Source organism: Rutilus rutilus (assembly GCF_951802725.1).
Source record: "Rutilus rutilus genome assembly, chromosome: 24".
NCBI lineage: Eukaryota > Metazoa > Chordata > Actinopteri > Cypriniformes > Leuciscidae > Rutilus > Rutilus rutilus.
Window position 1 is genome coordinate 30,660,141 of NC_140228.1, and position 113,476 is coordinate 30,773,616.

Here is a 113,476-nt window from a genome sequence, read left to right on the forward strand (position 1 = left end):
TGCTGAGAGAGCTTGTTGTAGTCCCTCATGGGAAGAAAGCGAGAATGACTTCGTTAGGGGTTGACCTGAGTGATATAGGTGGGGGCGGAGCCTGATCTCAGGTCGACCTGTCTGTCAAAGACAGACGTGGTGGCATAGGAGCTTCTGTAGTTGGTCACGCCCGAAGCTATTCCCATAGTGAAACACCAAGCGAAGTAAGAAAAAGAACTGTATATTCGTGCGGCATGTCAAAAAATGTATTTAGATTTGAAGCTTGTGACATTTAAATGCACACATCAACCTGATCACGTTTAGCGTTCATGTAAACTACAATACATTCAGATTCATCAATCCATTCATCAAACCTAAGTGCAGAGCTAAAAATATATATGGCGACTGAAAGTTGTGTAAATGTACGTTTTATATAAACCTTTTCCACTTTTGATGTTATTTCTAGTGAGAAATTATTGTAGCAATTAAATATTCACTTAGTTTTCACCAAAGCTCTCTATATTTTGCTGTAGTTCAGTAAACTGTTACTCTGCCTCAGAAGTCTGTCTGAAATCATTTTCGTGATGTACCTTCATGCACAAACACTGCTTGAGGCAACAAGTCAGTCACAATAACTTTGTCCCTGAATGAGTCAGCCGTTTTTGAATGGATGTTTTTGACTGAATGACTCACACGTAAAGACAATGATTTGCCGCCACCTCCTGGCAATTTTTGTTTCATTTCATTTTTCCCTGTCATTTCATTTTTATTTATATCTGGCACATGCGGCTGATAAGAATAATTCCTGTGGCTATCCACACTGATGAACACGGCATCATGAGATCGCTGCATAAGCATATACTGTAGTTACGCTTGTCAGAGCTTTTGCAGCACTTGGTCATAGGAAAGCCAAGTTATAAATGTCAAATTCGGAGTGTAAAATATTTCCTCTTGATGTACCTAGCCGATTCATAATGCATTACTAATTCCTATTAAAATATTTATTTAATCCCTGTTCTCTCATTTTAATTTCTTTGCTCTTCAAGGCCTGTCATTAAACTGTCCAAGCTTCTATTTGAGGTGAAAACTGAATTGACGAAGATTGAATGTTGATTTGGTTTCGGTTGTTGCGTGGATAGCAGTAGATAGAATATAAATAGACTATTAAGTGTGAAATATGAGTTAAATATAACAGATAATAAAAGTAATTACAGTTGAATTGCATACAATATGTTTCTTTGAAACAGGCCTCCCAATTGCAAGGGCTGCCTCTGGTTTACATTCATATATGTACTTATACATTCTTCTTCACATTAAATTATGTTATTGTGCTATTTTAATAAGAAAAGCATTTGTTATTGTATTCTACAGAAGGGTGACAAATTACAGGAAAACACCTTTCATGGTTTAAAATGTCTCACCTGAAAGTAGACTTGGCATCCTGTCTAACTGTAAGGTGTTAGCAGGCTTGAGACGAAGCGAGAATCCAAACACAAGCACAGAGGTTTATTAATAAAACATAAACACAGATAATACAAGAACAAATGCATAATCCACATAGAGCAGGCAGGAGAGCAACAACAGGAACAACAACCAACAACTGAAGAACATAGGTTTAAATAGACAGGTTAACAAGGGGCTGATGAGGGACAGGTGTGGGTGATTAGATGTCATGGGAACTAATGAGGGTAACTATGACAACAAACAAGGTACAAGGCAAAACAGGAACAAAACACAGGAAGCGAACACAGAAACAATGGGAACTAAGAATACACTTCAACATAAAAGTCTTACAAAACACAAGACACATGAGATCGTGACAATAACCTGGATTAGTCGATATAAAACAGTCACTCTCAAATAATCAAATAACTTAGCGTAATATAAATTTAGTGTGTATATAAATATGTATGCAAATATAGTATAGCCTATAAAGTATATAAATTATAAAAATATTAAAAAACATTATTACAGTGTAGGGCTGCAGTATTATGAGAAAACATTATTGTTGATTATTGCTCTTTATATTGTATTATACTACAGGGCCGTTGAATGCTTGTATCTGATTGGTTGACGAACGTTCTAAGGTGTGCAATTATTTTCAGGGAAAAGCACAGCTAAAGTAGCTCCAGGCAGGCCTTGACTGCATTACAGTTCCATAATCACTTTGCGTAGTTAACTGTAATAACGGAAAATAGGATACAATTCATAACAAGAAAAAAATTGACAGACAATTTTGATTTTCCGGAAGTAAATTTTTATATTTATGGTGAACATGAAAATTTTAACAACTGGGCGACGGCAGTATTGGATAACCCAGATGAAAAAACAAATAAACGGAAGAGGACATCAAAAGCAGCAGGCAACAACAAAAGACATAAAACAATCAGCGAAGAACAGCTAGACAGACTCGAGGGCGAAAAACACGAAGAAAACACCAAAAAAAACAACAGCTTGGGCTGTCAATGTGTTTAACGACTGGCTTAAGGCCAAAAATACATCTGTGGACAAAGTAGAGAGAGACGGGGCAGACGCTTTAAATACCCAGCTGCGGGCTTTCGTAACTCTACGTATCTGTCACCAGACACAGCAGCCGGGCTGGTTCGCAAGGTCTGGTTTGACATTCAGCTGAACCTGGCAAGGAGGAAATCGAGAATTAAGAAAGAATTCATTCGTCCTTAAAAAAGATGAAAATGATGATGAATATATTTGCTTGTCTTATACTGCAGAAACCAAAAAACACAAAAAGCCCACTGATCCCAACAAAGACTGCTACCGAGGATTCATGTTTGCCAATCCAGGGGACCCCCTTTGCCCGGTTAAAAGTTTCAGAAAGTACATCGCCAAATGCCCACCTGATGCCACATCCTTCTATCTTCATCCACTGAAAGATTCACAGGTGAAGCTTGACAGGAGAGATTGCTGGTATTCCCATGAACCGATGGGTGTGAACTATCTTGGAAACATGCTTCCGCGCATCAGCGGGGCAGTCGGATTATCCAAAAGATACACCAACCATTCATTTAGAAGCACTGCAGTTCAAATGCTGTCAGAGTCAGGGCTGGAGAGCAGGCAGATCATGTCTGTCACAGGGCACAAGTGTGAAACAAGCCCGAGAAGCTAGTGGGCACCTTCCGCTACAGAAAGAAAGAAATGGAGCTTGATCCTCTCAGGAAACAAAAGTACAAACGAAAATCAAGCCAAGGATCACCAGGAAAAAACCCTCTGCTAACATGCAGCCCCATGCGCTTGATCAGCCATTTTCGATGTCTAACTTCACAATCAATGGAAATGTGCAGTTTAATTTTAATAAAAAAAAGTATATAGTCCTATCTATAATCAATAGAAAATTGAACTGAATATACATAAATAGATAGTCTTGCTGCACAGGGTTTCGTTACAGCCTACTGTCAATAATAGAAAAATAAAATTAACGAATGAATTAAAACGAATGAATTAATAAATAAATAAAATAATATTGACGCACATGCTTTTCTGTCTCATTATTGCAACCTCTCTCTGTCTCTCTATCTGTCTATCTAATAACTGCACTAATAACTGCATTAGTCTGCTATCAGTGGCTCAAACCTCCGGTTACTAACTCTTAAATGACATTTTGGAATTAGCAACAAAGGAATGGGAATTGACGCATAAGAAATTAGTCCTACATACAAGAGCGTTTTAATGACAAAAACTTGACAAATGTCTTGAAATACATCATCTGAACAATATTTTGAGGTGTGGTAACTGTAGTATAAGCGGAATAATTGACTCCAGGCCGTTGAATTATTAGAAAAATCATGCACACCCGAGGTGTAACGGCCACTCGATCCGTTTCGCGTCGTGACCACATTAACACCTCGGGTGTGCACTATTTTTCTAATAATTCAACGGCCTGGAGTCAATTATTCCTTACATAATGATAATTAATTTCAATTAATAGAATACATTTTAACATACATTATTTACAATTTTGTGTGGGGGGAACACCCTAGAAAACACAGCATGACGCTTTTAGCAACACCCTGCTAACCACCCAAACATGGCAGTGGAGATTTGCTGCAACAACTCTTCTTCAGAAAGCCTACAATAGTTGAAGGCAGATCCTCTCACCCTTGTTTTATCTCTCTTTTTCTGACAGGCATCAGAAACTCCTCCTGAACCATCAGAAATGACATCACTGTAATCACTTCAGGGATTTCTAGGTTTTGTGCATACAAAACTGCACAAACTGCAAGGGTTTGACATTTAATTATCTGCGTTGGTGATATTTCAGACCGGATGTATTTTTGTTCAGTCTCTGATCCATCCCGTGTGCTGATCCTTCACTCCCGTGTGCTGATCCTTCACTCTTGTGTGCTGATCCTTCACTCCCGTGTGCTGATCCTTCACTCCCGTGTGCTGATCCTTCACTCCCGTGTGCTGATCCTTCACTCTTGTGTGCTGATCCTTCACTCCCGTGTGCTGATCCTTCACTCCCGTGTGCTGATCCTTCACTCCTGTGTGCTGATCCTTCACTCCCGTGTGCTGATCCTTCACTCCCGTGTGCTGATCCTTCACTCCTGTGTGCTGATCCTTCACTCCCGTGTGCTGATCCTTCACTCCTGTGTGCTGATCCTTCACTCCTGTGTGCTGATTCTTCACATTGCCCTAGATGAGTGTTTGTGGCCGTCTCGTGTGTTTTGCCGTCTGGCTCCTCGCTGTTCAGGAAATGAGCTGGTCTGCTGACACGACCCCTGACGCGACCCCTGACCGACCCCACAAACACCTCACACACTCACGGGACGCCCTGCAGAGACAGAAACGCAACTGGGTTTGGAATCAGTTCTTTGTGCTTGAGGAATACACCGGGATGGAGCCGCTGTATGTGGGCAAGGTAAGAACTCTTCACTCGTTTCTCACATGGAAGTCTTGTTTTTTTAAATAATCACCACAAAGGTTTAGTGTTTAGAATCATGAATAAGTTCAGTCAAGTGCTATACAAACATGTTCAGGTATTTTGTTGTTCTCTCTGTGCTGCACTAATGCAATATTTGCTGCGGAATGGGTATTCATTTCAGTAGAGAGTAATGTAGTAGCGGTATTACGGAGTAGACTTCAAGTCAAGTCAAGTCAAGTCATCCTCATTTATATAACGATTTTAACAATGTAGATTGTCCCAAAGCGTCTTTACATTGATAATAGGAAATTAAAGTAACAGAGATTGTTTTGGCTTTATAGCAGCTCTAGAATAAAGTTATTGTCCAGCTAAAGTTAGTTTGATTGATTCACTTCTGTTGCAACGATCATTAGTTATTAACTTAGGGGCCGCTAACACGACACCGTTTTAACAGAAAACTCTTAAGTTCTTTCTGCGCAAACTTCAAAAACGTGAACCAGTGAGAACGCTGATGGCATGCACATGCGTATTACGAGTTCAGTCTATAGGCGTGCGCGTCCTTCCCTACAAATCAACCCTAACCATACAACTTGTCTGGCCTTAAAATTTATAATACAGAATTTTTATCGCTTCAGCGTAGCCACGCGAACTGGAATTATCCTGACAACGCTTTTTCTGTACAGAGGTAAAGGGAGGGAGGCCTTCACAGGGGAGAGACTAGTTGACACTTCAGGACTGCGTTGTCGTCGCGTCCAGGCGCAGGTCCTTCATCAGATCTGGATACGGCCTGGATCCGGCGGACTGCGGTAAACCTCAGGATAAACAGAGAGACCTTTATTTATATAGCGCTTTTTCAATACAGATTGTATCAAAGCAGCTTCAAAGTGAGAACATGAAAATAATACAACAAAGTTTGTTTCTAGAAGAAAATTGCGTCATCGTCCACCCTAAGTAAAGCAGATCAATAATATTGTTGAATATAAAATGTCACCAACTAAGCAAGCCAAAAGCCAAGGCAACAGTGGCAAGGAACCAAAACTCCACAAGGTGACAGAATGGAGAAAAAAACCTTGGGAGAACCCAGGCTCAGTCGGGGGCCAGTTCTCCTCTGGCCAACGAGCGAACAGTGTGTGATTATGATCCAGGCAGCATTACAGGTCAGAAGTCAGATTGGTCATGTCGATGAGGCCTTCACAGGGCTGATGAGGCTGGCACTTCAGGGATGCGTCATGGATGGGTCCAGGTGCAGGTCCACCATCTGATCTGGATACGGCCGGGGTCCTGCTGACTTCAGTAAACAGGGAGAGACTGGTTGGGACTTCAGGACTGCATTGTCATCATGTCCAGGCGCAGGTCCTTCATCGGATCTGGATTCGGCCCGGATCCAGCGGACTGCAGTAAACCTCGGATAAACAGAGAGACTAATATTAGCGTAGACGCCATTCTTCTTATGATGTAACGAGTACATCAGGATTTATGGGAAGTGTTCCCGGTTCCGGCTGACCTAAACTATGCAGCCTAATATTGAATTATAGAAGTCTATAATGTGTTATGTGTATGTTAGGTCAAAGAGATGTGTTTTTAGTCTAGCTTTAAACTGACAGAGTGTGTCTGCTTCCCGGACAATGTTAGGAAGACTGTTCCAAAGTTTTGTGCTAAATAGGAGAAGGATCTACCGCCAGCAGTCGATTTTGATATTCTAGGTATTATCAACTGGCCGGAATTTTGAGATCGCAATAGACGTGAAGGACTATAATGCGTTAAGAGCTCGCTCAAGTTCTGCGGAGCTAAACCATTTAGTGCTTTGTAAGTAATCAGCAATATTTTAAAGTTTATACGATGTTTAATAGGGAGCCAGTGCAGTGTTGACAGAACTGGGCTAATATGGTCATACTTCCTGGTTCTGGTAAGAACTCGAGCTGCTGCGTTTTGGACCAGCTGTAGTTTGTTTATTAAGCATGCAGGGCAACCACCCAGTAGAGCATTACAGTAATCTAGCCTTGATGTCATGAACGCATGAACTAATTGTTCCGCATTTGTCATTAAGAGCATATGGCATAATTTAGATATATTTTTAAGATGAAAGAATGCAGTTTTACAGATACTAGACACGTGACTTTCAAATGAAAGATTGGTATCAAAGAGCACACCCAGGTTCCTAACCGACGACGTAGACTTGACAGAGCAGCCATCAAGTGTTAGACAGTATTCTAGATTATTACGTGAGAAAGTTTTTTGTCCAATAATTAGAATCTCTGTTTTTTCAGAATAAAGTTGTAGGAAATTACTAGTCATCCAGTTTTTTTATATCAGCTATGCATTCCGTTAATTTTGTGAATTGGTAAGTTTCGTCGGAGCGTGAAGAAATATAGAGCTGAGTATCATCAGCATAACAGTGAAAACTGATGCCATGCTTCCTAATGATATCTCCTAAGGGTAGCATGTACAGAGTGAACAGCAACGGTCCTAGTACTGAGCCTTGTGGTACTCCATACTGAACTTGTGATCGATGAGACATCTCTTCATTTACTGCTACAAACTGATAACGGTCAGATAAGTATGATTTAAACCATGCTAATGCAATTCCACTAATGCCAACATAATTTTTGAGTCTATTTAAAAGAATGTTGTGGCCAATAGTATCAAATACAGCACTAAGATCGAGTAACAGTAATAGAGAGATACAACCACGATCGGATGATAAGAGCAAATCATGTGTGACTCTAACGAGAGCTGTCTCAGTACTATGGTATGGTCTAAATCCTGACTGGAAATCCTCAGATATCATTTCTTTCTAGAAAGGAACATAGTTGTGAGGATACTGCCTTTTCTAGTATCTTTGACATAAAAGGTAGATTCGAGATTGGCCTGTAATTTTTTTTGCGTTTTTTTAATAAGAGCTTTAATCATAGCCAGCTTAAAAGTTTTTGGTACATATCCTAATGACAAAGATGAATGAATGATATTAAGAAGAGGATCTATGACCTCTGGGAGCATCTCTTTCAGTAGCTTAGTCGGTATAGGGTCTAACATACATGTTGTCGATTTAGTTGATTTAACGAGTTAAGCGAATTCTTCCTCTTCTATAGCAATGAATGAATCAAATTTTTCCTCAGGGAGACTACAATGCACTGCCTGATGCGATACTGTAGTAGACGGTTGCATAGTTATAATTTTCTCCCTAATATTATCAATCTTGTAAGTGAAGAAGTTCATAAAGTCATTACTGCTGTGCTGCTTGGAAACTTCTAGGCTTGAAGCTTTATTTTTCGTTAGTTTGGCCACTGTTTCAAATAAATACCTAGGGTTTTGTTTATTTTCTTCTAATAGGGTTGAAAAATAAGCAGATCTAGCAGCTTTTAAAGCCTCTCTGTAAGTAATCGAGCTCTCCTTCAATGAAATGTGAAATACCTCTAGTTTTGTTTTCTTCCAGTTGCGCTCCATCTCTCTGGCTGCTCTCTTAAGGGCCCGAGTGTGCTCGTTGTACCACGGCGTTGGACTATTTTCTTTTATCTTCTTCAAGCGCAATGGAGCAACTGTGTCTAAAGTGCTGGAAAAGAGAGAGTTAAAAGTTTCTGTTGCAATATCAAGTTCTTCTAAGCTATCTGGGATGCTGAGATGATTAAACTGATCAGGAAGATTATTAATAAAGCAATCTTTAGTGGCAGAAGTGATAGGTCTAACATATTTGTAACACGGAGTCGGCTTGGCTAAATGTAATTTACACGAGACTAGATAATGATCTGATATGTCATCGCTCTGCTGCAGAATTTCAACGGCATCAACATTTATTCCGTGAGATAATATTAGATCTACAGTATGATTACGACGATGAGTAGGTCCTGACACGTGTTGTCTAACTCCAATAGAGTTCAGAATGTCTTTAAATGCCAATCCCAATGCATCTTTTTCGTTATCCACATGTATATTAAAATCACCAACAATTATGACTTTATCTGCAGCCAGTACTAACTCTGAAAGAAAGTCAGCAAATTCTTTGATAAAGTCTGTATGGTGCCCTGGTGGCCTGTATACAGTAGCCAGCACAAATCTCAAACGTGATTTATCATTTACACTATATATTGCTATATTAAGCACCAACACTTCAAAATAATTATATTTGAAACTAGACTTCTTAGTAATTCTAAAAATATTTCTATAAATTACAGCAACACCTGCCCCTTTGCCTTTCAGATGAGGCTCATGTTTATAACAGTAATCTTGCGGGGTGGACTCATTTAAAGTAATGTAATCGTTTGGTTTTAGCCAGGTTTCTGTCAAACACAGCACATCTAGATTATAGTCTGTAATCATATCATTAACAATAAGTGCTTTTGAAGAAAGGGATCTAATATTCAGCAACCCAAGCTTTATCATTTGCTCATTGGTATTATATCTGTTTTTTATTTGTTGAACATCAATTAAATTTATACCCTTAAATGGGTTTAGGAGTTTTTTGTATGTCCTAATTCGGGGAACAGACACAGTCTCTATATGATGATATCTAGGTGAAAGAGGCTCTATGTGATGGGATTTATCTGACCTTGGTGACGTGAGACAGCTAGCAGACGGTCGGTTTAGCCAGTCTGTCTGCTTCCTGACCTGAGCCCCAGATTCTCATGTTTGAGCTCTAAGACTATGTGCCATATTACTAGAGAGAAGAGCAGCACCATCCCAGGAGGGATGAATACCATCTCTTTTCAACAGGTCAGGTCTGCCCCAAAAACTTTTCCAATTGTCGATGAATTCTATATTATTTTGCGGACACCACTTAGACAACCAGCCATTGAGTGAACACAATCTACTGACTATCTCATCACTCCTGCGAACAGGAAGGGGGCCAGAGCAAATTACAGTACCTGACATCGTACTTGCGAGTTCACACACCTCTTTAACATAAATTTTAGTGATCTCCGACTGGCGGAGTCGAACATCATTAGTGCCGACGTGAATAATAATCTTAGAGAATTTACGATTAGCATTAGCCAGCACTTTTAAATTTGCTTTGATGTCAGGCGCTCTGGCTCCCGGCAAACATGTGACTATGGTGGCTGGTGTCTTTATTTTCACGTTCCGTGTAATAGAATCGGGCAATAACTAGGGCACATTCAACAGGATTCTCAGTGGGTGTTTCACTGAGTGGGGAGAATCTATTTGATGTTGTAATCGGAATGGAAGAGCTGTGTTTTGTCCCGCGACTACAGCGCCTCACCGTCACCCAGTTGCCCTGCTGCATGGGCTCTACAGCCGGAACCGAACAATGTAAAGAGTTCACTAAGCTAGTCGCATCCAAGGCAGTATCTAAAGCCCTTGCACTCTTACAATTAACCTCGAGTAAAGCTTGGATGCGTGTCTCTAGTTCTGAAATCTTCTCCGCCAGCTTTACTATCTCCCTGCATTTATCACATGTAAATCCTGTGCTGACAGAGAAGGATATGCTATACATCAGGAGTCACCAACCCGTCGATCGCGGTCGACAAGTCGATCTTGGAAGCATTTTAAGTCGATCGCGAAGAGTTTTCAAAATCAGAGAAAAAAATAAATATTTTTTTTATTCATTATTATTTATTCATTTAAAATGCACCATGTGTGAGCCTATTGTGTGTAGTAAATGGTGTCTAGCAGAAGGAAAGGGGTATATCTGTCCAATCAAATAGCCTATAGTTTACATATAATGTCTGTAAAACAACCGCTGACTTAAGCCTTGTTTATACTTTCGCCTGGCACCGCAGCGCGAGCCTCCGCTGACTGCGCGCACACCTCCCCGAACAGACGAGGCATTTATACTTGACGCAACTGTTTTAGACTGAAAACCAGACCATACAACTGATTTAGACGCGCAAACTGGGTGCCGGTGTGATGAGATGTACTAATATCCGTCTGCTCAGGCAGATTCGGCTGAAAGTCGTGCATCTTCGGATGCGGAGGCGCGCGCGCTGTTACAATGACGTAATTTTTTGCCGCGCGCGCACCTCCGCAAATGTTGAATTATAGTTGACAGTTTGTATAGTTATTATACTATTTGTATAGTTAAATAAATATTTTGCTAGTGACTAACAGGCAACAAAGAATGTCAAAGTAGAACTACATTGTGGCCTTGTTTTTTCATAATTTTATGCAAGTGGTAGATCTTGGTTTACATTTGGACTTTGGATGTGATCTTATGCTTGAAAAGGTTGGTGACCACTGCTATACATGTTACATGAGGTGCAGGTGACAATAAGAGGAGGAGATGACATGACTTACCATGTTTGTTGACTGATCCTACTCACCTAAGTTATTTAATGGACTCATAAAAGGCGCGAGCGCGCGCAAGAAAAATAAATGAATAAATAAATAAATAAACTGCGCACGGATGACATGCTAACAGGCTAGCGAATTACTAGTGTGTTGTGCTAGCAATAACGATTTAGATTGAAGCTGGCGATGTCAGGTTAATGTGTGATGTTGAGTAAGTTATATTTAGCAGTATAAACAACAAGGAATGATAGTAAATAATGATTAAAAACAGAAAGATATACGAAGCTTACAGACGCAAACCAACGCAACAGCAGCAGAAGCAACGAGGCAGCAAACAGAGAACGGCACACGGAGAACGGGCATAAATCTTTTCTTTTTGCCTTTTGCCCTTTAGTAAACTGCAACTTTTGAGCAAAGTCTATTAATTTTGGCCTTCTGGTCTTTCGGTGATATGATTGACAGCTGTTCAGCACCTGTTACCAAACAGTCAAACAGTCGGGGGAAAAAACATCTCTTGCAGATTTTAAACAGATATCAATCAATTGTTGGTGGCTTTTGTCTTCAAATATAAATAAAGTGTTTTTTTTTAATGATGAGGCATCGTCAGTGCTTCTGAAACCTGTCCTGGTTCCTAGTGCACATGCCGTGTCTCCATCATCAAACACACCTGATTCACTCCTCAGCGCATCAGTCGAGTCTGCAGGATGGGAAGGATGAAGGAGACACACAGAATGTGGTGTGTTTCACTCTTCGGGGTGTTTATTTAGGCTGTTCTTCTCATCTTCACTACCTCTATTGAAACAGCTTTGCATCATGGACGTTTGCCATTGCCAGCGGTACTAGCCATACTAGTTGGCACATTTCATCATAGTGTAATACATGCATTGTTTGTTGAAGTGGAATCACAACTGGAGAACATGAATGCACTTCTTCTTCAAAGTATTCTGAAGCAGAACACCAAAGCTCCTTTTCCCATTCTCTCTCCTGTAAGGGCATATCTGTGACCTTTTCTCCTGTTTTCCTGTGAAATGATAGAGCTGGAAGTTGACAACTAAACCACTTTAGACAAAAACAGAATGAGAAACTGAAATATGAAAAGAAGGAAGGTGAGAGAGTGGATATTTCCACAGGCGAATGTGTCATTTGCATTTATATGATTTCTCGGCGCTGGCGTCCCTTAGGCGAGCCTGTTAGCAATGGCATCATACCAAAGACTGGGATTAGATGAAAGGCAGCAGATAGATATTTCCTGGATAAACATATGTAATGACAACCCTCAGACAACTTCAGAGCACACAAACATATTTTGACACAAAGCGCATTGTTCAAGGAACTGAGAGACATGTTTGAGAGGCACTTTTTCGACTGTTCTCTCATTCAGACGGAGATCTGATGTGCAATTATTTTTACTGGAACTGGCATATCCCAAATGTAACAAAGAATGTATTCATGAATGTATGGATTTTGTCGGAAATATTGTCCCTAACGATGATAAAATACTTATTGACGCTTTTGGGTTTGACTAATGTGGGAAAGGCTTTATTGTGAGGGAATGCACTGAACCCGTCTTGTATCTGGGTTTGTTCATTGTTGGTGAAAGTCCATTCTTCTATCCAGTGGACTCATATATTTAGCTCTATTTCACATGGAGACTTGCATATTATGCATAAGAAGAAGCACTACAATCCTTTTAAGACTTTTTTTTATCTCATCAAAATGTAGAGCAACATGTTAAGGCTTTTAACTCCACTTGTGTAAAGATCTTTTGCTTCTCCGAGGAAGAAACATGCTAAACCCAAGTCAGTCCCTTGGTTAAATGATGATATCAGGAATGTCAATGGAAGAATGCTGTCTAATGAAATAATCTTATCAAAGTTTCAAAATTCTGTGAAAGCAGCAAGGACAAAAATATTTTTCTGAGTTGATTACAAAAAAATGCTTTTTATTTATTACCACATCAATTACCACATCTATCCTATCAGCATGAGAGGAAGCCTATATATATATATACACGGTCAACTCACCTAAAGTCCTCAACAGTTTTCAGCATCCCTCCTTCACCCCGACTCCTCACTCTTGGCTGGTTCCTATCTCAACCAGGAATCGTGGGGAAAACTCTGGGTTCGGGCCAAACACCGAGCTCGGAGCCTCTCCTCAGACAGCACACCAAATACACATACCATTATTCTATCTGACTTATTTATAGGTGTGAATTTGTGAAAACCCGGCGCTCCTGGTGTGTGTTGAAGTTGGGCTTGAATACAGTCTCTAATGATGTTTGCCGCTTCACCCGATGGAGAGACATAAACAACAACTGATCACAATGTTCCCAAAATCTCTTGACAGATAAATAGGTCTCAAACTTAAACATAAAAGTTCAATGTCTGGATTAAATACTGTGGATTTGACTGTTGAATGGCTACACCATCGGTCATTTACAAACACGCAGATGCCACCGCCTTTGCTCCTCCCCGAGTTGACAGATCTATCTGCCTGAATTAGAGAAAAGCCTTGTTCCTCTTTCAGCGAGCTTGGCATCTTCAGTCGAAGCCCAGTTTCAGTAAGTACCAGCATCCCGATACTCAAAGCTGGCTCTAGCTTCTAGAATTCTTCTATCTTTTGTTGCAACGATCTGACGTTGCTCAGGATTATTGCAGATAACGGAGGTTTGCATCAGGCGCCGTCCTGGTTTTAGAATTGAGTATGAAGTACTACTTCTCATTTTTAAATCATTCAAATGGTTTCGAGGCTATCGTCCAATCACAACCCTTTGATAGTCCCTAGGACTACGCTGAAATCGAGGGGCGAATGTGTTCTCGGTAGCGGCTTCCACGTCTGCTGTTTTAATTGGTGCTTTATTAATTAAATAAAAATAGCTTGTTTACACTTGAGGTTTTGCTTTTATCAAAAATAATTTAGTTCAGTATAAACTCATGTTCCAGTTCTATCTGATGTTTAAATGTGCAGATCATAATGTATTTGTAGTTCAGACTGTTTGACACTTTCTGCTGATGTCAAAGTATTACTTTAAGAATTAAATCACTTCCACATCTGCTGTTTTAGTTTAATTTAAGCAATGGCTATATTATTGGCTCTTTTTTTTACATCACACAATTAGCATTCGTCTATACCTCGACTTCGACTTCCCTCTATAGTGTTTTCTCTGTGATAGTGTGATTGGACACAAATGTGAAGTCTTCCCGCGCTTCAGAAAATCTATAATCAGAAATGTAAGAATCATTTGTGACTTTGATGGGAAGCTGATTGGTCTGTGAGCACTGAAGCTTGTCTTATCCTCAGCAAAGCTGTCGGAAGATATTTTCACATTTGCATTTGTAAAGGGCCCGTCTCTAGATGCTTCAGAGCTACTGTCAATGTATGATGCACATGGTTGACTGTGCCGAGCTGACTGATGCTCCCAAAGCTGCTAACCTGCCTTACCATCACTTACCTTCAATTGGGTTTAGCACACAACAAATAAGAGCTTTCACTCAGACCCATGGAAATGGCCATGCACCGTTTACTGACCATCTGATGTATATCGCACTCAAAAATGGCAAAAGCTCCAATCTGATTGGCTGATTTTCAACTCCCAAAAGTCATTGCACCTGCTTGAATTGGTAAATTACAATGAGTATGTTGAACATTACAATGAGTAATGTAATGAAACTCAGATCATCACTAGATTTCTCTCAGGACAGTCAGATTGAGTCAGAAAACATTCAAAGTAGGAATTCATCTCTGTAGTGGTTTTGAAATATTTATAAATTACCTTGTTTCTTGTCTCAGCTAGACAACATCTCTGTAGCACATTTTATTTTATAGGGTTAGATACATTTCTAAGCATAAAAATTACTCTACCTTCTGATTTTTTTTTGGCTTTAACATGGATATTGAAAGGATGCTTGTAGAAATTATATAATGCAGTATTTTATGGACCCAAACAATGCAGATATTTGACTGTTTACTGACTAATGGAAAATGACATTGCCTTCCCCAGGACAGAAAACATGATAGACCTGGTCTTCTTTTCTTGTTTTGGAAGGAGTGCCAGTGGCATCCAGTTTCGTTTAGTGTAAAAGTTGCACATGTGGAGGAAGTGGCACCGTTGTGTATTGCAGCCGAAGTTATTAAAGTGGTTGCACACTTGTCTGCTGGTCTGTTCACGCAGACAGCAGACGTCATCCGCGCATTCACATATGCAGTGCAGACAGAGCGAGAATGGCAGGCAAACAGTTCTTTACGTACGTTACTGTAGTACTGTTACTCACTGTACTGTAAAGTTTCTCACCGGTGAATGACACATGACAATAACGTTGTCTCTGCTCGTCTCGCTTCTGGTGTGTGTGCGTTCATGTGTTTTGGAGGAGGCGTGGCTTTGGACGGCTGTTTGCAGGGAGGGTGGGATCATATGCTTTCAATGCCAGCAGGCTAAATTTTGCCTATTGCACCTTTAGGTGATTTTACCGAATGCTATGCAGAATTCTGCAAAGAAATAATGAAATGTTAGAATATGATCAGTATGTTATTCTAATGTTGATCTAGCTTACTGCTAGTCTCATATAGCCAACAAACTAACACATAGAATAACATTATAATTTTATAACATACTCAGCATTAACACAACATTATAACACACTCAAATGCTGTTTAGTATGATAGTGTAACGTTAGACTAAGTGAAACAGCGCTGCATTACCTCACAAGTTTAATTCGTCAAATAAACTGACCTGTGTGAGTATTAATTCAGCACTTGCGGGTAGTTTGGAAGAATTAAATGTCCTCATTCCTTTATATCCGCGGCACTCGCATGTGGAGTTGATATCTGTCTCTCATTATCAATCGCGCCCTGCTTCATACCACAGTCATGTTAAAAAGTATGAATGTTTTCACTCATCCATAAACATTATTAGATCCATCAGCATGACGGCAAGTTCCATGATTCCGCTTATCACTGAGTCATCAATCTACGCCTTTGTTATTGTAAGAGGTTAGCGACCCCTAGTGGCGAATTTTTTTTACATATTGTAGCTTTAACCCTCTGGGGTCTAAGGTGTTTTTGGGGCCCTTGGGATGTTCTGACATGCCCTGACATTTGTGCTTTTTTCAGTTATTTATAAACATGTTAATGGCAAAGGTGTAAATTCACTCTATATAGCACAAACAGGGCTACCATAATATGTGAGCAACACGTATGTACATGTTTGTATTTTTAAGAGAATAATGTTTATGCGTGGTTATTGAAAAAAAAATAAAAATGAAAGTTGCTGAAATAAGACCACAAAAAACATACTAAATATGTGTCCACAAGACTTTTGACTAATGGATGTTGTCGCTTCGAGTTCTGGCTTCAAAATTATGTGAAAATAGTCTTGCTTTATCGTTCACATAAAACAATAAATTGATTTAAATTGTGTAAGACAGGTTTTGCTTAGAAAGCCAATATGCGAGGGGGGCGTAAAGGGGGAGTAGTTTACACCTGAGAATACAATGTCCCACCCATTATGCGTAATGACTTGCATAATGAGCCATTCATTCAGGTGTGACATTGACTGAGCCACAAGAATAAATGCAAGGACAAAAGATATATTTAGAAGAAGACTTATATTGACCATTTAAGATTTTGCTTACATCTATCTTGTAAATATGTTTTGCTATTTTATTAAAAAGGTTACAATTACAACAATAATTACAATTTCAACAATATTTCAAGCGAACTCTTTCTTTGTAAAAAAATGATTATAGGCCTACATTTTATCATATGTATTCATTAGTTTGAATATAGCTATATATATATATATATATAACATATGAGCAGAAATTGCTAATCAAAAGCTTATTTGATGTGGCAGTATATTCTACAGTAAAAACTGTACCCAAATCTAGTCAACAAATTGTTGTCTTTCATATTTCGCCTGACTGTAACGTTGTTTTTATGAAATATTAGGGCATATAAATGTTAATTTGCAGTTTAATACGTTGCTTATACAAAGACATTTTATTTCAACATATTTCAGTCGGTTTTTACTCATCTCAGTATAGCAAAGCATTTTAGTTGATTAAAGCGGTTTATTCTTTCACACACAGACACGCGATTCATATTTAGGCTAAACAGTCTTTACAAATATGTACCCTTCATTCATCTCACAGAAACGCGATTCATATAATAGAAACGCGATTCATCTTTTTGCGGTTTACATAGGCCTACACTAACGTTATTCCATAACGTTATTCCATAACGTTATTCCACATTAACACTTGAGAAAAGATAACTTAGCCTACCTCACTCCTCAGCGGGATCTATTGCTCCTCATATCAGCACTGTTCTGAGGAAACTTTTCCTATATTTCCTTTTCCTATATTTTTCCTATATTATGCCTCACTCGCGGCGCGCTGTGTTTACAGCTGATGTGGGCGTTTCACAGGTCTGAAATGGTTCTCAGAATTTGCGTTTGAATAGCGCGCGCTCTCCGGGGCGTGGTCACATTACATTTGAATGAGGTCTAATGAGCTCGACTGGAATCGCTCTCTTTTAATACAGATTTCACAAGCTGAGAATATTTGTTTTTTATATAAATTACTTCATTTAAAAGAAGAGAATTCAAGCTTCATGCCTGTGTGTCTGTATGCCTGTTTGACTGAGTATTCGCTGAGTTACAGTTCATTTTCGGACGCATTTCAGAATGGACTTCACTGACAGAGAGAAGGCAGAACTCGCATCACGTTTATTTTTCTTTATTTGGCAAAAAGCACAACACTTTGTTTTTATTGTGAGTATACACAAAAATAATACACACTTAACAGGATCGATTGATGTATGAAACTTGTTTGTAATATCAAAGTCAACAGAGCAAAATGAATCTCTTTGGAACTGATAAGAAAAAAAGCGAGCTGGTATCATCGGCGATACCGCCGACCCCAGGGGGTTAAACATAATTATACAAATAAAATACTTTATGTATTATTTTGGAACAATTTATTGCAACTTGCATTAAGTGATACGTAGCTAATTAGCACTGAGGCAGAGGTAATTTACACTAAGTGGTACATACACTCACCTAAAGGATTATTAGGAACACCATACTAATACTGTGTTTGACCCCCTTTCGCCTTCAGAACTGCCTTAACTCTATGTGGCATTGATTCAACAAGGTGCTGAAAGCATTCTTTAGAAATGTTGGCCCATATTGATAGGATAGCATCTTGCAGTTGATGGAGATTTGTGGGATGCACATCCAGGGCACGAAGCTCCCGTTCCACCACATCCCAAAGATGCTCTATTGGGTTGAGATGTGGTGACTGTGGGGCCATTTTAGTACAGTGAACTCATTGTCATGTTCAAGAAACCAATTTGAAATGATTCGAGCTTTGTGACATGGTGCATTATCCTGCTGGAAGTAGCCATCAGAGGATGGGTACATGGTGGTCATAAAGGGATGGACATGGTCAGAAACAATGCTCAGGTAGGCCGTGGCATTTAAACGATGCCCAATTGGCACTAAGGGGCCTAAAGTGTGCCAAGAAAACATCCCCCACACCATTACACCACCACCACCAGCCTGCACAGTGGTAACAAGGCATGATGGATCCATGTTCTCATTCTGTTTACGCCAAATTCTGACTCTACCATCTGAATGTCTCAACAGAAATCGAGACTCATCAGACCAGGCAACATTTTTCCAGTCTTCAACTGTCCAATTTTGGTGAGCTCGTGCAAATTGTAGCCTCTTTTTCCTATTTGTAGTGGAGATGAGTGGTACCCGGTGGGGTCTTCTGCTGTTGTAGCCCATCCGCCTCAAGGTTGTGCGTGTTGTGGCTTCACAAATGCTTTGCTGCATACCTCGGTTGTAACGAGTGGTTATTTCAGTCAAAGTTGCTCTTCTATCAGCTTGAATCAGTCGGCCCATTCTCCTCTGACCTCTAGCATCAACAAGGCATTTTCGCCCACAGGACTGCCGCATACTGGATGTTTTTCCCTTTTCACACCATTCTTTGTAAACCCTAGAAATGGTTGTGTGTGAAAATCCCAGTAACTGAACAGATTGTGAAATACTCAGACCGGCCCGTCTGGCACCAACAACCATGCCACGCTCAAAATTGCTTAAATCACCTTTCTTTCCCATTCTGACATTCAGTTTGGAGTTCAGGAGATTGTCTTGACCAGGACCACACCCCTAAATGCATTGAAGCAACTGCCATGTGATTGGTTGATTAGATAATTGCATTAATGAGAAATTGAACAGGTGTTCCTAATAATCCTTTAGGTGAGTATATATTCAGTTCATGTATTGTTCTCATGCTGGACAACTTTCCAAATTAAAGTCATTTCCTCCGCTCTGCCCAATAAAAAGTCAGACAACTTTGATTTAATGTGGATAAGGGTGCGCCCTGTACTCCCTTCCTCTGAGTCTGTGTATCGTGGTCCCCCTCCTACGATCCCTAAGTTTACTCGTCCAGATCCTAGTGACCTTAAAGGTTGTATCAGCGATTTCAGGCCAAAACATAAATTATCACATTCATCTAATCTTTCCTAACGATCCGCTAGCTGCCCGCCCCATAAGCCAGAGATTATCGTCGAGCTGAAGCCCATGTCCTTAAACACGTCCAACAGGAATCCTTCTCTGAAGATTACCACCTGTTAGAATCTGGGAAGACAGTTAAACCTAGTAGCCGTCTAGTCGCCTTGGCTCCTTTTAGTGGCTTGATTAGAGTGGGTGGTCGTTTGAGGAGAGTGGCCGACTTCGCGGATTCTGTTCTCCATCCTGTAGTCCTAGACCCTAAGCATCCAGTTACTCGCCTGATCATCCGTCAGTACGACAACCAGCTGCATCATCCTGGATCAGAACGGCTGTTTGCTGAAATAAGGAGGTGTTATTGGATCCTGCAAGGCCGTGAAGCTGTTCGACGTTTTCAGCATACCTGTCCGGAATGTTGTCGGTGGAGAGCCCAACCTTCGGTGCCTCAGATGTCTGATCTACCCTCTACCCGTCTCCAGCTTTACAAGCCTGCCTTCCATTCATGTGGCATGGATTGCTTTGGTCCTTTCCTGATCAAAATTGGAAGACGTTCTCTTTAAGTGTCTCACCACAAGAGCAGTACACCTAGACTTACTCCCTAGCTTGAGTACTGATTCCTTCCTTATGGCCCTTAGGAGGTTCATCGCTAGGAGAGGCACCCCAACCCAGTCCCTTTTGTGGAGGCGAGCGTGAGTTGCAGGAAGCATTTGCTGCCTTAGCTCCTGACCTGCAGCGTCATCTTGCTCACCAGAAGATCCACTTCTGCTTTAATCCACCAGCAGCCCCTCACTTTGGTGGGGTTTGGGAGAGGGAGGTGAGATTTGCCTGGAATAATAAATTTTCTTGTCCCTAATAGTCAACATAATTTGTTACAAGGGAAGCAACAAAAACAAGGGACACACGAAAACCAAATTATAGGCTCAAAAATTATATTTATTTAATTACAAAATAAGGCAACACTAAATAATAAAATGGAAACAACTAAAGAAAATAACAATGTTTCTGTATTTATCAGTAAGGTCAGTGTGTAAAGCAAGATGCAGGGTTGAAATGTAATGCAGTGTTGGAGTAGAAATGTAAATGCAAATACAAATGGAAAAGGTAACAAAATACAATGCAACCCAAGTCCAAAACCAAAGTCCAAAACCAAAGTTCAAAACCAAAGAATGCCCCTCTCTGGTGAATTGGTGATCTCTTAAGCCGTGTCTAAGGCACGAACACAGGTGCTTCCAGTTGACTGTCTATTGAGGTGATTAGTGGGCTCAGGTACCAACAGCAATTCCCAGAATCAACAGCAGAGGTCGTCACACAGGGGAAACTGTAAAATGAACTGCAGCAGTGCTAAACTTGCATCATAAAACTACAACACTCGAACTATAAATGTATGAATTAAACTCACTGAGACTGTCGACAGTTTCTTTTCCATGCATCATTTTATTATATCCATGTTTGTGGTTAGTTACAGTCAAATCATATAAAACAGTGAAATCGCCCTCGAACTCTTCTGTCTTGCCTACACTCGAGACGGTGACGGGAGCTGAACTCCACTGAATGGCTTCTTTCCTATTGGTTGTCGCTCGCGAAAATCGCTTCTCATTTGCATAAAGTTGAAATTTCTCAACTGTGATGTAGATTACCTAGATATTACACTTTTTTAAAATGAGACTCTGTAAATCGAGGGGATGGGGGGCCTACAAAACCTCTCAGCCCCGGGGCCTAACATTAGGTTACGGCGGCTCTGGATATCACTCTTGCCTGTCTTCAAAACTTGAGAGCCCTGATGATAAAAACTGCAAATGGATTTTTGATATCTCAAATGGTTTTACCATGACAAGGCAAAACATTTATGGAAAAAAAGGAAAGCGGAAGTGTCACATGTCTTGTAGGCGGTGTATGATTGGTCATGGATGATCACATGGATGTGGATATTGTTCTTCTCAGTCATAGCACCACCAACTGGCAGCAGAAAGTGTGGCTCTTATTACAAAATTAAGAAAAGGTAGAGGATCTTGCACACTTTTTCAAAAGAAACGACATGATTGCAAAGATGTAAATAAATGCTGTAAAACACTGAGGAAGTTCCTCCATGACTGAAATGTTTGTTACTTTTACATGCACTGAGCACTTTATTTTTGCACATGGAAAAAAAATAACATAATTGCTTGACTGCAGTTCCAGGTGTGTACATGCAAAGAAAACTTCACAAGTGAAATTCAAAATTTTTAAAAGTTGTGCTGAAATAGTCATTTAGGTTTATTATAACTTCACTGTAATTTGTTGTACTGTTTTGTTTAAAAGCTGCAATCCATTTATTCACATCTAAATGTCAGAGCATTAAACAGCTGTAGTGTGTGTTCTGGTTGTCTACAAGTCTGTGTTGTGTGTGTTTTTTCACAGCTGCATTCAGATGTGGATAAGGGTGATGGAAATGTCCGGTACGTGTTGACAGGGGAGGGAGCATCTTCAGTCTTCACTATCGATGAGAATACAGGAGACATCCATGCTACCAAACGCCTGGACCGAGAGGAACAGGGTTATTACACGCTGCGTGCTCAAGCGGTCGACCGCGAAACTAGCCTTCCGCTAGAGGACGAGTCTCAGTTCATTGTGAAGGTTCAGGACATCAATGACAACGAGCCCAAGTTCCTGGATGGGCCGTACACCTCAGGAGTGCCCGAAATGTCTCCTCTCGGTACGTTCATTTAACTAATCTTTGATCATCTTCAAAAGCTTATGATTACTTTCTTAGAAGGACACGTATAAAAATACATTTAAAAATAGCCAAGAACTACCTTTCAAAAGTTTGGGATCGGTATGATTATTTAAAATGTTTTTAAAGCAAGTTTCTTCTGCTCTCAAAGACTGCATTTATTTGACAAACAAGGGCTGTACAAAAAAAACCTCTTGTGTGTGTGGAAACTCCTTCACAGATTCAGTATCTGCCATTGCTAGTAAAAAAAAAAAAAAAGAGCCTTTGTTACTAAACTGATGAAAACGTTGCGTTAGAACGAGGAAAGGTGAATTGGGCTGTTTCTTGAAGTAACACGAGGCAGGACATGCTAATAATCTCCATCATAGCTGTATTTCTCTGCAGTGTGTTATTGAAGAATGTCTGAAAACTGACCAGACATCAACTAAAGAAACTGATTTACAGAATGAGATTATTGCAAAACGAAAAGAAGATGATAAGCTTTTGCCTGTTTTCTCAATATTTTAAGGCACAGAATTGTGTGCTTTTACTCCCAAGATGCAGTGAGCCACTGAATGTGTGTCAAATCTTGAAAACCGCCAATGAAAATAACCAAGAGCTTTCCGAAGCACAAGAACATGACAAATGAGAGTGAGGGCAAGAGACAAACACACAGTCACTAACATGAAACATGGAGGCAGAAGCTGCCAAAGGATCAGATCGCTGATGTCTCAGATCCCAGGACATCTCCTGAAGGATTCTGAAGCTTAATGCTCCTTGCCTGAGGAGCCTGTCAGAACGTGATTCATAGATTCAACTTCCAGGTTATGTTGGAGTGACCGTGTGTCAGAAGCTGCGATAGCGAACAGCAGCTCAGTGTGTGTGAATCAGTCACATATTCAGTGTGTGTGTATCAGTCACATATTCAGTGTGTGTGTGTATCAGTCACATATTCAGTGTGTGTGTATCAGTCACATATTCAGTGTGTGTGTATCAGTCACATATTCAGTGTGTGTGTATCAGTCACATGACTGGCGTATTCAGTGTGTGGATCAGTCACTTAAGGCTTGTTGGACTTCATGCAGCTCTGCGCAGACCGATCGGCGGCTGACTTGAAGCAGTGCATGCCGGTTTGAAATTTTGTCCGACTTGATCCAGCGCCGACGCCGTGTGACTGTGACGTATGCCATCAAAGCACCGCGAGAGCGATTCGAGAGTAGCCGGAGAATTCAGCCAGCGCAGCTTCTCAAGAGCGGCTGCACGAGGGCTGATGACGTCACAGCTGTTCCACGATTGGCCGGATTCACCGCATGACAACGATCACGTGTGTTTTGTGTTTATTCGAACACCTTTAGTTCCTCTAAAGCTCACAAATCAGTTTTTTTAAATGTTTATCAAATTAAAACTGATTAAAAAACGTAGACTCTTCATTGATAGTAGCTTATGTTGAACTTAATTCTTGTTCAAACAGACGCTGTATGAAGCAGTACATAAAGTATTGAATGAAAATGTTTCTGAAACATAGTGTATTATTTGGCAAATATTGCATTTATTTCACTTCAGCTGTGGTAAAGTATGCAAACACCACGTGAGCGGTCACTACGGGAACCAGAAAGTGTCCGACTTCACGTCTCCGTTTGCAGCTCCTCCCCGCCGGCACGCGGATACTCTCGCCGATCGGTTACATCCAGCCGCAGCCCATGTCCAACACACCTTGTGTGTGAATCAGTCACATGACTGGCGTATTCAGTGTGTGTGGATCAGTCACATGACAGACATATATACGGCACTGATGGCACATGCAAGTCTTGCACTGAAGCATAACAGAAATCTCCTGTTGCAATAACTCTGGTATTTGATATCGATAACTAAAGGTGAATCTGAGGGGATGCAGGCCTCATAAAATCACTGTCTCTATAAAAACCTCAGGAGAATTACCTGATGACCAACACACAGATAGAGATAGATAAATAGAAATAAATTACCTCACATTCTACAGAGCATTGAGAATTCAGTGTTTCGCTCATTTACCAGACACAATATATCACACTCTCACAATGTTACATTTTGTGTTGATTCTTGTGTACAGCAAACAGAAACCAAACTACTGATCATAAGAAAATGAGATATAGTGATCATAACGGTCAAATTTCAGCTCTTGTTTGGGGGAGGAATATGAAAAAGTGTCATCTCTTAAAATTAGTCGAGATATATTTATTTTCATTACTGTCAGATGACAGTCGGCTGCCTAGAACACAGAACTGATTGAAAACCACAGAGATGCATTTCTAGTACGCAGAAAATGAATGGAAACCTGAGAATGTGATCATTCACTGTAATGAAGATGGACAAATGAGAGATGACAGAGAGAGAGAGAGAGAGAGAGAGAGAGAGAGAGAGAGAGAGAGAGAGAGAGAGAGAGAGAGAGAATGAGAGAATGGCACCACTGATGGATAAATAAAATTGTGTGTGTGTGTGTGTGTGTGTGTGTGTGTGTGTGTGTGTGTGTGTGTGTGTGTGTGTGTGTGTGTGTGTGTGTGTGGTTTTAAAAAAGCTGTTGTTGGATTTATTGTACATTCCTAACGCATCTTATAAGTTTGTTTTTATGATTTGCTTTATGTAGTAATTAGGTTAAAAGCATCAGTACTCCCCTCTGCAGGAATTCTATGACTTTAAGCTCTCAGTTCAGACAGTGTAATATGTTACATTAAGGCCAGATCAATATGGAACAATACCTCATCTATTCTCTATGACGTTTTCATACTGTTTACTTCCATGCGAAATGTCATTGACTTTGACCCATACAATTTGTTTCATTTGAGATAGACTGTATGACGGTGAAAATAACCTAACAAACTGAATATTAGCGTACTCTAATTATGTGGCTCCCCAGTACAGCGTCCTGAAGCAGACAGCATGAGCTCATGTTCAACAAATGCTTCCAGTTTTTAGCACATCTTGCTTGAAGTGGCTTTTGTTTATTGTGCAAAATGGATAGAGAATAGACCAGATATCTCTGCCTAGATGAGCCCAATTATTTTTCTAGATAGTTAAAGCTTTGTGTCTTGTTTTCATTTCATGGTCAATTAATTTAGTAAAATACAATACATGCAATGTTTTATTGGGTGCAGCACCTAGTACGCAAACTTCGGACTCAGTTGTGTTGTGACTTGTTTCCGTTGTGTTGTGGCTTGTTTCCGTTGGGTTTTGATTTGATTTTGTTGTGTTGTGACTTGTTTCCGTTGTGTTGTGACTTGATTTTGTTGTGTTGTGACTTGTTTCCGTTGGGTTTTGACTTGATTTTGTTGTGTTGTGACTTGTTTCCGTTGGGTTTTGACTTGATTTTGTTGTGTTGTGACTTGTTTCCGTTGTGTTGTGACTTGATTTTGTTGTGTTGTGACTTGTTTCCGTTGTGTTGTGACTTGATTCTGTTGTGTTGTGACTTGTTTCCGTTGTGTTGTGGCTTGATTCTGTTGTGTTGTGACTTGTTTCCGTTGTGTTGTGACTTGTTTCCGTTGTGTTGTGGCTTGTTTCCGTTGGGTTTTGATTTGATTTTGTTGTGTTGTGACTTGTTTCCGTTGGGTTTTGACTTGATTTTGTTGTGTTGTGACTTGTTTCCGTTGTGTTGTGACTTGATTTTGTTGTGTTGTGACTTGTTTCCGTTGTGTTGTGGCTTGATTCTGTTGTGTTGTGACTTGTTTCCGTTGTGTTGTGACTTGATTTTGTTGTGTTGTGACTTGTTTCCGTTGTGTTGTGGCTTGATTCTGTTGTGTTGTGACTTGTTTCCGTTGGGTTTTGACTTGATTTTGTTGTGTTGTGACTTGTTTCCGTTGTGTTGTGACTTGATTTCGTTGTGTTGTGACTTGTTTCCGTTGGGTTTTGCCTTGATTTCGTTGTGTTGTGACTTGATTTTGTTGTGTTGTGACTTGTTTCCATTGTGTTGTGACTTGTTTCCTTTGTGTTGTGACTTGATTTCGTTGTGTTGTGAACTGATGTTTTTCTTTTTAAATTCCGTTGTGTTGTGGCTTGTTTCCGTTGGGTTTTGATTTGATTTTGTTGTGTTGTGACTTGTTTCCGTTGGGTTTTGACTTGATTTTGTTGTGTTGTGACTTGTTTCCGTTGTGTTGTGACTTGATTTTGTTGTGTTGTGACTTGTTTCCGTTGTGTTGTGGCTTGATTCTGTTGTGTTGTGACTTGTTTCCGTTGTGTTGTGACTTGATTTTGTTGTGTTGTGACTTGTTTCCGTTGTGTTGTGGCTTGATTCTGTTGTGTTGTGACTTGTTTCCGTTGGGTTTTGACTTGATTTTGTTGTGTTGTGACTTGTTTCCGTTGTGTTGTGACTTGATTTCGTTGTGTTGTGACTTGTTTCCATTGTGTTGTGACTTGTTTCCTTTGTGTTGTGACTTGATTTCGTTGTGTTGTGAACTGATGTTTTTCTTTTTAAATTCCGTTGTGTTGTGGCTTGTTTCCGTTGTGTTGTGAACTGATGTTTTCTTTTTAAATTATGTTGTTTTGTGGCTTGTTTCCGTTGTGCTGTGACTTGATTTGGTTGTGTTGTGAATTGATGTTTTCTTTTTAAATTCCGTTGTGTTGTGGCTTGTTTCCGTTGTGTTGTGATTGTTAGCTTTTAAATTCCGTTGTTTTGTGGCTTGTTTCTGTTGGGTTGTGACTTGATTTCGTTGTGTTGTGAACTACTTGGCCACCGTAAGACACAGCATTGCCATGGTAACTCACATCACATCCTGTTCCCTTCAGCTATATTGTTTCCTGATGCTCACTAGCGTGTTGTGTTGCGTATGTTCTGCACAGGCACGACGGTGGTTCAGGTGACAGCGACGGATGCTGACGACCCCACTTACGGCAACAGCGCCAGAGTTGTGTACAGCATCATACACGGACACCCTTACTTCTCTGTGGAGCCCAAGACAGGTAACTTTACATTTATCTCATGAATATATCTGAATAGTTGGCATTAAATATTTGTAGAAATTTGGGACTTTTCAACATTGTTTTTGGCCAAGCAAAAAAAAAAATTAAAGTGGACATATGGCAAGGCAAGGCAAGGCAAGTTTATTTATATAGCACATTTCATACACAATGGCAATTCAAAGTGCTTTACATAGAAGAAATTAAAAATAATAAAAGAAATAATTAAAACAGTTTAGAAAAATAAAATACAGTACAGTACAAACAGTCGGACGAACAGTGGCACAGTGCTCATTCAGTAAATGCATAGCTAAACAGATGTGTTTTGAGTCTGGATTTGAATGTGACTACAGTAGGAGCACGTCTGATCTCCTCTGGAAGCTGGTTCCAGCTGCGGCTGGCATAATAGCTAAAAGCAGATTCGCCATGCTTAGAGTGAACCCTTGGTATTTCTAGCTGATATGATCCTAATGATCTGAGTGACCTGTTGGGTTTATATTCAGTGAGCATATCTGCAATATATTGTGGTCCTAGGCCATTGAATGATTTATATACCAGTAATAATACTTTAAAATCAATCCTAAATTTAACTGGGAGCCAGTGTAAAGACCTGAGGACTGGTGTGATATGTTCATATTTTCTGGTTCTGCTCAGAATCCTGGCGGCAGCGTTCTGTATGAGCTGCAACTGTCTTATGGTCTTTTTGGGAAGGCCAGTGAGGAGTCCATTACAATAATCCACCCTGCTGGTGATGAAAGCATGAACAAGTTTCTCTAGGTCTTGTCTGGAAACAAAGCATCTAATTCTTGCAATATTTTTCAGATGATAGTATGCTGATTTAGTTATTGCTTTGACATGACTACTGAAACTAAGGTCTGACTCTAGTGTCACACCAAGATTCCTGACTTGATGTTTAGTTGTTTGACCCCTAGAGTGAAGGTATGCGTTCACCTTAAGAACTTCATCTTTGTTTCCAAACGCAATAACTTCAGTTTTGTCTTTGTTTAACTGAAGAAAGTTTTGACACATCCAACTGTTGACTTCATCAATGCATTGGCACAGGGAGTCAATGGGGCTGTAGTCGTTAGGCGATAGGGCTAAGTAGATCTGTGTGTCGTCTGCATAGCTGTGGTAAGCAATTTGGTTCTTTCTCATTATTTGGCTCATTGGGAGCATATACAGGTTGGATATACAGCATATATGGGCAACTTTTATGCTTCATTTTTGGAGCATATGACTTGTGTGATGTGTGTTATATTTTATGTCAGGGGTTGGCAAGCATTCTGGCATGATGAGCCAAGACTCAACGAATTTAAGAGTGAAAACAGAGTGTTATGTCACTGTCCATTTTTGGGCAGGTCCTTATCCCAAGCTTAAATAGATATTCCACCCAAAAATGTATATTCTCTCATAATTTACTCACCCTCATGCCGTCCAAGATGTATATGACTTTCTTTCTTCTGTGGAAAAAAAACATCTTTCACAGATGAAAGAACAATCTCTGTGAGTCCATATAATGCAAGTGTACGGGACTCTCAAAGCTGACACTTCAAAAACCATCCAAACAAACACAACAGGAATCCATACGAGCCCGGTTGATGAATCATTGTCTTCTGTGTGTGAGAAAAATACGAATATTTTATAGTTTATTTTATTATAAAGAATCACTTCCTGCCACTTCCATGTTGTGAATAACAAAACATTGTGAAGCATGATGTAATTACATTGTGAATCTTGTGCGAGAAGTGATGCGGAGCTCAGTTTCACAACACACTTCCATAACATGGTTGGCTGGAAGCGATGCTCTATAGTTTAAAAAGTTTTATTAGGTATTACTCACAGAGATGGAATATTTTTCTAAAAATCTCAGTTTGTGTTCCACAGTAATATAGGACTTGATGTTCTAAGTCAAATCCCTGTGCAGAGTTGGCCTACCTGATGCCAGCAGTGAGATTTGAGTGGTAAAGGAGGGTAGGAATATAATAGTCCTCAGGTGAGCACCTTCTTCATGACCCTTTCACTGATGAACCCACAGCGCCTCCAGAGGGCATCCCAGGTACACCCCCTCATCTCCATACCCCCCAGTCTTCATAACTCCATACCCCCCAGTCTTCATAACTCCATACCCCCCAGTCTTCATAACTCCATACCCTCCAGTCTTCATAACTCCATACCCCCAGTCTTCATAACTCCATACCCCCCAGTCTTCATAACTCCATACACCCCAGTCTTCATAACTCCATACACCCCAGTCTTCATAACTCCATACCCCCCAGTCTTCATAACTCCATACCCCCCAGTCTTCATAACTCCATACCCCCCAGTCTTCATAACTTATAACTCCATACACCCCAGTCTTCATAACTCCATATCCCCCAGTCTTCATAACTCCATACCCCCCGTCTTCATAACTCCATATCCCCCATTCTTCATAACTCCATTCCTACCAGTCTTCATAACTCCATACCCCCCGTCTTCATAACTCCATATCCCCCAGTCTTCATAACTCCATTCCTACCAGTCTTCATAACTCCATACCCCCAGTCTTCATAACTCCATACACCCCAGTCTTCATAACTCTATACACCCCAGTCTTCATAACTCCATACCCCCCAGTCTTCATAACTCCATACCCCCCAGTCTTCATAACTCCATACCTCCCAGTCTTCATAAGTCCATACCCCCCAGTCTTCATAACTCCATACCCCCAGTCTTCATAACTCATAACTCCATACACCCCAGTCTTCATAACTCCATATCCCCCGTCTTCATAACTCCATACCCCCCGTCTTCATAACTCCATATCCCCCAGTCTTCATAACTCCATACACCCCAGTCTTCATAACTCCATACCCCCCAGTCTTCATAACTCCATACCCCCCAGTCTTCATAACTCCATACCCCCCAGTCTTCATAACTCCATACCCCCCAGTCTTCATAAGTCCATACCCCCCAGTCTTCAGAACTCCATACCCCCCAGTCTTCATAACTCCATACCCCCCAGTCTTCATAACTCCATACACCCCAGTCTTCATAACTCCATACCCCCCAGTCTTCATAACTCCATACCCCCCAGTCTTCATAACTCCATACCCCCCAGTCTTCATAACTCATAACTCCATACACCCCAGTCTTCATAACTCCATATCCCCCAGTCTTCATAACTCCATACCCCCCGTCTTCATAACTCCATATCCCCCAGTCTTCATAACTCCATTCCTACCAGTCTTCATAACTCCATACCCCCCCGTCTTCATAACTCCATATCCCCCAGTCTTCATAACTCCATTCCTACCAGTCTTCATAACTCCATACCCCCCGTCTTCATAACTCCATATCCCCCAGTCTTCATAACTCCATACACCCCAGTCTTCATAACTCCATACCCCCCAGTCTTCATAACTCCATACCCCCCAGTCTTCATAACTCCATACCCCCCAGTCTTCATAACTCCATATCCCCCAGTCTTCATAACTCCATACCCCCCGTCTTCATAACTCCATATCCCCCAGTCTTCATAACTCCATTCCTACCAGTCTTCATAACTCCATACCCCCCGTCTTCATAACTCCATACACCCCAGTCTTCATAACTCCATAGCCTCCAGTCTTCATAACTCCATACCCCCCAGTCTTCATAACTCCATACCCCCCAGTCTTCATAACTCCATACCCCCCAGTCTTCATAACTCCATACCCCCCAGTCTTCATAACTCATAACTCCATACACCCCTGTCTTCATAACTCATAACTCCATACACCCCAGTCTTCATAACTCCATATCTTCATAACTCCATACCCCCAGTCTTCATAACTCCATATCTTCATAACTCCATACCCCCCAGTCTTCATAACTCCATACCCCCCAGTCTTCATAACTCCATACCCCGAGTCCTCATAACTCGATATCCCCCAGTCTTCATAACTCCATAACCCCCTGTCTTCATAACCCCATGCCTCCCAGTCTTCATAACTCCATATCCCCCAGTCTTCATAACTCCATTCCTACCAGTCTTCATAACTCCATACCCCCCGTCTTCATAACTCCATATCCCCCAGTCTTCATAACTCCATAACCCCCTGTCTTCATAACCCCATACCCCCCGTCTTCATAACTCCATATCCCCCAGTCTTCATAACTCCATTCCTACCAGTCTTCATAACTCCATACCCCCCGTCTTCATAACTCCATATCCCCCAGTCTTCATAACTCCATACACCCCAGTCTTCATAACTCCATATCCCCCAGTCTTCATAACTCCATTCCTACCAGTCTTCATAACTCCATACCCCCCGTCTTCATAACTCCATATCCCCCTGTCTTCATAACTCCATTCCTACCAGTCTTCATAACTCCATACCCCCAGTCTTCATAACTCCATACCCCTCAGTCTTCATAACTCCATATCTCCCAGTCTTCATAACTCCATACCCCCCAGTCTTCATAACTCCATACCCCCCAGTCTTCATAACTCCATACCCCCCAGTCTTCATAACTCCATACCCCCCAGTCTTCATAACTCATAACTCCATACACCCCAGTCTTCATAACTCCATATCCCCCAGTCTTCATAACTCCATACCCCCCGTCTTCATAACTCCATATCCCCCAGTCTTCATAACTCCATTCCTACCAGTCTTCATAACTCCATACCCCCCGTCTTCATAACTCCATATCCCCCAGTCTTCATAACTCCATTCCTACCAGTCTTCATAACTCCATACCCCCAGTCTTCATAACTCCATACACCCCAGTCTTCATAACTCCATACACCCCAGTCTTCATAACTCCATACCCCCCAGTCTTCATAACTCCATACCCCCCAGTCTTCATAACTCCATACCTCCCAGTCTTCATAAGTCCATACCCCCCAGTCTTCATAACTCCATACCCCCCAGTCTTCATAACTCATAACTCCATACACCCCAGTCTTCATAACTCCATATCCCCCGTCTTCATAACTCCATACCCCCCGTCTTCATAACTCCATATCCCCCAGTCTTCATAACTCCATACACCCCAGTCTTCATAACTCCATACCCCCCAGTCTTCATAACTCCATACCCCCCAGTCTTCATAACTCCATACCCCCCAGTCTTCATAACTCCATACCCCCCAGTCTTCATAAGTCCATACCCCCCAGTCTTCATAACTCCATACCCCCCAGTCTTCATAACTCCATACCCCCCAGTCTTCATAACTCCATACACCCCAGTCTTCATAACTCCATACCCCCCAGTCTTCATAACTCCATACCCCCCGTCTTCATAACTCCATACCCCCCAGTCTTCATAACTCCATACCCCCCAGTCTTCATAACTCATAACTCCATACACCCCAGTCTTCATAACTCCATATCCCCCAGTCTTCATAACTCCATACCCCCCGTCTTCATAACTCCATATCCCCCAGTCTTCATAACTCCATTCCTACCAGTCTTCATAACTCCATACCCCCCGTCTTCATAACTCCATATCCCCCAGTCTTCATAACTCCATACACCCCAGTCTTCATAACTCCATATCCCCCAGTCTTCATAACTCCATTCCTACCAGTCTTCATAACTCCATACCCCCCGTCTTCATAACTCCATATCCCCCAGTCTTCATAACTCCATTCCTACCAGTCTTCATAACTCCATACCCCCAGTCTTCATAACTCCATACACCCCAGTCTTCATAACTCCATACACCCGTCTTCATAACTCCATACCCCCCAGTCTTCATAACTCCATACCCCCCAGTCTTCATAACTCCATACCCCCCAGTCTTCATAACTCCATACCCCCCAGTCTTCATAAGTCCATACCCCCCAGTCTTCATAACTCCATACCCCCCAGTCTTCATAACTCATAACTCCATACACCCCAGTCTTCATAACTCCATATCCCCCAGTATTCATAACTCCATACCCCCCGTCTTCATAACTCCATATCCCCCAGTCTTCATAACTCCATTCCTACCAGTCTTCATAACTCCATACCCCCCGTCTTCATAACTCCATACACCCCAGTCTTCATAACTCCATAGCCTCCAGTCTTCATAACTCCATACCCCCCATTCTTCATAAGTCCATACCCCCCAGTCTTCATAACTCCATACCCCCCAGTCTTCATAACTCATAACTCCATACACCCCAGTCTTCATAACTCCATATCTTCATAACTCCATACCCCCCAGTCTTCATAACTCCATATCTTCATAACTCCATACCCCCCAGTCTTCATAACTCCATACCCCCCAGTCTTCATAACTCCATACCCCGAGTCCTCATAACTCGATATCCCCCAGTCTTCATAACTCCATAACCCCCTGTCTTCATAACCCCATGCCTCCCAGTCTTCATAACTCCATATCCCCCAGTCTTCATAACTCCATTCCTACCAGTCTTCATAACTCCATACCCCCCGTCTTCATAACTCCATATCCCCCAGTCTTCATAACTCCATAACCCCCTGTCTTCATAACCCCATACCCCCCGTCTTCATAACTCCATATCCCCCAGTCTTCATAACTCCATTCCTACCAGTCTTCATAACTCCATACCCCCCGTCTTCATAACTCCATATCCCCCAGTCTTCATAACTCCATACACCCCAGTCTTCATAACTCCATGTCCCCCAGTCTTCATAACTCCATTCCTACCAGTCTTCATAACTCCATACCCCCCGTCTTCATAACTCCATATCCCCCTGTCTTCATAACTCCATTCCTACCAGTCTTCATAACTCCATACCCCCAGTCTTCATAACTCCATACACCCCAGTCTTCATAACTCCATACCCCCCAGTCTTCATAACTCCATACCCCCCAGTCTTCATAACTCCATACCCCCCAGTCTTCATAACTCCATACCCCCCAGTCTTCATAAGTCCATACCCCCCAGTCTTCATAACTCCATACCCCCAGTCTTCATAACCCATAACTCCATACACCCCAGTCTTCATAACTCCATATCCCCCAGTCTTCATAACTCCATACCCCCCGTCTTCATAACTCCATATCCCCCAGTCTCCATAACTCCATTCCTACCAGTCTTCATAACTCCATACCCCCCGTCTTCATAACTCCATACACCCCAGTCTTCATAACTCCATACCCTCCAGTCTTCATAACTCCATACCCCCCAGTCTTCATAACTCCATACCCCCCAGTCTTCATAACTCATAACTCCATACCCCGCAGTCTTCATAACTCCATACACCCCAGTCTTCATAACTCCATACCCCCCAGTCTTCATAACTCCATACCCCCCAGTCTTCATAACTCATAACTCCATACCCCGCAGTCTTCATAACTCCATACACCCCAGTCTTCATAACTCCATACACCCCAGTCTTCATAACTCCATACCCCCCTGTCTTCATAACTCCATACCCCCCAGTCTTCATAAGTCCATACCCCCCAGTCTTCATAACTCCATACCCCCCAGTCTTCATAACTCCATACCCCCCAGTCTTCATAACTCATAACTCCATACACCCCAGTCTTCATAACTCCATATCTTCATAACTCCATACCCCCCAGTCTTCATAACTCCATATCTTCATAACTCCATACCCCCCAGTCTTCATAACTCCATACCCCCCAGTCTTCATAACTCCATACCCCGAGTCCTCATAACTCCATATCCCCCAGTCTTCATAACTCCATAACCCCCTGTCTTCATAACCCCATGCCTCCCAGTCTTCATAACTCCATATCCCCCAGTCTTCATAACTCCATACCCTCCAGTCTTCATAACTCCATACCCCCCCGTCTTCATAACTCCATATCCCCCAGTCTTCATAACTCCATACCCCCCAGTCTTCATAACTCCATACACCCCAGTCTTCATAACTCCATATCCCCCAGTCTTCATAACTCCATTCCTACCAGTCTTCATAACTCCATACCCCCCAGTCTTCATAACTCATAACTCCATACACCCCAGTCTTCATAACTCCATACACCCCAGTCTTCATAACTCCATACACCCCAGTCTTCATAACTCATAACTCCATACACCCCAGTCTTCATAACTCCATATCTCCCAGTCTTCATAACTCCATTCCTACCAGTCTTCATAACTCCATACCCCCCAGTGTTCATAACTCATAACTCCATACCCTCCAGTCTTCATAACTCCATACCCCCCAGTCTTCATAACTCCATATCCCCCAGTCTTCATAACTCATAACTCCATACACCCCAGTCTTCATAACTCCATATCTTCATAACTCCATACCCCCAATCTTCATAACTCCATACCCTCCAGTCTTCATAACTCCATACCCCCCAGTCTTCATAACTCCATACCCCGAGTCCTCATAACTCCATATCCCCCAGTCTTCATAACTCCATACCCCCCAAGTCTTCATAACTCCATATCCACCAGTCTTCATAACTCCATATCCCCCAGTCTTCATAACTCCATTCCTACCAGTCTTCATAACTCCATACCCCCCAGTCTTCATAACTCATAACTCCATACACCCCAGTCTTCATAACTCCATACACCCCAGTCTTCATAACTCCATACACCCCAGTCTTCATAACTCATAACTCCATACACCCCAGTCTTCATAACTCCATATCTCCCAGTCTTCATAATTCCATTCCTACCAGTCTTCATAACTCCATACCCCCCAGTCTTCATAACTCATAACTCCATACCCCCCAGTCTTCATAACTCCATACCCCCCAGTCTTCATAACTCCATATCCCCCAGTCTTCATAACTCATAACTCCATACACCCCAGTCTTCATAACTCCATATCTTCATAACTCCATACCCCCAATCTTCATAACTCCATACCCTCCAGTCTTCATAACTCCATACCCCCCTGTCTTCATAACTCCATACCCCCCAGTCTTCATAACTCCATACCCCCCAGTCTTCATAACTCCATACCCCCCAGTCTTCATAACTCCATACCCCCCAGTCTTCATAACTCCATACCCCGAGTCCTCATAACTCCATATCCCCAATCTTCATAACTCCATACCCTCCTGTCTTCATAACTCCATACCCCCCAGTCTTCATAACTCCATACCCCCCAGTCTTCATAACTCCATACCCCCAATCTTCATAACTCCATACCCTCCTGTCTTCATAACTCCATACCCCCCAGTCTTCATAACTCCATACCCCCCAGTCTTCATAACTCCATACCTCGAGTCCTCATAACTCCATATCCCCCAGTCTTCATAACTCCATAACCCCCTGTCTTCATAACCCCATGCCTCCCAGTCTTCATAACTCCATATCCCCCAGTCTTCATAACTCCATACCCCCCAAGTCTTCATAACTCCATATCCACCAGTCTTCATAACTCCATACACCCCAGTCTTTATAACTCCATCCCCCCCAGTCTTCATAACTCCATACCACCTGTCATCATAACTCCATACACCCCAGTCTTCATAACTCCATACACCAGCCCATTTATTATATTTCTGAAGGAGAAAAATTATCTTTGTCATGTTTGGCTTATATTTCACCCCTCCATTCTTCTCTGGATGTGTCGTCAGTGCAGCTAAGTTAAAGGGATAGTTCACCCAAAAATTAATATTAGCCCATGATTTACTCACCTTGAAGCCATCCTAGGTATATATGACATTCTTCTTTCAGACGAATACAATCGGAGTTATATTAAAAATAGGGCTGGGAATCGATTAAAAAAAATTAACTAATTAATTGCACAATTTGCTGTAATTAATTGCAATTAATTGCATTTCCCCCAAGCTTGTAATCATCCATATTTAAACTTAGAATCACCTAATTAAATTAAACAACACATGGAAAAAAAGGAACAGAAAATAGCCCTATAATAAACATCAATATCAATATATTATTCTTTTTCAATAATCAATCAACATAATCAATGTATTTTTTTTTTTTTACTAATTATCAAAATAAAATATAGTCCTACAAAGCTATTATTACCAGAGCATGTGATCAGAGCAGGTCATTTTACCATTGTTGCCCAGCATGACTATACCAGCTCAGCAGGGCTATAGAGCTGGTAAGTCCCGCCCATCCGTAAAACCCCAAGTGGACTTGGTTGAACTTGGTTGGACTCTAGGTTGAAAAATCGTCAATGCAAGTGAATGTGAGAAAATAATTCTTTTCTGGTCCCGTTTGAATTGTGCCATGAATGTGAACATATGTTGTCTGTGAATTTTTAATATCATTTTTCATGTTACGAGTTTGACAGTATATTGTATGATTCTTTGGCTAGCAGTTGTGGAAAAGACATAACGAGAAAGACTACATGTCGCCTATGTGACATCACCCCATAACACATTTTCCCTCCACTTGTCAAATCACGGTGCTAATGCTGCGATAATCTATGGAGACAGATCGAGATGCCTGTGTGTTTTGTACCCAAATGTCACCATTCAAACAAAATGGGCTGTTCTTTCTTCAGATTCCCGTCTGATGTAGCGAAGAGTTGTAGGCCACAAAGTGCTCTCACACAAAGTCTAACCGTATCAAACTTCTACCCGCTAAATTGTAGCATTCTTCACACGAAAAATTATATAAAAAATTCACAGACAACATATGTTCACATTCATGGCAAAATTCAAACGGGACCAGAAAATAATTATTTTCTCACATTCACTTGCATTGACGATTTTTCAACCTAGAGGTCCAGTGGGGTTAGCGGAAGGGGCGGGCCTTACCAGCTCTATTGCAAACATAAGTCTGCTACAGAGAAATTTCACCTTATTTGAGCGGACTTTGCTTTTCCAGTGCGTGATTGGTACATGATTCGATCGTTTGGGCCGTTAACGACAGAACAGAACACGCCAGAACATTGAGCAGAGAGCGCAGCGCGCCGACACACACACACACACACAAACACAGAGCGCGGCGCACACATGGAGTGGAAAAGACCCGCTCATGAAAGCTGCGCGAGAATGAAACCTTATCGCCGAACACGGAGGGGGGACGGCATATTTGCGGCCTTTTCAATAGCAGCCGCAAGTGGAAATCAAACGAAGCAAAAAAAAAGTGCTGCATTAATTGCGTTTTTTTTTTTTTTACGTGTTAAACATCTCAAATTAATCGCAAAGATTAACACGTTAATTCCCCCAGCCCTAATTAAAAAATGTCCTGGCTCTTCCAAGCTTGATAATGAGAGTGAATGGCTGTTTGACTTTGGAAGCCCATTAAAGCGCATATATTCATGATTAGAGTTCTCGACACGGCTCTGCGGGGGTTAATAAAGGTCTTCTGAAGTAAAGCGATGTGTTCATGTAAGAAAAATATCCATTTTTAAAACTTTATCGACTAAAATTAACAAATCCCCGACAGTAAACTGATGCTATATATATATATATATATATATATATATATATATATATATATATATTAGGGCTGGGAATCGATAAAAAAAAAAGAAAAAAAAAAGCACAATTTGCTGTAATTAATTGCATTTCCCCCAAGCTTGTAATCATCAATATTTAAACTTAGAATCACCTAATTAAATTAAACAACACAGGAAAAAAAAAGGAACAGAAAATAGCCCTATATTAAAATAATATTAAACATCAATATATCAATATATTATTCTTTTTCAATAATCAATCAACATAATATATATATATATTTTTTTTTACTAATTATCAAAATAAAATATAGTCCTACAAAGCTATTATTACCAGAGCATGTGATCAGAGCAGGTAATTTTACCATTGTTGCCCAGCATGACTATATCAGCTCAGCAAACAGAAGTCTACTACTGAGAAATTAGTTATTTGAGCGGACTTTACTTTTCCAGTGTGTGATCGGTACATGATTGGAGCATTTGGGCCGTTAATGACAGAGCAGAACGTGCAGCGCAAACATGGAGTGGAATATTGAGTAGAGAGTGCTGCAGCGCGCCGACACACACACACACACACGGAACGGAGACCACAGCGCACACACGGAGCGGAAAAGACCCGCTCATGAAAGCTGTGCGAGAATGAAAGGGGCGGGACGGCATATTTTCAGCCTTTTCAATAGCAGCCGCAACAGGAAATCATTAAAATGAGGCAAAAAAAAAAAAAAGTGCTGCATTAATTGCGTTATTTTTTTTAACGCGTTAAACATTTCAGATAAATCGCAAAGATTAACGTGCTAATTCCCCCAGCCCTAATATATATATATATAGAAGAACTGGTCTGGACAGACTCATTGGATCATTCTGTGCTGCATTAGGAGCACATGTGCTTCTTCGGCTGTCTTTATCATCAACCTGGAACTAAACTTTGATTCAGAACGATTTTGTGAACTGGCTCGGCCGGTTACTTGCTGTGAATCAGCTTAAACATTAGGCAATACTAATTTAAGGGTGTAACACCACAAATGCAAAACAGTAATTAATAATTTATGATTCACACTGACATATAGTAAAAGAAATCTGCACCAGTCCACAATGCACAAGTCAGTCAAAGCTGTGAGCAGTGAGCTGTGCAACACGAAGAAGAGTTAACCCTCTGGGGTCTGAGGTGTTTTCTGGGCCCTGGAGGTGTTCTGACATGCTCTGACATTTGTGCTTATTTCTGTTACTTGTGATATTTTCATGGCTAAAGTCTTATTACACTGTATTCAGCACAAACTCTGCTACATGTAAGACATGTTTTGTGTCAGAAAGCTTTATGTAAGGAGGTGTGAATCCTCATGAATATTGATGTCTATCACACCTGAGAAAGACAAAGACCCTCCCCTAATGGCCCTATCAGGTGGGGCTGTGAGAGAACTATACACAAATAATGAGTAGAGATTTAAAAAATAATGGCTTTTTGATTGTTTGGATTTATTTACAACACAACATAATCCAAAGATACACAACAAAGGACAAAAAAAAGCACATTTTCGAACACACTGATCTAAAGACAGAACAGTCACACACCTTTGTGCCATTCCTGAAACATAGTACATACCTGTCATTTCCATGGTGTTTGATTTGTCATTTTACCATGGTCATGTACAGAGACTCAAGTGGATGTTGAAGTCATCAGGACTCATCAGTGGCATCTGGTCCCTTAAAAAAAAAAATGAAACAACTGTGAACATGCTGATATCAAGAGAAAATAGTCTGCACGATTTTGGGAATACATTTTAGATGTTTCTGTATATATAGGAGTTCGGTACAATGGAGGGAAAAGCAAAACAAAAATGTAGAAAGCAATTTTTTTTATTGTGCATGTCTCAGGCTGTACCACCAAAGGAAAATAAATGTCTTAAGCCTTGTATTTTTTTAAATAAGTTTTATTAATAAAGTAAAGGCATACAACCAGTTTATTTGTAGTGCATTGACAATAGTTTTATATAATTAATAAAAAGAAAAAAAGTAATTTTACCTGAATTAATGTAAAATTAATTTGCTATATTTCAGATCAATATATTTGTTTTCCTTAAAATTTTAATTAACACTAACTTTATTCTCATCTGAATTATAAATAATTTATTTCTATATAAAATAATACTACCATTAAAAACACATTTGTTTGAGAACAAGAAATCAAAACCAATGCAATATGATGACTGTCCAAAAGATGGCACCCACAGACTGTTTTTAAATGGGGTTGGATAAATATATTTAGCTTTTAAACTGTGTGTGTGTGTGTGTGTGTGTGTGTGTGTGTGTGTGTGTGTGTGTGTGTGTGTGTGTTTGGTTGGGTGACAGTTGTAGTTTACAGTTTGACAAAAGCACAATGTTGTGTTTTTTTGCGAGTGTACACAAATATAAGTAAACACTTTGCAGTTTGAATGATGTCCTGTATGAACAAAATGACGGAGTATGTTTTTATGTTTCCACTGTTCGATCGCGCCCGCGTCTCTTTCTCTCTCTCACACACACACACACACACACACACACACACTTTACACAAAATTTATAATGTATATAAATTTAGCATTAAGCTTCATGTTTTTACTCCAATCTCATTTCATAACGCACATTTTAGTCTGGCACCAGTTTAACTAGTAGCTACAATGTAAAGTTTATACAACAATAACAAGCTTACTATTATGAATGGGAATTTCTTACCTTAAAACCTTTCTTATCTTCAAATAACGTTCTTCTAATTCTTCTGAGGTAAATCCAAAGTAGACAGCACAGCACAGCACAGACACAATGTGTCTTCCAAACTCGATGTAAATCAGAGGATTGATCAAGTCTAATGCCTTCTTTAGAGGTAATGAGGGTGTTTACAGGTCAGCGTTCCTTCACGTGGACGATTTGCATGTGAACAGCTCTCGTGCGCGTGGGACACGCTTAAGAAACTGTACATCTCATTGCTTTCATACGGATTACTTAAACAGAGAATATTAGTTTTTGATATGATTTACATCATTTTAAAAAAGCATTGTAAAGACATATGTCTCATGTCTGTGTGGCAAACATTCGTTGAGTTACAGGTCATTTTCTGTCGCGTTTCAGAATGAACTTCACGAGACGGCAGAACACGCATCATGTTTATTTTCTTTATTTTACGAAAAACACAACATTTTGTTTTTATTATGAGTGTACACAAATAAAAGAAGACATTTAACAGTTTTGAATGATGTATAACATTATTTAAACATTATTAACATTATATTATTATTATAACATATTAAACATGTATGACAAAAATTGTTATTGACAAAAGTTATTCTTGAGTCTCTTTTGCACTGATTAGAAAAAAAGCGATTTAAACTGATTTAAACAGAGTGTGTCTGCTTCCCGGACAATGTTAGGAAGACTGTTCCAGAGTTTTGGTGCTAAATAGGAGAAGGATCTACCGCCAGCAGTCGATTTTGATATTCTAGGTATTATCAACTGGCCGGAATTTTGAGATCGCAATAGACGTGAAGGACTATAATGCGTTAAGAGCTCGCTCAAGTACTGCGGAGCTAAACCATTTAGTGCTTTGTAAGTAATCAGCAATATTTAAAAATGTATACAATGTTTAATAGGGAGCCAATGCAGTGTTGACAGAACCGATCTAATATGGTCATACTTCCTGGTTCTGGTAAGAACTCGAGCTGCTGTGTTTTGAACCAGCTGTAGTTTGTTTATTAAGCGTGCAGGGCAACCACCCAGTAGATCATTACAGTAATCTAGCCTTGAGCTCATGAACGCATGAACTAACTGCTCTGCATCAGACATTGAGAGCATATAATTTAAACATCTTTGATGAAAAAATGTGTTTTTACAAATATGAAACAAATCTGGCTTTCAAATAAAAGATTGGTATCAAAGCGGGAAAAAACATAAAAAACAGGTTTGCTTGGGCATTCTGACCTTTTTAGGGTCGCATCTTATGTCCTGTTTTGGTTCGTTTAGATGTCTCTGGTCCATGTTGCGTTCATATTTCAGTCGAACCGCACTTGAGTTAGTTTGAAAGGGTTTTGAAATCTTTTCAGGGGTCTTGGTCTGCTTGTTTGGTGGTACCAGGGTTCAGATATGGCAGCGTTAACGTGTTCAAATGAACCGCACTAACAGAACAATCGCACTAGAGTTCGTTTTAATCAAACCAAACCTGCCGTAAGTGAACACCTTTAGGTTTAATAAGTAATTTTGAGGGAGCAAATGACTTGATTTGCATTGGCACCACCTTGTGTTTTGCGTGTGAATGAGGAGCTCATGCAAAATACAGATTCATCCAAGGAAACCCACAAAAGAGATGACAGGACACACTGTTTTGCACACATGAAACCCACAAGCCTTTAGTACATCAGGGCCATAGACTTTTAGACCGAAAATCTCTTATCCATCATGAGGCTACCATTAACTCTTAAATCAATTAGTCTCTGCTAGAAAATGTGTATCTTCATTGTATTAAAAGCTGAGCTAAAATCAGTAAATAGAATTCTAGTTTAATGTGCTCTGCAGTCTGCTGAATATATGCAGCGTTTCTGTCTAACCCTAAATGTGAACAAAAGTAATAGTAACCCTTGCCTTAGCTCACACTAAATTACATCAGTGTATATGACAGAAACACTGACTGTTGATTCACTGTGAGGGTGATTCTCTCTCTCTCTCTCTCTCTCTCTCTCTCTCTCTCTCTCTCTCTCTCTCTCTCTCTCTCTCTCTCTTCTCTATGTCTCTCTCTCTCTTTCTCTATGTCTCTCTCTCTCTCTCTCTCTCTCTCTCTTCATACCTGCTGCAGTCTCATTACCCAGCATCCTACTGTGCTCCTGCAAAGCACTCTGGGTATGAATCTCAGACAGGAGGCTGTAGGTCTGCTTGTTAGTTTCCTCTTTCCTGAGGGGAGAGGAACGTGTCGACCTGTCTCATTATTCTCTGATGCCTGTGGTGTTAACCAACATGTGTGCATGTTATTTGCTGCTCTATCTGATGCATCTGTCATAAACTTTTTCCTTTTGAGGTTTTCCTTTTTCCTTTTGAGGTTTTCCTTTTTCCTTTTGATTTTTTTGTTTTGTTTTATAATGTTCCTGAGGCATGCATAGATGTGACACATACGAGACATACGAGCCTCATCTTGGACAGTCGAGATGTTGTGATTGTTTATGTGGAGGCTCACAACATCTCGACTGTCCAAGATGAAGCTCGTATGGCTGTGGTTAGCTGAAAAGAGAGAAAATAAGCCAGTCTAATGCGCTATTAGAATCTTGCACAATTATTTTGCACAGTTAGCTGTCTATGCCATTTTGACATTAAAGAGGACCTATTATGGTCTTTTCCAAAGTCTTGATGATGTTTCAGGCTCTACTAGAACAGGTTTTCCTGCTTGAATGTTGATTATTTTCCTCATATTCTCCATTGTTGCGGCTCCTCTCTTCCCAGTCTGTCAGTAACGCTATGTTTACTTCCTGTCTCTATGAAGCCCCTCCTTCTGAAAAGCACACTGTGCTCTGATTGGTCGGCTGGAGCAGTGTGTTGTGATTGGTCAAGCGCTTCGAGTGTGTTTCGCCCCTTTCCATAACCACCAGTTTAACACACTACTAACTAACTCAACCAGGCCCGCCCCTTTATTCTGTGTATTAATTATTATAATGAGGAATATTGTGACGTGTTCATTCCCAGAAGAAACTCAAGACTACAATGGAAGCGTTTAAGGAGTTCAGAAACACTGACACTCATATAGAGAAGAACTGGAGCTTTTTTATGATCAATAAAAAATGGGGGCCATGGGAAATCAGAAAATTCAGCTGAAAATAAATACATGTTTAGAAAATATTAAGCATGATTTAAAAAATATTTTCAATGCCCAGTGCCTTAATATAGATGGTATTAAATGTGGCACTGCACAAGAACCTGGAAATCATTTTGTATTTTGCATGGATTGGACCACACAGTTTTGTTCTAATAAATAAAAAACATCACATAGGCATTAATTAGTCATTTAACATGCTTTATTCTCAACACAAACATTGAGTGTGTGTGTGTGTGTGTGTGTGTGTGTGTGTGTCGGCGAACGTTCTCTGCATGAAATCTGTCTCTGACATGGTTTCTTCTTAAAGAAACGGTGGATGTCCTGTTGCTGTGTCTGACTCTGTCCTCTTGTCCTCCTGACCAATGCACAGTCTCCTTTGACTGGAGCGAATGGATCACCCTATTGAGTCGATTGTTTTCAAAGATCAAACATTTGGCAAAACTCATGCGAGGACATAATAGGGACAAAACATCCCTATTGTAATACATGCTTCATTGACTTCATTATCCTCTCGCTTGTTCTGTGTCAGATCCGAAGTAACTAGTAACCCTAACTCTTACTCAAATAATTATTAACATTATCAATTTTGCTTCTACTTGCATTATTCATTACACATTATACAGTACATTATTTCTATAAGCACTTGTAGTTTTACTCAAGTATATTTTTTGGTTAGTTTACCCACCTCTGGTGATTTGTACACATTATACCCATAAAACAAGATCTACCAGTCAGTGGAAAGCGCCTGGACCAGATTCTCAGCCAAGTTTTATAAAAACCTTCTGTAGAGAATTGTCTAAACCATATTTCAGCAATACATATTTTTATTATTTTATTTTATGCATACTTACATTTTACAAAAAAAATTGCTGGACAATATCAGTCCATTATTGGTTTATGTAGGAGCACCACAATTGTTCAAACAGCATTACAACAGAATGGCAAACAAATTCACGCTGTGGTTGATTTATGTAATCAAGATATGTTTTAGATTGAAATACATGTTTTTCTTTGCACATCAGTGTATATTTCTAGAGACTAAATAAAGGCTGTTTCCCTCAGGCGTTATCCGGACCGCCCTGCCCAACATGGACCGAGAGGCGCGTGACCAGTACGTGCTGATCATTCAGGCCAAGGACATGCTGGGTCAGATGGGAGGACTGTCCGGCAGCACCTCTGTGACGGTCACACTCACGGACGTCAATGATAACCCTCCACGCTTCTCTCGCAGTAAGAGCAACACATGTCTGACAGCCTGAGGACATTTGCTGATTGTGGAAAGTGAATATGATCTACAGTAATTTTCCTCTTTAGTCACTTTAGCATGTGGTTTTTCAGTGGGAAACACATGTACACAGTCCATCTTAACCAGGTACCAAATGCCCTTTACATGTCAAACTCCTACAACACTATAAATCCACAGTCGGTGTATGAATGAGTGATTGAATGGGTGAATGTGAGGCAATATGTAAAGCGCTTTGGTGGCCATAGGTCTGTTGAAAGCGCTATATAAATGCAGTCCATTTATAAATCAATGTTTATCTGAAAATGCAACAGAAATACTTGATAAACTGGTCGTCGAGCTACAGCGGATAGATGTTCTAGTGCTTTGGAAAAAGTGCTTTGTGTTTATACTGAAAGCGAGTTGTGTGACGCAACAAGTCAAGTCACCTTCATTTACTGTATACAGCGCTTTTACAAAACAGATTGTTTCAAAGCAGCTTTACAGAGATAATAGGAAATTAATGCAACAAAGATTATGTTATATTATCAGAGATACTGTGATACGGTCTAAATCCTGACTGGAAATCCTCGCAGATTCCACTTCTTTCTAAAAAAGGAACATAGTTGTGAGGATACTGCCTTCTCTAATATTTTTGACAGAAAGGGTAGATTCGAGATCAGTACTAACTCTGTAGGATCAAGGCAACAATAGCATAAGCTCTTACAATAAAAAAAGCTGTCTACATTGCAAGCATGTCATTGTGGAGTCTAGATCATCTTTTTGAAAAGTAAACAAACACGCATTAACAGAATTTACGCTTTAAATGTGTTCCTAGTAAAACATTATTCTCTATGCATTAACCAAGTAACAAAGTAACAATTGAAATTAAGTCAGTAATTGTACATACAATTGCTTTGTAGCACGGTACTCCAAACACTGGTCATTTATCAGTATTTTCTGGGAAGACACTCCTTCTTTGTTTGCACATTGTCGTAAAAGCCAGATTAATAAGAATCAGTTAAAATGTACTTTTCCCACCCACCAAGAGTAGACCAATGACAGCTGTGCTCAGCTAACCCTAACCCTAACCCACTCTAACCCTAACCTAACCCTAACTAACCCTAACCCTAACCCACTCTAACCCTAACCTAACCCTAACTAACCCTAACCCTAACCTCAGTGCAGTCGAGCTCATTTAATAGAGCTAAAGGAGTCGCTTCGGTCGCAGTGTAGAGTATTCCAGATCAGATCATGATAGTCTGCAGTGTCTTCCTCCAGTTCTGTCCCGTTTCACACACAGCCGGCCTCGTGCTGGGAAACTGCCTTGTGCGCATTGGGAGTTCCAGGCCATCTTTGGGCTGTTACCTGATTTGCATAATTTGTTTCGAAAATTGGATGCTGAAACACAAATAAAAGTTTCATAATTTAATAAAAAATAAAATAATTTGTGATACTAACAAGTATAAATTGTGCTTTTACTTGAATTGTGAAAGCAACAAATCTTTTGATTAAATCTTTGTGATATTTCAGATCACAGTTTTTGTTTGCTAGTGTTTGTTGCGTGTTCATCTACTCTAATGCCTCATTGAATACTACACTGACTGCTCTACACATTAGCTAATGTTGTGTTGGGTTGGTGAGGAGTGTCTGAAATGATAACTCTGTGCTGTCTGTAATCTTTTTAAATGGCTGTTAGTAGGCGTCTTTAAACTCTTGTCAATTTAGCTAGAATTAAAATGCTGGAGACTGACCAATGTTACCACACATGTCTGTGTGGATTAAACCTTTTGTGACGGGAAGAGAGAATGTCAACGGAAGCTGACCTTTACTGCTCCCGAGTCTAGTCACAATCAATAAGCTGAACTGGCCAGGGTAGATCTGACCCGTTGAAGAGACACAGAGTCTGTCTCTCCAGGAAAAGTGCTACTCTCTTTTAAGGGAATTTGGCTCATAGCCAGGGCTTAATTTACCTCGTATTGTGACATAGAATAAATTCATTTATAATTCAAAAATAAATGTTAGGGCTCCCTAAGCCACGCACCATTGAAGACAGTATTAGCTGTGACTTGACGACAAATGCTAGACTAAGAAACTCTTCTCTGCTCCTTAAATACATCAAATATTAGCCATGTAGTATTTCTTGAGTAAAGAAAACGCTGTGCTTATTCAACAAACCAGTTCTTCTTTAATTACCTTTGCATTGCAAACAAGCAGAGACGCTCCACAATGTGTGCGGCACTTCATTCACAATACACGCAACTTCAGAGCTCATCGATAGAACGGCTAACATGTTAACACTAGAAATAATTTCCTCTACGAAGAAAATGAGTCTAATCAGGCCAGACAGAAGTCAAACAAACTTAGAATAAGAAGAGCAATGTTTGTGAGACAATGTGAAGAAAGAGAGGTCTGAGAAAAAGAGGTGAATGTGAATTAAAAACAAAAGGATTGCTAGATGGTGTCACACGATGAAGACAGACGAAGGCAGATTAACAATATAGACGAGGTTTAAAGTTCACTTTGAAATTAAATGTTGGTATGTTTTAGCTTACCTCAAGGGCATCCAAGATGTAGGAGTCTTTGTTTCCGCAGTAGTTTCAATTTAGATATTTTTAGGTCAAACCGTTCTTGTCTGTCAGTCATAATGCAGGTCTATGGTCACTGTCTCAAAGAGCATGCACAGAGAAGTCCAAATTAAACAATTCCCCATCGTAAGTACACATTGATGGCCTGAGACACGAAACGAGCGGTTTGTGTGAGAAAACAAACAGTATTTATATCGTTTTTACCTCTTGTACACAACCACGGTGCTTTCCGGCGCTTGCGCAGACTGAGCCAGAACGCGTGCACACGTCACACACCAGGAAGCGCGTGCGCCCTCAGATCACTTGGACGTGGTTGTGTACGATATAAATACTGTTCGTTTTCTCACACAAACCGCTCGTTTCGTGTCTTAGGCCATCAATGTGTACGATGGGGAATTGTTTAATTTGGACTTCTCTGTGCATGCTCTTTGAGGTGGTGACCATAGACCTGCATTATATGACTGACAGACAAGAACGGTTTGACCTAAAAATATCAAAATTGAAACTACTGCGGAAACAAAGACACCTACATCTTGGATGCCCTTGAGGTAAGCTAAAACATACCAAAATGTAATTTCAAAGTGAACTATCCCTTTAATCCACAGACAGGTGACGGACAGTAACAGCGTCTATCACACAAACAATAACCAACAAGGGACTGAACAGACCGGGAGTATAAATACTCATAGCAAATAAGATCACTAAACAGGAACAGCTGACAAAACTTAACTAATTAGAAACCATATTGACTAACAATAACTAATGGAGACAAGACAGAAACCGAACTAAACTGAACATACATGTGACAGATGGATGGAGGGATAAGCAATCACAGGGAGAAAAGAGGAGTGAAACCAAGGCAAGGATGACGGATAAGGTTTGGTTTGATAAGCTTCTATTCCATGGCAAATTAAAAAGTCATTGCAGAGATTTACACGCCAGTTCTCCATGAGGGAGGCATGATCATACAGACACAGAGAGATCATCATTTCATGAGTCTCAACATCAGAATTTCATAATAGATCTGAGGTACACCTGAGATCGTGTGATTAAACTGACCTGCAGATATTCTTGCCCTTATTGAAAATTCTAATTAAAAAAAGGTATTGAATGTGCTACTGAAAAGAGAAAAACTGGTTGGTAAAACTTAACAGATATTCTTCTGGATATGTCAGCTAAATGAATGGCTGTATATAATAATGGCATTTTTGTCCCTATGTTGTTGTTTTTTAGCCTTCTTAATTTTGGGTCAGGCTCATGAAAACAGACACACATTTCACCCTAAAACAAAAAGAAAGAAATAAGAAATCATATTTCGGATGAAAATCATGCCTATTGGGATTAAAATGTTTCTCATTTTATTCCTAAATTCTCATTTCTGTATCTATATTACCGTGTTGCAGGAGTTTGCGTGTAGTAATACTATAGTTCTGTTGTTTGCTTCACTATCGCTCCAAATCATTGAAAATACTTACTTTTTATTTTTTATTTTTGTTATAATCAAAAAATAAATACAAACCAGGACAATAAATAACTATGCAATAACAGTAATTTTGTTGTATTACATTATTACTAATATTGTATTACTACAAATATTACAATGATATTGTCACAGATATGTTCAGTTTGTTTAGTTTTGATGGACTTTTAGTTTGTATTCTCTAGTCACATGTGTTCCTTTATTTGATTTCCCACCATTCATCTGTTGCTGTGGACACTAACCCTATCATCACAACTGTTCATCTTTTAGTTAATCACTAAAAGTTCCTCTTGTTCACTCAGTGTTTGTTCGATCTACGCTACATTTAGTGTGTGTTGCCCTGCCTGTCTGAGTCGTATTTGTATTACCCTCATTAAACTTCGTATTGAAACTTTATTCTTCATCTTCGACTGCCTTCCTACAACTTCCCGTGACAGATATATCATTAGGCTAAAAATATAGTTAAGAGGATTGCAGGAAAATGTGCTTAATTGTCTTCAAGCAAAATCACATTTGTAATTCCTTTCCTTTGATTATGACCTGGACATTGGCAGGTTTGAATGAGTTTAGAGTGTTAAACATCTCTCTGCCTCTAGAGTCGTATCAGTTCTCAGCGCTGGAATCTCTGCCGGTCTCATCAGTGGTGGCCAAACTGAAAGCCGCAGATGCTGATATCGGCTTCAATGCGGAGATGGACTACCGCATAATAGATGGAGATGCACCCGGTGTGTTCAACATCACCACAGACGAGGAGACTCAGGAGGGAGTCATCTTTCTGCAGAGGGTGAGATCACACTGGCCTTCATAGGGAAAGAATGAGAACAATATATTAGATTGTTGTTCTTTGTTAATATTTCTGTAGTCAACTGATTATGGTGGTATGCAGGGTTCCTCACTTCTGGGTCTGGAGGAAAAAATAAAAACGTACATTTACATTGAATAATTTAGAAGACGCTTTTATCCAAAGCGACATACAAATGAGGAGAACAATAGAAGCAATCAGACCAACAAGAGGGCAACAGTATACAAGTGCTGTAACAAGTCTCAGTTAGTCTAGCACAGTACACATAGCAAGTTTTTGTTTTTGTTTTTAATAATAAAAAAAAAAATAGAATAGCATAGAATAGAAAAGGTAAGTGCTAGTATTAATCGGTCAGGTGCTGACGAAAAAGATGTGTCTTTAGACATTTTTTGAAAATGGCTTTTGGCTGAACTACCATCCTGCAGAGTTCATCTCCAGCCCTCAACAAACTCACCTGAAGCTGACCAAGTGTTCAGATTACTTGAAAAGCACAGCCAGGTGTGTTGGAGCAGGTTGGCACTGAAGTCAGCAGGAAAGTCCCTTGGACACCCCTGTTCTAGAGCAATCTAGGAGCCAGTATTATGGTGTTGACTGCATTTCGATTGGATCTTGGTGGGCTAACTCAAACAAATGTCCAGCACCGTCACATAAGGCTGCGAGGACAACTGATGAAGATGAAGCATGATCATTTACGCGCCACGCAACAGCAGTACATGGAATAAAGAAGGACAAATCTCCACACACCTTCTTACACAAAATGGACAAAAGCCTACAACACATCCTCTTAATGCTTATTCAGAGAAATAAGTATTCTTAATAACAACTATTTGTATTACAACGGTTTACACAAATTCAGCTGTTAACATAAATGCATTCCTAATAGTTCTGTCTATTTCCATCATGTTTGACTCCATGCATTTAAAACATTGCCAAATGTGTTTTGGAAATTTGGTGGTTTGGGAAGTGATTAATGCATAGATAGATAAAAACTCTGTGTGTGCTTTAGATTATGCAAATTAGTTCCACGGGGGAAAGAAGGGTGGGCCACACCTCTGATGCCAGCAGCCAATCATTGCACATCATAGAGATGTGCCAAATGGCAATCTCTTCTTTAGAAAAGGGATACAGTGGGATACCCTTGACCAAGTTCTGTGTCTCTGGCCCAGTGAGGCAGAAACCATTACAGACACATTTGCAAACAGGTTGTTCTAGATTGTTAAGGACCTTCTGCGCCTACTTCAAGGCCTTGTCTGCATGTTCCAGATTGTAAGGACCATCTTGTTAGCGGCTCAATTTTTACTGTGGGTTTTGCGGACGAGGAGCCCCGCGACCTCACAGTACACACCAAGGGCCCTATTTTAACGATCTGAAACGCAAGTGTCAAAGCGCAAAGCGCAAGTAACTTTGTGGGCGGGTCTTGGCGCTGTTGCTATTTTCCTGGCGGGATAAATGAATCTTGCGCCTGGCGCAAATCTAAAAGGGGTTGGTCTGAAGTAGCTTCATTACTCATAGGTGTGGTTTGGGCGTAACGTGAAATAAACCAATCAGAGCGACATCTCACATTCCCTTTAAGAGCAGGCGCGCTTGTTCTAAAGCGGATTCCTATTATAACGGCGGATTTGCCAGGCGCACGCCAGGAGCGCTTCACAGCCGAGGAGACCGACGTTCCCGTCAGGGACGTTGGGGATGGAGAAACACACCCAAATTAACTTGGGTTAAACAGGCGTATGATAATTTGGGTAAATGTGTAAGCTAGATGTATGCTTTTATAATAAACTGTCTATCTATCTATCTATCTATCTATCTTTCGTAATAATGTATGATTTGCAAAAATGATAACTGCTGCATCTGTGTGTAGATGAGAGAATCAAAGTGTATGCGCATTGTGCACACGCTACATTGATTAAGGCCAAGCATGCGCCCTTAAAATAGCATATGAATAACATGCGCAACGCGCCACTGACTTTAAACTGTTTTTTTTTCGGTCAGTGGCGCAATTGTTTTCTAAACCTGTAAAACAGCATGAGGGAACGTTTGCGCCGGAACACGCCTCCTCTTTGCGCTGAACCGCCCCGGGGAGCGCAAGTGTATTTCTTAGTTAACCGACGTGCTTCTGTGGAGGGAAAAGTCCGCTTTGCGCGGGTGCAAAATAGGAATGATACATGCGTCCGTGTACAAAGTCAATTGCGCTGGGTGCAAGATAGGGCCCCAAGTCTGAGCTTCTACACATCATGCTTGCTGAGTCTGAGCTTCTTCAAGTCATGCCTGCCGAACTTGTGTCTTCGAACAAGATGGCCGCAGTGCCTGAGTCAGCTCCGGAAGATACAGCACTCATCATAGTCACCACGGCTATTTTGAGTGTGTGGGTAGCACACACAACGGCTCCAGCCCGTGAGCCCTTGGCCAAGATGGCCACCACCGTTCCAGAGTCTCATCCTAAGATGGTCGCCGCCATGCCAGAGTCTCATCCCAAGATGCCCACTGCCACGCCAGAGTCTCATCCCGAGATGGCCGCCGCCACGCCAGAGTCTCATCCCAAGATGGCCGCCGCCACGCCAGAGTCTCATCCCAAGATGCCCACTGCCACGCCAGAGTCTCATCCCAAGATGCCCACTGCCACGCCAGAGTCTCATCCCAAGATGCCCACTGCCACGCCAGAGTCTCATCCCAAGATGGCCGCCGCCACGCCAGAGTCTCATCCCAAGATGCCCACTGCCACGCCAGAGTCTCATCCCGAGATGGCCGCCGCCACGCCAGAGTCTTTTTTGGGTGTGGGCAGTAGGTCCCTGGTATGCTCGCCATTGCCATGTCCTGGTCCCATTCCCCTGCGTTACATTCTTTCGATTTATTTTTTATTTTTTATGAAAAGATTTTATTTTTGCTGTATTTTTTGCTTTTCTCCTGCCCTGTACTTGTTCTTTTTTACCATGTCTTTCATTCTGTCTTTAAATGCGATCTCTCTCTCTCTCTCTCTCTCTCTCTCTCTCTCAGCCTTTGGACTATGAAACTAAGAGCAGTTATTCTCTGAAGATTGAAGCCACTAATCGGAATATTGACCCTCAGTTTCTGAGCTATGGGCCCTTCAGTGACTCGGCGGCTGTAAAGGTCACCGTAGAAGATGTAAACGAGCCGCCGGTCTTCTCAGCCCGGATCAGTAAGATGGTGGTGTCGGAGGCAGCGAGGGTTGGTTCTGTCATCGGGACGGTTTCGGCCCGTGACCCAGACTCGTCCAGCAGCGCCATCAGGTAAACGCTTCATTTATTTGTGTGCTGTGTAATATGCTGATGTGATTCATATCGCTGTTCATTTTACTGTCCTCTTAGCCATATACAGTACAGTTCTAAACATAACACTGACTGGACGTCACAAAGCACCTGTAACCATACATGAATCAGAGTCTATATGGTTGAGGAGAGATTCCCTTATATGATTGTAAAGCGCTTTGGGTGTACAGTAGTACATATGAAAGCGCTATATAAATACCTCATTCTCATTCTATATTAGTGTGCTGCTTCTGTTTTTGGTCAGATAAAAGGTTGATTGAATTATCAAATGTATAAAAAGTTGACATTACATAAAAAATAAAGTCAACTCTTCAGCCATTTAGTTTTAGCCAAAGTTTGTAAAGAGCAAGAACTTGCAAGTTTGGTTGTGAGGATTGAATGAACAGGTGTCAGGGTTCTGTCACTTCTGTCTAGTCTATTTCTTGGTTTTGTGACAGAGGCTGCTAAACACATTTACTTGATTTCACTTTATTATCAGAATTTCTTACAACGTTTGTATTGCATTCTAAGATATTTCATGGGAAAACCAAAAACAAACAAAAATTAAAACAGAGCAACAACATATTTCACAAAAGGAATTACAAATAACTGGCGTAAAGTGGAAAACTTTGTATGCGTTTTGGCCATTCATTTACATGACAACAGCATTTTGGGGGCCTGAGAATGAAATGCTTTTTTACCATAATTCTGAATACTGCTATTGTTTCAATCCAACCTGACTAACCTGCCAACAAACATACTCAAACATTTACATAATCATGTCCTTGAAACGAGCAGGTTTCTTATCCACTCAAAGGCTTGCTACAGGTGTCTGGTCTGTAACAGAAGAACTCTGTGGCTCTTTTGAGAAATCTGACTTGACAGCTGTCTCTTGAGTTCCTTGATTGCTTTGTTTTTCTGCTGGTTCTGGTATGCTAATCTCCAACTGAATGGGAACATGACGAATGTGCTTCACATTTCTCACAATCCTAGAGCCATCCTCTACATTGACCATTTCAAAGGAATTGTCCGATGTGTGTTTCAGCAGCACAAAACGAGTATCTCTATACTTAGAGTCCAGCTTACCATCTTTCATACTCGTCACATATACAATGTCTCCCAACTTAAAGTTGTGTTCCTTGGCTCGTCTTGTCATGTCTGCGTACTGTTTCATTTTCTCATTGTACCTTTTATGATGACTTTCAAGGTCTTTTGTTTCTCTTTTGTCTGTGATGAGACTAGGCAACTTCGTACGCATCTTGTCCAAACATCAGATAAGCTGGTGTCTCACCCAATGCTCTATGTGGTGTTGATTGATAGGCAAGAAGAATCTTTGAGAGATCTTGTCAGAGAGCCTGCCAACAGGCCTTATCAGAATGGCATTTCCTACGCAACGGTTGTTTCTGGAACAAAACAACAGAACAGGAAGTCACCTACTTTCAGCGAGATGTCAGAAACGGAAATGCTGGAGCTTGTGCGTAAGCTGAGTATCAAAGACTGTTAGAGCCATGCTGTTAAAAAAGTCTGCTTAGAGCTGTGCTGCAATATGAGTGTGTGGAAAACGAATTTCAAAGTAGGACCTTAATTCGGTTGAATTCAAGACTATTTAAGACGCAAACAAAGGAAGATTTATTGCTCTTCCTTGCAAACGACAATCTAGTACGCCAGCTTTACTAGACGCAAGAAGCCTGCTAGCTTTAGCTATTTTTACATCTGTTAGTTAGTACTCATTTATAATCTGTAAAAAGTATTCTTTTCATTTGATTATTTTAATAAAGTTTGTTATAACATTTACTATAATCATCTGACTGGACCTTGGATCATTTGAGTACAGTTTTCTTCTACCTGGATCAGGAAATCCTTTCTGGAGGAGTGGGTGAGCATTCTTTTTGATAAAAGAGTTATTACCATGTGTTCTGATTTGATCATATAGCCTAGCCAAAGAGGCAGCATGTAACAAGGTTGTTGTTATATTGCAAAGAAGGTTTAAGAAGTACCACAAAAGATAGACTTATAATACAGGTAATCAATCTATTATTTTTATGATAGAATATTAACTTGTATAGACTGATCATCTAACTTCTTGAGGGCACGACTAAAGGATAGGCTTTTTAGTTACCGCGAGATTATCTCGATAAATTTTGAGTATGGTTTTAGGATAATTAGGAACGGTATTAATCGTGATCCATCGCAATCTTCACTCCAATTCCGTCCTTCACTTTTAGCTGCTTTGAAGGCTTTCTCCAAGTAACGATGAAATCGTTCTATTTTATCATTACTTTTGGGGTAGTAAGTTGAGGCCTTGATGTACTTAACTCCACTAGTTCTCAGAAATGCATCGAAGACGTATCCGACAAACTGCTTCCAGTTGTCAGTCACTACTTCCAAGGGATACCCAAATCGGGCAAATATTTGCATAATTTCCTTGGTAACGGTCTTGGAAGTTATATCAGCAATGACTACTGCTTCAGGGTATGACTTGTAGTAGTCTATAACAGTAAGTATATAGACATTCTGAATTGAACCCACCAAATCAACACCTATCTTGGTCCTCGGTCTAGGTGGTAGTTCTAATGGATGCAGTGGTTGATCTTCATGCAAGGGTTGATTCAGAACACATGCATTACAGTTTTTTACCATTCTTTCGACCTCCATGTCCATATCAGGGCAATAGAATTTGCTTCTCAAGAATTGCTTTGTTTGAATTACACCTTGATGTGTCTCGTGTGCAATTTTCAAAGCTTGCTGGACCAGTGTGGAAGCATGAACTATCCTGTGTCCCCGCAGCAGAAGACCATCATGGGTTGACAACTCATCTGAGCAGCGTTTGTATGAATGTAGGCTTTCAGGAATTGTAGTTGGCTATTGTCCTGTCTCCACTATGGAAATCATTTGCGTCAAGGCAGTATCGGTCATTGTAGCTCTTTTAAGTTCCTCAAGAGTCAAGGCTGGTACATCCATCATATTTACAGACAACACTCTGTCCATATACGTGTCCACGTAACTGTTGTCCTCAGTTTCCGGTAAAGGAAGTCTAGAAAGTGAGTCTGCAACATTGTCTTTACCTGCAATGTGTTCAATCTTGTAGTCATATGGATACGGTCTCAGTCCAAGTCTTTGGATTCTAGGAGGCAGAAGCTTTGACTTCTCTGGATTGAGCATATAAATGAGAGGTTGATGGTCCGTTTGAAGAGTAAATCTGCCTCCCCACAAATACGCTCTGAAGTGTTCCACCGCCCAAACGCACCCTAGGGCTTCCCGCTCTATCTGAGAGTAACGTCTTTCTGTGGGTGTTAGAGAGCGGCTCGCATATGCTACAGGTTTCTTAGCTCCATCTTGTGTCTGAAGCAAAACTGCTCCAAGTCCGACTGGACTTGCATCACTGATCACAACTGTTGGAGCATTTATGTTGAAGTATGCTAGGCCTGTCTCACTAGTTAATTCCTTTTTCCGTATTTTAAATGCATTTTCTGCTTCAGATGACCACTGCCACTCTTGTCCTTGTCTGGTCAGGTTTCAGAGGTTTAGACAGATTTGCATAATTGGGAACAAACTTCATCAAAAATCCACAAGTGCCTAGGAATGAATGTAACTGTGCAACATTTTCAGGTCTGGGAGCGTTACAAACTGCTTCAACCTTTCGTGGATCTTGCTTTATTCCGTCCGCTGTGACAACATGACCCAAAATCTCAATCTGCTTAATTCCAAAGAAACATTTTTCTTTATTCAAGGTCAGTCCCTTTTCTTGGAATTTTTGAAAACCATTTCTCAGTCTTTGCTCCAGCTCATTTTCATTTTCAGCAAACACGACCACGTCATCCATGTAGCACACCACACCTGGCATCCCACATTACATAGAGTCCATGGCTTTCTGGTATGCTTCAGGAGCACTGGACAGTCCGAATGGAACCTTCCTAAAACGGTAGCATCCCCCGTGTGTAATGAATGTGGTCATTTTTCTGGATTCAAGTGCCAGATCAACTTGCCAGAAGCTTTTACGGGCATCCAGTTTTGCGAACACCTTTGCTCCCTGCATTGCTTGCAGTATACAGTCTATTGTTGGTACAGGGTGTCTTTCTCTTACCACTGCTTTATTCTCTTCTCTCAGATCTACACAAAGTCTCACTTCTTTAGGGTCTTTTTTTGAAATGAGAAGAATGTTTGACACCCATTCAGATCCTTCGTACACTTCCTCTATGATTCCATCTTCCAGCATTTTGTCTTGATTTACAGCCTCTACCATCAGGTAAGGTACTCTCCTTAAAGCTTGAGCTACTGGTGTGAACTTTTCATTTACAGATATTTTATGGCTGTAATCTTTGATTTGTCCCAGTCCTTTAAACAAACACTGATATTCAGCCTCAAGTTTCAAAAATCTCTCTGGCGAATTTTCAATTGCACTGACCTGGTCTGTGGTATTCAGGATCTTTAAGTCAAAGCATGAACGCCTTCCTAACAGTGGCTCTACATTTCCTTTTATTACAAAAATGTCATCCTTCGTGACATTATGTCAGGTTTGCACAAACGAAGCAGACAAGATGGTAAGTTTGATATTTTAATAGCAGAATGGATCGGACACAGCATGAGAGGTGAGTAAACAGGAAGTAGATAATCGTATGAGGCTTAACTGAATGATAACCAAGTCTCTCTCTCTCGCAGATGCAGATGATGAAGATACTCTGTAGACGGACTGAAGATAGGCTGAGGATGATCGGGATCGACGGTAAGTATGCAGGTAGGTGATGTAGAGAGTCTGTGTGTCATGAATAGACGAGATCAGACAATGACTGAATGGTGAATGCAGGTATATATGGGTGAGTGATGATGAGATCCAGGTGACGGTGATTAGTAATCCGGTGATAATGAACAGGTGAATGAAGGAGTAGGCGGAGTGAGGGAACGAGTGGGAAGAGATGGTGATGTAATCCTGACACATTACCATTCCATTGGAAATGTGCTTCAAAAAATCCCACACAGTGGAGAGAGTGCGTCTGTGCATAAGCGTAACATTTTTTTCTTGGTTTGTTTCAGTTCAACTTTTTGTGCAAACAATCTGTGATACAGTTAGGGTTAGAATACACACATTTATCAGAATCAGAATTGTCATTTACAGCTCTCACTGGTTTGTCTTTGCGGTCTGACCTGTCTTTGGCCTTATATCTGTCATTTTTATGCTCCTGTGAGTTATTTTTCATTCTGCAAACACATGCATAATGACCGGTTTTTCTGCAATAAAGGCAGGTTGCTGATTTTGCCCCACAGTCATCTGCTGTATGTGTTGTCATCCACATCTATAACACTTGGTGTCACTGTTGTTCTTTTCAAATCGCCCTCTGCTGGCATTTTGCGGTATCACTTTTGCATCAGGAGCTCTTGTACCCTTCGTGAAATTAACATGATTGTCTTTTTCTTTGGTGTTGTTTTCTGAAAGCACTTTAGACTCCGCTTGGGCTGATTCAAAAGTTCTAGCATCAGTTAATGCTCTTTCCAACGTAAGCCCTTCTTCCTGCAACAGTTTATCTCTTAATCGTCTATGTGCACATTTCTCTATGAGTTGATCTCATATCATGTCACGTTCTAAAGCTCCAAACTCACAAGATTTGGCCAGTTCCCTTAACGTGTTCACAAATGCGTCAATCGTTTCATCCTGTAGTTGAGATCTCAGTCTGAATTTGTGTCTTTCTAGCACAACATTTTTCCGTGGAGTAAAGTAAGCATCCAGTGCAGCTACAGTCTACATATATGAATCTTTAGGACCCGGGAGATTGGCAAAAATCCTCTGCACTGGAGCACCACTACAGTGCAAAAAAGTAGCGGGTCTGTTCCACTGGCCACCTCAAAGAAACTATAAGAGTCTTTCCATGTTTTGTATTCTGCATACAAATCCGAAACTCCAAAGTTCATTGGAATGGGTGGCGATAACTGAGCCTGTTCGACATGTATCGGTGGTGCTCGTGCTACGGCTTCTTCGCCTTCCATCATGCCAGTTCTGCCAGCCTTTCAGATCCAGATGTCGCTTCCAACGACAGTTGAACGGTAATCCTAATCGTTCTCTTTATGTGTTCATCCTCGTCGCCATTTATGTTGTGTTGTTTGTCTCAATAACCAGTCTTTATTGCTGTTATATCCACTTTATTAACAACTCTCTCAACTACATGATCGCTCTCCTGACTCTCGAGATCACTCCTCTCTTCCCAACCCCATTCTCGCGATATCACTACACTACACCATGTAAACAACAAAAATGAGAATTTGTAAAAATGATGACATCATGCGAATGGATGTTACGTGTTCAGTCTATAGGTGCGTAGTGTTTCTGTACAAAGTGACATCGCCATCTACTGGCCTGGCAGCAGGAAACAGCGTTTTTAGTCGTTTTCATGGGTCCATGTGAATGGGGATCATCTTCTGTACACTAAACTTTTCAAAAACGCAAATGAAAAACGTTTCTGTTTTTAGGACATTGTTGTCGTACCCTAAAACACAATGAACCAAACGTTCTCCTGACATTGGCTGCTGTGCATCAATTTAATCTCTTCCTTCTGTGCTTCATGCACATAGAAACAGTGAGGAGACCTAACTCTGGTGTAACAGTTTGACAGAGTGACGGCGCACTCGAATCATTTGTGTTTTTGTTAAAGCATTGGGAATTGACAATGATATTTGGGATTAATAGATGTTGTCTGTAGCTGACACGGGTGGTTGCAGGCAAACAGACAAAGATGAAGAGTGGAGTTCCAAAAATTAAGTTTAATAAGAAAAGGCAGAGCAACACACACTAATAATAATAATAATAATAATTCGTTACATTTATATAGCGCTTTTTCTGAGACCTCAAAGCGCTTTACATATGGAAGGGGGGAATCTCCTCAACCACCACCAATGTGCAGCATCCACTTGGATGATGCGACGGCAGCCATATTGCGCCAGAACGCCCACCACACACCAGCTTACTGGTGGAGAGGAGACAGTGATGAAGCCAATCAGTGTATGGGGATGATTAGGAGGCCATGATGGACAGAGGCCAAGGGGCAGATTTGGCCAGGATGCCGGGGTTACACCCCTACTCTTTTTCGAAGGACATCCTGGGATTTTTAATGACCACAAAGAGTCAGGACCTCGGTTTAACGTCTCATCCGAAGGGCGGTGCTCTTTTGGCAGTATAGTGTCCCCGTCACTATACTGGGGCGTTAGGACCCACACAGACCACAGGGTGAGCACCCCCTGCTGGCCTCACTAACACCTCTTCCAGCAGCAACCTGGTTTTCTCAGGAGGTCTCCCATCCAGGTACTGACCAGGCTCAGCCCTGCTTAGCTTCATTGGGCAACCAGTCTTGGGCTACAGGGTGATATGGCCACTAAACATAAGCGTGACTGAACACTGGAAGACTGTGAAGGAAGAACTAAAGTGGTGACTGAAGATAATTGATGACGTGCACCTGAACAGAATGAACTAATAACAGTAACCATAGAATCATAGGAGTGGCAGGAAAATGAACCATCAGTGATTGGGCTATGGATTCATATCTGTACTTGTTTAATAACAACACTTGAGGATATGCTAAGTTTAAATTAATAGGAGGAAAAAGCATCCAAGAATACTTTTAGTCATGTTACAGTTAACCGGGTGAATTATTTTCCAGGTTAGAGCCAATGTTGATGAATAAGAAAAGAAGAAAGCCTATAAAGATTAGTTTATTGTCCGTGTTATTATTGAAAGACTCGTGACTGGTGTGTCCAGGTACTCCATAGACCGTAACACAGACCTGGAGCGGTTCTTCAACGTGGATGCTCTGTCTGGTGTCATCAGCACAGCCAAACCTCTCGACAGAGAACTCAATTCAGTCCACAACATCACCATATTTGCCACTGAGAACCGTGAGTATAATATAAGCCACATCTGATAATCTACATTTGCATAATTAAAAGCAGAACAATTGTGTATACATGCCTTAGTCAGAATATATAGATAGATAGATAGATAGAATCACCAAATTATGTTTGGTCCAAATCAGCTCTGCATTGCTGGTTCTTCACCCACTGAAAACACGTTTGTGCTCTACATGCCCTTCCTCTAATCACACGTGAGCAGGACAATAAAGCACTTGAATGTGAATGTTCTTCTGGGACTGATTGTGGCCTGTAGCTCAGGGTCTATGAGCTGAACTGCTGACTAAGGCATGTCTACACAACTGTTCTTTGTTTAATTATGGAGATGTCTTGCCGCGAGGTGACACACGTGCAGAATAACACTTTCAAGGAGAAAGGAACCCACTCCACAGAATCTTGATGTGACTCTCATCCACACACACTAAATGTGATGTAATGGAATTACAGTGTAATGGAATTACTAACATTATTCCTTCTTACAGATCAGACTGGAAAGTTCTCCAAAAGTTAATTCACACATTCTCAAGAGAAAGTTTACACTAAATAAATCGAAAACTGGTTTCACCAATTGACTCGTTTGCAGGTTGGCGAATAGTCAACCATTCAAAACTACAAAACTACAATTCTGATTTCCAGAAGTCTTTATTTGTCAGAAAATCATAACGATCTAGACTAGGGGTGTTCAAACCTATCCTGCACTGTCCTGCAGAGTTCAGCTAACCCTTATTAAACACACCTGACCAGCCGTGTGTTGGAGCGGGTAGAAGCTAAAGTCAAGTCATGTCAGCTTTACAGGGATAACAGGAAAGTGATTCAATGATGCAAACAGAGTTCTGAAAGGCAAGCTAAAGGGTTCAGGATGTGTGCCTTCCTGGAGCAGGATTGGACACCCCTGATCTAGACATAACATCATACTGTATCTTAGACCACCAATCAAAAGTCTCTTTCTATGTGGTGAGTCTGTATGTCTTAGCGAATAGCTGTTGATGCTAACTGTGTGTGTGTGTGTGTGTGTGTGTGTGTGTGTGTGTGTGTGTGTGTGTGTGTGTGTGTGTCAGAGGACCCATCTCAGGTTGGCAGAGGAATCGCTCTGATCACAGTCATGGACATTAATGATAACGCTCCAGTGTTTGCTATTGAGTACGAGACACTCCTGTGTGAAACTGCTGCACCTGGACAGGTACGTGTAGCGCTGTGTGTGTTTATTACGGATGTCAAAATGCAACAATACATCTTTACGGTAATAAAAATGAAATTCGTTGATTATGGAATTTAAGTACGATGACTATAGTAATAACCGATCTGTCAAGGTTGTAGTGAAGGATGAGCGAGGACTCAAAGATGCAGAGTGTTATGGGCTTTGCTGGCACAGGACAGAGAACATAAGGAGAATAAATAGGAGGGTAACATGAGAGAGTAGGTGGGCAAATAAACCAATAATCAGGGAACAATAGGGGTGAGGTTAAGACAATCGACAGGAGAGCACATGGCACATAGAAACAAACATGACAAGCCATGTGCTCTCACCAAACATGACAAAAACAAGCACACGACCAGCAAACACAATCACAACACGAACACGCAGCCAATAAGAGCTCTCACCGACTGCCTGTCCACACAAAACACGAGTACATGAAAGCACAGGGCCGATGGAAAACCACGAGCTTCGTGCCGCACAGAACACAACACACACACACGCGGACAGAAGAGCGCACGGCCCGAGGGAACTCGAAAACACACGTTCACACAATGAGGCCAGAGCGCACAGAGGATCCCATCCCGTTCACTCACAGTGGAAATAAAACATACAGAGCATGTCCGAACCCCGACACTGAACCGAAACCAAACTAGACAGAAGTGCCGGATCCGAACACCATGCTCTCGTGGACGGAAGAGCGAACTCAGAGCCGCGTGCTCACAGTGACGAGACCGCAGGAGTGTGAGGGCTCTGTCACCAAACAACAATAAACCAGAAGCCTGACACAATGTGTTACACGGATTACACACGCGCGCTCTCACTACACACTGAGCATGAACGACTACATTTATATTTTAATTATTGTTATATTTATATATTTTAATTTTTGACAGACATTTTTTTTCAAGAGTCAACTTAACATGTGGGTTAGTTTGTAAAAATAATAAATGCATATGAATTTGTTTTCAGAATTTAATTCAATTCACATCTTGTCTATATTTTACTATAATTCAAATGATCTCTCTAGTTACAATGTCTTCAAAGTATTTTTTTTTATATAATTATGAATTGTTGCAGAATAATACAATTGAATTCAGATTTCATAAAGTCAGAATATATGCATTAATTGCATGAATAAAACACATTCCTCTCATGTATTTGCATTGATTAGTCTTCTAGTTTAAGTTTAAAATACTTTTGTCTGTATTCAAAGACAAGGCTTAAGCCTAGTCCCAGACTAAAATGCATGTTTGAACTGTTTTAACTGAAAGCATATCTTAAAATATGTCGGTGCCATTGTTTTGTAGATGCACACCAGTGATGTTTTTTTTGTTTTGTTTTTTTAAATCTAAGCCCTGTCTGTGAAACCGGGCCATAAAGTAATAATTAGTTATCAACACAGTCAGCCATAATATGAGATTATATATTAAGTGCGTGTAATGTGCTTGTATCAGTGTTTCACATTCACCTCATGTGGTTTGGATAGACAAGATGCAGTCAAACAGAAAGAAGAATGAATGACAGTGAATGAAGGTCAGAGGAGGCACACAATCCATGCATCACACAGCAAATATTTATCAAAAGTCTTCTGTGGCGGTACATGCCTGAACTGGGTGCTCTTGGCATTAGGAAAATATAATCAGCAAGAGAGAAAAGCCACAAGGACATGAAAAAAGTATCATAGATCAAAATGATACTATTAAGGAAATGGCTGATAGGCTAATATAATGGATTTGAATTGGCTCTTGCTGCTCATAAAAGCAAATAAAGAAAAGCTTTCTTTTAAATCTGCTACTAATCATACCCGTTTTGTGTTTGGCTTCCCTTCTGTTGTGTCAGTGGCTCAGCTTTGAGTTTAGAATCAAAAGAATCTGAAAAAGTTGGCTGTGTAGAAGCAGAAGTGAGCACTATTGAGTCTTTAAAATGACACATACTTTGTACTTTGAAGATGATTTCAAGGTACATGTCTTAAATCTGGTGTCCCAGACAATTAGAGTTAATACTAGACTTTTGTGACAGTGGATTAATATGACTGAAGAACCAACTCAAGTCAAGGCAAGTCCCCTTCATTTATATAGCGCTACAGATTGTTTCCAATCAGCTTCACAGAGATAACAGTGTGGATCGAAGGCTGTTTAGGAGAATGATGTGCGCCTGTTCTTCCTCTATTAACCCTCAGGGTTTGTTGGTATGAGGGTGCGCTCTCTTGCTCCCGGTTGTTTTGTGCTTGGTTTTGGCTTCTGTTTGTTTACTTCGACCTTGTTATTACTTTTGAGTTTTGTTCTGTCTAATACTTTTACATCATGTGTCTGACAGAAATTGTATTTGATTACGTTGTTTTTTTATATTATATATATTTTTTCTACTTATGTTAATAAATATTTTTGGTTGCAACCATACCAACCTAACTCTGTCCTCATTTCATTTGTCACGGCTTTGAGTCGGTCGTGACAATTGGAAAGTGATAATGGAACAGAGATTGTTTTGGCTTTACAGCAGCTCTAATTATTGTCCAGTTTAAGTACGTTTTTGATTGATTCATTTCTATTGTAAAAATCATTTGTTATTATCTTAGGGGCCACTTACACAACACTGTTTTCAACAGAAAACAGAAAACTATTAATGTGTTCGGGCTGTTCATTTACATGACAACGGCATTTTGGTGGCCTGAAATCATAATAGACGTGAAGGACTATAATGCGTTAAGAGCTCGCTTAAGTACTGCAGAGCTAAACCATTTAGTGCTTTGTAAGTAATCAGCAATATTTTAAAATGTATACGATGTTTCTGTCACGGGTGGTTGCAAGAAGGCAGATGAAGATTACAGTTCCAACACAAAGTTTTAATGATAATAGGCAGAGCAACATACACCATAAACATAAACATAAACTAAAAGTCCATGAACTGAGCTAAACTGAACATAAATGACAGTTTAATAGGGAGCCAGTGCAGTGTTGACAGAACTGGGCTAATATGGTCATACTTCCTGGTTCTGGTAAGAACTCGAGCTGCTGCGCTTTTGAACCAGCTGTAGTTTGTTTATTAAGCGTGCAGGGCAACCACCCAGTAGAGCATTACAATAATCTAGCCTTGAGGTCATGAACGCATGAACTAATTGTTCCGCATTTGTCATTAAGAGCATATGGCGTAATTTAGATATATTTTTAAGATGGAAAAATGCGGTTTTACAGATACTAGACACGTGACTTTCAAATGAAAGATTGGTATCAAAGAGCACACACACACACACACACACACACACACACACCCAGGTTCCTAACCGACGACGAAGACTTGACAGAGCAGCCATCAAGTGTTAGACAGTATATTAGGTTATTACGTGAGGAAGTTTTTTGTCCAATAATTACGAGTCATCCAATTTTTTATATCAGCTATGCATTCCGTTAATTTTGTGAATTGGTAAGTTTCGTCTGGGCGTGAAGAAATATAGAGCTGAGTATCATCAGCATAACAGTGAAAACTGATGCCATGTTTCCTAATGATATCTCCTAATGGCAGCATGTACAGAGTGAACAGCAGCGGTCCTAGTACTGAGCCCTGTGGTACGCCATACTGAACTTGTGATCGATAAGACATCTCTATTCAAAAGAATGTTGTGGTCAATAGTATCAAATGCAGCACTAAGATCGAGTAACACTAATAGAAAGACGATCGGATGATAAGAGCAAATAATTTGCTAATCAAGGTTAATGATTAATTATAGATACATTCTCTATCATTTAACAGATTAATAACTCTCTCTCTCTCACACACACACACACACACACACACACACATATTGATTTTGTCCTAATGAGCACCACCTTTTCCTCGTCCACTCTCAGGCTGTCATGTAAGGGAAGTGCTCTCTGTTTCTCTCTGCTAAGTGTGATAAAAATTGATGGAAATGAAGATTTTGCTTGCTGGAAGAGAGCTTCATGCATTTTGCATTAATGAGTCTAATGGTCTCTGTCAGTTCAGGAGAATTTAATTTCTGTCAGAACTCTGCATTTGACAGATACGTGCTCCGCTGACACAAGAAGAAAACGTCAACTTTTCAGAGCATATTAAGGCCCAATTATACAAAGGTTGTACTTCTGTTTTTTTGGTGTGTATGTGTGAGTGTGTGTGAATTAGCACTGTGGTGCTTGGCGCCCTTTACCATTTGCATCTTTGTAATTTGACATTAAATCACTGTTAATGGAAAAAGGAAGCTTTGTCTTTCACTGTGTCTGTTTAATGTGACACTTCTTCCTGCATAAATTCTAACTATTTTTAATTTGCTAATTGAACTGAAGCTGCTGACAAACTTCCACTTTAAGCTTGTAGTTAAACTAGCTTTTTGTGTTAAACTATCTCTGTTGTCACTGAACATTTCAGCATATACCAGGCTGTTTACTGAATGACACTCATCTGAAAACATTTATTCTGCCACCAATCTCTTCTTTACATCACATGTAGAGAACTGAATTACTATTCAAGCTGTTAAAAAAAGTCTTTGTTGACTGTCCACAGTTTGGTTATTTTTCTCTTTTGTTTGGTTTGTCTTTCTTTTCGTCAAACATTGTGCATCATGCCACTATGAACAGAAACAAAAGTGGAGCTTTTTGATAGAACTGTGAATTCCGTATAAGATAATTCTTATGAACAATGTAACACCGTCTGTCCTTTATCTGAAGCACAGTTGGTACGCTCTATTTAAAATCATTATCTTGCTGTAATTCTACAAGAAAGGTTTTGAAATGGCACAGTCAAAGTCCAGAATTAAACTCCATTAACTGGAGCACAACTAAACACTGATCAGACAGGGCAAACGCTTGATTTCTTACTGAATTATGTGGTGATTCATTTATTTACCTCTCCATTTTCAATCACTTCATGTGAAGGGTCACTGTTCACACGTTCTATTTGACAGTTATTTTACAGATGTTTAGAAAGCTAACATTTAAGAATTTATCGTGTAATGCTGTCCAGTTACTCAAACTGTACAAAGAATACAGAATTAGGGATCCACCGAAATTTTGTGCACCAAAAATATTCTGCCAAAAATGCAATTAAACATTATTTACAGGTTTCAGATGAAATAGTTTAAAAAAAGTCAGTTGAAAATACAAATAAAAAATAAAACTTCATTATATTAAATAATGGAATGCTGATGGTTATATGTAGCGGGATTTTTTTTTTTTTTTTACAGTCTATTAAACGTGATGACAAGGAAATTCAACAACAGTCCGAAAAGTGTGATGTAACATAAATCTCATTCTAGAATATTGCAGTCAAATTTCAGATGCGATTGTGAAATTACGTGGTCATGTATTCTGCCTATTATGTATCTGTATGAAAATTCATAATGGGTCGTTTTTTGCCCAGATTTTGTCCCTGATTTACAGTCTCTAGTTGCCTAAAGTCAGAGGCAGTCTGCAGGTTTAGAGCAGTCAGAGGTGATTGATTTCACAGAAAAGTGTGTAGGGAATGATGGATTTATTTTCACATGTTTCTGCCTGAGTTTGTTTGGATCAACTTAAAAATCTGGTAGTGTTGTTTATTGTGTGAAGCCCAGTTTTTCTCAGTTTTGCCAAGTGTATGATGCCTAGGCCCGGTTTCACAGACAGGGTTTAGATTAAACCAGGATTAGGCCTTAGTTTAATTAGGACATTTAAGTAACTTTTATAAACATGCCTTAGAAAATCTTAAGACAAAACAATGGCACTGACATATCAGTGTATGCTCTTTTATTTTAGTGAACATTTTATTGCCCATGATATGAAGCCCTTTAAAGACATTACTTCAGAATACTGCAGCATCAAGCATGTAAAGTCTAAAAACTGTGAATGCATTGATCTGCAGTGATAATGGTCTGTCTCAGGCAAGTTCTCTTATGCTAAGTGTTCTCAGCTCCATTCACAGAGTAGAAGAGAGACAAGCCATCAACACTGATGTGCAGATTCTCCAAATGCCTTTTCTCTCAGTAAATAATAACTTATTTATAGCAAGGAATCCCATACACAAAAGAAATATATTTGAAATATATTTTCAGAATATATTTTTGGTATACAGTATATGCAAATATTTGAAATTGGCCCAATAAATATATTTTTGTTATATTTCAGAATATATTTCAAAATGATAAATATAAGTGAACAACAATGCAAATATATTTCAATGTATTTGGAATATATGCCACATATATTTTTGACACTTTAAAATATATTTCAAAAAAAAAAAAATTCTGTATGGGATAGAGGATTTGTATATGTTTGATATTTTGTTTAATTACTAGTTTATGTGAAATTAGAATTGTACTGAATGAGAAATTTCAGCCTAAATTGGATATATCTCTGTACAAAATTGCATATCATGTAATGGGTAGGGAAATGTTATCATTGAGAGACATACAGACCAGTATTATTATTATTGTTGTTGTTCTTTGTAATGCTTTTTATTGGGTGCTTTTAATGCCATAAATAAAGGAAGTGTACCTTATATGTGGGCCTTAGGCTCTATATACAATTAATAAACCACAATACATAATTGTTTGTAGATACATGTTTCTACCTCTTTTTTTTCTTTTTCTTTTCTTTTGTTGGCGATTGAGTCTTTCCTGCCATCCAAATCCCCAGTCCTGCAATGACTCGTGTGCTATAATTTGTTCAGCATTATCTCGATCAGTGCCAAGTTGGCTGAATCATGCATCCTCTTTGTGAAAGGACAATGTCCTCATAAGTTAATTACAGTATTGATTCTTGTCTTAGACATAAAGATTTAGATCTTCTTAAAAAGATTCTCCTTCTGAGCTCAGCCTCAAACTTCCTGCCAAATAACCACTTTGAGTTTGAACGATAAATGATGTCACACAACCTAAATACCTGAAACTGTCCAGCCTCAACAAGCAACATGGGTCATAACATATATTAAATAGCACATTCCACAAAAATTTGACATTCAGCTCTTAAAACTTTAACTTTTTTTTGGTTAAATGGTTAGTGAAAACAGATGCAGACATCTTGGATTCCAGGTCAGAATTGGTTGAGTCCAAGAATTGATTCAAAGACAAGCTGTTTTAAAAACTGGATGAATGCATGGTTAATTTTCATGAAGGCATATTTCACACAAAATTTAGAACAAAAAGCTGAAGAAAATCTTAATTGATAGTGTCACGGGTGACAAAGCGTTTAGTAAGCGGAACCCTTCTTCTGAACCGAGTTTCCTGAGGGAGCGATTTGTATGCAACACATTTGACTCCGGTTCCGGGTGTGGCAGGAATTTTGCCCGGCCTGATTAGCGCTGATGCACTTCAGGTGCGAGAGAGAGAGACACAGCCTCCACATAGGCTTTCCGCTTGACAAATCAAACTTAAAAGGGCCATTGAGAGAAGTGGTTGGCGTGTCGTTGGTCGGAGTGTGGCGTTCGTTGGTCGGAGTGTGGCGTTCGTTGGTCGGAGTGTGGCGGTCGTTGGTCGGAGTGTGGCGGTCGTTGGTCGGAGTTGTCGTTGTTGGTTCCGTTTGTTTTCTCTGCCGTGAAGTGATCGGGGTGAGAAGGTCTCCTGTTGAAGTGGTCTATACTGGGAGTTAAAATTGGCTGTGGTGAAGCCTCGTTGGGGAAAACCTGCCCATTGGAGTCTGCTGGACGGATTGATCGATTGGATCTGCGCTGAGGAGAGAAAGAGAAAGATAAGTGAACTGATTTCATCTTACAAACAATTGAAAAGCTTGAAGAGGATGCAGAGAATATAGATCTGATGGTTGGGAAAGCTATGTGTTTCAGAGCGTGTTGAAGAGGAACCAAAGATTGAGTATTCTTCACGGGAGTGTAATGAATGGATTGAGGTCTCTGATCAGCCTTATTGTGTGAGTGAATTGCAGTGCTTTTGCCTTATTGATACACATTAATGCATTGCTGTGGATTTGGAGTGAACACATGTGTGGTGTGCTTTTGCTGAGAAGTAGCTCCAACTTCTGCATACGCCTTTGTGAAAAGTCATGATATCTGCTCGATATATTAACCCCCTTCTCTGCCTGAGTCCTGTGAGTGTACAGCTACGCTGGTGAAGTATTATTAACCTCTTCTCTGCCTGAGTCCTGTGAGTGTACAGCTACGCTGGTGAAGTATTATTAATCTCTTCTCTGCCTGAGTCCTGTGAGTGTACAGCTACGCTGGTGAAGTACTATTAACCCCTTCTCTGCCTGAGCCCTGTGAGTGTACAGCTACGCTGGTGAAGTACTATTAACCTCTTCTCTGCCTGAGTCCTGTGAGTGTACAACTACGCTGGTGAAGTACTATTAACCCCTTCTCTGCCTGAGCCCTGTGAGTGTACAGCTACGCTGGTGAAGTACTATTAACCTCTTCTTTGCCTGAGCCCTGTGAGTATACAGCTACGCTGGTGAAGTATTATTAACCTCTTCTCTGCTTGAGCCTTGAAGGAATGTATTGTTGGAGAAGAAGCCTTATCTTTCTACTCACCGTCTGAGTCCTGAAGCATGCAGCATTGCTGGTGAAGAAAGCTTTTAGATCACTGTCTCACTACTGTGCACCGACGAAAGTATCCTGTGCTGAGAAGAATCCTTACCTTCCTACTTACCGTCTGAGTCCGGAAGTATGCAGCATTGCTGGTGAAGTAAGCTTTTAAGTCACTGTCTCACTACTGTGCACCGACGAAAGTATCCTGTGCTGAGAAGAATCCTTACTTTCCTACTTACTGTCTGAGTTCGGAAGTATGCAGCATTGCTGGTGAAGTAAGCTTTTAAGCCACTGTCTCACTACTGTGCACCGACGAAAGTATCCTGTGCTGAGAAGAATCCTTACTTTCCTACTTACTGTCTGAGTTCGGAAGTATGCAGCATTGCTGGTGAAGTAAGCTTTTAAGTCACTGTCTCACTACTGTGCACCGACGAAAGTATCCTGTGCTGAGAAGAATCCTTACCTTCCTACTTACCGTCTGAGTCCTGAAGTATGCAGCATCGCTGGTGAAGTAAGCTTTTAAGTCACTGTCTCACTACTGTGCACCGACGAAAGTATCCTGTGCTGAGAAGAATCCTTACCTTCCTACTTACCGTCTGAGTCCTGAAGTATGCAGCATCGCTGGTGAAGTAAGCTTTTAGATCACTGTCTCACTACTGTGCACCGACGAAAGTATCCTGTACTGAGGAGAATCCTTACCTTCCTACTTACCGTCTGAGTCCTGAAGTATGCAGCAACGCTGGTAAAGTAAGCTTTTAAACCACTCTTATTATTGTGCACTGACGAAAGTACTTTGTACTGAGAAGAATCCTTACCTTCCTACTTATTGACCGAGACCTGAGGAAGACAGCATTGCTGACGAAGTAAGCTCTTGAGTCATTGTTCCACTACTGTGCACCGACGAGAGTTTCCCATGACGATGAAGGCCTAGAAGACATCGAATTCAATTAAGATTTGTGCCCTTTTTATATCTTGTTCAATAAAGATTATTATTCTTCGGAACTTATCTTGTGTCTGTGTCGTCCATCTGTCGCGGGCCTGTGGTGTCGGCTCCTCGCGGTGGTGGTGTGTTTAAAGTCCGGTGGCGGCGGGTCATCCGAGGTCCGCCCCGGTGACATAAAGTGGCGTAGTCGGCAGGGTTACCACCGTGAGTTGTAGCGGCCGCAGGTACGTGATGATGGACGACACGGCACCAGTAGCCCGTCCGCAAGTCATGCCGATCTTCATGGGAGCTCCCTGGGCGCAGCGCTATGGAGGGCCCGGATCGGAGTTGGGCTTGCACGAATGGAAGGCCCAGACGGAATATTTGGCCGGATTACAGGGACTGAGCGCACTACAGAAAGTCCAGTTTGTGTTGGGATCTTTGGAAGGAGAAGCTAAAAGAGAAGTTCTTGCTGCACCGGAAGCCACACGGGCTACCGCGAAAACTATCTTCGATTTCTTGTTTGGATTATATGGAGACTCTACCCCGGTGGCCACTCTTCGTGCCCAGTTCTTTAACTATCAACAGGGACCTGAGCAGACCCTTCGGGCATACTCCTTGAAATTGCGGGAGCAGTTTGGCCGGCTGAAGGGACGACGGGATCATGGATTAGGCGAAGGAGATGTCTTGTTGCGAGACCAATTTGTTTTGGGGTTGCGAGAGGGACCGGTACGCCAGGGCATACGACTCCAGCTGCGACGAGACCCCACTATGACCTTTGAGGCCCTGCGGCAAGAGGCCTTGGCACTGGAACTAGATCAGGGAGAGATGACTCGTACACCGGTTTGTGTGGCAGCAAGTAGCGCCAGTGGACCTGCGCCGGTTGAGCCGAGTGATTGGAAACAGAAGTTGAGAACTGAGCTATTGGAGGATGTCAGGGGGCAGATGGCGGAACTGTCCCGGAACTTGATGGGTGAGCTTCGTCGGAGTCGAGTCGAGGGCGGACCGATGGTGAGAGAGAGGTCATATTCGGAGGAAGGGCGAGGTCCTGTGCGCCGCCCCCCACGTCCTGTGGGTCCCCGGTTCCAGTGGGATGACCAGGGAAGGCCCATCTGTAATAATTGCGGAGATCCGGGCCATATCAGTCGCCAGTGTGGGCAACGTCGGGGTTCTCAAGGGGGTTTTTAGTTCCACCGGCCACTGTGGGTCAAGTGGCCGGGACCCCTTCGTGTGACCCTTCTTCTGTCCCTACTTTGCGAGATGACTGGGTTGGGCATTGTCCCACTGTGGAGGTTCAAGCTAACGGAATCACGATAAATTGTCTGGTTGATACCGGTTCTCAAGTTACATTGTTCTCGGAGAGCCTCGCCCAGGAGCTGTTTGCAGACCGTCGGCTCCAAGCGACGGAAGCTTCTAGGCTGACTTTGCGGGGAGCAAATGGCCTGGACATCCCCTACACTCGGTACATCGTGGTAGACTTTCTGGTTCGAGGGGTCCCCGTCCAACAGAAAGGGGTTGTTATTGTTCGAGATCATTGCTTGGGTATTCATCGAGCACTCCTAGGGATGAACGTTATACTGGATTGCTGGGAGGAACTGTTTCGGGGCCGGCCGGCTCGGACGTCTTCATCAACAAGGCAGGACTGGGACCGAATTCTGGCCGATTGCCGAAGAGTGCACATAGCTAGTCAAGTGGAGGAGAGAGAAGACATCGGTCGGGTCGCCTGTCGGTATGCTTTGTCTGTTCCAGCCCAGAGCGAGACCATCCTTTGGGTCCGAGTGCCTGCAGGACCCCGTGGGTCGAGTGCCTGTGTTCTGGTGGAGCCCCACGAGGACTGTCAGCCCATTGAAGTGGCCCACGGGCTGGCGGTCATCCGCCGAGGGCGAGTCTCAGTAAAAGTGCGAAATACCCATCCTTACCCCGTGCTTCTTCGTCGACATCAACGTCTGGTCCGAATTTCCTCTGTACGTCCTGTCCAGGTACACGAGCATCAGGACGTTTGTTTCAGACAGGTGAGCCCTGTGGTGGTGGAAGTCGCCGTCCGCCCCGTCAAGGCCGAATTGGGCCCTGTGGGAAGAGGGGTGCCGACCCATTTGATGGGAGACTCCCTGAAGGGTGAGGATCTAGAGGAGGAACAAGCGATTCAGCTGCAGGAGCTTCTGAGAAGATGGCAACATGTGTTCTCAACCCACGAAGAGGATTATGGCTGCACAGGGATAGTGAAGCATCAAATACCTACCGGTGAGGCGGCGCCTAGCCGGGAGCGGTACCGTCCGGTGCCACCCACTCTTTATGCCGAGGTCCGCGCCCTGTTGAAAGGCATGTTGGAAGGAGGGATTGTGCGAGAGAGCAGCAGTCCATGGGCAGCGCCAATTGTTCTGGTTCAGAAGAAAACGGGAGCTTGGAGATTCTGCGTTGATTACCGTAAACTTAACAGCGTAACGAAGAAGGACGCATTCCCGTTGCCACGGATTGAAGACACTCACCAGTCTCACCCAAGCGGCATGGTATTCAACATTAGATCTGGCGAGCGGATACTGGCAGGTGCAAGTGGATGAGCGGGATAGAGAGAAGACCGCCTTTACCACCCCATTTGGGTTATTTGAATGGGACCGTATGCCGTTCGGCCTGTGCAATGCTCCTGCGACTTTCCAACGCTTGATGCAGCGCTGCTTAGGAGGACAACTGGTCGATTCGACGTTGGTCTACCTGGATGATGTGATCGTCTTCTCCCCTGATTTTCGCACACACCTGCACCATCTAGAAGAAGTGTTTGGGGCCATGGAGAAGTATGGGCTGAAGCTCAGGCCAGACAAATGTCAATTATTGAGGAAAGAGGTACAGTTCTTGGGGCATCGTGTCAGTGCTGCAGGGATATCCCCCGACCCAGAGAAGGTGGCGGCGGTCCAAGGGTGGGAGCCGCCCCGGACAGTGAGACAGGTGCGGTCATTCCTGGGTTTCGTGGGATATTATCGATGCTTTATAAAAGGATTCTCTGGGCTTGCTAAGCCATTGAACCAACTCCTCGCTGGGTCTGGACGTGCCCGTGGTAGAGGTTCCCCGTCAGTGCACTGGGACTCCACCTGTGAAACCGCTTTTCAGAATCTCAAGCAGGAACTGTTGAGGGCCCCTATCTTGGCCTATGCCAACTTCACCCAGCCGTTCCTTCTGTACACTGATGCCAGCAATACAGGGTTGGGAGCCGTGTTGGCCCAGGAACAGCAAGGAGTAGAGAGAGTGATTGCATACGCAAGTCGAAGTTTACATCCCGCAGAGCGGAACGCAGCGAATTACAGTTCTTTCAAAATTGAACTACTGGCAATGAAGTAGGCCATGGCCGAGAAGTTTAAAGATTATCTGTGGGGAGCCAAGGTGACGGTGATCACGGACAATAATCCGTTAGTACACTTGCAGACCGCCAAGTTAGGAGCAGTAGAACAGCGTTGGGTGGCACAGCTAGCAAATTATGATTACCAGCTCAAATATCGCCCCGGCAGAGAACACGTAAATGCGGACGTCCTGTCCAGACTCCCGGCTACCCGGAAGGACGACCAGGTGCCCCTTCGCACCCCTGACCCCGAAGACGAGTTGCTAGTGGCAATGGTGGAAGCTCCCGGGACTTCGAGGGATGTTCCGTCCAGTTGGGGGTGGGACCCCGGACGGTGGAGGAGGCTGCAGCAGGGAGATATAGACCTGTGTCAGGTCATGTTGTACCTTAGGCAGGGGTACCGGCCGAGAGCAGAGGAGAGACGTGCTCAGACAGCGGGAATACAGCAACACCTGAAGCAGTGGCAGAGGTTGCGACTTAGAGAAGGGGTAATCTGCCGTTCGATGCGAGATCCTAGAACACAGGAGACAGTGCATCAGGTAGTGGTACCGGAGGGCCAAGTCCTGGAGTTATTGACCGCATATCACACCCACGCTGGCCATCAGGGCCAGGAGAAGACGCTGTCGCTGCTGAGGAGGTATTTCTATTGGCCAAAGATGGAAAATAAAGTCGAGGAGTTTGTTCAGAGTTGTCCACGGTGTATGTTGTTCAAACGCAGGAAGGAAGCTCGAGCCCCACTGGTCCCCTTGCGGCCGAAAGCCCCTCTGCACATCATAGGGATCAATTTCCTGACTTTAGGTCGGCCGATGGATCGATTTCAAAACATCCTGGTGATGACTGATCTCTTCACTAAGTATGCCTGGGCTGTCCCCACTGTAGATCAGACAGCAGTTACCACAGCCATCGCCCTTTGGAGGGCAGTGATTCAACCTTTCGGCTGCCCAGAGACCTTACACTCAGACCAAGGTCCAAATTTTGAGTCCCGAATCATCCAAGAGTTGAGCCACCTTTATGGGTGCCGGAAGACCCATACGACTTCATATCACCCACAGGGTAACGGGGGGTGCGAAAGGTTCAATCAGACCCTGTTGGGGTTATTGGGGACTCTAGAGAGGGAACAACAGGGCCAATGGGCCGAGAGTCTCCCCTCGCTGTTGCAAGCCTATAACAATAGCGTACACAGTACCACCGGATATGCTCCTTCCTTCCTTATGTTTGGGCGTCATCTCCGCTTACCTGTGGACTTGCTCCTGGGGACTGAGGCCGCAGAACGAGGGTATAGTACTACTGAATGGGTGAATCGGCACCACCACCAACTGCTTGATGCCTACCGACGAGTTTCAGATCATCTGAATACAGCAGCAGCCAAGAACAAGCGGCTCTACGACCGGACTGCCCGAGAGGCCCCTTTGTTACCTGGTGAGCGAGTGCTGGTGAGGGACAATCGGCGTCCAGGAAAGGGAAAGCTCAGTGACCGTTGGGAGTCAATGCCATATGTGGTGGAACGACGACAAGGGCCGGATGCCCCAGTTTATTCGGTACGTCCCGAGGGGAAACCAGGACCGATACGGGTGCTCCATCGAAATTTGCTCCGTCCATGCCCAAACTATCCGCAGCTGGCAGCCGAGGCCCCAAGTGTGCCGCCTGTCCCAGAGGTACCCATAGTAGGGTGGGCTGTGGTCCCGAGGGATCCTGAAGCGGAAGTAAGAGCGGCTCCGCCCTCGCCACCTAGACGATCGCAACGGGACACCCGAGGACAGCCACCTGAGAGGTATGGCGAATGGAACTGAGAACACCGGTTCTAGGGACTAGAACCGATTGGCAGGGGGGGATGTCACGGGTGACAAAGCGTTTAGTAAGCGGAACCCTTCTTCTGAACCGAGTTTCCTGAGGGAGTGATTTGTATGCAACACATTTGACTCCGGTTCCGGGTGTGGCAGGAATTTTGCCCGGCCTGATTAGCGCTGATGCACTTCAGGTGCGAGAGAGAGAGACACAGCCTCCACATAGGCTTTCCGCTTGACAAATCAAACTTAAAAGGGCCATTGAGAGAAGTGGTTGGCGTGTCGTTGGTCGGAGTGTGGCGTTCGTTGGTCGGAGTGTGGCGGTCGTTGGTCGGAGTGTGGCGGTCGTTGGTCGGAGTTGTCGTTGTTGGTTCCGTTTGTTTTCTCTGCCGTGAAGTGATCGGGGTGAGAAGGTCTCCTGTTGAAGTGGTCTATACTGGGAGTTAAAATTGGCTGTGGTGAAGCCTCGTTGGGGAAAACCTGCCCATTGGAGTCTGCTGGACGGATTGATCGATTGGATCTGCGCTGAGGAGAGAAAGAGAAAGATAAGTGAACTGATTTCATCTTACAAACAATTGAAAAGCTTGAAGAGGATGCAGAGAATATAGATCTGATGGTTGGGAAAGCTATGTGTTTCAGAGCGTGTTGAAGAGGAACCAAAGATTGAGTATTCTTCACGGGAGTGTAATGAATGGATTGAGGTCTCTGATCAGCCTTATTGTGTGAGTGAATTGCAGTGCTTTTGCCTTATTGATACACATTAATGCATTGCTGTGGATTTGGAGTGAACACATGTGTGGTGTGCTTTTGCTGAGAAGTAGCTCCAACTTCTGCATACGCCTTTGTGAAAAGTCATGATATCTGCTCGATATATTAACCCCCTTCTCTGCCTGAGTCCTGTGAGTGTACAGCTACGCTGGTGAAGTATTATTAATCTCTTCTCTGCCTGAGCCCTGTGAGTGTACAGCTACGCTGGTGAAGTACTATTAACCTCTTCTCTGCCTGAGTCCTGTGAGTGTACAGCTACGCTGGTGAAGTACTATTAACCCCTTCTCTGCCTGAGCCCTGTGAGTGTACAGCTACGCTGGTGAAGTACTATTAACCCCTTCTCTGCCTGAGCCCTGTGAGTGTACAGCTACGCTGGTGAAGTACTATTAACCTCTTCTCTGCCTGAGCCCTGTGAGTATACAGCTACGCTGGTGAAGTACTATTAACCTCTTCTCTGCTTGAGCCTTGAAGGAATGTATTGTTGGAGAAGAAGGCTTACCTTTCTACTCACCGTCTGAGTCCTGAAGCATGCAGCATTGCTGGTGAAGAAAGCTTTTAAGTCACTGTCTCACTACTGTGCACCGACGAAAGTATCCTGTGCTGAGAAGAATCCTTACCTTCCTACTTACCGTCTGAGTCCTGAAGTATGCAGCATCGCTGGTGAAGTAAGCTTTTAAGTCACTGTCTCGCTACTGTGTACCGACGAAAGTATCCTGTGCTGAGAAGAATCCTTACCTTCCTACTTACCGTCTGAGTCCTGAAGTATGCAGCATCGCTGGTGAAGTAAGCTTTTAGATCACTGTCTCACTACTGTGCACCGACGAAAGCATCCTGTACTGAGGAGAATCCTTACCTTCCTACTTACCGTCTGAGTCCTGAAGTATGCAGCAACGCTGGTAAAGTAAGCTTTTAAACCACTCTTATTATTGTGCACTGACGAAAGTACTTTGTACTGAGAAGAATCCTTACCTTCCTACTTATTGACCGAGACCTGAGGAAGACAGCATTGCTGACGAAGTAAGCTCTTGAGTCATTGTTCCACTACTGTGCACCGACGAGAGTTTCCCATGACGATGAAGGCCTAGAAGACATCGAATTCAATTAAGATTTGTGCCCTTTTTATATCTTGTTCAATAAAGATTATTATTCTTCGGAACTTATCTTGTGTCTGTGTCGTCCATCTGTCGCGGGCCTGTGGTGTCGGCTCCTCGCGGTGGTGGTGTGTTTAAAGTCCGGTGGCGGCGGGTCATCCGAGGTCCGCCCCGGTGACAATAGTGTCAGATATAATATTAAATAACATCAGTCAGATAAAGAATATAATTTTTTAACGTTGCAAAGCTATTCAATTAAGTCCAGTTACTACAGTTGACACCATGCAGTGCGTGTGTATCAAGCAGACGGGCAGACAGAGGTCAAGTCAAGTCAAGTTTAGCGCTTTTCACAATACAGATTGTATCAAAGCAGCTTCACAGTATTAAATTAAAATAATACATCAATGTTTGTTTCTAGTGGAAAACGTCCACGTTTGGTAATGCTGATCAATAGTTTTGTTGATTGATTAATTAAATTAAATATCCCCAAATATCCCCAACTGAGCAAGCCAAAGGCAACAGTGGCAAGGAACCGAAAAACTCCATCAGGTGACCTAATGGAGAAAAAAAAACCTTGGGAGAACCCAGGCTCAGTCGGGGGCCAGTTCTCCTCTGGCGTTTATTAACTAGAGGTCAGATTTAACTGTAAGATTAAAAGTATTATATGAATGCCTGGCTGAAGAGATGCGTCTTTAATCTAGTTTTAAACTGGGAGAGCGAGTCTGAGCAACGAACACTATCAGGAAGACTATTCCAGAGTTTTGGAGCTAAATGTGAAAATGCTCTCCCTCCTTTGGTGGTTCTGGATATCCTAGGTATGACCAAAAGCCTTGAATTTAGTGATCTTAAAGAGCGCGATGGATTATAGGGCGATAGAAGATCCGTTAAATAGACTGGAGCTAAGCCGTTTAGGGCTTTATAAGTCAGTAGCAATACCTTGTAATTAATACGGGACTTTATAGGTAACCAATGTAGTGATGATAAAATTGGTGTTATATGATCATATTTTCTTGATCTAGTAAGAACTCTAGCGGCTGCATTTTGGACTAACTGTAGCTTGTTTATTGAGGATGCAGGACAACCAGCTAATAAAGCATTACAGTAATCTAGTCTCGAGGTCATGAATGCATGAACAAATTTTTCTGCATCAGAAACTGATAGCATGTTACGTAGCTTAGCAATGTTTCTAAGGTGGAAAAAGGCTGTTCTTGTAACATATGAAATATGATTTTCAAAAGACAGGTTGCAGTCTAGTATAACACCCAGGTCTTTTACTGTAGAGGATAAAGTAACAGGACATCCTACTATGTTAAAGTTGTATTGTGAGAGGTTTTGTGGGCGGTTTGTTGAACCAATGATTAGTACCTCTGTCTTGTCTGGATTTAATAAAAGAAAATTGCGCGTCATCCAATCTTTTATATCTTTAACACACTCTGTCAATTTGGATAATTTACCTAACCCTAACCGCAGCACTAAGATCAAGTAAAACTAGTATTGAGATACAGCCTTGGTCAGAAGCTAAAAGTAAATCATTTGTGATTTTAACGAGCGCAGTTTCAGTGCTATGGTGCGGTCTGAATCCAGACTGAAACTTTTCATAGATGTCATTTTCTTGCAAGAAAGAGCCCAGTTGGGCGGACTCAACTTTTTCTAGTATTTTAGACATAAAAGGAAGATTTGAAATGGGTCTGTAATTTGCTAGATTATGTGGGTCTAATTGTGGTTTCTTAATGAGAGGTTTTATAACTGCCAGTTTAAATGTTCTAGGAACATGACCTAAAGATAAAGACGAGTTAATAATATTGAGGAGAGGCTCTTCCACTATAGGTAAAACTTCTTTCAGTAGTTTAGTTGGTATAGGATCTAATAAACATGTTGTTGTTTTAGATGAAGTGATACGTTTATTTAACTCTTTTTGTTCTATAGTTGTAAAGCACTGTAATTGTTCTTGCGGGGGGATAATTGAGGCTGAATTATAAGGCGCGATTGATGATTGAAAGTTTACAATTGTGGTTCTGATGTTTTCTATTTTCTCAGTGAAGAAGTTCATGAAATCATTACTACTAAACTGTAACGGGATATTTTGTTCAGGTGATGTCTGTTTATTTGTTAGTCTAGCCACGGTGTTAAATAAAAACCTAGGATTGTTTTGGTTGTTTTCTATTAGTTTGCGGAGATGCTCAGCCCTGGACGCTTTTAGGGCCTTTTTATAACGTGACATACTGTCTTTCCACGCGATTCTAAATTTAACTCTAAATTAGTTTGTTTCCATTTACGCTCCAAATTACGGGTTTCTCTCTTTAGAACATGCGTAGTATTGTTGTACCACGGTGCTTTAATTTTCTCTCTGACCTTTTTTAATCTAATAGGTGCAACAACATCCAATGTTCTAGAGAGAATAGTGCTCATAGTGCTAGTTAGTTCTTCTAGTTCATCTGTTTGTTTGGGTTCAGGCAGCAGCTGAGACAGATCAGATAAGCAATTTGAGAAATTATCTATGGTGGATGGAAGGATTGTTCTGCCTGGTTGATAACGCGGCGCCGCATGATATATTACAGGAGTACGTAATATGCAAGTTACCATGTAATGGTCAGTGACATCATCACTTTGTGGAATGATATCTATATCGGTTGGATCGGTTTGATGTGATATAATTAAATCGAGTGTATGATTAAGACGATGAGTTGGTCCTGTAACGTTTTGCTTGACCCCAAAGGAGTTTAATAAATCTGTAAACGCAGCCCCTAACGCATCATTTGGATTATCTATGTGTATGTTAAACTCTCCAACAATTAATGCTTTATCGACATTTTGACTAATAGGTCTGAGAGAAAATCTGCAAACTCTTTAAGGAAATCAGCGTAAGGCCCAGGCGGTCTATATACGGTAGCCAAGGCTAGAGATAATAGGGATGTTTTTCTAACATCTAAGAGCGTAACATTTAGTACAAGTACTTCAAACGAAATAAACTTATAACCCGTTTTCTGAGTAACATTGAGAAAATCTCTATAGATTGTTGTAACACCACCGCCACGACCAATCAGACGGGGCTCATGCTTATAGGAGTATCCTGATGGAGTAGACTCATTTAAGGCGGGCATACACTGTGTGATGTCTGTGCGATTTCAGCAAGGAACCTACTCACACTGAACGAGTAGATCGCATGCGATGTAAAGCCAAAGCTCAGGATTTCTGTGCTCACACTATACGGTCCGAACGTCGAGCCGTGACTTCACTGCTCACACTATACGTGTGAAATATGCGCGAATCAGCGCGATAAACTCCCTTGCCGGGTTGCGCCTATAGACGATATCATGTATCCAGAGATATTGTCAAAACAAGCATCAGCTATCAATATCAAGATGATTTAGCATTTCCAATTTATGTATTAAATTATTATTATTATTATTATATATTATTATTATTATTATTATTAGGGAAGGCTACTTTTATTATTAAAGTGATAGGCTGTTAAATTGCCACGCAATAATTTCATAGCGCATCACCGCAAAACCAACGCGCTGTGAGGATAATAAAATATCACACAGAAGCTTACTCCTCCTCATTGAAAATTGTCTAAAACATTTAGGTCGATTACAATGAATTATAGGCATATAATTAATTATTAACCGTATATAATATGTCCGAACACTGCAATAATTCATCAATGAAAATTAAAAACAGCTTTATTTCAAAACCATTGTTAACAAATTAATAAAAGAGGCAAAGTGTACATCGCAGGTGGCTTGGAAGAAGTGGGTAATGGTTAATCCATTTTGCAACACGAACTGGAGGTAAGCAACAGTAATTTGTACATAGTTTGAACTACAGAACTTAAAGATCTCCCTCTTTTGGTTTTTTTTTTTTTTTTTTTTTTTTTGCTGCAGATGAAATGGTTAAACTTCTGTTTTCGCGCAGGTGCAGTGAGGGAAAAACACTGAGTTTAGGGCAATCGGTTCGTATCTCTGCTTCAACTGCGCGATATAGTCACGAGGAGCAACCAAAATTTCTAACATGCCAGAAATTCATCCGACCATCCGATTGCCGGTCGGGAGAGGTTAATCGCCTCTCGTTACCCCCTGTACACTGCACGAACACTGCACGACAAACGACGCACGACAAAGCTGAAAATCGGCCCGACCCGAAAAAGAGTCGCACGAGTCAGAATTCGGCTCAAAATCGGACGAAAATCGCACAGTGTATGCCCGCCTTTAGACTGAAATAATCATTTGGTTTAAGCCAGGTTTCAGTAAGGCAAAGTACATCGAAGCTATTATCTGTGACTATTTCATTTACAGTAACTGCCTTAGGTGTGTGATCTAATGTTTAGAAGACCTAGCTTTAGAAATTGTTTTTGTTTACTAATAGCAGTATTTTCTGTTTTAATAACAATTAGATTTTTCCTAGATCCTGCAGTAGATTTATTATTTGATCTCACTTAACGAGGAATAGACACAGTTTCTATGCAATGTTCTACACTAGTATTTATATCAGTTAAATTGGTGCAGCAGAGACTATGATTTGGACTTTTGGTTACTAGTCAAACGGTATTTAACATTTTGGAGATGTTATCCGACAGAAGATCCGCTCCGAATCTGCTTGGGTGTAAGCCATCAGCACGGAAAAGCCTAGGACGCTCCCAAACCAGATTCCAATTATTTACAAAGAGCAGTTTCTGCTCATTGCACCATGACATTAACCATTCCTTTAACGCGAGTAATCTGCTAAACTTTTCATGTCCTAGTCGATACATGGGAAGCGGTCCTGACACAATAATCGTTGTTTCAGGCGATGTGCTGCGTACCGTATCGATCAGATTCCTGAAGTCTTTCTTCAGAACCTAGAGAGGAGCGGAAGGCAAGTGTAGACGCCTGTGCACCCCCTCCAAGCTTTTCCCCGTTCTGCATTCCTTCTTCTCATTACATTACTCTCTGCCATCCCTTTTTATTCAAACTATTTCCCTAAAATATCCTCCCTCCCCCTTCTGAGGAGGGTGCTGGGGTGCAGAGAATTGTTATTAGAGGAGAATAATAATTAAAATAATAATAATAACATTAAAAAAGGGAACTAGAACTGCGTGTTTGGCTCCCTGATTAAATATTCGGAAGTAGAGCAGACAAGATGTTTGAGATGATCGACTATGATAATTATATTCTCTTCTCTGTCACCTTCTCCAGGTATCTGGGTATTAAGTGAGGATCGAATGGTAGATCTGGTAGATCAAGGCTCGAAATTGCGACCAAAATTGAATCTGTGCGGGGTTAAGGTTAGGGACTATATTAGTTAATTAATGTAGTGAATAGTGAATGAGGGTACAGGGTGTGATTTTGGACACAGCCTCTGAGAGTCGACTTTGACCACTGTTAATTCACAGTATATTTCTATAGGCTATTTTCTCAAAAACTACAAATATTATTACCCAGAATGGATTGTTTTATATGGTATATTACAGTTTTAATGTAAAATTTTACGTTTTACATTAAACGTACATTAAGTATGTTTTTTTTTTACAGCAAGATTTTATAGTGTACATTATTGCAGTGAGTAGTCATCAAACACTAAATGTGCTAATAATAATGGCTACATAGAGTATTGTGATTAAATTGATGTACATGAAGATTTGCATTATAATTATATTTTCAGAAACCTGAAAACAACATGAAATTTCTTGCAAAGAAAGTTGTTTCTTTAACATTAATAATACATTTTGTCATTTAAACTCTCAACCTTGCAGTAGATTTTAACTAACTCTTTTTGTCTTCTTGTGGCTGATGATAGGTTATTCAGACGATCAGTGCTGTGGATAAAGACGAGCCTCCCAGTGGCCATCGTTTCTATTTCTCTTTCGCTTTCTCTGCCGTCAATAATAACAACTTCACCCTCAGAGATAATAAAGGTAAACTCTGCAAACCATGAGAGAGAATTACAGGTACTGTTTGTATGATGCAGCACTGTATTTTCATGACTGCTACAGGTGAATTGTGTAATTCCTGTGACACCAAACAGAATTGCAGGGTGTTATTATATATATATATAATTTTTTTTTTTTTTTTTTTTTTTTTTTAGAGGGCAGGCTGTTTGTTTGACAAAAGGGAACTATTTGCAATTCTATTTGCTGGCAAAGAAAATAAACAATTAATCTTTAATACAGTTTTATATGAACTGTATTTAAGTTCACACCTTAAATATGAACACAATTTTAATCCATTCTCTTCAGTCAGATAAATGTATGTGATTTTAGGATATGGATTGATTGAAGAACCGAGGTCAATTTTCATGTTAAGCCGAATCTCTAATTGCAGCCCTCCAAACACAAACCTGCTAATAAAGATTTGCACAGGCAGATTAGATTTTGAATAATGTATTTAACCACTCTTTTCTGTGTAATTACAATCACTTCCATATAATAGTAAATGAAAGCTTTAAAGCTTGCAAAGAACTATAAATGTATTCTAAAAGGATCATAAAAGTAATCCAAACAACTTGTGTGTTTATTTCACGTCTTCTGCAGCTAAATAATAGCTTTGTGTCACAAACAGACGAAAGTTGTTATTCAATTATAATCAGTGAGCTGTTAAACACTGTCATCGTTCAAGGTAATGATGAACAGATGAAGGGATTCACTGCAATCTTTTAATCCAAATAAATGAAACAATCCAGGAAGCACACGAGTAACAAAGGATAGCGTAACAGCTCATTCTTAAACAAGACAAGACAATACTGAACAAAGAACAGAACCAAACGCATGACTGAAATACACATAGTCTCTGACTATAGGAACAAATGAGGAACTAATCATAAAGCATGGAAAAACAGATCAGGGAAACAGGAACCAAAGGAAACTGAACAGATTATCAAAGTCCACAAAGCTGAACATGACCGTGACATTAATCTCTCATCCTCGCGCCGCAGAGACGGGACAGGCTTGTGGTTGAGGACGTAAGCAGGTGGAGTGGAGTCTTATGTTTGCTCATATTTTCTATATACATATTTTCCTCTCTTTTTCATGAAGCAAAAACAGTTTTCATGAAGTGATCGTGTTTTCCCATCTTCCAACTCTTCATCCATCCATCCCTTCATTCAGAGATTCATTCATCTTTCAATCCTCGGTTTGGTGTCAGGTGACCGGTCTTGATCCAGTCTAACACTTCTGACATGTTAATGAGTCTAACAATTAATTTCACATTCTTACCCTTGACCCTTGACCTTTGCCTGTCCCTCTCAGATAACACCGCATCAGTGCTGACCAAGCGAGCTGGTTTCCGGAGGCGAGAGCAGTCTCTGTACTGGTTACCAGTGCTGATCGTGGACAGTGGCAGCCCGGCCTTGAGCAGCACCAACACTCTCTCGGTCCGCGTGTGTCAGTGTGATGCGGACGGGGTTCCTGAGGCGTGTGGATCCGTGGCCTTCTCTCTCCCAGCGGGTCTGAGCACTGGAGCTCTGCTCGCTGTACTGGCCTGCATCGTCACACTGCTGGGTAAGACTGCCAGAGCACAACAGTGTACAAGCTGATCTCCAAAAATATTATACTTCTATTTAAAAAAGATTACTCACACTTCATCTAGTGACGTGTGTATGCTGTTACTCTCAGCTCTGTTGTCTTCTCCTGTAGATTTGCTTTCCCTCTGTATACACAAACGTTTTCACACACGTGTGTCATAGAGCTAGGATGGAAGAAAAACAGAAAACAATTTTTTTTTTATTTTAGAAGACTTAAAGGACACTACCAGTCAAAAGTTTCCAAAGTCCTACTTCCACAGTAGAGTTCCCACGCTAAGCACTTGTTGGCTACAGTTCCTTTTTCATTTACTAAATAAATAAATAAAAGTTCAGTTTTATAATGAAACCCATACTTAAAAAGCCTATAGATCGTCTATCTATCACCTATAGATTTTTTAATGTCTGCAGTCTTCCCTCAGTGACTGCCCATTGCTTTGAGAATTAGTCAAAGTAATATTCTGTTTGAATACTGTACTCAATACTGTGAGCCTGCATGACTAACCCAAATTTGAAACCAAACACTGTAAGCGCTGTGAGGTTGAGTTGTGAAGTACTCATGTCTTTTGGCAAGTATAGGGAGATTGGGTAATGCCCTGTGGCATCAGACTCATCTTTGATAATGAAATCCATCCTCTGTTGCAGAGCTTCAGGTCATGGATGAGTTTGTGTACCAGCCTCATTATAAGTGCTGACTCTTTCATTGCCTCTCTACCTAACAATTATTTCCAGCACCTATTTTCCTAATGTAAATCTTTCGCTGCTCCTTTATTTACTACATTGAATGAATTCTTGTTACTGTGCCATCTTCTCTATTTACACAATATGGTAGAATCTCCAATAACAAGGGCACTTTCGACAGGATTCTCTGTTGGTGTGTCAAGTCGGGAGAACCTCTTCTAATCTGCAACTGTTATCGTATTTTCAACCATTTTATTTCTTGCGTGTCACCAATTTGTACCATCTGTTCTATCCACATCCACATTCCTTCTGTTTACTTTTCTTTCTCATTTACCCTCAACTAGCATTTGGATCCAAGCAAACACAGAACGTTGGCATAACGTACCCAACCTTCTAACAACGTTTTAACTACATGGCCAAAAGGTTGCTATAACTACGTTGTGTGGTGAAGGTTGTGTTGGCACAATGTTGACTTTAAACCACCGTTCAGGGCCATTGCTTAAGGTTGTGCCGAGGGTGTCTGGACAACCCCTGGACTACACATATCATCACGGTTTTCTCCAGAGCGGCTATATATATAAATGAACTAACTTAATAACTTTTTCACAACAAAATGAAACATCACTGAACTTACTTTAGAAGGACTGTGACGCTATTTTCTTCTGTAAACAAACTTTGTTGCATTTTCCTGTTATCTCTGTAAAGCTGCTTTGAAACAATCTGTATTGTAAAAAGTGCTATATAAATAAATGTGACTTAAATAGACTTGACTAAGTTTCTTAACAAAAGCAACATTTTGAGCGTAAAGTTGAGAAAATCACATTTTTGTCAAAGACTACATTCAGATTGGATTCAGAATGATGATAAAAACACAGATGGAGTAGATCAAGTCCATCAACCCCCAAAGCTTCACAGTCCTATAGCTCGTCCTAGGTCGACATTTCATTCGGTAAAAACAAATCCACACTGTAAAACCTAACAGTAATATGTACTTAATAAAATTGAGTTCACAGCACTCAAATATTACCAAAACTATTGTTACTGAAACAGAACTCAAACTGAATGAATTATAGAACATTTCTAGATCCCAGAATGATAATTGTATAATTAAGTGATTAATTAAGTGATGATTGAGCATTAGTGATGAGCACCTGCTGTTAACAAGCAGAATCACTGAATGAAAGAGAAACACAAGAACTACAACTGACTTCCAGCCACAGCGAAATCAACTGGAGATAAAAGAAGACATTAAATATCTCAAGATCTCAGCAGAGGAGGATTAAACAACTCCACGAACAGCATTACCAGCTTCACTTATTATTAACCACTTTGACTTTATTACTGCCATTCGTCTACAGAAGTTCTTATTAGTGTAGCAGAGCGGGCGTGATTTGACTCAAATTGATGTAATTTCTGACTACGCCACCTGGGGAATTTCACCCCAAGAATTTAATATAACCTCTAAGCTAAGGCACACACAGGTCCCAATCACCGTTGAGTCAGAGATTTAAGCAACATTCATAGTTAAAAGAGGCATTGACCAGCAATCACACTCATCTCAATTGTTTAATTCTATTGTTGGCAGCAGAGGAACCTGGGCTTACCCGCAGAGGCAGTCTCGAGATATCACCCTTATGAAAATTACTCTATACACAGTGCACACACACACTAATACACACTCAACGACTCATGTCAGAGAAGACCACGACACACAGTGAGGACGTCACCACCTAAATGGTCACTCGTCTGCCCCCGGGTGCCCAGGCCCTGCCAACAAACAAGAGAAAAAGACATCAAACAGTGATATGCAAAAAGGACAAAATGATCATTCCCTAATACAATAATCAAACCAAAATAAACATACAAATTCAAAAAAAGATAAATCAATTAAAGAAATAAACAGGAAAAACAACGAGGAGAAACTCAAACATATCACTGAGAACAGAATTTACTGAAAACAGTTCACTCAAGACGATTCACTCGAGACAGTTCACTCAAGACGAGTCACTCGAGACAGTTCACTCAAGACGATTCACTCGAGACAGTTCACTCAAGACGAGTCACTCGAGACGGTTCACTCAAGACGATTCACTCGAGACAGTTCACTCCAGACGATTCACTCCAGACAGTTCACTCCAGACAATTCACTCGAGACAGTTCACTCAAGACGATTCACTCGAGACAGTTCACTCAAGACGATTCACTCGAGACAGTTCACTCAAGACGAGTCACTCGAGACAGTTCACTCAAGACGATTCACTCGAGACAGTTCACTCAAGACGAGTCACTCGAGACGGTTCACTCAAGACGATTCACTCGAGACAGTTCACTCCAGACGATTCACTCCAGACAGTTCACTCCAGACAATTCACTCGAGACAGTTCACTCAAGACGATTCACTCGAGACAGTTCACTCAAGACGAGTCACTCGAGACAGTTCACTCAAGACGATTCACTCGAGACAGTTCACTCAAGACGAGTCACTCGAGACGGTTCACTCAAGACGATTCACTCGAGACAGTTCACTCCAGACAATTCACTCGAGACAGTTCACTCAAGACGAGTCACTCGAGACGGTTCACTCGAGACCGTGGCGTCAGTTCACTCGAGTCAGTTCACTCGAGACACTTGGGTCGGTTCCCTCGAGACGAAACACAAAACAAAAAACAAAACACAAAACAAATAAAACAGAACAGCAGCCGATGAGGAGCAGAGCAAACAGCAGTTTATGATGAAGCAACGGGCAGATAATTCTCATGCAGGACGCCGCTACTGTCCTTATCGCGTGCCTAAAAACAAAACAAAAAGGTGTTACACCGCGATTCCCTCTCCCTTGGCTTCACGCTCGAGCAGTATACTCACAAAACATGCTGTCCCGGGATTACTATCCCCGAACTATGCGGTAGATGGAGTCAAATGTCTCCGACAAACTCTTTGGCAGAAAGCGCAGATAGGTCTTACACTACGTTAAACAGAGATTAGTCAGATTACCCGCTCAGCCAGAGCAAAACTTCATTTACAAGACACAGTCGCATACAAATGCCTCCCTTACCTGTCTCAAATGTCCATACTAAACTCTCCAGAAAGCACACAGACTGGCAAACAGCACTGACAGTGAATAAGCAGCTTCAGCGATCTTTTTTACGAGCAACACCTGACACTGCACTCCAACAAAACGCAGCAGGGCGCCTGGGTAACGTCACGGCCCCGGATAGTGACGCACACTAAGGAACCGGTAACCCATGCTCTTATACGCACCGTATGCCAGGCCATTGGCCAAATCATAACAAGTAGGAGGGGTCATAACCCTTCCTGCTACATTAGAATTAACAAAGGTTTAGAAGTTGATTATTTGAGTTTCATTTAAGGTCACCATGATGGAGATCAGCGTTTGCTTTAGTTGGGCTCTTGGCCCTTGACTTTTGCACTTAAGATTTTCTTTGGCTGCTATAATTGAGTAAAACATATTTGTTATGGCACAAAAGGCAAGGAAAAGTCTGATCGGGTGTTGATGGTGAAGGACTGGTGATGACAATCATCATTTAGTGACTTGATTCACTGATTTCATTCAGAGTCTGATCTCTGATTAAAAGGGCAACATATTAGTTTTACTCAAAACTGTGATTCTACAGCATAAGAGCTAGCCATGTTGTGACCATCAGATAATATGAAGGATTTTACAAATAGTTGTGCACAAAAAGTTTCACAGAAAAGGTATTGCATTACTAAGACTCACACAGACATCAAGAATCAGCATATGAATCTCAACAATGGTGACCATTAAAAAATTATTCATGCTGCAATGCATGCTGGGTACTAGCATAATACAAAACTTATCCAAGGCTCCCAGCATGCATTGCGGCATACATCATTTTTTAATGGTCACCATTGTTGAGATTCATATGCTGATTCTTGATTACTGTGTAAGTCAGCATGAGACCATAGAGGTTTTTAAAATCTGATTGTCACAACAATGGGCCTTACAGCAGAATCAGTTCTATTATAATGAATAATACAAGTAATACATCACCTGTCTAATCAGAGATTAGGCTCTGGAAAAGATCAGAGAATCAAGTCACTAAATGATGATTTTTATCATCTAAACACAACCACATGCTCATATTTTCTTTTGGCGTATGTGCTATAACAAATGTGTTTTATAAACACTCAGTTACAGCAGCCAGAGGAAAAACTGGTGTTATAAAGTCAAGGGTCAAGAGCCCAACTAAAGCAAACACTGATCACTATCATGATGTCTTTAAATGAAACTCATTAAATCATTAGCATCTAACCCTCTGTTCATTCTCAATAACAACTTCTGTAGACGCATGACAAAAGTCAAACTGTTTAGTAATAAGTGAAGCTGGTAATGCTGTTTGTGTAGTGGTTTAATTGTGTAATGAGTTGATTTCATCTAAGGCTGTGGTTGGAAGTCAGTTGTAGTTCTTTTGTTTCTCTTTCCTTCATTGATTCTGTTTGTTAACAGCAGGTGTTAATCACTAATGCTCAATAATCACTTAATTAATCACTTAATTTCTTGACTGCGATGTATATCTACTTTTAGTAAACTCAACTGAAATAAGTTCAGAGTACTCATAACTATTGTTTTTATAAACTTAATTGAATTGAGGCAATCGGTTTCCTCAAATGAAATGAGTTAGCTTAACTTATTGAATTTGACTTTGTTTGTGACATTGTGTGACAAGTGCTCTGAGTTCATTTAAAGTTTGTCATTTCACTGTTTTTACTCAATAAAGTGAAGTTTCAGCTAGTATTTAAATGCAGTGTAAAGTTGAATTGTGTATTAAGAAATATAATTGTTTTAGTGGACTCAATTAAAATAAGTTCTGAGTACTCATAACTATTGTTTTTATAAACTTAATTGAATTGAGGCAATCGGTTTCCTCAAATGAAATGAGTTAGCTTAACTTGTTGGGTTTTACAGTGCAGTAAAGATAAGTGTATCAGAGTTTTGTTCCATTGTATTGGTGCAACCACTGAACCTTCATTGCTGTCTCTCCTCTAGTTCTGATGCTGCTGATCGTGGCGATGCAACGCAGACGAAAAGTGCCTCTTTTCCTGGAGGATGAGCGAGATGTGCGGGAGAACATTGTTCAGTATGATGATGAAGGAGGAGGTGAAGAAGATACAGAAGCTTTCGATATGGCTGCACTGCGTAATCTCAATGTCATACGTGATTCAAAGGTCCAAAATGTAACTCCAGTTAACTCTGTTAACCCATACTCAGCTTCAGCTAGGACATCTTACAAATCACTTCCTGACAACACTGTCTTTCAAGAGTTTATCTGGGACAGACTGAGAGTGACTGATGTGGATCCGTCAGCTCCACCGTATGATTCTCTTCAGACCTATGCGTTTGAGGGAGACGGCTCGGTGGCGGGGTCTCTGAGCTCCCTGGATTCTCCCAGTTCAGATTCAGACCAGAGTTACGATTACCTCAGCAACTGTGGACCACGCTTCAAGAAGCTGGCAGACCTGTACGGCAATCTTGACGGAAGCAGGGTTTTCTCCTAGCCTTAATAATGGCCTACAAACATTCAACAACACAACAATTGTTATTGTTCTGCAGGTGTAAAGACAATGTGTAAGGTCTAAATTTCTTTAGTTGGCTTTAACAGGTTTGTCGACTCACTCAAATGAAACGAAAGTGTGATGCCAGGGTTTGATTGGGTAGGTGTACTGTAGTGTCCCTCCAATCTGACCACTGCCCTGCATAATTTAGTTTCAACCTTAATCAAAGAAACCTGAGCAAGCTAATCAAGAGTGCTTTCGACTCAATGCAGTTCTGCTCAGACCGATCGCTGTCTGGATTGAAGCAGTGCAATCTTTGTCTGATTTAAACACTGTGCAAGTGTCACTATGGGAAAGTCTCAGACTTCACGTCTTCACGGGACTGTAGTCTACACCACGATAAATGCTATGAAAGTGCTCATAAATTGCTGTTGAAATGGTATTCTCAATTGAAACAGAGTGGAGGCTTGGACCAGTAATCTGTATTTGATATGTAACAACTTAAGATGGTTTCTGGAAAACGTCTAGGTTACAACTGTAACCTCTGTTCCCTGAGAACAGGGAACAAGACACTGCGTTGATGATGCTTTGGGGAACGCCTCAGGCGTGACAGGTGTCTGAATCACTGTCAAATCACGGCAATCATATTGACCGGCGACAGCCACTGACTTCATTAACGTGTAACCCGGAAGTATATAAGGACGCCTTGCAAGCATGACAATCACCTTTCGTCTGAAGGGGCTATTTGGCAGGCAGGCCCCGAGGCATGGAGAAAAGATGCAGTGTCTCATGGAACAGATGCAGTGTTCTCAGGGAACAGAGGTTACTGTCGTAACCTAGACGTTCCCTTTCGAAAGGGAACTCGCACTGCATCGATGACGCTTTGGGGAACGATATACCAACACCACCATGCTAAGGGGAGTGCATGCCCATTGGCAGTGACAACTGTCAGAACCAGCAAAATTCAAATGAAATGCCAGAACCACTCACCCTCAGGTCACACTGGGCTGTCAGTGACAACATTCCCTACGGTCATAGCCCAAGCTATATGCTTCACAGGGAAACCTGCATAAACCAAATTTAATGAAAGGCCTACCTTGGCCTGCTCAAGGGCCTAGGACCACAGCTTCAAATTACATTTACATTTACATTTATTCATTTTAGCTGACGCTTTTATCCAAAGCGACTTACAATTGCTATATATGTCAGAGGTCGCACGCCTCTGGAGCAACTAGGGGTTAAGTGTCTTGCTCAGGGACACATTGGTGTCTCACAGTGGATTTGAACCCGGGTCTCTCACACCAAAGGCATGTGTCTTATCCATTGCGCCACACCACCCCTTAGAAGGTGTCCCTTCTAGGGAATGTGGCTAGGGAACCCGAAGGAGCGCCAGCCAATCACTATTCAGGGGAACATACTCACCCGAAATGCCACCAGGAAGGCCTGACCTGGTGTCACTTACATTGGACATTTCAGTCTGGCCAACTTCCTGTCTGTCCAAAGACAGAGCCTCTGGACACTTGCCTATAGATAAGGCATCCAATGCGAGGGACTGCGAAGCTGACAGTGAACCAATCAGCCCGGATCTCAGAGACGGGGTATCCAGGAGAGCATGACTCAGCATAGCACTTACAACCCTTGCCAGCGAGGGGAGTTTCTCTGCTCGATCCACAGATCTACCCGGCGCTTGTGTTTCAAAGCATTGAGGAGGCCTGAAAAGGCCTAAGGACTGATCTAACTGGGAGGCCTCACGAGAGGCCTACAACTGTCTGACCAGAATCAGGAGGCCGAGTACTCATAGTGACCCTCAGTGAGGGGAGCACATGGCCTGCCTGGTAGGCAAACCAGGCTGTAGGCTAAAAAAGAGATTTCAAGAGGGAACCAGTAGCAGAAAGTGAGCACTTTATCGTGTTAGGGTGCAAGCTTGCCTTCAGAAGCTGCCTGCTAAGGCCAGCTGAACTGATAGCAAGTGGCCACTAGCTGCCAGAACCCAGTATCGCTGGGAAACCACTTACAGGGAGGGCTGGTGAGGCCTACTACCTGATAGCAAGCTAGAAAACTGGTTGCTATGAACCCCGACTCTGGGTGTCAGTCCCAGGGCCAGCTAAGGCCAGCTGCCCAGTCCTGGGGCTCAGTCTCGGAGAGGCCTGTTAAGGTCGGCCGCCTGAATGTTTTCTTAGGTAAAAAACTGACTGCCATGGACCAATAAGGTTGAGGACTGAGCTTCATGGTGGTCTGATAAGGCCAACCGCCTGACAGTGGTCATACTAGCTGGTAAAAATTAGGGTTTGCCTTCTGGGAGGCCTAAACGGCCAACCATACAGCAGCAAATCTTATTTAGCTGATCATAATCAGGGCTCGCCTCCAGAGAGGCCCACTGAAGCCAATTGTCTGATTGGCCAGTGAATTTTAACAGCCAAGCACCCCATGTTGGGTCTCGGGGTTAGGGAGGCCTGCTGCCAGTGCCTGACTGTCAACACTGCTGGCTGTATACCCCGTCACTCGAACACTCATTTGAGGATTTGAGAGGCCTACTCGGCCTGAAGCACGCCAGTGCTGTCAGCCATCTACCCATACTGCTGGGGACTCACTTTCAGGGAGGCCTGGTAGGGCCTACTAGCTGATAGCAAGTCTATTCTGCTATGAACACAACACCGTTGGGAACCATAGTACACCAACTCAAACATTGGGGCCACCCACAGGAGGCCTCTTGAGGCTGGCTACCTGGTCGCAGCTCTAATGTATGTCCCACAACGTTGGGACTCTCTTCCGAGGAGGCCTGTTAAGGCCTACTACCCGTCAGTGAGTCTACTGCCTGAACTACTAAGGCCAACCACCTGAGGCAAGCTGGCCTAAAGAGCCCTTTTGGGGGCTGCCCATCAAGGAGGCCTGCTGAGGCCTACTAGATGACAGCGCAGCTTTCGTTGGCAGATAAGCTGTTTATACAGTGGCTACAGTATCCTGGTTCCTAACTACATTGCCCATGGCAGTGTACTCAGCACAAACGCAACACCCTTTAAGTAAGGGGAGTACAATCCACGCCACCCTGCCTAAATGGAGGCCCTAGATTGAGGGGCCTACCATCTATACGCATGGGCGTCAGCTCATGGCAATGCTTTGGCTTCAAGGGAGCGTACTTCGAAAACCAAAATGAAGTGAAGGTTAGATCTTTCTGCTCGACCCAAGCCATAGTGGTGTGAGGTAGAGTGATACAGAGCTGAAAGTGGAGTACTCAGAACTACCCTGTATCAACAGGGGAGTACCAACCACCTGCCCCTGATCATTTAACAAGGTGTGGGCCTGCCAGTGGCTCTAGAGGTGACAGAAATATGTCTGCGCCCAGCCTAGGGGAGTGCGGCAAGCCAAACACCTTCAACCCATCGCTTGAGCAGTAGCTCAGTGAGCTGAGTGGAGCCTACTCTGGAGGCCCAAGTCCATATGCTACCTTTCGAAAGGGAACTACATATAGGTGAGTTTGATCAGGGTTTGAGTTAAACTCTGCAGGGCAGTGGTTGTCCAGGGACGGATCTGAGGAACCTTCAAACTGTATATATAAGACTATGGATAGAATACATTTTACACTTCAAAGAGTTTGTCCATGTTCAGAGGCTTCTAAAAGAGCAGCTGGAGTAAAAAACTGATAGGAAAAATTAGGATATATTCATAATATATTCACAGAACAGTCCAGAAACATCTACTTTTTATCATTCAACCTGGTTAAAGGACAATTTTTTTTATAATTTTTTTACAATAACATAACAGTCTGGTATCTCATAACAGCACGTACAGCCAAATATTATCTTACAATCTTTGGATATACATGTTCATACATATGCATATAAAATGATAACAAAAATAGAACTAATAGTTATAATACAACAGGGCATATCTGAGTAAAAAAAAAAAACAGAGACATTTTATAAACCAAATTTTTTTTTTAAAGGATATATCAGTCACTGAGCATCTTCAAGAAAGTTCCACAGAGAAGACCAAGTGCACCAGAAAACATCAGGGGCCTCATTTATAAAGCTTGCGTACGCACAAAACGGGGCTGAAAACATGCGTACGCCAGTTCCTGCGCAAAAGGTGGGATTTATAAAGAAAAACTTGACGTGAAAATATGCGCACCTGCACGCAAACTCTGACCCATGCGTACGCACATTTTGGAGACGGAGCAGTTTGGCGACACCGATGGTGAGTTGGAGTTAAATGTCTTTTTGGTCACTTTTAGAATTTAGAATTAAAATTAAACATAATACAGACAGATAATACAAATATAATTTCACTCACCAAGCCTATCACTTGAAGCAAATATCCATTCCTTCTTAAATGTCCGCGCCAGCGAGCGCGTTGGGCCGTTTAGTGAAACTGGCGCAGTTTAAATAAATAAAATAATGATTTAAACTATGTTTTACTTCTGATATAAACATTTAGATTAAATATGCCATTCAAATTATGGAGTTAAACACTTAAATATGAAATCATACTGAAAAGTTACAAAAAAAAATTTATATTCAATCAATAGAAATATTTGTTGTGGATGCGATGTTTTCAAACACTTTTCCTGTGGCGTGCTGTTTTAATGTTTTAACCGCAGAGATAATTGCTTATCATGATAATACCAGATTGTCTGAGAAAATAGTTTCGTGCAAATAATGCCCAAGGCCTATCTGTTTCCATTAAAAATATAAATCAATTAAAAATACAATTAGGCAAGTGGAAAAGATTGAGAAAAACTTTCTCTGAAATGTATTTTACACTATTTGATTTCTGTAGGCTATTCAAAAACAAGGCAAGGATAGACAACTACTTGATTTGTATTAATGTAATGTTTCTTGTACCGTTTATATCATTTGCATATGATTATTCATCCACGTGATAACGTTTAAGTTATCACGTGGATGAATAATCATATGCAAATGATATGTAGATGAGGATCTGCATAGTAAAACTAGGCGTTGTAAGCTCCATATATGGTTATTTCGGGTGGAGACGCATGTGCGCACAATCTTCCGCTGACTGGGATTTATAAAGTGAATTCTGCGCAGGTTCTGGCGTACGCACGGTTTTATAAGTCTGAATATTTTTTTGCGTACGCCATTTTTGGCTTTTGTGCGTACGTACACTTTTAGTAAGGTTCCTACGCACAGTTTTATAAATGAGGCCCCAGATCTTTAATGCAGATCATATGTTAGTTTCTCTAGAGGTAGAAGAGTAGCGGCTTGACTCTTTCACATATTGACTGAGAGTATCTGAGGAGTTGACCATAGTAGTAATATACATTTTCTTGCTAAATATAAACAAAAATTCAGTACACTTTCTTGGTCACCATCAAGGTACAGACTAGCTTTACAGTTCAGAAGATATACATTTGGAGACAATGCAAAAATCTTTTGAATAATTTTGTGGATCTCCTTCCAGTAACCTTTAATTTTATCACAACCCCAAAACACATGCATCATCGTACCAGTGTCTGCCCTGCATTTTAAACATAATTGAGAAGAATTGGGGAACATTTTATGAAGGCGAACTGGAGTTAGATAAGTCTAGTGAATAAATGTATAATTTTGATCATGGTCCGGATTGAATCACCTTTAGGGAAAACACGTAAACAGATTGGACAAATATTGCTTTTATTTTACTTTTGATATCATGAACTAGGGTTGCATTCCAAATAATTGTGTTGGTGATCTAGATTGTTTGCTTGAATATCTCTATGAAAGTCTCAAAAATAATTCTTGAATATTTTTTTGTAAACCTCAGATTGTCTATGTGACCTAGAGTTTCAGTCTGAAATATAAAAATTGGTTCAGCAGTCTTTTTTTTAAACAAATAACATTGCTTTAAACTTAATCAGTATAATAAAGCGAAAGCTTGGACAAATATGTGTGATTACACAAGGCTGAGGATTTTATACATTCGTTGAAAAACGGAGGTTTACAAAGCAATGCCGTTAATATGTTTTTCACTGAAGATAAATATCACTGTCAAAGCTGAGCAAACAAACGTGTGAACTCTTTTTAGTTCTGAAGATGTAAGGAAGGAAAATATTTAATGGATTTTAAAAAAATCCTCTTTAGTGAACAATAAAAAAAGGCCATTCGATTCTTCAAAACCCTGCTGAATGCCTGCTATTCTTTTTTTTTAATGGAAGAGAGCAGACGTCTTTGGTAATTTTCTGTTATAAAGGTAAGGAAGATCATTCCTGATTGGGAAGGTGAAATCTTTATTTCTTGGTGAATATAAGACTGCCCATCCCAGCTAATGAAATCCAAGAAAAGGACCAATTTCTAATGCAACGTGTCAGCTAGGAGAGAGAAAGTATGAATTTTCAGTGTTTCTTGTTTCTTTTCAGTTTTTGTTGTTGAAAGGCAGCAGTAAAAGCTATGGGACATTGAGCTTGCAGAGAATTATGATGGGCCACACAAATTAGTCCAGACTCATTCCTTCATGATACTGACACTTTTATTCATATGCAGTGATCTTCTTCTTCTTCTTCTTCTTCTTCTTCTTGTTTCTTGTATAATAGTATTAAACATAATGCAGTTGTAGATTTATAGAAGAAAACTGCATGGCTAGGACACTGAAACCCCTGTTTATTTGGACACTTTTCCTCTTTTGAGATATTTTATGTTTATGTTAAATAAAAGTCTCCCTGAGGCCTGACGCCGCACCCACTGTGTCTGTCTTTACTCGTCCCACCGCACTTATTAAATCTTATGTTTCTCCATGGATAGCTTTGCCCAAACAGTCATTCTTCCATGTTTGGATCATCCTCAGAAAAAGTCCAGTGCTGATGTGTTGTGGCTTCTTTATTGCATCACTGCCCTGTTTGGCAGGGTTAATATTACAGTCAGCTTTCTCCTTAATTGTATGCCATATGCACCACTAGCTTATAGTGATGTAATACCAGGTGGAGGATTTGATTGTATGAGCATCATGTCATTGAAATCAGCAAGGTGTTCTTTAATTTACCGTGATGCAACCAAATGCAATGAGGATGTAACCCATCTCCGCTTGCTGGTAAACAGAATCTATCCTTGAGGTTATTGACACCACACACTTTGAAGATAGGCGTACTGTACATAGAGAAAAGAAGAAAGTTTGGAAACATCAGATGAGTCTAGGAGAAAAAGTATTTTCTGTTACATTAGAGTTGCATAAAGATTTATGAAATGCTTCTGGAATTGTAGAAACCTGGTTTGTGAGTTTTTGGGTCTGATTTGATCAATACTTTTGTAATGATTCTCCCAGCCACTAGGTGGCCCCAGCTTCTGTAGAATTCATTGTGTTTCTACTCATAAGTATTTGATTTCCCCCAACTGTGGTTCATTAGCTTGTTTGTGTTAGCCTATTTAAATTCAGTAATGCCCTGTTTGTCCTGATGGAGTGCGCAATGTGGTTTTGGTTCATACATGAAATTGTGGATATAAGATAAAGAAGAAGAAATCCATGGCTTCAACTCATTAACACATTAATTTACTCTGTTAGTTAATAGTAGATGTTGATAGTAAATGAATCCATGATGACACATTTAAATGATAGCAATTCATATATTACTTAATCTATTAATCAGACCTTTTTATTATATTCTTTATTATCATTTATAACTGTCTTAGTTCTTCATTTACTCATGATTATCTGTGCATTAGTTAAACATGAATGAATCTTAGTGCACCTCTACTGTAAAGTGTGACCAGATCTCAAGGTGTAATTTGAGATATAATGTAATTTTGACTCGTCTGTGAGTAAGTAGGTCAAGTGCAGGTCATTTAAACTATTACTCACCGCTGATCTTCTGCTTCGCTCTCCTGTTGCTGACTGTGCTGAACACCCCCCCCCCCCCCCCGCCCCCGCTCCTGCCACCACCACCACATTCAACATCAATTATAGATTCCTTTATTTACAATTCCTACCAATCAAAACTAATTTGTAAATATCATAAAACCCACACTTTATGAAGAATGTCAATGGAAGTATGACTAGTCAAAATAGCATTCTCGATATCTTCAATGCCAATTACGACGAGTCAAAATTGCATGATATCTGGAATTGTAAAGGGGAATTATATGTTAAAACAACTTGCCATACATCTGTAGATTGTTGTAACATTCATTACATGAGTATTTCTGTTCCTTAATTGCTCTTCATGTTTCAGTGCTTCAGGTCTTTGGGGAGATTCAATTTTCTGAATGATCAATTGCCAAAAGAGATATGTTAATGTCAACCAAGACCTGAGGGAGAGTGCGTCTTCTCAGTGGACAGAAATACAGACTGCTAGGGATTCACCGCATAAATGGATTCTGACACATCAGTCCTCATTTCTGTATGTGTGTGTGCTTTTTCTCAGCTGTAGCATTTATATCATGCAAGAGACAATGCAGCTAAACTGAGACTGAAGTATAAAAACCTTTTTTTATTCAGCACAGGGTTTCAAAGATCTGGCCCAACATTCAATCAGCAAAATAAATAAATTATTTAAATTAAATAAATAAATAAAAGACAACAGTGAAAATAATCCAGAAACTAACTACACATGTGAAGGATTTACGAATTTATACTGAACCATAACATTTACATTACATTTACATTACATTTATTACTTTTATCCAAAGACAAATTGATGAATAACATAATAATTAGAGAATAACATATTCTACACCATCTTTAATTTCACATCACTTTATTCTTACAATGATCAAATAAGGTCAAAGAAGTATCTGTATGTAACAGGTACAGTAATAATTCAGTGAGAGACTGCAGTTACTCTCAAAAACAGGAAACCTGCTGCTCAAGCCAGTGATGGTAAACTATGGAAGTAAATTAATGACAAATGTCTTTAAAAAAAAAAATTAAACAAAATGCATTGCATTTACAGTGCTTGCATTTCAGTGGGCTGAAATTCAACACGGTTGTATATTTAATTCAATTCAAATTCATTTCAGTTTATTTATAAAGCACATTTAAAATCAACCTTGGTTGCCAAAGTGCTGTACATAAAATCAACAAAGAAATATAAAAATGAGACAGGTAAGAGTTAAAAATAATTAAAAGCATGAGAGAAAAGATTTTTAACATAGATTTGAATTCAGCTAATGTAGGAGCTGTTCTAACAGACAGTGGCAGATTATTCCACAGCCTATGCGGATAATGCGAAAGCTTGATCAAAAGCTCGATCTCCACTGCGTCGCAGGCGAGATCGTGGAACAAACAGGAGGTGACAGTTCTGAGATCATAGTGATCTGGATGGGTTATGAGAAACAAGTAGATCGGTGAGGTATTTAGGGGCTAAATTATTAAGAGCTTTATAAACTAATAAAATAAATTTTGAAATCAATTCGCTAACGGACTGGCAGTCAATGCAAGGAGTGTAAAATACTATATGTGTGATATGGTCGTGTTTGCAGGTTCCTGTGAGTGTGCATGAGTGCAGCGGACCCTGGATCTCCGACATGTTGTGGTTCCCTTTCGAGGGAACTCACACTGCGTCGATGACGACATTTTGGGGAACGCTCTTAGCGTAATGCATCTGAAGTATGAATGAAACTAATCCAATCCTGATTGGTGCTGCGTCATGACATAATGTGTGACGGCATACACGGAAGCTACAAAGGGACGCCGGCACACAACAGCTTCTGCGATGAAGCAAGCGCTCTGTGTCAACTGTCTGTCCTATTTGGTGTTGTTTGTCCTGTAGGAACTTGAATTGTTACTATAAGCACAGCTGAAAGCGTGTGTCTTCCTAACCCACTATTAAACTTCGGGAGGTGACACACGCAAACGGTGTGTGATACAGTTTGGATGCGCGGCATGCACAGTCGGCTCTTGAGGGTACTGGCTGTGTTCATTGAGAAATATCTCAAAGCGTACAGCAAAAGAAAAAGAAAAAGACGTGCGCTTTCGGGTGTTTCAACCCCACGCCTATTGGCTTTCTTCTCGAGGGTAGAAAGCCGATATGTATTATGAACGAGCTCGTATCTCGTGTTTCCGGGGCAATGTGTAGATTACGAGACCGGTTAAATACATGTATAAATATTATCTGGCTTTGAGGAGTTAGATATTTTTATTCAGCCTGTCATTCAGACTATGTTTCACTTGTCTGGTTATTATGACTGCATTTGATTCTGATGAATTAAAAAGGTGAAATATTCATCTGACTAAGCTGAGAGCAGAGTATGCATGTGCAGTTCTTGAGGGGGCTGCCTGCGTACATTATGAGCCGAGCTCCTAGTTTAAGCAGCAGCAAATGAGTGCTTGCCTCTCGAGCCCCCCGTGAGGAAGCCTGGGGGTCGAAGCAACACTCTTCCTCGACGCTTTCCAAAGAGAAAACAGATCTGAGGACTGTAATTTTCTCAAAGATGGCTTCAGATAAGCTTCTGTCGCTATGCGCAGAGCTCTGAAGTTTTCGCTCCTCCATGGAGCCCTCAGGAAATCGATGTTTGCATTCCGCCGTAAAGTGCGCTTCAGGACACATCTGTTTCCAGCGAACACACACTGCAGTGTTTGCCCCAAAGTCTTGCAGCCATCGTTTTCGATTGTTCCCTGCCGGTCCTCCGCTTCAGGGGAGCACACGTCACTCCTCTCCTCACAAAATTGCACTGGTTGCCAGTTGCCGCTCGCATCAAATTCAAGTCACTGACGTTTGCCTACAGAACAACCACTGGCTCTGCTCCCTCCTACCTAAACTCATTACTTCAGAATTACGTGCCATCCAGAAACTTGCGCTCTGCAAGTAAACGCCATCTTCTGGTGCCATCTCAAAGAGGCACAAAATCTCTTTCTCTGACCTTCACCATGACTGTTCCCTGCTGGTGGAATGATCTGCCCAACTCAACCAGAGCGGTTGAGTCCATGTCCATTTTCAAGAAACAGCTGAAGACGCATCTTTTTCGGCAACACTTGATCCATTAATACTAACACCTTCTCTTCTATTCTTTATCTATTATCTTTATAAAATAAAATAAAAAATAATGTGGTACTGTGTTAGATTAAACTGGAAAGGGTCATAGCACTTGCATAATGTTGTCCTATTGTTAGTTTAACTGCTTCTGTTGTCTCATTTGTAAGTTGCTTTGGATAAAAGCGTCTGCTAAATGAATAAATGTAAATGTAGGCTGCAGTCCCATTGCAGTCAACCCACAGCAGGGTCGGGTATTGGAACAAGAAGTAAACTCCCTGTGGGCAAAGGAGGCTATAGAACGTGTTCCTCCGCCAGACAGGGAGTCTAGGTTTTACAGCCGCTACTTCGTAATTCCCAAGAGGGATGGGGGGGTTGCATCCAATTCTAGATCTAAGACATTTGAATCGGCACAAGATGCACAAGATGCTCACTATTTCCATCATTGTGAGTCAAATCAAATCCAAGGATTGGTTTGTCACGGTAGATCTGAAGGACGCATACTTCCACATATCCATCCTTCTAGTCGCAGGAGCTGGTAGTTCGGCATTGAGATGTCGTCCTTGCCCACATCCAGAGCTTGGAGTTGAGACTCAACACAAAGGGAAGTGTGTTGGCACCTGCCTAGAGGGAACTAGGTAGTAGTTCCTAGTTCTAGGAATGTAGTTCTCTGGGGGTGGTGTGAGACTCGATGCAGGCACAACTGTCGCCTGCATGGATCAAGCCCATCTTAGCCCAAGCTAGGCCAGGGCATTACTGTAAAACATTTTCAAAAAAGACACTGTTAGGGCTCATGGCAGCAGCGTCCAACGTGATTCCATTCGGCCTGCTGCACATGAGGGCCCTGCAGTGGTGGTTGAAAATCAAGGGGTTTTCCCTGAAGGGGAACCCGTTCCGCAGATCCCATCGTTCTATGTGGATGAAATCTTGGTTCTTGTCCCAAGGCCCTGTGCTGGGAGCGTCATGTCGCCGGAAAGCCGTTTCAACAGACGCCTCCCTCACAGGCTGGGGCGCAGTCATGGATGGCCACATTATGAGAGGTCTGAGGTAGGACCATCATTCTTCCTGGCACATAAATTGCCTGTAAATGCTGGTGGTTTTCAGAGCTCTCACGATTTTCCTGCCAGACCTCAATGGTCACCCTGTTCTTGTAACACACTGTCCACTCTGGTTCTCCCTCACTCATCCAGCCCCGCTGGGGTTGGATGCCATGCCATGGTTGGATGCCATGGATGCCCGATCACTCTGCTCCCAGGAGTTCTGGAGAGGGTCTGTCGCGACGGGGTCTGTCTACTGCTAGTAGTCCCGTTGTGGCCGGCCCGACATATCACTCCTAGAGGGCCCTCCATGTGAGATCTCCATCAGGAGGGGCCTGCTGTTGCAGGCAGAGGGCTCATTATTTCACCCAAGGCCAGAGTTATGGAAACTGTGGGTCTGGCCCCTGAGGGGGCACAGTACCGAGAGGCTGGCCTGTCAGCAGGAGTAGTCAGGACCATACTCAGCTCTAGAACTCCCTACATGAGGAAATTGTATGGCCTAAAATGGCATGTTTTTGCCATTAGGTGTAGAGAGCATGAGGTGGACCCAGTTAACTGCCCGGTTGGCTTCAGTTCTGGGTCCAGGATTGCTCCTCCAGGATTGCTTCTCTGTTGGTCTTACCCTGTCCACACTTAAGGTGTATGTGGCTGCCATTACGGCTTTCCACACTCCTCTGGGTGATGGGCCTCAGGGGAGACATGTCGTCAAGTCAAGTCATCTTCATTTATATAGCGCTTTTAACAATGTAGATTGTTCCAAGGCAGCTTTACATTAATAATAGGAAATTAAAGTAACAGAGATTGTTTTGGCTTTATAGCAGCTCTAGAATAAAGTTATTGTCCAGCTAAAGTTAGTTTGATTGATTCACTTCCGTCGCAACGATCATTAGTTATTAACTTAGGGGCCGCTAACACGACACCGTTTTAACAGAAAACTCTTCAGTTCTTTCTGCGCAAACTTCAAAAACGCGAACCAGTGAGAACGCTGATGGCATGCACACGCGTATTACAAGTTCAGTCTATAGGTGTGCGCGTTTGAATATATGTGCGAAGGCGTGTAGTCCTTCCCTACAAACCAACCCTCAACATATACCTGTCTGGCCTTAAAATTTATAATACAGAATTTTTATTGCTTCCGCGCAGCCACGCAAACCGGAATTATCCCGACAACGCTTTATCTGTACAGAGGTAAAGGGAGGGAGGCCTTCACAGGGGAGAGACTAAGTATGACCTGAACCATTTTAGGACTATCCCAGAAAGTCCGACCCAGTTTTCCAGCCTGTCAAGAAGTATGATATGATCGACAGTGTCAAATGCAGCACTGAGATCGAGTAGTACCAAAATTGATGTTTTGCCTGTAGCAGTATTTAAACGAATATCGTTTATTATCTTTATGAGCGCTGTTTCTGTGCTGTGGTGCGGTCGGAAACCAGATTGAAAATTGTCAAAGTATCCATTCGAGTTTAAGAATTTGTTCAACTGATTGAAGACAACTTTTTCAATGATCTTGCCTATGAAAGGAAGATTTGAAATTGGTCTGTAATTGCTCAATATGTTGCTATCCAGATTGCTCTTTTTCAGGAGGGGCTTGACAACTGCAGTTTTAAGGGACTTCGGAAAAGTCCCATAGAGAAGTGAGGCATTTACCACTTCTAGGAGATCTGCTTCTAAGCATTTTAACACACTTTTGAAAAAGGAAGTGGGGAATGTGTCAAGGGCACAGGTTGATGTTTTAAGGTGCTGTACTGTTTCTTTCAAAATTTGACCACTAATTTCTTCAAAATCAGACATAGTAACTTTCTGCGGATGTGGTCTGATCTGTCTGACCCCAGTGCCACACGAGGATATGCTGATCGCCTTTCTGATATTATTGATTTTCTCAGAGAAGAAAGAAGCAAACTCACTGCACTTGCTGTCTGAGAGCATTTCTTTAGATAGTGGGAAAGAGAGGAATGCATTGAAACAAATATAAAAAATCATGAGATAACAAACATCTTCACAGCATTAATTCGAGCAGCTAAAGAGAGATTCAGAGGGACCATCGATCAAAATCCTCCCTAGAATGGGACAACAAAGGAGTCCATTTGCTTTGAATAGATCTACATATTTATGTGTAACATGAGTTCCAAGATATGAAAAACTAAATTAAGCGATTTTGAAGGGTAGGCTACTTAGAGGAAAATTCTTTGCTAAAGTATTAATGGGAAATATTACACTTTTAATTTTAATTTTAAGTTCAATTTATAACCAGAAATTTGACCATAGGATTGAAGAGTGGCCAGGGCAGCAGGGACGGAAACAGACAAATTAGAAACATGAAGTAAATCATTCGCATTTGAAGAAACTTTGAACTTGACACAGTTCCTAACCATTCCCGTAATGGCACAGTTAGACCGAAGGACGATATAAAGGGGTTTAATGCTGCAAATAAGAGAGGGCTTAAGGGACATCCTTGTCTTGTAGAACGATATAATCAAAAATAATCAGATTGAATGTTGTTTGTCCTTACTGCAGCCAGTGGGGAGGAATAAAGCAACTTAATCCATGAAATAAATTTCTTTCCAAAACCAGATTTATCCAAAGTATAAAATAAATAGCTCCACTCCACTCTATCAAACACTTTCTCAGCGTCCAACTAAATCAAAGCTTCTTCTGTATTAGCCTGAGATGGATTGTAAATTATATTAAAAAGATGCCTGAGATTAGAGAATAAGTGACGATTCCGGATAAAACCTGTTTGGTCTACTGAAATAATAGTCGGAAGAACGTGTTCCAGTCTTAAAGCCAGTAATTTTGATAACAGTTTGAAATCTACATTTATCAAACCTATCGGACGGAAGGAAGAAGAGAGATAGAAGCCTGACTGAGGGTCTGAGGGAGAAGGCCTTTTTCCAGTTATTCATGAAACATATCCAAAACACTTTATAGAATTCCACCGGGTACTCGTCTGGTCCTGGACTTTTCCCAGACTGTAAAGAAGAAACAGCAACATAAAGTTCTTTGAGAGTAATTGGCTGATCTAATTCATCCGAAGATGATTGTTCAATGGAAGGCATAACTAAATCAAAGTTGGAGGAATTAGAAGAAAGCTCTAATGAATGCAAGGACATATAAAAATCTTTGAATACAGAATTAATCTGTAAAGGATTTGTAGTAATACCCGAGTCAGTTCGAATCTGGGGTTTGATTTGTAGGTACGTAGTTTCAAATATTCGATTATTGCAACCTCTGATGTGATCTGAACATGAAACACATAGAGTGCTTAAACTACTCAATCCTGAGCACTGAGAAATGCTTCAACGACACTGTAATGATAAAGGGGGAACTTAAACTTGTGTGGCTTAAAAATATGTTTCATGATCATGCTGCTTTATGTATGAACCCACACACGCAGTGCTGTCAGCATCGTTAGGGCAGGACTCGTTCTGGGGAACAGAGAGAGCAATAGAGCAGAACTGTGGCATGTAAGCGCTGTCTGTGTCAACATGATAAACAAATGCACGCATGCCACCCACACACACACAGCAGCCCAGGCATGTCTAATGATGACAAACACAGAACACACTGTAAACTGAACTTAATTATACGCATCAAGACTCATAACCCCCCCACACACCTTTAATTAATGGCTGGTCTTAATTTTGGCTTTTCATCTGAATACCAACATCTGTAAGTTTTAGTCAGTTGAAATATTGTATTATGTTTAATATAAAAGTTTTTATGTCTATTTGTGGCATGTTGTTACTAGTAATATTATTTTTGACTTGAATATATATTGTAATTCATGAGGATTATTAAATAATTCCATGAGTTAGATGTACATTTCAGACATCTTTGCTATTCATTAAAACTTATAGGCTAATTGAGTGAATCATTCAATTTGTATTCACAATTTGCCAATTATAACAAATATTCAATAAAAAAATGGTTATTTGATTACGGTTATTTAGTTAATATATATATAATATATATATATTAACTAAATAACCGTAATCAAATAACCATTTTTTTAATATATATATATATATATATTATACAAACCACTTATTCTCTGTAAATGCTGAAGTCTAACCCAGTGTCTTAGGGCCGAGGCGAGGAACACTGTAGACTGATGGCCAGTCCATCACAGGGTTCACACACACACTCACACACACACACACACACCGACGGCCAATTTATTATGCCCTCTTCACCTAAACTGAATGTCTTTGGATTGTGGAGGAAACCGGGACTCAACCAGCTGTGAGGAGACAGAGGGCCTCATTTATAAAATTTTGCATATAAACCGTCCTACATTTAACCTTAGGAACATTTCTCAAATGTGTGTATGTGTGATTCAGAGAGATTATACATTTCACATCTAACCCTCTTTTCTTGATGTGAAATGTATAAAATCACAAATTATCTTGATATTGTGTGCAACTGAATGGTTTGAGATGTCCTCCTCAAATGCAACATTATTAATGTCATTAACATATAAAAGAGCACCAGTCAACGTCCAAATCCTTGAGAACGGCAAGCAGGAAGAATTGCTTAGATTTCAAAATTCTAATCCTAAAGTTGCTTAAGCCATGTCTCTCGAAGTAAGCTGTCAAATCTCCTTTGTTCAATCTTTGTTCAGTCTGTTAAAATTGAGGTTTGGTTTTCCCCAACATAACATTTGCTGGAACATTCGCTTGTTTGATAGTGGAAGATTACCAGGTAGAATATATGCTGCTTGATTTTTGTTCTTTGTGTTCATTTATTACAATTGTTAGGAGAGTTGTGATGTTAGTTTTCAATAAGGGCATGATATGTTGTTGTCACATTGACCTGATGATGGTAATGTAGTCAGTCTGTCCAGCTCCTTATGAGTTAGCTAACACAACATGACATTAGCACTGAAACACAACTCACGTAATTACCTCAACAAGATCTCTCTGCAAGTAACTTGTAGTTTTATACTTCAACTACTACAGATCCAATAGTTCGATTTAGGAGGGCCAATAATGTAGCTTTAGTTTTTTAGGTTTAGGTAAAATTGCAGGTTTTTGAGATGTAAAAAAAATCCAAGATAAATAATAGCATATCCTTCTCCACCTTTAATGCAATAATAACGCTCTGGAGTCAGTGGAGGCACCAGCATGATCACTTGCATTTATTCCTTTAGAAAGAACTTAAAGTATTCTGTCAATAATAATAATAATAATAATACATTTTATTTAAAGGCGCCTTTCTCGGCACTCAAGGACACCGTACAAAAATACATAATACATTTAAAACAGCGCATAATAAGAAAAACAGAAGAATAGAGAATAAAACAATATTAAGAACAATTAAAAGAGGCAGAGCATGTTACAGTACATTAGATATGATAGGCAGTTTTAAACAGATGTGTTTTAAGTTGAAGTTTAAAGTGAGAGAACGAATCAATGTTTCTGAGTTGTGGTGGTAGTGCGTTCCAGAGTCGGGGAGCAGATCTGCTAAAAGCTCTGCTCCCCATAGTGGTGAGACGGGCACGGGGGACAGAGAGGTGTATGGAGGAGGATGACCTGAGTGAGCGGGAAGTGGTTGAAACCTGGAGGAGATCAGACAGATATGGGGGGGACAGGTTGTGAATGGCTTTGAATGTTAATAAAAGGACTTTGAAATGGATACGAAACTGAACCGGGAGCCAGTGAAGCTGTTGGAGAACAGGGGTGATGTGGTGAATGGATGGTGTTCGTGTTATTATGCGGGCAGCTGAATTCTGGACCAGTTGAAGTTTGTGAAGGGATTTGTGAGGGAGACCGAAAAGAAGAGAGTTGCAGTAGTCTAGACGTGAAGTGACGAGACTGTGGACAAGGATGGAGGCTGTGTGGGGGGTAAGGGAGGGGTAAGGGAGGGGCGGAGACGATTAATGTTTCTTAGATGGAAGTAGGCAGACCGGGTAATGTTATTGATGTGAGATTGAAAAGATAATGTGCTGTCAAGGATGACACCCAGACTCTTCACCTGGGGGGAGGGTGAAACGGAGGAACTATCAATAGTGAGAGAAAGACTGTTGGTTTTGGATAAAGTGGATTTAGTGCCAATGAGGAGAACCTCAGTTTTATTACTATTTAATTTGAGGAAGTTCTGTGTAAACCAAATTTTTATTTCTGAGATGCAGTCAGTAAGTGAGGTGGGTGGGAGAGTGGATGAGGGTTTGGTCGAAAGGTAGAGCTGGGTGTCATCAGCATAACAGTGGAATTGAATGTTAAATTTACGGAAAATACTACCCAGGGGAAGGAGGTAAATGATAAAAAGCAAGGGCCCCAGGACAGAGCCCTGGGGAACACCTGAAGTAACATTGAAGGGACTGGATTTAAAAGATTTAAATTGAATGAACTGAGTACGGCCAGAGAGATAGGAAGTGAACCAGTCTAATGGAGTGTGAGTGATACCAATGGCAGATAACCTGTTGAGGAGGGTGGTGTGACAGATGGTATCAAAAGCTGAACTTAAGTCGAGGAGAATGAGAATGGTAAGGAGTCCAGAATCAGCTGCCATAAGGAGGTCATTGGTGATTTTGATAAGTGCTGTTTCAGTGCTGTGAAGTGGACGGAAACCAGACTGGAACTGTTCATACAGGTTATTTTGGGATAAATGAGAATGGATTTGAGAGGCAACTGTTTTTTCAAGGATTTTGGAAATGAATGGTAAATTTGAAATTGGACGGAAGTTATTGTAGTCAGAGGGGTTGGCACCCACTTTTTTCAAAATTGGAGTAATGGAAGCAGTTTTGAATGATGTTGGAACAGTTCCAGTGGTGAGAGAGGAGTGGATGATAGCAGAAATGTGGGGAACCAGGGATGGGAGACAAGTTTTAACAAGTTGTGTGGGGAAGGGGTCAAGTTGGCAATTGGAAGCCTTAGATTTCCTGATCAATTCAGTGATTTCAGAGATAGCTGGGAGGTGGAAGGAAGAGAATGAGTGTGTGGATGGGTGAAAATCAGCTGAGATGCTGTGGTGAGGGATATCTCCAAGGTTCTGGTGAATATTTTTTATTTTTTCAGTGAAAAATGACATAATGGAGTTGCAAAATTGGGTTGTATACAGGTGAGGGGGGAGAAAGTCCTGAGGTTGAGTGATATTGTTAAGTATGGAAAACAGTGACTTCGAGTTTCCTTTATTTGCAGTGATTATACTGGAGTAGTAGTGACTTTTAGTGCGAACGATGGAGTCCTTGTATTGTAAGATGTGATTATTGTACATTTCTTTGTGAATAGTGAGACCAGTTTTCTTGTAGAGACGTTCAAGTTGCCGACCTTTGGCTTTCATGAGACGAAGATCGGTGGTGAACCAGGGGGCAGAGACGGAAAATGAAACGGATCTGGTTTTTAACGGAGCAAGGGAATTAAGAATATTATGGAGTCCGGTGTTGTAATGAGAAACCAGATCATCGGGAGAAGATAGAGTATGAGTGTCGGGGGGGCAGAAGGAGTGGAAACTTGAAGTGAGAGTGGCAGGATTAATATTCTTTATATTCCGAAATGAAATAAAACGTGTTTTTTTAGAGATGGAGAGAGTGAGTTTCATTGAAAATGAGATGAGATAATGGTCAGTTATGGGGAGTTCAGCAGGTGTAAAATCAGAAGGGGTTATACCAGAGCAGCAAATTAAGTCCAGAGTATGTCCTTTTGAGTGTGTGGGGAAAGTGATATGTTGCTGGAATCCAAAACTCTCTAGACAGGAGGAAAAGTCTTTAGTGAGAAGCAGATTGATATTGTCCATGTGGATATTAAAGTCACCCAGCAGAATTATGTTTGATGAAAGAGAGGATAGATGAGTAAGAAAGACAGCAAAATCATTTAAAAATTCACTATTCAGTTTTGGGGGGCGGTAGACAGTAGCAATAATGGTTGGAGTAGGACCAGAAAGCTCGCAGACAACAGATTCGAATGTGCTAGAGACAGGCACAGAAACCGGCGAGACTTTCCACTTCTCGTGATAGATTATCGCGAGACCTCCTCCCCGGCCGGAGCTGCGTGGTTGACAGATGTAAACAAACCCACTAGGAGTGGATTCATTAAGCTGAGAAAAGTTGTTGGGCTGTTGCCATGTCTCGGTTAAACAAAGAAAGTCAAGCTTACGATCTGAAATGAGGTCCTGGATAAGATGTCCCTTGTCTGTCAGTGAGCGGATGTTGAGCAGAGCGAAGTTGACTGTGGTGTTGTCACAGCTGGTGGTGGTGCTAGCTGACCGAGCTAGGCGGGCTAACACGCTGTGGTCGACAGCCCGGTTGATAGATCGTGGAGGGCGTGAAGAGCTGGACCAGAAGGATTTTATTGCAGTTAAGCTGTTGTAGTGGAAATTCCGGCGGGACCATCGGTGGATATATCTCGGGCGAGGCTGAAAGGCGATGTCCGGATGAAGGTGGAGAGCCTCAGGCGCAGGTCCAGGCAGGTGACAGCGCAGCCGGAGAAGATCAATGGCCGAATACTGGAGCAAGCCCGTCACTAGCAGGTGAACAGGCAGTAGAAAGAGCCAGACACAGACGAGCAGAATGTATTTCCTACCAGCCCGCATTGTACTTTAGGCAGCGTTGACGGCCAGAAAAAAACGGCGGATGAGGCAGAAGCCAGGACAGTATTCTGTCAAGACCCCGATGTAGTCACATCTCGTTCCTCGCTTACGGGTAAATAGTCTAAAAACAGGTCAGAGAGCAGCTGATCATGATGG

General features: G+C 41.3%; 1 protein-coding gene across 1 annotated transcript; it reads left to right on the top strand.

Annotated features, from left to right (window-relative positions):
• Positions 1 to 1,642: 1,642 nt before the first annotated feature.
• On the top strand, positions 1,643 to 93,951 carry LOC311284375 (cadherin-7; the record flags this gene model as incomplete). Its single annotated transcript, XM_084399371.1, has 14 exons — positions 1,643 to 1,679; positions 2,700 to 2,915; positions 4,268 to 4,578; positions 4,679 to 4,846; positions 22,002 to 22,296; positions 27,103 to 27,222; positions 45,420 to 45,587; positions 50,244 to 50,431; positions 53,441 to 53,694; positions 61,454 to 61,590; positions 62,661 to 62,782; positions 84,929 to 85,046; positions 86,376 to 86,627; positions 92,355 to 93,951. The coding sequence occupies 14 exons, from the start codon at positions 1,643 to 1,645 to the stop codon at positions 92,861 to 92,863; spliced, it is 2,895 nt and encodes a 964-aa protein (XP_084255497.1). The 3' UTR covers positions 92,864 to 93,951.
• Positions 93,952 to 113,476: the final 19,525 nt, after the last annotated feature.